The sequence below is a fragment of the Sprattus sprattus genome, assembly GCF_963457725.1.
Source record: "Sprattus sprattus genome assembly, chromosome: 19".
Lineage (NCBI taxonomy): Eukaryota > Metazoa > Chordata > Actinopteri > Clupeiformes > Clupeidae > Sprattus > Sprattus sprattus.
The window spans coordinates 6,377,089-6,517,088 of record NC_137917.1 but is presented as its reverse complement, the minus strand read 5'-3'; the positions used below and the strand labels follow the sequence as shown (position 1 = coordinate 6,517,088).

The window sequence follows — 140,000 nt, the reverse complement described above, 5'->3', positions numbered from 1 at the left end:
CCACACACACATACACACACACACACACACACACACACATCGCTCACTATAATCCCAGTCGTGAGGCTAGATGTCATTGGTATAGTAGGTTGAGAGCCATGATGTCTCTTAGGTGTGGACTGTGTTATGTAGAGGATGGGTGTGTGCTCTCTGCTATGAGTGGATCCACCTGACCTGAGTGTGTGCTTCTGTTTGCAGGCTGTAAGTCGTGGTCAAATGCCATGGAGATTCTGGACGAAAAGGATGGAGTGGACACAGAGTTGCTGGTGTATGCTATGACTCTAATAAACAAGGTGAAGGCATCTTCACTTCTTCTCTTTCACTCTGTGCTCTTTATGTCTGGCTTTATGATTTATAACCACAGTCTCTAAACAATAACCCATATATTCCTGAATTTAAACTAAAAGACTGAAATGGCGTTTTGTACCTGGTAGACCCTGGCTGGGCTCCCTGATCAGGACTCCTACTATGATGTGGTGGACTGCCTGGAGGAGCAGGGGATTGAAGCCATGGCACACAGGCACCTGAACAGGAAGGGCACCGACCTTGACCTGGTGGAGCAGTTCAACATCTATGAGGTAAGGCAGCAGCCATCTTTCATTGTGAGGTGATAGCAGCACAACCAACAAGGAGCCCCCATTAACAGCCACTAGGTTGCAGTAGGCAGAATGTTGAAGAAGAGGAAACCACATAAATAACGGTCTTAGAAAGAGCATTGGTGTGTGTGTAGCATTTGTATGTGTGTGTGCTGAGGGTTACTTTAAGGTGGCATGTGCCCTCCGTCTCTGTGCCAGATGGCCCTGCGTCACGAGGACGGGGACGATGAGACCCAGCCACCCCCCACGGGCCGTAAGGACCGCCGGCGGGCCAGCGTGGGTGGGCCCCCGGAGAGGCGGGGCCTGGAGAGGAGGCGCAGCAGAAGACACTCCCTTCAGAACGGCAAGGGCCACACCTCCGCCCCGGCGTCGCCCAGCAACCATGGCCATGGCCCCAACTTCCCGACGTTCAACGGGTCCAGGATTGAGAACATCAACGAGAGGTGAGAAAGACAATGAGACACCTCGACCCTCTGAGAAGAGGAGACAGGAGAAAGACGACAGAACTGACTCTAGATAGAGACGAGGTGAAGCTGCGTTAGAGGGACCCAAGAGTAGACACAAGGAAAGCTGAGGCAGAAAAAAGGAGGGATGAGTGATAGAGTACCGAAGACAGTAAGGAGGAAAAAAATCATGTGCTCAATGTGTTATACTCAAGTCATTTTAAATGTCATCTTCTCACCCTGTGAGAGATATGTATGTACCCTATAAACTGTTTTATTCAAACACGGAAGAATGGATCAAACTTGTCGAGTGTCTTGTCCATTCCTCTCCATCCTCCATTCATTGTCAGTAGATCTTAAGCTTCAGCCGGGAAACGCTGTCCCTTTCTCACGGTCTCAGCATCCCTCTCTCTGGAATGGTGCCTTGCTCATGGCCTCGTCTCACAGTTTAAACTAATCTCATATTCATGAAGAATTATGATTTGCCTAGCCATAAAAGAGAGTTACTCGCTGGTCGGGATGCCTACATTCTTGGCATTTCTGTGCGTGAGGCGCTGCCGTCTCGCATCCACTGTGTGAAAGGCCATGCTTCCCCCCCCCCCCCCAACCTCTCTCGGCCCGCGGCCTCTGCTGTAGAGTCTGGCAGTCGGGTAAACACTGTCAGCAGACTAATCCTTCTCCGCGGTTCCGCTAGGGTTACTTCAGGCTGTGGTCAGGGCGCAGGCCAGCTCACCCACTGCAGGAATGCGCCAGGGAACCTCGCCATATCGCCTTTCCTTTTGAGCAGAACGTCTCAGGTGATTGGGGGGAGGGAGGGGGTGGAAACCACACTTGTCAGTGGGTGGAATTCGGGGCTTCATGTGGTTTATCACGGCTCAAGGCCGGCTCCAAGTTGAGGTGCTCGCGGGGCGTGTTTGTTCTCTCCCCCCGCTGTCTTTTATCATTATCTTTCAGCACCGTCGCCTCTGCCATGTTCTAAGTGGAGTTTTAATCACTGTTTTTTTTTTTTTGCAAAGACACTCATATGCAACATAAAGTTCCATAACACATTTATCATGCAGATCGCATAGAACGTATACAGTTCAGCTGCCCGCGTTGTAAATCAAGAACCTTAGATTTTGTTTTATTTCTCCGATTGCCACGGAGAGCCATGCAGTCTCTCATAGAGACCTTGAACTCTTGTGAGCCTCGTAGCCTCAGCACATGCTACTGTACAGTATATTATGGAGCTATAGATTTACAGCCTGACAGGAGTGGAGCTGTTTAAACTGGCCACAACAGAGCCCTCCACCATATATCCACCTAGCCCTTCATCATTCAATGCACCATGCTCCTTTTTTCAGAGCAGACCCACCCCAGACAAATCGAAGCCTCTATTAAGTGTGACAGGCAGTGTTTTGAAGGATGGCGTCTGAAGCTGGTTCTCGCAGCGGCCTGGGTCAGCAGATAGTTGATCGCGTTTGAGTTGGTCATACGAGCCCGACGTCTGAGGGCTCACCACAGGAAATGAGAGCAGCCTTTGAGCGCCTGTGCTTTCCATATCACTAATAAAGTCCAGCCCACGGAGAGAGACTCTTGATAGCACAATGCCTTTGGATGCTTTACAGTCCTGCGTGGGAGTTAGATCGTCAACTCAGGAGCCCTAAAACTGTACAAACATGACCATAAACCTTATACAGTATAAAGGATCAAGTATTTTTAAGTCCCACCAGTAGTCAGTGAGCCAGAATTCAGCTCGTATTAAGCAGTATGTCGATTACATTTCACTTATTTTGCATGGAAGGACATTGTAGGGAAACTATTTTTGACCTAATAAACAGTATTTTTACTGTGGTTCTTAACAGAATTCTACTGTGGTTCTAAAAATTGACATACAAAACCTACTCAGAAAAAATGAAACAAAGATTCAAACCACCAAACCACACATCCAGCTGGATGTGTATTAAGAGATTTCAATGGTAATTGTGTGTTTCTCTGGAGAGTAATCTGTTTGCTTTGTCTAGTCCTCTGTTGTTGTCTTTTTCATGTTATTTCTGTGTCTCCTTTCTCATCCTCTTTCCCAACTCTCTTTCCCCCCATACTCTTAATTTGTCCCTCCATCCATCCATTCCTCAATCCCTCCCTTCTACCACAGAGAGGAGGAGGAGGATTATGAGGAGGAGGATTTTGAGGAGGAGGAGGAGGAAGATGAGGAACCTCAGGTCACAGAGCCCTCTAGACAGGGAACTGCCAGGTATTCTGGGAAAAGTAGTTTCTGTTAGGAGCACCTTGTTTTCTTTAGCTACCAGAATCTCAAGACCCCAGAATCCTGTAATGTGCTGTACGCTTACACTCCAGCTTTGCCTATAGAGATACCTATAGGTCTCTTTCTGTTTACTACTTGTCCCTAGTTCACCATCAACAGTTACTCATTACTCTGCTGTTTTGTTGTTCTAGTGGGGCATTGCCAGTGCCGCCAGCAGTAGCCACCCCAGAGGAGGCGTCTAGCTTGTGTTTGCCTTTTAAGTGCATGGTCAACCTCCTCCCCAGTGTTCCAGAGACTGTGGGAGAACCACGAAGCAGGTCGGTGACCAGGGTCCCTCGTGCCGCCCCGATTCGCTCCCCTCCCCTGGCCACTGGCTCCCCCCTTCCCTCCTCTCCTGGCTCCTCTTTGAGGAGAGACACTCTCCACAGCCCCCCTGGAGCCTCCTCCAGAGAGTCTCACTCCCACCTCCCCCCCATGGCTCTCTCCCGCTCCCCTAGCTCGCACCAGGACCAGGCTGAGAGCCCGGGGGGCCCGTCTAGAGAGCAGCTGTTCAGGTAGAGCACCGAGAGAGGCTTTAACCTGCCATAGTCCATCACATGTCCGCCCTGTGTCTGTGTGCGTGTGTGTGCCTAGTGCTGCTAAGGTGCACAGCAGGCAGAACCATGTGGCAATCACAGGGATCCCCGGCAGCTTGTTCTCTCTCTTTGCCCTCGGGGGCAATTTCACAAAGAACACAAATCTGCGTTGTTAAAAGATGTGGCTTACCTGGGCTAGCAGTCCAAACATTTACCAGTTTGAAAAAAGCATTGGATGAGTAATTTAATTACACAGGGGCTGATAAATCTGGGTAGGCCCCTGTTGCTGATTCCTGTGTAATGTAGAAGAATGCATAGGACTCCATCAAAGAGGCGGTCTTTTCCTTCGGGACAGCAGCTGGAAAGCAGGATGTTTCTGGGGAAGACTCCTAACTTCTCCTGACATTTACAAAGCATCTGCCTTTGATTGTGGCATTGTATCTCTTCTTAAGCCCAGAGAAGCCAATAAATTAAAGCCGCTATATAAAGGCCAGCATGTTTCACATTTGAAATCATTTTAATGTCCACGGTGTATAAAAGAGCGGTGATCTGACAAGTAGAAGGCACGGTCATATCTCATGCATGTTTGCACCCCATTTCTGTCACAGTAGCATGGACAACCTGATCCGCCAGGTAAAGTGAACTGAGGACAACTCTCTCTGCAGTCAGCTGGGGAGGACCGTACAGAGGAGGCATCCATTTTGACCCTTTGAGATCTGGCCATCATCAGTGTCACATTGCAGCCTCTCATTAATAACGCTGCTATGACTTTTCATGGTGATGATTCCATGTATGTTATAAAGAGTATCAGTTAATAGATAAACTGATGATAAACTGTTTGATGCGAGCTCCGATTCCTGGCGCGTTGGAAATACTAAATGGCATTCCTGTGTCATTCTCTCATACTCCCCTGAGCTGGGTCTGTACGTCATGCGCTTTGAAAATTTGTCCTCTGATTCACTTGCTGTCGATGTTTGTATAGGCCCTCCACTATGCTTCTCCTCTCCTCTTCAGCCTCTTCTTGCCAGACTCACTCTTATCGGTCTTCAACTCCTGTGTCTTCTCTTCTGTCTCTTCTCCTGTTTTGTCTCCTCTTTACAGTCAGTCAGATGTAGCACAGGCACAGGCCCCATGTGCTTTCTGTATGTCTAGGGCCAGCTTTGGTCCGGCCAGGTAAGATATTTGTCAGAAAAGAAGCCACCTTTACTCACAGGTCCCTCTCAGGATGCAGTCACAGCTCTCAAATGACAATTTGAATGTGTCTTTTAATTTTGTACTGTTTTACTCACATAATCACAACACCACTGAGATAAGGTAACCTAACTGACAGCATGTGATCCCATCTTCTCCTGACAGACACCATGGTCATGGCACCCCCTACCCTGGCCGGTCTCACTGTGTGGCCAGCGCTCCATCCACCCCACAGAGCCGCTTCGCTCCTTCATCTCCTCCTTCTCCCATAGACATCAAGACAGACAGGTAATGCTAAGCATGGCAGCCAATGAATAGCTACATGATCCAGTGAAACCCCATGGCATCCCCTTATGGCTTCACCTAAATCATGTGGCCAGTTTGATTAACCCTGCTGTTCTACGGCTAGTTATGGCTAGTCATGAAAACTGTCTGACTCTATAGCTGTCTTTCTCTCGTCTCAGATCCACACTAGGGGGCCTGCTGACGTCCTCTTACCGGCAGCATCAGGAGTCTCTGGCTGCAGAGCGGGATCGGCGGCGCATGGAGAGAGAGGAGCGACTGCAGAAGATTGAGCGAGAGGAGAGGAACCGCTTTAAGTGAGTGGCGGCATCCGTTTAGTACATCCATTCCGTTCTGGCGTCCCACTCCACTGACAACAAGCACACCTGCTTCATCTGCTAGCTCACCAACAAACAACCATTGACAAACAACCATTGACAAATTGATTAATGCAGCTAGTTCTTGCAGCCCCGAGAATTTGGCTTCTACTGTTCTGCTCAATACCCTGTCTGAGGTTTTCTACTGTAAACAAAGCTAGCAGTCCAGTGTATTATGTTAATAAGTCATATATTTCAGATAAGGCCATGCAGTAGCCACTACCAAACTACCCCAGTTAGGAGGGAGCATCTGAAGTGTTTGTTCAGACCCTTATCAGAGACTGACGCTATGTTTTTCAGACTGGCCGGTGGTGGTCACATCTATGGCCATGTCTGAGTTATTATTCTCCATGGCGGCTGTGGAAGTGCTGCTCCAGCATGATACAGCAGTCTGGCTTCTGACTGGTCTCACCATATAAAGATTCATTCTGGCCCTGAGTGTGTTAGCTTTGCCCTTTGTTGCTACTCCATCATGTCATCCTGTTCCTAGCGCAACACCCAGAGAGTCACGCCATCGCAGACCAAACCATTCACCGTATAAACCAAGACAAAAAACCTATGACATCGGTTTTACTCACAAAGAACAACTTCCCTGCAATAATTAGTCAGACAACAAGCCCCGCTAATAAATCAGGCTCGGCAGGTTCTGTGTGCAGAGTCTCCCTGCCTCTCACAGCCAGTGCAGATGTTGAGATTGTAAACAGACTACATTTCTCATGGCTGATTTCTATTCAATAACACGGATCGGGTGATCAGAGACGCCCCCGCTGTCCACTCTATGTCCCCTTCCTGACCCCCCAGGACTCCCTCAGTCGCCGCTAACATGCCGTGGAGATCCTTTAATTCTTTAGTCTCACCAAGGCAACCGGGAACACTTCCAAGCTAATCTCCTTTTTATTAGAAGCACTGTGCCAAATAAATCAGGACAATTTACTCACAAATCACGTGAAACAACACGTCTGAGCATAGGGCAGAATATTACTGGTAAATCACAAAAGCATCTTCACAATCCAGATATGTTTCTCTACAGCATGCAGGTGTTGCAGTCCACTTGCAAAATTCTGATAAAGATTTCTTCTTTCTTCTTTTGCTTTTAGTCGTGACTATGCTGACAAGCGTGAGGGGGTCAGACAAGCGCGGGAGGACAGGTTTGTGATTTTGTATTTTTGTGAAAGAAGCCAAAAAATGTGTGCACATTTTTAACCTGTATTCACACACTTAATCTCCACCAAGACTAATCTCACCTGCTTTTACTGGAACCACTACAACAACACTATCTTACAGGGAACTCTATGTTAGCATTAATAGAGCAATGGCACTCCTTGATGTCGCATTTCCTTTTATTTTAATTCAATTAAAAAGCCCTTTAAAGCCCAGTGGTAAATGTCAGTTGCAAAGTCAATGAGTCAGAATTCCTCACCGATGCCAGAGAAGGACAGGCAGAGCAGGTCAGGATCCTCGGCTGCAGGCCCGCTATGAGGACCGGCTGTGTGGCTGCCAAACAAGTGCAATCCAAAGGGCTGATGTCACACCGAAGCCTCCAGCACATAAAAGATCAGTTATCAGAGGAACGGTAGTCATGCGCCTCCAAAGGGCCTGCTCAAACCAGCAGCAGATGTGAAGGCGGCGGCGGCAGGAACTCCAGGTGAAATGTGTGAGTCCACCTCTCCCCCAATTCCATTTCTGCCCAGGATTAAGATGCTGTAGCCCAAACAGGACAAGGTGTGTAATTGCCTTTCGACATGGCCGTGCTCTAGATAAGCAGGACTCTCTCTCTCTCTCTCTCTCTCTCTCTCTCTCTCTCTCTCTCTCTCTCTCTCTCTCTCTCTCTATCTCTCTATCTCACTCTCTCACTTTTCCTTTTCTCGCTCGCTCTTTTTCCTTTTCTTTCTTTCTCTCTTTCTTTCTCACTCTCTGAGAGTAAGAGAATCCTGACACAACCTTCAGATCCACACCAGAGGTTATCTCAAAAACGAATCTTCCTCTTAACGTTTGATCTCCAGCCTCACTGCAGCCTTCAAGAAAGAAAACCATTGGCCTGATTTTAATGTATCAGGCTCAAGATGGCCAAATACAGCTGAAGGCGAAATATAAATCTGGGGGAAATTTTCAGTACAGAGCTTGTAATAGTTTTATATATTTTTTCGAATAATAACATTACATTATTTCTTTACATTTAGCCAGCAGGGGTCTATAAGTAGCCTTGCTGCAGATTTGGCTGCGGCCTCCTAAAAGAATGAGGGGGAGAGGTGGAATTAATAAACACATTCCTTCAGCCTGGACCCATGGAGCTGGATGCTCACACATACACCATACATCCAGATCAAGCTTCCAGGCTGACAGTATGTCTTTGGCATTCTGGCCCTAACGTGTGTATTTAATCTCAAATGTCCTCCAAAGCCGTCGGCCAACCAAACTGTTTGCAGTACATGTCCATCCGCGCTCCTCTTGGAAACATAGCCACAGAGCTGTCTTTCTCCTGAGGAAAGCATTTCTTCATTCATATTGTTTCTGTGGTTGAGGGTATGTTGTGTAGCCATGCCAGCCGTAATGATTTCCTCTGTGCTTTCAGCCTTCATGAAAATGTCCATGTTGACACATATCAGTATGTAGTTTGTGTTGCTTGGGTATAATTGATGGACAGGGAGTTTAGAAGGTTAGGCAAGTTCACAACATAACATTTTAATGTGGCATGTTATGTAATTATTGTTTAATTCTCTGTGTATGTGTATGTGTGTGTGTGTGTGTGTGTGTGTGTGTGTGTGTGTGTGTGTGTGTGTGTGTGTGTGTGTGTGTGTGTGTGTGTGTGTGTGTGTGTGTGTGTGTGTGTGTGTGTGTGTGTGTGTGTGTGTGTGTGTAGCTCAGATGTCAATTCAACACATCAGGAAATTCAAGGCAACATTGACACACAAAAAAACAGATCAGTGAAAATTAACAAGCCACGAATCATAGCCATAATCAAATGAATATTTATATTTTCATGCCTGTATGCCATAATTAGAGGGAGAGTCACAGTTTATGCTTTGTGTTCAACATTTGTATGAAGGAGTTAAGTCCTGGATGTACAAGAAAAAAAAATGTTTATAAATCAATACGTCAGTTACAATGGTCACTTAATAATAAACCCCAACATCTGTTTCAATGTTCAAAGTTCCAATGTTAAGTTTCAAAACACAATTTTAGTGTGTGAGTTCACAGTAACCGATTTACATATACAGTATATAAAGAGTCGGAACTAAACGCTCTTCCACCATGAAAGCTAATCCTGGAAGAATAGAAAAGAAGAAAAGACAAAAAGAGAGAAGTGATCTCTTCAAATCTCGTCACGCAGTAAAGGCTGGCTTATTTAGTGAAAATCTCTACTGTAGAAGATACTGTCTGTAACTTCCTCCAACAGACACGCATGGACTAGTTGCCATGGAAGCAGAGAATCAAACAGAGGGGAATTTAGAGTAGTCACCTGGGAGAAGCCAGCAGGAAGTGCAAGGAGCCAGGGGTAATAATCCACATGGCCGTCCAAGAAACATAGTTTGAGAAAAAAATAATCCCTTAATTTAGGAAGCAGGTAACCTAGTGCCACAAGTCTTAATGTACAACACTGCCACACTAAAACGGAGAGTGTACACCTCATTGACTGCAGGGAATAGACAGTCAGCTGAATCTCCCTCACCTTAGCAGGGAAGCAAGGCATCCTACGACCTGCGGTGGCCTACCCAAGTCAATCACAGGTAATCAATGACGTAAACATTTTGGAAGACCAAAGAGATAAGAAGATAAACTAGTGTGAAAGATATAATAATGGGAAAGTATGGCAAACAGTACAGCAAGTTATTTAGCACATACTATTCAAGACACTATTAGGCGATCATAGTGAAGGCTCTTTGTCATACCCCACAATGTGTGTGTGTGTGTCTGTGTGTGAGAGAGTTGAGGTAAGGTGTGCACCAATAGATGTGTATCCTAAAGGTCATGTGTGTTCTGCATGCAGGTATAAACAGGTGGAGAGGATAGCGGCGGAGGAGTATGAGCGGGAACGTGTGAGAGCGCCACCCAGAGGTCGCACTGAGATCACACTGAGCCTGAGCTCCCGAAGCACTTCTTCTTCACACAGTCCTGCTCCGGAGTCTGTAACACGCACACACACGACGTTCGGTAAACACCACCCCCATGCCAGCAACACCAACTTTGATTTTATTTGTGAATGGTTTTCACTGGACTTACTTCTTACATTCTGAGAGACTGAAATAAGCTTAACATTACACTGTAGATCTTAATCTGTGTTTCGAGCTGGAAACACAATAAAGCATTAGCGCTTATCGTGTTCTGAGTTTAGCTGTTCCAGCCCTTGTTTAGGAGGTCAGAGAATATGAGTGCGTGCTGGCAGGCCAGGAGGTTTCTCCGTCCACCTGCTGCTGCTGCTGTGGGCACAACCCTTCCCTGGCACTACACTCTCACAACCTTCAGATAGGAATCAGCTGGGGTTTTCTGGACATGCTCCTCGACCTCCTGGCCAAAGGATTACACCATGCATGTATTTAAGATGACTGCCTGAATGGTCTCTGGGTGACCATCCCTGGTCTGCCTGAATGGTCTCTGGGTGCATCGATGCACTCCAACAGCGCAGACAAACAAGCGGTCTGCTTGAGCTTTACTCCTGGGAGAAGGGTCTGGCTGGGGTGCCTGGCTGCTGTCATGGTCAACCCTGTGGAAACTGCACCACACAACGGCTCCGGCTGCCCCAGCCTGGCATATTTACTAATGTGATTTTTAGTGCGGTCCGGCCTCCGGTCTGGGCTGTGGTGGGAGCAGGGCGTTGTGTGTGTCTGTGGCCTCTCCTTGCATCCCTAACCCCAAGCCTCCCTCCTCCACTGTGGGAAGAGGGGAACCGGAGACCCAGGAAGAGGTGAGGGGTGCTGAGCAACTCCTCCCGCTCCTAGCGCCTCACAGATGGATCCTCATGCATTCGGATCAAACGGAAATATGAATGGTTTTGGATTCTTCTTTGGCGAGGAGCTTGCTCTCAGTGGGAATTTCTGTTTTATTGACTTGTTATTCAAATGCCAGCAAAAAAACTTTGGACACGAAGTCGAAGGAATTCCATTCAGTCAGACGCTGAAGGTCAGCTAGCGGTGGGATCTGGAGGTTTCCGTCCAGCTAGAGAGGGAAAACGAGAGGCTAAGCGTTTCTATCATGTAGCTGAAGCTGCTACCACTGTAGCTGACCAGTTCCACAGACGTCTGCTCTAGCTGTGACACGGCACAGTGTCAGTCCACCAGCATTATCCCTTCCGGAAGGCAGGATGAGAAAGCTGGCTGAAACATGTGGTGTTTTTAGGAGTTGTCCAACCCACAGTGTTTAAATACACCCAAAGAATGTCCATGTTTCCGTACAGTAGGCCTATAACTCATGGTGGAGACCCTACACGTCGGCACAAGGCATATACATTCTTTCTTTTATATCCACTACTGTTAGAGACTTACACACATCAAAGAAATGACTTCCCGTAAGCAGTTTAATATAAACAGTGACAACGGATATGAAGAGTGAGAGTGTCATTACTTTTTCTAATACACATGTGCTGACATTTTTTAGTAGTTTAAAAGCCATTATCTACCACATTAGTGTTTGTGAGAGCCCCTACCTCCCAGCAATATTAGGTTTGTTTTGACATCCTCCTGTGTGGAAGACATTTTTTTCGCATTTCCTCATGGAGATAGGAAGACGAGTGTTTGAATACATCGCCTGTGGTTAGAGAGGAATGCAGACAGTGGACTGGTTTGTATATATTAATAATGAGCATGAGTGGCTCATATGGAGTGAATTAATTGTTGGGAAGTGGTACCTACAGCTGTGGTGTGAGACAGACTGTAAGCTATGCCTGATCTCTATCACTAGAGTATGTAACGCTATACACACAGATGCCAAACACCATCACAAAGGCTGATTAACAAAAGAGTGCAAGGGCTGTTGTTCAGTGTCCCTCAATTTTATATCAGTGTTTATCTCAGAAAAACAGATTGTTCTCTTGAAGTAATTACCACTATTAGACAGGTACTTAAAATGCACTTCAGGGCACTTGAAATGTATGGCTTTCCGAGTCTCAGTTCCAGTGAAGGAGAGGGAATGTTTCTGTACAAAAACTCTTGTCTGCCTGTTTCTCTCTGTCTCACCCTCTCTCTCTTGTTTGCTTCCTTTTTTCCCACGTCCTTCAGTAAATGAGCCCCGGTCTAAGCCAAGCCGTGACCCACAGACTCCTGCCCGTTCAGAAGTGGAGCCGCCACCGTCTGCCTCCCCCTCAGAACCTCCCTCAGGCGCTTCCCCACACTCCCCCTCTGGCCCAGACCAGCGGCAGTCAGCTGAGGAGTTCGTCCCGAAGCCAGCGCAGCCTGACAGACCTGCGGAGACGCAACCAGAGGCACCGCAGATAGAGGAGCAGCAGGAGAGGAGCGAGGAGCATGCGGTAGAGGAGAAGCAAGGAGCGGAGCAACAGCCACAGGTGGAGGAGGAAGAAGAGAAGACAGGTGTGGAGGAAGAGGTAGAGGAGGAAGAGGAGGAGGCTGAGGTAGAGATGGAGGGTGAGGAGGAGTCCGAAAAGGAGCATATCTTGGTGGAGGTGGAGGAGAGCAGCCTCCTGAGTGAGAAGGAGAGGCAGAACGAGGAGGTGAACGAGAAGGACAACTGCTCAGCCTCTAGCATCTCCTCAGCAAGCAGCACACTGGAGAGAGAGGAGAAGGAGGAGAAGCTCAGCAGTGATAATAACTCAGGTAGGAGAAACACAGGTGTCCTCACACTCACACCACACTCACTCAAAATTCTACAAGTGCCTGTATGGTTACTGAAAGCACAGAGGTACTATAAGTCCCTGTGGGTATGGGTTTTTTACTAAGCAAATAACCTCTAACTGCCTTTTGCCTCATGCTCCACATGATGTTTTGTCATCTAAGCTTCTGATCGTCTCCTCTCATTTCAGGCCAGTGGTCCGAAGATGTGGATGCCAATGACCAATGTAGTAAGGTGCTCAATGGCTCCCGCTTCAAGCTGGACAAACTCTTCGGCCAGAGCAAAAAGCCACTAGATGAGGTGGAGAAGGAGAAAGAAACTGAGAAGGATGAGAAGCAGGGCGTAAGCCAGGACCTGGCTAACCGCATCTCCACACTAGAGGCCCGGCAACAGGCGAACGAGGAGAACATCAAGAAGATGGATATGGGCCACCTGGACAACCAGGGCAACGTGCGGGCGGTGGCTGAGAAGTTCGGCGACCTGGTCAAGGGCCTGGGTTCGCCGCTGGAGGTCGAGCTGCTGGAGAAGCAAGCGCAGTCACTGTTGGACAAGAGCCCACCCACGCCAACTGCCCCGCCCCCACTCCCTAAAAAGGAGTCGGACCAAATCTGGGACCAGCTGATGGCCTGCCCCCGTGAGCTGCGCATCAAGGAGATGAACTTCACCGACCTGACGGAGGAGGACGACGTGGACATCCTGGACACAGTCAACGTGATTAGCTCCTCAGACCTCACTCCTCCCCCGCTGCCTCCACCCCTCTGCTTATCCATGCTGCCTCCCCCTCCTCCCCTCATGGGCTGCCCCCCTCCCCCACCCATGCCTGGCATGCGGATGCCACCCCCTCCACCCTTCATGGCCCCCCCGGCATACCCGCCTCCAGGCTCCCCAATGACGAACCGGGGCGAGGCGCCACTCTTCCAGAAGAAGAGGAAGACAATCCGCCTGTTCTGGAATGAGATCCGTCCGGCGGACTGGCAGTGCCCAGGCCAGAAGAACAACAGGGAGTCCTTATGGTCCAAGCTAGAGCCGGTCAAGGTGGACACGTCCAAGTTAGAGAACCTGTTTGAGACCAAGTCCAAGGAGCTACCAGTCACAAAGGTGAGTCCGTGGGATTGTTATGTTTTATGTCACCGTACATTTTTGGGATATTTCAGCTCAGATTTAGGGCTGTCCTCCTCCAGAAGGGGATATCTGAGTTCAGGTCCATTTCAGATGAGGTTTGAGGTCCATAAATCACATGCATCTTCCATTCAATAACACATTTAACACAGAGTGCTTGCAGTATAGTGAATAGTTTACAATGCAAGTGCATGAACTCCACCTTCTTCTAAATACATGTAGGCTTCAGGCAGGATGTCGAGCCGTTAGGCTGAGATGTAAGTGTTTGAGATATGAGGAGATGAGAGACGCTACAGCTCAAGGTCTAGTTCATATGACACTGACAAATTGTCCTCCATTTATCTGTCCTTTCCTATCTCATACCCTGGCAGAGATAAATGCAATGCTATAAATATTTAGCGTATCTGGATTAAGTTTATGACCACATCCTGTAGTTAGCTATCATCGTTATCAGAAAATATACCCTGTCTATGTGGGAGCCAGTGAGGAGAAGGTGCTCATTACAAGTGAATGTAACACTGCTTACTCTGGGGTTTGACAACTCTATCACACATATTTTGACTATGGCTCCATTTATCTGTTTTTATTCCGGAATTTGATTAATTGCTAATAGCTTTGGCTAAATGTATTAAAGTTGTCAGGGATATATGGGACGCAGGCGCTCCGCAGTCTAACCCTTGGAAACGCTTTCCAGCAGCTGAAGTCAATTTCACTCTTCCCATCAGCTCCCAGCCCCTTCCGCCTGTCATGGCCAGTAAAAAATGCCCTAGCCGCCGTCTCCAAACCTCTGAACCTCCAAATTTCCCATCAAAGTCCCAAAAATAGCCCTCAGGTGCTCACATGTTTAACAGCGCTGCACTTAGCATAACATCAGATCTGTATTTCTGTCATATGAAGGCAAGTTTATAGTAATTGCCCACATGAAAGGCATTCCTTTCCCATTCATTTCAGTAACCAACAGAAACTGAAAGTCCAGGCTGAATTGTTCTTTTTTATCTTGAGTGTGTGTAGATCCATATCATAAACATCTCAACCTCAATTGCATCCTCTAAAATAAAAGGACTTGCACAGTTAACATGGGAATAAAGTCTAGGACTTGTGCCATAGGGTGACATATATTGTGGGTTTTCTTAATATGGTTGTCTGAGAGGGGAAAATCAATTATGGGGCCTGTTGTGACATGGGGCCAGTATGATCTGTTCTCTTGTAGCTGAACTAAAGTAGGGTTAGGATGAAAGTGTGCTCCGTGAGCCTGAGTTACAACAACCGCTGAGAGGACTATGACTGAGCAAGACTGTGAAGTGGACTGCAGAGGTCCAGGGAGCTGTCTCTCTTACATGAAATACACTTTACAGCAGGGGCACTGCCAACATTCTATCAAAGCAGGAAGACAAACTCTCAGCAGACAGCAGCAGTGTGTTTTGTTTACCATGGTGTTTTCTCATCATTCATTCTCTCTCTCTCTCTCTCTATCTCTCTCTCTGTCTGTATTTGTGTGTGTGTCTGTGTGTGTGCTCAGAAAACAGCTGCAGATGGCAAACGTCAGGAGATTATTGTCCTGGACTCCAAAAGAAGTAATGCCATCAACATTGGCCTGACTGTACTTCCCCCTCCCCGCACCATTAAGACGGCCATCCTCAACTTTGATGAGTACGCCCTGAACAAGGAGGGCATAGAGGTACGCTTTTTTACGTTGTTGCTACACGACTGAACATAGATACGGTGGCCACAGCAAATACATGGGTGCTATGTGCTAACATGTGCTGTTTAACGACTTTACTTTCTCTTACTTTGTTCAGACAGCATACATATATCATTTATAAACATTTCCAGATCTCGACATGAAAGCATTTTTGACCGAATACATGTCCCTTAGCTCAGTTATAAACAGTAAAGAGGACACTAGCTGTGACAGTGCTGGTAAACAAAGCCATTATGTTTAAGTGCAGCGTCCAAAATAAACTCTCAAAACCTGTGCTCAAAGAACACAAACATTTTCTGTGTAACTACACCACTGAATGCCTTTTTACTCGAAATCAAAGCTTGGTTAGTTGGGATTTGCCACCACATCGACAAGACATGTGGTTTCCCTCTTGGAATGGTGTGTTTTTTTGCCAATGGTCTCGTTATTAATCACCAAGATGATTAAAGGTTAGCAAAGCTGGGCATATCGTAAGGTCGTCTCAGACCATAATATACACCTTCCGTGGGCTCTGCAGTGATGCCACATCCTCTCTGTTCTCACTCATTCGGTATGTGTGTGTTTTGTGCCATGGGAAAGCTGCTCAGTGATACTCTGCCCTACCTTGAATGTATGTGGTATGAAGGATGGCGTTTGGCCCACAGACAACCACAGGGGAGTTTGCTATTCCACACAGGCACTCATGGGAAACCATGTAGCTGGACTGCCTCCTGTCTTGTCGTCAGTGTGTGTGTGTGTGTGTGTGTGTGTGTGTGTGTGTGTGTGTGTGTGTGTGTGTGTGTGTCTATGTCTGTGTGTCTGTGTGTCTGTGTGTGTCTGTGTTAACAATGTAATTCTGAGAGCGATGAGCAAAAGATCTCATCCGGTACCGACACTCCCTGACATGATGAATCACTTGACCTTCATCAAGGTCATCCGACTTCATCAGATCAGCATTCGCCCAGGGGCCAGTGTGTCAGCAGATAACGTGTGATGCGTGTCCCCAACCTCTCCCTCTCTGGCTCTAACTCTCATCATCTCTTCTGTTCCACATAGAAAATCCTGACCATGATCCCCACGGAGGAGGAAAAGCAGAAGATCCAGGAGGCCCAGCTGCTGAACCCGGACGTCCCCCTGGGCAGCGCAGAGCAGTTCCTCCTGACGCTCTCCTCCATCACAGAGCTGTCCGCCCGCCTGCAGCTCTGGGCCTTCAAGATGGACTACGACACCATCGAGAAGGTCAGGGGCCCCCAGTGCCACAATGGGTTACATAACTGTTAGCTCACAGTGCCGTGGCCCTGGTCACTTGTGTTTTTTCCGAAGAGAGACGTACGTGTCGTGAAGGAAGCCCATTAGGATGATGAGATAAAAGGATGATCCTTTCATTATTGGCCACTAGGGTGTTTGTTTTGTTTGAGTTTATAAAAGTGGTATTATAACTCACAAAGAAGTGGATTTAAGAAAACGTCTTGTTCTCTCTGCATGCATCTTGTTTCAGAGTGAAAGGGAACAAAATGAGAAGTATGTTGACCTTTCAACCACAGCAGCGTGCAGCAAGCCCTAATGAGCATACTTGGAAAGCAAAATATTATAACCCCCCTCTCTCTCTCTCTCTCTCTCTCTCTCTCTCTCTCTCTCTCTCTCTCTCTCTCAGGAAGTGGCTGAGCCCTTGCAGGACCTGAAAGAAGGCATGGAGCAGCTGGAGAAGAACAAGACACTGCGCCACATTCTGTCCACACTGCTTGCCATCGGCAACTTCCTCAACGGCTCAAACGTGAGTGGGCATCCTTCCTCCTGTCCATGGATCCATCCGTTTGTCTGTCTGGCCTGGAGCTGAACCACCGCAATACACACACCCCCTCTTCCTCTTCTCCAGGGCCAAGCGCACTGCCATACTCTCTTGGCCGGGCTAACACAGCGCTCTCTGTTAGCAGCTGTGAGCTCTGAGTGCCATTTGTCTTCTGGCAGACGACTGCTTTTTGTGAATGACTGAGCTCGGCACCCAAAACTTGTCTGCCTTTTTAGGTCTTCAGTGTAGTTTTTTTTTTTTTATCTAAGAGTGGGATCATATGTCTTCCTGTGGTTGCTGAAAGAAAGAATAAGAGGGTGTGTGTGTTCAGCTGTGTGTGCACATGTGTGTGTGAGAGAGTGTATGTGCTGTGAATAAATTTAGGTCCCATTGTTTGATCTGAGAGGGACACACACTAAGGACAAATCTGAAAAGGAGTCAAAATAAGTAAACAGACTGTTGGTTGAAGCTTTTAACATCTTGGGATTGTCATTTACGGTAAACTGTTAGGAATGGGCAAACGATCAAAGTAAACCCAAATTATGATTCAGAGCAAATGATGTCTTGTAGGACATTTCCCTTTTCCAGCTCTGTTGTGGTGTAGCTTGGAACAGGCTGGGCCCAGGCCAGGGAGTTACCCTATGTTCCTGAAACTGATTGGGGATCTGTTAATCATAAACTAATTACGTTTTCCCTAAGCCCTTTAAGGGATCCAGTGAACCATTCAAGTCAACATTTTAACAGTGGGGGCGGCAAACTGCTTGTTACTGCTTGCTTTTATGATATGCAAAAATTATGTGTTTGAGATAGAACTTTACATTAAGTCATTGAATATGTTTTACATCATATTGTGTATCATTTGACCAACTTAACCCAGAGAAGTTGTATTTTGAATTGTGTGTGTGTGTGTGTTTCTGTTCAGGCAAAGGGTTTTGAGCTGAACTACCTGGAGAAAGTTCCAGAAGTGAAGGACACTGTGCACAAACAGTCTCTCCTTCACCACGCGTGCTCCATCGTGGTGGAGAGGTTTCCAGACAGCACAGACCTCTACTCTGAGATTGGGGCCATCACCCGCTCTGCCAAGGTATGAAGAAAGCTATCGTTATGAGTAGAAATTCACATTGGAGCAGAGAGCCAGACTTTACTCAGGGCAGTAGAGGGCTTGTAACCCGAGAGCAGCTGAACAAAAGGAAGCACTTATCTGACCAGACATAACCATCTGCAGCTGTGTGGCAGCACACTCTCTGACTTTACATTTTTCACTCGGTCTCCAGTATGGTCCTTGGCATTTCTGATGTCTAAGGTTCTTGCCCTTATCGTAGCACCGGTAATAAACACCCTCTCTGGACGGCCTCTTTGACCCCTTTGGTGAGACGATGCTAACCGATGTGGTGTCTTTACGATACGCCTGTGTCCAGGTGGACTTTGACCAACTCCAGGAGAACCTATGCCAGATGGAGCGGAGGTGCAAAGCATCATGGGACCACCTCAAGGTCATATCCAAGCACGAGATGAAACCGTCGCTGAAGCAGAAGATGTCTGACTTTTTGAAGGACTGCGCAGAGCGAATCATCATCCTCAAGATTGTTCACCGCAGAATCATTAACAGGTAAGCTTGCCTTATAATGGGCTAATGTCACATACCCCGATGCTGATATGAAAGTGGCCTATGTCCTGTGGTGGTCTGTCCTGTGGTGGTATGTTCTGTGGTGGTCTGCTCATGCAAGTGTCCTGTTGTCCTGCCAGGTTTCATGCCTTCCTGCTGTTCCTGGGCCACCCGCCGTACACCGTGCGCGACGTGAGCGTGCACCGCTTCAGTAAGATTCTGAGCGAGTTTGCGCTGGAGTACCGTACCACCCGCGAGCGCGTCCTGCAGCAGAAACAGAAACGGGCCAACCACAGAGAGAGGAACAAGACCCGAGGCAAGATGATCACTGATGTAAGTGCTCATTTGCCCTGTACTACCCATACTGTTATATCCGCACATTTGTGGGCGTGTCATTAATGTACCTGTGCCATCTTGGCTTAGACCATACACATAATTTGTGACATGGTGTATGCAATGTCAAAAGTAAAGAATAGATTGTAACCTCACAAGTCAGATTCAAAGTGTTGGCTTCCTGTGGCAACTATTAAAAACATGACTACTGGTTCTGACGGAGCTTGGCCTACGGCTTTTCCCATGTTAGCATATCCAGCCCTCCTCCTCGATGGGGAGCCTCAATGTGGGTCCTCCTACACAGGTAGGGCATTTCTAAAGCCCTTCCACCTACTTACCCCACTAGGGAGCTGGCTGTGCTCATGTGCTTACCTCCTGGCAGATGCTCAAACACACCACAGTTTACAGTACAAAATATCAGTGAGGCCTGAATACAACGTGCAGGCACTCTAAATGTAACACAGCCATGGGCATTTGGTATGTGTCTAAATCATGGCCCTAATTATTATCAACACTAGATATACACAAGGCTATGAGTAAACCAAACATCCAGTGAAATCATCTAGGAGGAGAACACTGAGCCCTATGAAAGGATACAGCACATACCTTTCACACAAGTCACCTTAACCCACCAGGAGAAAGACTAACTAATAATATAGTTAGTCTGCAAGGAAATCTTAAATGAATAACACAGGTTGCGACCACTCATTGATATTTATGAAATTCAACATGAGGCTGTAAAATGTATCAGCCTTACCCTCACTACGCTTATTTAACTTAACTGGTGAGATACCACATGGGCAGACCCTTCTACCTCCTAGTAAACTGAAGTGCACACAAATCCCTTTAGAATCCACAACGCATTAACTCATATCACCTGTGTTAGTTATTTCTCTTTCTTCTTCCTTCTAGTTTGTTCTGTCCGTTTTATTATTTTAATTCTGTTTGGTTACGTAAACTCCTGACCACTTTTTGCCTCTGTATTTCATGATTCTTTTATCCTTAGAGTGAGGACGAAGAGGATGGTGAGGTACAGTACCGTGTGTGTGTGTGTGTGTGTGCGCGCGTGTGTAGGTGTGGGTGTGTTGCATGACGGCACTCTGAAGGTGCAGCCGTGTGCATGTAATGCCTGTTTCATTTGCTTGTGTGTTCCCTTTCAGTCAGTTGACCCGGTCCTCAGGGTTGCAGCCCCTGGGGATCAGAGGAGGCTGCGTGTACTGCCTTTGCCCAGCAGTACATATATTTCACACGTGTCTGTTTGTCTGTTTTGCTAATCCAGCTGGTGGCAGGGTGCTGTGTAAACAGTGGCTCTCCCACTGGATTGTGGCGGTTGTCTCCCTGGTTTATAAAAAGTAAGGGCCTTTGCCTGAGGCTGTGCCCGTGCGTGCTCATTTCATAGGGGGATGGCAGCATCCTGGACATTGTTCAGGGGTGTGTCAGTGACGGAGGTGTGTGCTCTGCCATGTCATGGGTGTCCTCCCATACCTTCAGTGAATAGTGGTTATATTCATGAGATAATGTTTTACCCTACACTCCAATCTAGGGTTTGAAAACATTTGGGCCTTCTCATCCACAAACATGCACACATGCAAACGCATGCACGCACGCACACACGTACACACACACACACGTACACACACACACACACACACACACACACACACACACACACACACACACACACACACACACACACACGTACAAACACATACACACATTTGCTCCATATGGCCTCAGTTGAACTGCCAGTCTCAGGCATTTGAATGTTCAGCCTTTCAACATCTCTGTCAGAGATCTTTGATGCAGAGAGACAGCAAAGCAGACCGCTGCCTTCAGAAGCCCCACATTAAAGCCCCGTCTTGTCATTGATGGCGTGTGCATTCAATCACTGCTTTTACTCTGTGCAGAGACTCTGTGAGAGATTGTTTATACATCATGAATCTGAACAGCTCTGGCGCTGTTAAGAAGTTTCTCTGCACTCAGATAGTTTAGCGACGGGCTCTAAGTGTTCTACAACGCAAATCTACAGCCTAGAGGATTGGTCCTGGATCTCATTACAGCTCCCAGGCAGGAGGAGGAGGAGGAGGGAGTGGGGTGTGGGGGGAGGTGTGTGTATGTGTCCAATAGACAGATAAAGCGCATCTGTGGGTTTGGTCCACTCATTAGCCATGAATTTGAATGTGCTTATTTTTACTTTATTTGTGTGTATGGGTCTGTTTTAGAGAAACAGAAAGTAAGGTAGGAAAAAAAGTTAAAAGAAAAGATGTGTCTTACTTAAACCAGCACTGGTTAAGGATAGTGGAGAAGAGTGGTCACTGATGCAGACTTGACTTTAAGAAGCTCAGGGCTGTTCAGATGCAGGTTAGACCTTATAAGCCCCGCCCTCTTGGACCATGGCTCAGAAAGAGGTCAGCATATGGAGTCCATAAGTGTCTTACACCGCACACTTGAGTACGCACGTGCGCACACACACACACACACACACACACACACACACACACACACACACACACACGTACAAACACGTACAAACACACACCTACAAACACACACGTACACACACACACACATACACACACACACACACACACACACACACACATACAAAGGAGATTGCTGACTTTCTGCAAGTAAACAAGACAAAGTGACTGGTACTGACCTATATAAAGTGACTCTGATGAACTGATCACGAACAGACTGCATCAATTTCCAACAATGCTCTTACTCTCTTCACGCTTATGTTTATATACTGTAAAAAGAGTTCACACTAAGAAGACAATCCATAGTCAACACTGACCTTTTGAGTAGAACAGCCAGTTCCTCAAATGCCTTCTTTTCAGTGGACTTGCATGCAGTTCCATCCATAACCTAATTTGGTTCTACATGGAACCAAACATTCTGTAAGAACTAAATTGACACTCATCATGCAGAAGACCAGAGAATGTTACAATCAGAAGATGATTTCCACCTGAAGTTTCCACCAGAGTTCTCAACAAGATTATTAGGTCCTATGGGTTGTTTTTGTGCATTTTGTTGGTGGGACGAATGATTTGAACATTTCTTGTTCATTTATCACTGAAATGTCATAACCTTGTGTGTGTATTTGGGCATCCGAACTGGGATGCTGAATATGTAACATGTTAAATGCATGGTGTTAAAATTCACATGATTAATGGGTCATTAATTGATGATTTATGGAATTGTGAAGATCATAACTACTGAACAGTTATGAATGCAACTCAATATCATACATTTGTGTTTTCAGTGTGTTTCCTGACAGCCATTACTAACCTCCGGCATTTGCTTTTCCAAAGTGCTTGGGCATTTCAGACTCACCAGAGATGAATGTTTGCATATAATGTTAACTGTGATGTTAATGTTGATGAATGCAGCTGATGATGTTTCTTGTTCTCCCCCTCTCCATGTTTTGCCCCCTCTCCCCTGTCCTCGTTTATCCTCAGGGAGGGAAGTTTGGTGGCTCAGGCCCCGAGGCTCCGGAGGCTGTGGGTCTTGGATACGCCGAGGATGCTGCAGAGCATGAGAACATGAAGGCCGTTTTGAAGGGCAGCCTGCAAGGCAGCGACATCAGCACCTCAACAGTTCCAGGCCTCCGCACAAGAACCAGAGCCAGCAGGGGTAAGATAGCTTCTGATTAACACACAGAGTCGATTCATATAAACTGTGAATGCACAAGGCCAGGCAGTGCCTTGGAGTAGGGTACCCATACTGTAAACCAATCACAATCACAATTCAGTCCCTGAAATGTTCCTTTTTGTCACTAGGATCTCTAGTAGGCCGCAGCAGTTTATGGTCATCTGCGAATGATGACCCAACCATTTGCACAGACGACCCGGCGGATGAGATCATGGAGCGCATTGTGAAGTCTGCCACTCAGGTGCCGAGTCAGAGGGCACAGCCTAGGGAGAGGAGGAGGTCCAGAGCCAACCGCAAATCTCGTGAGTTCTCTTTCTGTGTGCGGGCCTGTGTGTTGATTTTGGCATTAGTAGGTATTGGTGTTGAGTGCTCATAAACCCTTACATCTAAATGTACCCCTGCCTTTCACAAAAGTCATAATAACCGCAAAACCATGGCAACTATCTCTTGTGCCCCCATGTGGGTGGATGGTTTGCATGCTAACAGCAATGCATCAGGTCGATGTTTTGTCAGCGAAGTGAAAGCTAATGCCATCTGTCCAAACAAACAAAGCTCACACCTGCTTAACAAGCACAGACCGCAAAAAGAAATGTTCACATGCAAAGACAGAAAAAGAGCAGGGCAGACATGTTTGATCTCATGGGTTGGACTCCTTCAAAATAGTTTTTATGGCCCTGGCCATGGCGCAGCCACTACCACACTTTTACAGCTGAGAGAGTGTCAGGCATCTTTATGGCATGGAGCATTCAGACACCATCAGCTAGCCTTACATTTTGTCCAACTGAGGAGTCAAGTAAACAGGGCACTTAACTTGAGTCATGCATGTATTATTTTGTAGTATGTTCTGACGTAGTTTCCCTCCACGGGAAAGTGAAGGTCTACTCTAGTGGCACCAGAGGTGGTTGCTAGGAGATGGAACCGTTCAGGGGTTAGCCCAGACTTGTAGGGTCTGAGAGCATCCTCCCCCAGCACATATTTTCTTTGTACTGGCAGCTAATAAATGCACCATTTTCACATAGTTTTAGACAGAAACAGAAGGCCGTGGCTTATCAGTATATCAACAAAAACTGATTAATGTATTTTATCTAATTTTTCTCCCTCTGTCTGTCTGCAGTGAGGAGAACGTTGAAAAGTGGCCTGACCCCAGAGGAGGCTCAGGCCCTGGGTCTGTCCAGTGGTTCTGAGATGCAGGTGTGACAGAGTGAGATCCAGCAGCTCTGAGTCCAGCACATTCTCTCCTTTTCACACACATTGTACAGACAGAAAACAAAGCCCCTATTCATCCAGTCCTGCTCTCCAGGACCTCCTGTCCACACCGTGAGATGTGGCCCTGCTTCTTCTGGCCAGCTTCTCTGCCCTCCCGATCTGGTTGGGCTTGTTCCTGGAGCTCTGGCCAGCGCTGGACACCTGTTGCACTCAGTGGGTCATGGAAGCAGTGCAGTATTTCACAGTGATACGCATGGACACACGCGCACACACACACACACACACACACACGCACACGCACACAAACACACACAGCTCAGCAGCTTCCGCATGGAGCAGAATGTTCCCCTTCGTGGCTGGAAGACCAAGTCGTTAGCTTCCTCCAGCTCTCTCACTCAGGGCTCACAACCACAACCAATGCGGGATGCACAGCTCAGACTGGACTCGAGTGATAGACTGAGGTGTTTTAAAACCACTGTGGCCTTTCTGTAATATGGACATGGGACACTGTTCTGCTCACAGAAGTCCACCCTAATTAGCCACACCAATGGATAGCCAATTGGTGGAGTTACTGTAGCGTAGGTAGACTCACCTGCAGTGAATTTTTGGAAAACACAAGACAGCTACATTAACTGTTGAGGCTGTAGATTTGCTCTCCTGAGATACTACATTTGAGAAGCAGTGTATGTGCTCTGCTGTGGTAGACTTGGTGAAAACGGTTCAAGTCCCAAGCTAAAGTGATGGTCTAAGGCAGTGTATTGCACTCAGGAAGGAAAGGACTGTCGTTTAATTCAGTGTGAACGCTTTGAAATGGAAATACATAGACATCTGCACAGACCTGGCACAAAAATCACTGCACATTGTGATTTTCCTTGATCTGCATAATTAGATGTACTGATATAATATATATATATCCATGTAACTCCACGTTACAATTCCCAATGTCATGTCTAGTACTTATCCAACCAACATGGTAATTTAGCTTGACAAACTTGTGCACCTAACTAGCTTGGATACCAGCCCGAACCCCGCCCATCGGCAGGCTACCACCTAACTATTCCTTTCAAAGAACAAACCACTGCTGAACAAAGTTTTCTTTTTTATTTCAATATCAACAAAATACTGAGCTTCAATAGACTGAGTGCCTTTCAAGAAAAAAACGTTGGTCTGCTTATTCAGTGACAGCTAAGGACATTCAGCTGTCACTCGCAGACAGGAAACTTCCTTTTTCAGTCTCTTTTGCCCCTTTACCAGTCTTTCTGGACTACAATCTCAGTCATCCACATACAAAGACTGAATTTCCACACACTTTGCATGTACTTCTTAAGCTTGGAATGACACACATGTACAGTACCTTGAAATTGTATTTCCGACCACAGCCCTTCAACAGTATGCTGTTGAAGCTACCAACTCCAAATTGACAATCCACACCATTGACTACCACAATGACTGGTTTGACTCTTTTCTTAGGTTATGAAATGTGGTAGCATCCAGCACCTTATTATTTGTAGAGATTTTGGAGGAACATTTTTGAGTATTATTATTGAAGCCTTTTTTTTCCTCAGATGTTTCTCTGAGTACTGTACTCTGAAAATAAAAACTAGAAATCACTTGTAAAGTAAAAACCAGAATAAAATGTAGAAGCAAAATGGGGAAAATAAGATGCTGTAAAATTATGTAAATGTCATGTCAGTGTTTTATTTTTGTGTTGCTGTTAAATGTATTTTGTATAGTAGAGTGTATCATAGGTGAGACAGTGTTATTCTGTAATTTAAAAGAAAACAAGCCATGCATGGTTGAACAAAAAGAAAAAAAAAGCAGCAGACATGACATACTAGCAGGAGATAAAGGGAGGTTTCTTTGACATTTTTTTTTTAACTCAGTGGATTTTAGTGTTGTTGTGGGTTTTTTTCTGCACAAACTTGAAACTTGCTTGGATGATGAAATCAGTCCAGCCGCCCCTGCACTCCCGGCTCTCACCACACTCCAATGTCTTCTGTTTCATTGCACTCAAGCAGTTTCACTCCACATGCAATCAGTTTTCACCTCTTGCTAAAAGTGCCATAAGAGTGGGTTTTGAAAGTGTTGATCAAACTATTGCTGTGTCTATGCCCACAACAAAAAATATGCATACAAATCCTGCAATAAAGAGCTTTTATGAAGCATTGTGAAGACTCTCTTTTCTCAATTCTACATCTGGAGACAGCTTGTTGGCTCTTAACCCTTTTTAAAATCACTACTCCCAGAAATGTAGTCTTTCTAAACTTTTAACAGACCGTATGTTGCTAATCACTGTTCTCCAGCTTTGGTTATTTTAGGCCAATCATTTTATTTTCAAAGTTCACAGAACATGTCAAAATACTGTCAGTCATTATAGACTTATGAAGATGTAAAACTTGACAACTTTTACAGTTATGATTATCTCATGATTATGTATTCATGAATACATGTCATTATTTGTGAAGTTTTATGTTTACAAGCACACATTACAAGTGATAAAATATGTATATGTAATGTCTACTTTTAGAAGTACTGGTAGGATGAAAAGTTGGAGTATGTTATATGTTGGAGTTGATATTCATTAATGTTGGACTTGACGTGCCTGATGTCATTAATCTTACCCTAGACTCACGGAACCACTCCTATAGCAACTTCTTTATACAAGTCGGAAGTGCATCTTAAATATCATGGCAAAGAAATGTAGGCTTAAATCAAGTTGATTAGATGGTTGGAGTTTGACATGAGTATACCAAATCTGAGTTCACAGTAGGTATTAACTAGTAATGTCCAAGGAAGTTCTCTTGCCAAGCTATGGGTTATGTGGTTTAAGACAGAAAGCTAGCGTTGTCTCTGCTAGACCTCCCAAAACTAGTTTGTTTTGGCCACATAAACTGAATTTGCCTGACTCAATGTGTTTTTGAAAGTCACAACCTCACTCCAGTGAACCAATCCCCTTATGCAATTGAGTAGGTTTCCCTCTTGTGGCCATAAGGTAGAAATGTCATCTAAAGCCAATGGACAAGACTTTCTGACCAACTGTGAAGCCGTCTTCTGTCTTTGAAAATGAGTGATGCATGCCGTAATAATTTATGAATGTCTAAAGCAAGAAACGCTTTTGTTCCGTTTTATTGGACAGGACCAGACAAAATCCAGTTCAGACAAAATCTTGTATGTTTAATACTCGTTTGCCAAAAACAGGAACTTATATTTGCAATGTAATATAATTGTTATGTAGTTGTAATCGTCATCCCATGAGCTGAAAGCAAAAGACAAAGCAGGATGCAACAGCAAAGTGAGTAAGTCTAACAGAAGCCAACACAAGGACCGGCTAAAATATCTTTCCAAAACATGATGAGCGTCCAGCATGGTTAAAATAATGGAAGAGGAGTCAGAGGAAGGGGTGGGATTGAGACAGGAATCAAAAGAAAAAGGAAAGCAGAAGATGCGCTCACGTGCTGGTCATGTTCAAGTCGGTGGTTTCCATGTCGACCCAGTAATTGCACTGTAAGTTCTGGTTTCACGGAGGGGTCGAACATGGAGCACAAATGATAACGGTGAATGTCCACTGTTTTTATTTCTTAATTGTTTACAGATTTGTTTAGGTTCTATAGACAGTAAAGATTTCTGCCCATAGGGTTGGTCTAATGTTCCAGTACACGTGGAATACCACCCCATGAGATTCCATTCTTCCTCCTGACATGCTTTTACATTCCCTCGCCGTACTTTTTGCATTTCCCCTCCATTCCACTCCCACACAACATACTGTACGTTTCAGTACTGCAGGGGAATGCAAAGGTACTGGAACAGATTGCAACATCTGTTATTGTGAGAGATTGCACAAGCATTGTGAGGAGAGACTCAAACTAATGCAAGGAATAGATCAGTATAGCAATAATCCCGCGGTGGCCTTTTTGGTGTTTCGTATACATTTACACAGATATTCTTATAAAGACTTTGATGTCTTTTCTGCTGTTGCTACACTTTCGCCAATTAGAAATCAGTCAGGGTCATAGTGCATCACAACTCCACAACTTCTGTCGCATAAACAAATCCTGACCTTCCGAGTTGATTATCTAACACTGATTGGCGTTCCTGTGCAATTTCCAAGTTTGCCGCTCCTATTTTCGATTTGATCCAACATGTGAGGGCACCTCATGGTGAGATCCATAGCAAGGCAACCTATATCTCATTTCTCTTACATGACTACACCAACTAAAAGCAAATGCAAATGTTTTGAGAATAGTGACTCCTAATCTCTCTAGGTTGGCTGTATTTTTTCTGCATTTTATCTTTTTTTTTTGTCCCTGAACAATAATATTTGTACAGTACTTTTAGAAAATTACCTGTGTTAAGTTTAAACATCAAGAGGAGGCCTACATCCCAAAAAAAAAAAATACAAAGATGCAATTTTGTACACCCTTTTACAAAGACAAGGAAGAGGGCATGGTGAGAGAAAAACACATATTGCTATTCTTCAGCTTATTCAAAATGTGTCGTCTTAGTTGTTTTGAAGTCAAGTTTTAGTTCATTTTTGTTTCCCCCGGGCAGGCCTATGTAACATCAAGTGTCTATTATAAAGCACCAAGTACATAAAAAAAGAAAAAAACTGACCATATTTGGTCACTTGATGAAAATGTATAAGTGCATTATAGTTTAGGAATCATTGTCTCTCTTCGATCTTACAGCGTTAGGTGATATGTCATCAGACGAGAGAGTGCACATTATAAAATATAACAGGTTAAATGCTGTGTGGCAGGCAGAGGCAGAAGCGTCGTTAGGTACAATCACACCTGCAACACTTAAATCAAAGCATCAACACACGTGCATCTGTTCTCTACAGCTGCCACCAGCCGTCCTTAGCTATCCGCACGTGACATCTCGCGTCGGCCGCTGCAGATACCCTTATTTCTGTCCCTTGCCTTTAGGCTGGGTTCTCTTTTTTTCTTTTTCTTTTTTAAAGGCAGGACACAGACTCACGCAAGATCACACAGAGCCTTTTCGCCAATGCAGGCCCCGTCTGCATAGCAAGTGCTCAGTAAGGACCAGCACAAAAAGTCCCCTTAGGGGTTTCTCATGTGCTCAACATTTTTTAAATGTTCCTATTTAAATTGCACATGATCAAGACGTTCAGATGATCAATTTCAACACCGCTCAACTATTTGTGGTACGTGTATGACATTAGTTAGGCATTTATTCTTCTTTTAATTTGTTGCGCTAAGATTGGCCAAGTTTCATTGGCAAGAAGAGGCCAGTTAGGCATGGGTTGGTGAGTGCATGGGTGTGTTTGTATGTGTGTGTGTGTGTGTGTGTGTGTGTGTCTCTTTCTATAAACATGGGTTAGGCTGTGCGTGTAGCTCTTTGATTGTGTGTGTTTGTGTTTGTGTAGCTCAACAGGAGCAGAGCACCAGCCTCTGTTGAGTCACATGTAGTGTGGCTCGCTCCAAACACAGAGGAGCTTTTCTCACAGAAGATTAAAGCATCATTATCTTCAACATGGTTCTATAAAAATGTAAACCCAAATTTGAGCTTATATTAGTGGGTAGGAGAGAACCCCTTCAGATTCCCCTGTCTTAAAAATGCATTTCAACTCAACAACTCACAATTAAAATATAGCACCAGCACATCCTGGGATCGAGATCTGAGGCTCTGAACTGGGGTGTGCTTGGGATGAAAACAAAAAAAAAAGAGAGAGAGAGAAGAGAAATGAGATAAAGGGAGGGAAGAGCCAACCCCAGCCAAAAGTCTTACAAAATCGATGAATTCCCCCGGGAAAATAGTCACAGTGAATTCCAGAGGCTCGGACAGGTCCAGGCCCAGAGCAACCTCGGTGCTCCCGCCTCTCTCTTATGCGAGCCGGTGGGGGGCCTCCAGCATCTCCATGAGGAAAGTTTCAATAGGGGTGTCCCCGATGAGCTTAAAGAAAAAGAGGTGCTCCAGACACTTCAGGCCGATGGAGCGCAGGGCAGGCAGTCTCAGCAGTAGCTTGGCAAACCTGGGGACCAGACAAGAGGAGGATCAAGGGGGCGGCTGGCTGTCAAGGATACATCTCAGGCTAGTGGTGGGTGATGTAGCAATTGGAAAAAGATACTACACACCTGGGGCCGTATTCACAAAGCTTTTTATCTTACCACTAAAAGTGCTCCTAACTCGCGCTAAAACATTTTACGTAGGAGTCATTTCTTAAAAGTGATTCACAACGCCTCTGAGACCTACTCATACTAAGGATAATACAAACTCCTAAGCTTAAGATAAAAGCACCGTTGCTATGGATGACGTCGATTGTCATGCACGAGTTTAGAAGGGGTGAGGACGGTGATTGGTTGTTGACAGGCTCTCTCATTAAAAACTCATTCGTGACGTCCCTCTAACAATCCCACTATATCTCAACTGAAAATAAGAGAATAACCTAGGCTTCAAATTAAGTCATATTAAATAGTTATGGACAGTGCAGTTAGCAGAATGCACACGCATGATGACAATCTTGTGCATCCAACGGGAATGACACTTTGCACGTTAAGAGAAATAGAAAGCGATCAATATAAAATATTGCAATTGCATGTAATAATCAAGGCAGTAATAATTAAAGCACCCAGCAAACTGTAAGGCTATTATAGCCCTTGACCACTTCAAATATCAGCACATACGGCCCTTCAAGCCCTCCAATCTTAATTGATCAAAGCGAAACGAACGTGAAACGTAGCCTAAGCGAAAGCCTACTGGTCCCAGGACCATAGCCACTGTCACCCCAGCGGCATCCAGCTGGTAAGTTCTCAAAAACCTGCTGCAGACCGCTCTCCGTTGAAATGCACGAGTCATCGGTACAACGTCCTCATCTTGATGGGGCAATTATTGTAATGTGTGTCCCGTCACTGGACATTCCTGCGATCGCCATGGAATTTACTTTGATCTTGTGTAATAGATTGTCCAAAGGCAACTGGATAAACTGTTGGATGATGTGGGGTCTACAGTGCGTTGATAGTTTGATGAATTAAACGGCTGACTGATGATATCCCAGTGTCGTCATTTGCGTTTTCCGCGAAGCCAAATAGGCTATCTTTATGTTTCCAAACATTTCACTTCGGGACACATCGTTGTTTAAAGGCGTCATTGCATCCCGCGCTAATTCTAAGACAATATTAATACCTTCACGGTTTAAGCAATGTCTTTTATCAATTCCAAGTCGGCTGCAGCCATCTTACGATTTTTTGTGAATAAGTCTTAGTGACTTAGGAGTCCTCATGAGGAGTTTTAAGCTGTCTTAGATTTAGGTGCTACTTTTAGGGATAAAATACTTTGTGAATTGCTCTTAGTAAAAAAAAATAGGGTCCTAAATTTAAGACCGACACGCCCATTATTTTTAGGAGTTTCTCCTAAATTCGCCACTCATGAGCTACTTTTAGCCCTAAGATTCTTTGTGAATACGGCCCCTGGTCTACACACCAATAGTGCATTCTTGGAATAGGATTACAAGGCAGCAATAAGATTAACCTATTAATAACATTGATCTGCTACCATATTTCAACAAAGTCCAAGTTTATGAACCACCAGAGCTGTTATAAGTGTCTAAAAGCAGACACCGGCTTGTATTAATAAAAATGACATTAACATTCACATGTTGATTACCTTACTCTTAAGGAAACTCAAAAGACTTTCTGGTACGGGTCAGATTCTAGAATTAGGCTAAATGTACTGTGGATCCTTTTTAATTGAAAACGATTTAAATTAACATAAATGTGCAAGACAAAGGATTCTGACAGTTTTGATAATGATTCAAGCTTGGAGATGACACGGCCACAGATCAAAAACAATCAAAAAAAGTTATAGCGTTATAGCATGTGTTGCAGTGAGACCATAGCATACCTGCCCTGTGCCTCAGGGTACTTCTGCTTGCAGTAGGCCTCTAGTGATGCGTACACCCTCTCCCTGAGGAGCTCCACCTCGCTCGTGCTGGTCAGGCCTTTAGCATCTGCAGAACAACATAGAGGGGAAGAACTCACTAACTGCCAGTGAACACATCAAGCATAGTACAGACTATACTTTAGGTTACCGTCCCCTGGAATGCTGTAGAAAAGCTTGCCAGGTGCAATCCAAACAAACCACAGGGAGATGGGAGAAGAGGGCAGCAATTATCTTTTTTATTTAATTAGTTTCGGGGAAAAATATGTTTATTGCCAAGCTGAAGTTGCTTCAATGGTGCCTATAAGTTTCATCTTAAAATAATATGAGGTGTTTTCACTATTTTGGTGCCCTACGCATATTGTGTGACGCCCTTGCATGGAGAAAAGGCCCTGTGAGTGTATGTGTGTGTTGCTCTGTCCAGGTAGGTACCTGGGTTAAAGAGGACGATTGCCCGGAGACAGCCGAGCTCAGTTTTGTCCATCTGCATATCTCTCATCTTACTGACCAACTCGGTCAACACACTGCAGCAAAGAACAAACACAATCAACTTATATCCATCACTGGCACACACATAACACAAGAATGTATGTCATGTAGTGGTAAAACAATAGTTAAACTTTCTCTATGAAAACAATTGCATTTCATGTGTCGACAGAAGCTACTGTTTAGGGCTATTACTCAATGTGGTGTCCATTTTAGAAAATGAAAATCCAAAATCTTAACTGAGAAATAGAGAGCAGATGTCAAGTAAAAAGAAGCAGAAATGAGGGAAGTCTTTACCGGTCAAGTATGGCTCCCACTTCAGCACTGTGGGCACTCTCCCTGATTATTCAAACACAAGACATGAAAATCACAGCACAATAACGTTTATTATTCATTACATATATGTATCTCTCACACACGCACACACTCATTTATACCTTTACTAAATGTTTGTAAAAGTAAAATGGCCAACCCAGCTTGAGGGGTGTGTGCGCGTGCGCGTTCGGTGTGCTCGCGTGTGTGTGTGTGTGTTTGCGTGTGTGCGTGTGTGCGTGTGTGTGTGTGTGTGTGTGTGTGTGTGTGTGTGTGTGTGTGTGTGTGTGTGTGTGTGTGTGTGTGTGTGTGTGTGAGAACAATTACCTGTCAAAGATTGTTTCCACCCCTGCTGTGGGAACAGTCTCTCTCGACACATGCAGATCAGTAGCCAACAGAATTCCATCTTTCACCCCCACAGAGCGATGAGAGAAGGAAGCAATCAGAAGCTCATTCCATCCTGACAGAGGTGGAAGAATGGGCGGGGATTGAGCAATAAGGAAGACAAAACAAAAGCCAAATGGGACAGCAAACGACGACATGATTAAGCAACATGTTACAGTGACCTTCTCGAATGTCAGTAGTATGGTGACAGAGAAACTTGAGTCATAAGGCATCACAACCTACTCAGGGTTTTTCCTGGGTCAAAATGGCTCTTCGGTGCACCCCAAAAAAAATTGCGCGCTGCGCGCACACAGTCTGTCTTATCTATCACCGTATTAGCAGACATCAAAGTCTTTTTTTTCCCCTTTTCTTACATTTCATAAATAATGGAGGATATGCTTGAGGTTATCATTTTGCTTCCACTTTAACCCATTTCTGCCTAAAACGCCTGCTAAAAACGCCTGTTAAATCCTATGCTATTCTATGAGAAAGTACCTCATTTCCTGAGGGTTTTCTGAGAAAACAGTAAGAATTGTCAACGTCTACAAAAACCTTAATATCTAAGCCTCTGTAGCACTTAGAAACATGAAATAAGAAGCATTGTGAAGGTAAGAACTGCAGGTTTTATTAAAACCTGCTCCCTGAGCACACAAACAACAATAACATTTGTAAAAAACTCTCAAACACACAAAAACAATATAAATCAATGATATAAAATACAATAAATACAATTTTCAAGTATGCAAACATTATGAGGGAGGGGAAGAGGGGGAGGGAGGGGGAAAGAGAAATGGGGAGGGAGGAGAGGAGAGGGATGGAGACATCCTGGGGTGGAGCTGGCCTCGCAGTTCACATGGAGCATGAAGCCATGGCGGGGTCAACGTTATCCTGGAGATGGCGATATCTGTAAAAACGTATGGCAAAGCATTCAATCATTGTATTATTATGAGACCCACCCTCTCAGCTGGTGCTAAGACAATGGCCTACTAGACTGTCTATAGGGTATAGGGGTTATAGGTGTTCATATGCCAATTGTTCAGGTCTCTTTGAGGCACAGGCACTACACTAACAGAATAGTATATTTCCAGTTCCATCAATGTTATTTATAGTATTTATATTTATTCATAATTGTATTACTATTCATTATGATGTATTATGCTATACAGTTCTCCACGTTATTTTTCTTATCTAAAATCTTTGGACAAAAACGTCTGCTAAATGTAAATGCTATTTATTCATTATGCCATTATTGCATGTATATATTATCAACCATCATCACCATTAGTAATCGCTATAGCACCACTATCATTACTGCCCATTCCGTTTTCTAAGAGAAGAGAACTCGGAAGATCGCACAAGAAAACAAAACATAAATAATTACCTCCAGATCATTGCCGGTTGTCCAGTCCACCTGGAATCGCTCCTCCTCTCCTTCCGTGCCCACAAAATCCCACTCCTGTGCCGTATCTAATGGATCCTCTGACACAAAGTCATTATCCTTCTCCCTCTCAGACTCAAATCCTTCAAAATCTATGTCGAAATCACTGACATCGCTATCAAAATACTCCATGTTCACTGCTACTTCTTCACTGCTACTTCTCGCTAGCCAGCATGGTATCACTGAAAACAAGCACAGAATATCGCGTGGCTATCTGATTGATTGACGTGATTTTCAGCCAACCAAAGTTCATTTTGGTGGTCATCTGATCTTTAGCAAAGCCTTAAGACCCATCCCATGTGTAATTTTAACCAACCAGAGTGAGTTATACGCTGCATTCGTCATGAAAACAGCACGTGTACAAAATGCTGCGCTACGCAGCAACCGGCAGGAAAGCCTATGCTGCGCTACGCAGCAACCGGCAGGAAAGCCTATGCTGCGCTACGCAGCATCCGGCGCCAATGGGTTAAATCAAAATCGACAATAGGCTAATACATTGACAATAGTCCAAGCCCCATGGTGCTATCATGTATGGTTCAAAGATTATCAAGGTTTACCTCATATATATATGCAAACTACTGAAATCTATATCAATAGAATCTAGGACTAACCAGTGGTCAGAAATGGAGCGCCATAAATATTGAAACCGCCGACTGATGAAGTCAGGTTGCATACGCAGGTTGAGTAATTAAGTGATTGGCAGCTGGCCGCTCTGTCCATTCGCGCACCTCACAGTTGCGTATAGATCAGACTTATCAACTCGATTACTATTGATGAAAACAGAACGAGGGCTTGGCTGTAGCCTACTTGAAACATAGGCTACTATTCAGAACATATTCGCTGACATGCATTGCATACGTGATGATATGCTTACAAATCTGCTTAAAACAACTAGTGAAGGTGTTTTAGAATAATATTTATGCCATACAATAAGTGACGTTATGTTAACACCACTTATTAATGTTATAGTAAACACTATTAACACCCAAGCTATTAAAAAGGTGACAAACAGTTATAAACCTTGATAGATAGAAAAATCTTTAATCAATCAATTTTAAATATTTCAGTAGCGGTGGGTGTCTAGATTACGGCAAGTAACTTGTTTGGATTTCAACTGAAACATGTTTTCGGTTTTATCCCGTTGTGTAGTAGACCAACACGCAAAATGAGCTGATACACGAGGTATTGTGTATCAAGATCCAATCGTGATTTAGGCCTACCTGTGGTACGTGTCAAGAGATTAGCCAAACATTACCGATATGACCAAGTATGATCTCTATCAAAATCCGTAATCTCTCGTGAACATCTCCTCACTCGGTCGTCAGCTGTCGTCCCTGTGATAAGCGGGTAAACCTCAATTTAAAGAGGGATAGAGGTATCGGTGTCGGTTGAAAACTGTATGACCCTCACAAGTTCTCGTTGCGAAATCGAATTCGCTCAGTTCGTTCCATGACAGTTTGTACACACAGAAATAAATGGCTGTCTAGTACACTTAATAACGTTCTACAACTGTAATGTTTTGCACACATACAATTTAAATACCCCTTTTGGGCTGGAGCGTATATTGTTTAAAATCCGTTATCCTGATTGACACCGAAATCTATATTTAGTAACGTGTACCAGTGCGTAGGTGTTTATAGGTCGTGGGTGCTAATAGGATGTCTATGGTGCTAATAGGTCGGACAACATTTTTAACTAACATCTTCTCTAAACTGGCAACTTGGAGAAGCCTCTGTTCAATGATTGGCTGAGGGGGTGGGAGGCGGGATCTGCTGCTGCTGTCTTGAATTCAACGTGAGGGCTCAAAACACCGTTAAACTGAATTGGATGACAGTTTTTTTTTTTTTAAATCGCAGACTCTTTTTTTTTTTATTTAGGCGCTAGGGATTTTTCATAGGCGCACGGGAAAACGGCTTAGGCGCGCGCCGAAATTTTCTCTATGCAGGAAAAACCCTGCCTACTTATGCCCCGCTTGAGTAAATAAACTCCATTGTGAATAAACAGCATAGTTGCCATTGTGACTAATCACCTGCTCGCAGCAGGATGACCTGGTCGTCCAGAGGGAGGTCGGAGAAGTGGGGGATCCTCTTGGCCCACTCAACTAGGGCATAGAGCTGCTTGTCTGCAGCATGGCAGATGTTGGTGACGGGATCGCTGGCCTGGATAGAGAAGGACAGCGAGACAGAGAGAGAAAAAACAAACATAGAGCGCAAGAGAGCGCGAGATGGAGAGACAGCAGAATGACAGGACAAAGAGACAAAGGACAAAGGAAAGACAGGGGCGAGAAGTGTCACAGAAAAGGTTAATTTAGTGTTTTGATCAGACAGAGAAAGCTTTTTTTTATTTAAAATGAGTCGTAGAACAAGAAAGGCTGCATCCTCCCACCAGAGGCGACAGGAAGTGATGCTTGAGAGCCCGGTCCAAGCCATACCCACCGAGCCGGTACCTGAGCCGTCGGTAAGAGCCGCCTTGCGCTCTGCCGCCATCTCGGCCTCTAAGATCTGTTCTACCGGCATCTCCTCATTGACGGCGCGGCTGTACTCAAGTTCCCCCTCCCGCTCCCTACTGCGCTGCCTCTCTTCCTGCACCGCTGGGGAGGAGAACATCCAGTGTGGGCATTAGAGAAATGAATAAGAACTACATATCAATGCTGCAAAGATATTAGTCATTTGTAATTAATAGTAATCTGAACTTTCAGGCTATATAAGATGTTGGATGAACCCAAATTAAAAACTGATTGATCAAAAAGTGGTTCACTGAACCTCGCAGCACAAAAACATCAAATTATGGTGGCTTGCTCACATGCAGAATAGACTGTAGAGAGGGCTGGAAGGCAGAGGGGTGGTACTGTCTCTTGTATCCAACTAACATCTGTCTCGAAGCGTATAGTCACCATGGTCACAATGGCCAGCACTGTTTATGACTAGGGAGTTTGCCATGGTGAATACATAGGAGTAGTTTATAGCGTTTACAGCGAATGGTCCTTACTATACCTCACAAATTAAAGCGTGAGACAATCTGACTTTACTGCATGTAATGTGGCATTACATAACATGGTGAATATGGTCAGGGACTGTTTTTGTGCCAAGCACACTGGCACTAAGACCAAACTAAATACAGTTCAATGGGTAACATAGTTCAGGTCTTTGGCACTGGAACCACATCTGCTCTGAGAGTCGTCTCACTTTGGTGACTTTAGCACATCTGCATTGCCTATAGAATTAACATCAGATACTACTTCAGTGGTTGTTAGGTGAGTGTGGTCGTTGCTCAAGGCCCTTCACAAAGTCCAAAACTACACTGACAGCTCAAAACGAAATGCTGGGAAATGAGACACTGCATGAATGACTGACTTTGAGCCAAATATGCAGAGAATTAGGAAGTACTGCTTGCTGAAACAAAGGAGCATGATGCACACCTGTCAGAGCAGAGACCTAACCGCCCACACCATGCCACCATACTCTCATCGGAAAAGAACCATTAGCTGAGTGAGCTATGGGCAGAAAAACTCCACTGTTCAGGTGCTGCAGAACAGTGACTTAGTCACTGAATGATTCAGCGAAAAGGTTCGCCAATAAGCAACCACTGTGATACGAGTGAGTCATTTTTTTTACTTATGCGTTGTGGCCCTAGTTACATGTGGAATAAACGTGTGTGTTATATGTAGATTGCATTAAAAAACGGATGCACTTAAACCTCGCTTTAAAATATATCTGCAGTGTGACCAGGCACCAGATTTTATTTTTCAATGCAAATTGTCATTAACACAAGTTATATTTATATATACAAGTTATACATACATATATACAAAACTATTCATCTTAGTGAATCTGTTCAGGAAGCCATACCTTCTCTTCTCATGCCCGTGGCCAGGCACTTCTGGTAGCGGCAATACTGGCAGCGGTTGCGCTGGCGCTTGTCTACCACACAATCCTTCTGGTCCCGGCAGGTGTAGCTCAGGTCCTTTCGCACAGTGCGCTTGAAAAAGCCCTTACATCCCTCACAGCTGTGCACCCCATAGTGTTTGCCTTTTACACAGAAAGAGAGTGAGTGAGCCTCTGCATGTGATGGGACAGGGGCATGTTGGAACTTAGGCATGAGTCATTGTTCGACCACTAATATGTCATTTTTCAGAATGAACATGTCATAAATTAAACCTTTTAAAGTCTATACATATTAAGAGTCTATACACAAGGCTATAGTTCTATGAGAAGTGAGGTTATGGTTTAATTTACGGAAACCTCCAGAAATATGTTTTCTAACAGTTTATGATTGATGCTATACATAATGAATGCTGCCAAACCCAGAGGGTAGAGATGTACGGATAACAAAAAAGAAATCTACTACACATTAACACTGATAATACACAGTTGTGAACCTCTTTGTTTATTATCTGATCATCAATGAGAGATCATCAATGATCTAAATTATTGAAGCGCAGACATGTCCCAAACCTGAAGATCGATCCCCACAGATGGCGCACATGCGCTTCTGGGATAGCATAGGCCCAGGGCTGTGGGCTGAGAAAGACTTCAGGCCATATGGAGGCTTAACATCATCAGAGCTGCTGACTGCATGCAGCCCTGAGATGCTCACTGAAGAGTTGATCTGCAGACAGACATAGTTTGGATAGACGGATTAAGGAAATGGCCAGAAAATCATTAGGACATATGAATGAACACGATGGAATAGTGGTATAGCTATGAAAGGTCTTCAAGGTTTGCTATGTTACAACACCATGAGGAATCAAAGTTGAAATTTGAATATTGGAAATGTACGCCACCTCTGGGTTACTTATTGGTCCACAACTGGATGAAGGTGTTGCTGGACCACAGGGTGAGCCAAGTGATGAACTTGTAACAGAGAGGGGAGAATCCAGGGAGCTGACAGGGCTGCTGTCTGCCGCAGTGGTATGCGGGTGGGAGCTCATAGATGCAGCCAAACTGGCCAGTGTGAGGGGGAGAGGACATTAAGGAGATATTTGGGCCTCACAGACCTCCAGCACAAGAAAAAAGAGGAGAGAAAATAGTTGATTAGTTTAAAAGGCCTTTACTGCAAGTAACCCACTCGACCAATGCTGAGACCATAACTATATAGGCCAACAAACTTACGCTACTATCTTGGGACCAGGCTAATTAAAGAGTGTGGCCTAACGTGTCAAAAAAGTTAGCTTGCTGCGCTAACCGCGTCATATCAGTTAACGGCAATGCTCTTGTTAACTGTGTATGCAAGAAAATAGATTGCTAGTCTTCATAATAAATATGGTTATGTTGTCATTAGGGCGTTGATCTGGATACATTTGCGAACGTGTTCAGATAACATTAGGTTAAGGAACAAGTAGTCATAAACGCAGGGTAAGCTAGAAACAAAAGACATAAAATGACATGAAAATGTTAACGTTAGCTAATTAGCCAAATTAGGATTTAACGGCTATCCTTTACTTAATCAACTGCCGTGAACTGCTATTAACGTTTGGCTTAGCTCGGCAGTTGAATTCGTCACATGAACTATGACTACCAGAATAGATTAAGCTTGAAGTTGCAATATTTATCCCCTGGACGATTGCTAGGTAGTTACAATGCTAGCCAACTTAGCTAAAAGGGGGCCCAGTTACTGTAGCTAGTCTAGACAGACAAATTTAGCTGGCTAGCTAGCTAGGAGACATCAAAGATGTCAGATAAACGCTGGTTACGCCAGTAATTTATCAAACTGCTGAAACTACATTGAAGGCCAAAGGCGTTAGCAGCACACGCACTATGTTTTGTGGCCTTTTTTTTTTTTTTTTTTTCCAACTAACCCTATATTAGGTAGTATGTTAACCACGGCTATATAGAATACCTGGTTTGATTATTGCTAGCTAGCTCGATATTCTAAACTTTCACAGCTTACATTAGCCTAGTCAAGAAACTTGTAACGAAATACTCAATGTCAATTCAACATCCAGATATAGACAAACACCCACAATTAAGCCAAGAATAAATCAATCATCTGGCATAGTTGGCTTACTTTATCTAACGTTTTGTCAAAGTCACCCAAACATCAGCAGAGATAACAAAAACAAACATTGGTTTTGCTTGCTAACCATGTTCACGTTAGCTGTCTAGCTAGCTGACATTAGCAAGAAAGATTTACGTTATATCTGTAATTGTTGTTGGTCAAATATGTATCTTAATTATACATCATACACTATCACAGTTAAAACTCTGAAAAAATACAATAGAAACGTTATAAAATGTGAGAGTAAATATGAATTGTAACATTATGCATACAACCACTAACCTTGTTGCTAGCCTCCTAGCGGCCAGAGCTCTTAGGGAGTGAAAATAAATAAATTAATTCATTAGCTAAAGACTTACCTTGTTAGCCCACTTGGGACACTGTGCTCCAAAGTAAAGTCGACTATATAAAACAATAAACCCGGGACATGCTACCGCTTCAAGTTGCATTGACAGTGGTCTTAACCCTATCTGCTTATGATACCTGGTTTACAAACATCCTTTGAGGGGGTTAAGAACTATGCCTCTTCGTCTGTTAGTCCAATTTCAAACTATTTGCCACAAGCTTAAGACTGTATTTGCAGAGCATTATTGGTGTGTTTTATCATTATTTTATTTATATTAGTGATCAGTAAGTCAACACTATATTAAATAATGCAAATGTATCTTTTAATGGAACCTACACTGAATGCTGATTCTTATTGACACCAATGAATAGACGAGCCTAAATGATCTATGAACTGTTGCAACCATTCGTGTAGGCTATTGAGCATATCATCTTAGCCTACACGAATGGCTATTAGTAGGCCTATTACACCTAATCGATTAGTCATTAGATCTTTTGAACGATCAACTTTATGACAATATATAACTACTTTAATTATGATAATAGGTCACACGGTCACAGAAAACCTTATGAAACAATGAGAACTAGCAACTGGTTAACAGGTGGTAAATATGTATGCCGACCTGTTGATCTTCATTCCTATCCATTGATTGACTAAAAGCACAACGAGGCACCTAGCCCATACGCCTAGGACACTTTGCAATCATGGTTTAGGCTAAAACAACGAGTCGATGCTTGTCTTCAAAGTTCCTAAAACAATTGCCTTTTCTTCAGAAATGGAGACTGTAACTGTGAGTAACGTTACTGGATTTGTATAATTTGTAGACTAATATAATTATACCTTACCTGTTATTAATGTGTCGAAAGAGAAATCTATTAAGTTGATCATTTCCTATTATGTCGTAGGGAAACAGATTCCCATCTGCATCTACAGGTTGTGTCATTCAGAGGAGTGTTGTTATTGATCTGCCATTAACCATTTAGTCTGTACTCTGTAGATCAGATCACTATTTTGCTACATCAAATACTGAGACTTGCTCAATCTGTTAAGATCTGTTAATGAAGTGGGTATGTTATGTTGCACGAGCTGTTGATACAGACAGAAGAAGCCTAGATAGTCTATATACCCAGGCATATAAGCCTTAATATTAAATTGTTTTAATAAGGGACACATTGTAAATGTATGCACAATTATATATATTTTACCAAGATAGCTAACAGTAAAAATAAAAAAAAGTATTTACTTGATGCATGTGTTTTCATTCGCAGCAGTTTCACAATTAATTTTCCACATGACAAAAAAGATGAACATTCACACAGTCCACTAAACAGAGGTCTTTCACACACTGTCAACAATGATGCGTCACCTTATCATCATAGGTCTGTCTGATTTTCATATTGACTAAAGATGTCTTTAATAACTAATGTATTCTGTGTTTGTTATCCGTATGGCAGATATATTCTACATTATAGTGTAATGCACCAAACCATGTAATTAACCAAAGGAGCTTTATTTTCTCCTTTGGAAGTATTCTAAACTGGGTTTTAGCCATCACTAACAGAAATATATGCATGCTGAATCACAAATTAATATTATTCATAGTTTTCAAAATAACCGATTCAAAACAAACAATGGCACAACATTTGGCACAAAGCATTCAAAAAATGTCTCTCTTGTTCACTTAACAGGCGCCCTTTTTGTTGGCTGCAGTATCCAATACCAGTACCACTTTGTGAACAATAGAATGAACTGGACTGAAGCCCAGAGTCACTGTAGAGAGACATACAGTGACCTGGCCACTGTTCACAGTGAAGAGGATATGAACAGACTGACATCAGCTTTCCCAAATGATTTTACAAGATCTGCCTGGATAGGACTAGAGAGGGGGGTGGTGTGGGAATGGCAATGGTCTTTTTCTGACAAGGATTTTTACATTGGTGGTGATTCAAACTTCCGCAACTGGAGGAGTGGGCACCCAAATTCAGCTTTAATGGAGGACAGGTGCGCTGTTCTTGAGGGTAATGGTAAATGGTTTGACGACAGCTGCAACACTCAGAGAACCTTTGTATGTTTTAACGGTAAGTGACAAAACTGTCCTCTATAACAACCACAAATGTAAATTTGATCTTGAAAAAATGTTTATCCCTTTTTAAATTGTATTTTGCAGTCTTTTCAAAATACAAAGGTCCCATATGTCTAACTGCCATATCTCTTTCAAACTTATAACTAAAACTAATCACACTGAATTAACTCATACACACATACTGTATTTATGCACTGAAAATTGTTTATCATTCCTATATTGTTGTGTCATTAAATCAGACTTTGAAAAATCTGTAATCTATTAACTTCTCAGTATATTACTGTTTCAACTCACATCACTAATCCCTTTGATTGTCTGGGATTTTGTTAACATTAGTCACTGATTCTTCTGCAGGCAGCTTTCAACATTCCTTCTCTTACTCTTATTATCAGAAATGCATTAGTTTTATAACAGGAACAATCTTTATTTTTTTGTAGATAGTGCAATGGGAGATATCGAGTATGTCCTGATTGAGGAGAAAAAGTCATGGCGCGATGCACAGAGTATTTGCAGAGAAAGACACACTGACCTGGTCAGTGTGAGGAATGCAGCCGAGAATCAGGCAATAAAAGAGGTGGCAAGATCTCAGGTGTGGATCGGCCTTTTCAGCGACCCCTGGGTGTGGTCAGACCAAGCCATCTCTTCCTTCCGCTTCTGGGGGCGAAGCCAACCCAACAATGACGATAACGTACAGGATTGTGTCGTTATCAGATCTACCAACCTGTGGAATGACGTTAAATGCAACATCCGCCGGTCTTTCTTTTGTTACAGTGGTGAGTTTGAATGGTCGTCTGTTTACCATACTTATTGAATGCACATACAATATTTAGCTCTGATCGATTTCTTCCAATCATTACAAATGTCTTTGCAGAAGTAGATGAAGAATCTACACAGTCTGTCACTTCAGATCCACAGACAACTGCAACTTATTCCATTGACAGCGCAGACCAAATTACAACTCCAGCTTATTCACAACTCGACAACCAAACTACAGCTATAACTGACACACACAACCCTACTCACAACACAGACTTGACTACAACTACCTCCCACCCAGTGTTCACTCAGTATGACTATACTAGGCAGACACAGTATAGTGCCACAGTGCATGTGCCTCCCCAGATTACAGCTATAACTGACACACACCCCAGAAACCCTCCAGACGTAGCCACAAACACAGGCAGCACATCCTCCACAAACACAGGTAGCACACCCTCCACAAACACAGGTAGGACATCCTCCACAAACACAGGTAGGACATCCTCCACAAACACAGGTAGGACATCCTCTACTATCACAGGTAGCACATCCTCCCCTAACACAGGTAGCACATCCTCCACAAACACAGGTAGCACACCCTCCACAAACACAGGTACCACATCTTCTACAAACACAGGTGGGACATCCTCTACTATCACAGGTAGCACATCCTCCACAAACACAGGTACCACATCCTCTACAAACACAGGTACCACATCCTCTACTATCACAGGTAGCACATCCTTCCGTAACACAGGTAGCACATCCTCCGCATACACAGGTAGCACATCCTCCCCTAACACAGGTAGCACATCCTCCACAAACACAGGTAGCACCCCCTCCACAAACACAGGTAGCACATCCTCCACAAACACAGGTAGCACACCCTCCACAAACACAGGTAGCACATCCTCCACAAACACAGGTAGCACATCCTCTATAAACACAGGTAGCACACCCTCCACTAACACAGGTAGCACACCCGCTATAAACAAAGGTAGCACACCCTCCACATACACAGGTAGGACATCCTCCACATACACAGGTAGCACATCCGCTACAAACACAGGTAGCACATCCTCACCTAACACAGGTAGCACATCCTCCGCAAACACAGGTAGCACATCCTCTATAAACACAGGTAGCACATCAGCTACAAACACAGGAAGCACATCCTCCCCTAACACAGGTAGCACATCCTCCGCATACACAGGTAGCACATCCTCCACAAACACAGGTAGCACATCCTCTATAAACACAGGTAGCACATCAGCTACAAACACAGGAAGCACATCCTCCCCTAACACAGGTACCACATCCTCCACTAACACAGTTAGCACATCAGCTACAAACACAGGAAGCACATCCTCCACAAACACAGGTAGCACATCCTCCACAAACACAGGTAGCACATCCTCCACAAGCAAAAGTACAACTACTGCTCGTAGACACAGCACAGAACGAATCCTTACAATGAGTAACACAGACACAACTCACAACACAAAATCAGCTACAAGTACCACACACCCTATAGACCCAGACACAACTACAGACTACACACACACCCAATACCCAATTTGGGCTGCCACAAACACTACACACAACACAGACTCAACTACAACTACCTCTCGCCCAGTGTTCACTCAGTTTGACTATACTAGGCAGACACAGTATAGTGCCTCAGTGCCTGTGCCTATCCAAACTACTACTGGAAATATTGAAAATGCAACACATGGAACTTCTGACCAAGTGGCCACTTCCAATACCACTCAAATGATGACTTCTGAAGAGGAAATTACAGCACATACAACAGCTCACCAACTAACTAGCAATGATCAAACACCTACTTCCTCTTTGTTTGAAGGTAATGCATATGTTTGACACTGGTTTTGTAAACATTTTCAATGTTTCATTTAGTTATGTTTTCACATGTGGTATATCCAGTGGTTTAGTGGTCCCTGGAGAAGTAGGTATACTCATAGCCCATAGTTTAAACCCCCATCACCCATCATCATTCTTTTATTTGATTGGTTCTTCACCAGTAATACAGGGACCACAATGCATTTGGGTTGATTTTAGGGATCCCATGGATAACAAGTGTAGGCCTAATCCATCAGCATGTTATGTTTCTTGTAATAGCATTTTTCATTGTCACCACTTGAATCCACCTGATTTAAGCAGGTTAGAGGTGGATAGCAGCCTATTTACTACAGCAATCAGAATGAAAAAATATCTTTTGGTTGAGTTTTGTGCATATTTTAAACATTCAATTTCATACTGTTTCACTATAATGCCAGATATCAGCCAAATTTCACCTGTAGCAAGTAGCTGCTTATCATTGGCAACTACTATAGCAATCAGAATGAAAAAATATATTTTAATTGATTTTTGGTGAATATTTAAAAAAACTAAATGAACGACCGTTTCACTATAATGCCAGATATCAGCCAAATTTCACCTGTAGTAAGTAGCTGCTTACCATTGGCAACTACTACAGCAATCAGAATGAAAAAATATATTTTTATTGATTTTTGGTGAATATTAAAAAAACTAAATGACATACCGTTTCACTATAATGCCAGATATCAGCAAAATTTCACCTGTTGTAAGTAGCTGCTTGGCAATCAGAATGAAAAAATATCTTTTGGTTGAGTTTTGGTGCATATTTTAAACATTCAAATGCATACTGTTTCACTATAATGCCAGATATCAGCCAAATTTCACCTGTAGTAAGTAAACGCCTATTATTGGCAACTACTACAGCAATCGGAATGAGAAAATATCTTTCGGTTGAGTTTTGGTGCATATACATGCTGTTTCACTATGATGGCAGATATCAGGAAGATTTCACCTGTAGTATGTAGTTGCCTATCACTGGCAACTACTACAGCAATCAAAATGAGAATATGTATGCAATCAGAATGCGAACATGTCTTTCGAAAACGAATATCTGTCGAATATCGAACGTCCGGCTAACTTATTCCCGCTAGGATAAATGCCCTGTTTTGAGAAGTGGGTATACGCAATGCTGACTGAAAAATAAGTGGGTATACTCCGTATACCTGCGTATACCCTGGACTACACTACTGGGTATATCAATACATGTGAATTCATGGACACTAGCAAGTGTTTTTAGACTAAGACCTTTACTCTCTGAGCTGACAAACAATTGCTTAAATTGAACAGCCTAAGCGCACAGGCAAGGTGATTTCTAAAAGGATTGATTGATCAAGTTTGTCGTCATCAAAATTCACTTTGAAATAGTAACTACCTTGAAATACTTTTCCCACAGATACGCTGATTCTCATATGGGAGAATATGAGCTGGATCGAAGCCTTGACCTACTGCAAGACACATCATCTGGACCTGGTCTCAGTCACTGATGTCCAGATGCAGCATGCGGTGGCAAAGAAAGCAGCCAATGCGTCCACCTCCAGTGTGTGGCTGGGCCTGCGCTACACCTGCAAGTTCTCCTTCTGGTTCTGGGTTAGCTCGGACAGCATGTGCTACCAGAACTGGGCACCAGGGCATGGCCCGGGGGGGCAGAGAGAGTGTGGCCTCTCAGGGGCAGTAGAGTCCAGCAGGGGGAACCAGTGGGTTAGCCTGCACCAGACTGAGAAACTCAACTTTATTTGTCTTTCGAGTGGTAGTGTATGATAAACGGTTGAGCTGTGTTAAAAGTGTGTGAATAACAACAGAAAGAAAAGGAAAGACTTGAAAAGAATGTGAATAGTCTTTTGAAATGCTGTTTTATTTCAAACACTGAACAACAGGGTCTCAGTTCTTTTCAGGCTTGGTTGGCAAATGTGTCTTTTGGGCAAATGAGAAAAGTTTAGTTCCTCAGCAGTTGCCATTCAAGTATTGAAAATGTAACAGGGTATAGTATTTTTGTGAAAAGGGATCAAGGAAATATTGTTTCAAATGGTTCACACGCTTCCAGAAATCTATATTTCCGTAAATAGTGGGCTGGATCAAGCGAACATATGGACATGTAAATCAGCAGCCAAATGTTCCATCCGTCTCCAGGAGCCACGTTCTGACTTCGTCCCCCCCACCCAGAGCCGTTGCCTGACCCCTGACCCCTCGGGCACCCCTCGCCCCCGCAGACCACAGACGCATGGCCGGGCCTCCTGACCTCACCTTCACTCCGCGCTGAGGGAGGCCGGCCCGCCTTTGTCCCCCAGACAACATCCCTGCCTGATCGGAACTGATGGATTCGCCTTCTCTGCTTCCCATGTTTCCCATGGTTCATCCATTGCTTCCTGGGAGCCCCGCAGCGGGAATGTGTTTCAATGGTCTAGCCTTTGTTTCTATTTTCCTAAAAGTATGTGAAAATGAGAGAGCTTTTATGATTTGTCTTTTATGTTGGCAAATGTCAGTGGGAATGCTTAAGAGTATGGTGTTGTTTGATGTAACAAAGTATTCAACGCTCATTGACCAGTTACTTATTTAACTGTATCATATTCCATTACCTCTGGTTATGTCTCCGGACACATTCCTTGATCTGGTGTGTTTGAATTTTCACTGCGATGGTTGAAATACAAACTGTGGAAGGCGGTGCTGAAAGTTGTGGATTAATTTACTCTTAGAGAAACAGAAGTGTTAATGGTCAAGGTACAATGAAAGCTTAGTGTAACCATAAAGGAGAAACTACTGCTCATCCTCTACTGGTAAGGGTCTTCAGTTGATTAAGTTGAGTAAATCTTATGATACATAAATCCATGTGTTAATTCATCATACAACAAACTACCAACTACTTCCATTCATTCTAACAGACAAGCCATGACTATATAAAATACCACGAGCATGCTGAGTAGCTCCTTTGCTTAAGAAACTGATAAAGTTGAGCTGTTATCCCATATAAAATTTTGTCTAACAAAATGATACACCGCCAAAACAGTACTCTCCACATGGAGACTGGCCTCACAAACGTCATCTTACCACATACCTACACTTATACCTTATACCCCTCATACTTACCTCACCTCCCTTATCTCGGCAAACTTCACCACGTCACACACAGCCGTCACCCTATCAGGTCCACATCTTAACACACATACCAAACACATCAAGATGTACCATAGAAAAGATTTAGACTGATAACAAACAGCTTCATCCCACTTCTGCACATCTCATAAACACCCCTTGCATAGACGCTCCTCACAAAACACACATACTGTCACAGCCATGTAAACAGCATACAAACAATAATTCACCCCAAACACACTGAGCAATAACTCTCACAAATATGCCAGACTTTCTGCTTATGTGGTTCCACCCGTATGTGGAACCATCCATACTGCAGTGTGCTGTGTAGGCTCATTAAAATATGCCCAATATGAAAATGTGACAGTTGAACAAACTCAAAAGACTATGCTGGATGATAGTCATCAGCATGATAGTCCACACCTTGTTCGGTATCAGTTTTGCTTTTTCAGTAAATGTGTGATTAAGAGAGCTAACATAAGAATGGGCATGAAATGATTGTGACATTAATGATATCAGGCACTATTGGTCCACGCGTAAAGCCCAGCAAGGCTGCACCCCATTAGCCCTGAGAGGCTCGGAGTTGGAGCAGCGAGTGTCACTGAAGGAGGCCTGGCCAGCAGGCTGCAGGAGGCTCGATCAATGGTCTTTATCCCAGTTCAATGTTAATGTCCTGTAGGCCCCTCATCATCGGACCCTGCACGGGACCCCCCTCCCTCTTTTCTCACCCACAGCTCCTCTTGTCTGCTGCCCAGCTGCCCGTGCCCCCGACCTCCTGACCCTCACTCCTGACCCCGGGAGTCGTTCCCACGGCTCACCCTTTTGTCAGCCTCGCACCATGGCAATGCACTGGTCACTGCTGCTGTGGTAATTGATGGCCAGGCCTGAAGAAGTAACATAAAGGCAAGTGCACAGTGATCTGATTAACCATCTAATGATATGGCTCATTGCATAGCACTACTAAAGCTACTTTTCCAAAAACATCTAAAACAGAGTCTAGAGAATACAACAACAGTGCTCTACACAATACCAACATCTGGTAGAAATGTTAGTGATGATGCCAATATTATTAACCTACATATTTTGCACATTTCACTTACAGACCTTAATAGTTCTCAGTGAACAGTTGTAAGTGGAGATACCATTGAATGCAAGTTAAAGTTCAATAAGGCTCTTGTAAAAATGATCAGTGATCATTCCAAGGGCACTTCAGTCTGCCATAATGAACACAATATACAGTGCTAAATCAGAAGGAGAAGCAATGTCCAGCCACCACTCCACAACTGCATTATATAACCCTCATCTGAAGTATTCCTGCCTTGTACTTCAACTGACCACCAAAGCCAAGCCATACAAGTTCAACCACTTATTCTCTTCTATCCCTCACTTTCCATCTATCCACCTGCCATGTGTAACCCTGCCCCCAACCTCTTCCCTCCATCCCTACCACTCTCTTTCTTTGCCCTCTGTCTCCACCCCCGTCACTTTCGTCATTTATTGTAGCAAAGGAGATTTTCTCCATTGAGGACCAGTTTCTTAGGTTACCCCAGCGCTGCATGTAATGAGATGGACAGAGGAGGAGAGGTTTGGCCACAAGCTCACAGATAGCAGAGGAGCACAAGCAGGACACACACACTTTGGAGAGACAAGGCCATGAGGAAGGAGGACACTGGACACAGAGTGGAGAAGACTTCATCACAGGAGTACGCGTGGTAGGAGACGCTCACAGCTGTGGATGACTACAAAGGTAACATTGATATACAGGATTAAGAATAGATCTACAAAGAACTTTTAATTTGGAAGAAAGCATGGAGTGAGAGGCTTCAACCGCGATTCTTTTTCCTGAATCAGTCTTGATTTACGCCAAACAAACAATGGAGTTTTGAATGGTCATTTAGTTACAACTTGCCTAAATAAGTGGGATTGTAAGAAACCCCTTATCATAGCAGACTTAATTGACTTCCAAGAGCAGAATTAAGAACTAAGGGTTATTTTTTTTATACATAGGGATGTATATTCACACTGTTATTACATTTTTTTGACTGAATTCACCACTAAGTTGGTGATTTCATGAGGACAATAAATGAATGCACTGAATGGTAAATTCACATGGTTTTCTGGTAAATAATGTTTTGGGGACATCACTTCTAAGGAGTTGTTTAATCCCGCCTTTTTTATCACCAGGGATGACCAAAGGAATGGCTACTAAGCTTCTGGCCGCCTGGGGGTCAAAGGGTGATTGTCCAAACGCAATTCTTGTGTTTGGCAGATCTCCCTGCAGGAGTTGTGGATGGACATCACACCTTTGGCCCTCCCTAACCTTCAGTCTGAAATAAAAGGAGGAGACTGGGAGAAGAAAAGGAGCATACCATTGGGTGATCATGCAGAGTGCTGGGTTTGTTAAGAAGATGGTTTTATGGGTTTAGGAGTTTAAATTAGAGACTGGTTTACGGTTTGTTTTTTATCTGTAGCAATGCTGCCAGCATTGGTATCCACTATTACTGTTTTGATGGTTTTCTCAATTTACAAACTAATTAGTAATTGCTACAAAGGAAGAAAGAAAGAAAGAGCTTGAATGGATTAATTGGTTTGTAATCATGAATGGACTGTAAGATTACATTCTCTGGGAGCTGACTCGTAGAGTTTTACTGTCAACCTAGGGTGGTAAACAGGGCAATGAACAGTCACAGGCCTAGGAAAGCATCAAGTAGATGGCTGAGTGGGTGGAGGTCCTGATCAAGAGGATCAAGAAGGGATTGTTGTTTAACAAATGTGCAAATGACCGGGGTCAGTTGGATTCAGTGACCACTCTAATCCCAGTTGCTGGACACACACATACTAATACAGAGGGAGGGAGTTATTTAAAAATATACATCCATGTCTATCGGTTTATGTGCCTCAGTAAAACTAAAATAATTTTGTATTGAACTTAGATAATTACAGGTCTACTCGTTTCTAAATGAATGGAGTTTGTGATGTTATCTAATATAATCATTAAATATTCCAAGATATGTGATACTGTATGCCTCTTTTTATTTCTTAATGCTGAAATGCTGCATCTTGAGCACCCATTATGCTTTTTTGATGCTGTAATGACCTCAATTGTTTTTGCTTTAGTTCACTCTTGGGTTTAATCATGCTGGTGGTGTGCAGAGTAAGGACAGCACCATTGACCATTGAGGAACAAAGAGAACTGAAGACACACAAGAAATGGATCTAAAGCTACTCTTAGAGGATCTTCTTTTACTCGTGTTTTGGAAAGTACATTACGATTTACAAAAATATACATCAACAGGACAGTTCAATGCAAACTGTTTGTAGACATTTTAAGGAAGGTTTGGTTCACCTGGAGCAGTAGTAGTAGAAGTAGTGATCCAGGACTGTAGAGAAATCTCAGAATGCCTACCGACTGTGCAGTGGACACAGGACCTGCTGTATGGTGAGTGCTTCAGGTTCACGGTACTGGGGAGTAGTGAACTATGGGTATTTAATCTAGCAGAATTTGCAGCAGCTTGCTGAAAGTTCAACTGCAATCGTAAATAATTCAATTTAAATTGAGATTATTTCTGAATTCACTGAATTCACTTTCATACATTGGTCAGGAAGAGAGTGCAGTAGGGTGGAGATCTCATCTATCCTGAAGCTCCTCTGCCTCATACCCTGGGACCCCTCCTCAGTGGTGCCACTTTGGTGACTTATGAATGAGACAATGCACTGAAACACTTACATTGGTGATACAGATACACTAATTTAAATCAGGGCTAAACTAAGGCATTAACGGCATAACACACATGGATGAAAACATAACCGGTACACACAATAATACCAGACACGAAATGGAGGCATCATTTATCCGCTATGGAAGCGGCGCTTCCCTACATGCTACACTACAAACAATTTTGGGCCATAAAAGGAAAGTAATTTTTTTTAAATGTTATCATTGCTTCTCTACTGTGATTGGACACCCTTTTACCAGCCGCACCTCATTTGCATTTCATCCATTTTGAAGGCATGCCAAGGCAATGCATTCAGGCAGCCAAGCAGCCACCACGACACACTTGACCTTTGTGTAGTGCATGTGCAAAAGGGTGGGCGTTGCTCAGTGCTCACACAGTGACAACGTCAATATGGATAAACCTCTGAGCCTGTGGATGAATCACCATGGCCATACTTAAGCAAATACATGACACTGACTAGCTGACACTGACCACCGACTAAACTTACATTTTAAATGGCTAACTGAGTAATCCTGCTTGCTGCAATTCTGGACCCTAGTTGCTGGAATGCATTTGCCTGACTGATGGACATTGTATGCAAAACCAAAGATGACGTTGCTTGCACTTTTGTTGGTTTATGTATGACCTGTGAACAAGTAAGGACATTTTGAAATACATTGAAATGAGTGGCATTGTTTTGCTTGTCATTTTGATAATTTTTTTACAAAGCAGTTTGAACTACTTTTTCTAAGTAGCTTTAGTTAACCAAACAAGATTTGAGTGTTTTACCAATTTTTTGTTTCAATTTAATTGAATGTGACTCCAGTTCTAAATGAACAGTGAAATAGTAATCTAAATGTAAATGTGCAAATGACAAAAAAGAATCTCATGCATTGTTTAAAAACCCCAGTGGCGGGATCTTAGAGAGAGATGGCTTCTACAGCCATCTATAGTAGCACCCTGACCCTCCCTTTGTGAGAGTGGACTGACTCGTCTTGAGCGGGGGCCCCCAGGGCTTTCAGCGTGTGGTCACTATTGCACCCTGGAGAGAATCATCTCTTGGATACGGGTTAGCCGGAGTTATCCATGATAATTAAATCTAAACATGCATGCATGTGGTTTCTTTATTTCCATTCAGGCAGACTACGCCCCTGAGCTTCTTTTCTGTCTGTATTCCTTGTGGTGTGAAACCATGCATGTTCTGTTTCCGCGCTCATTTGTCATTTATTATTAGATCCTGAGAGCATTCCATCATCACACTTTCTCCACTCTTTCTTAAGAATGTGTTTCTATCACATCCTTTTGCTCTCACTGCACACCACACCATTTTCACATGGGGCACCAGATTTCAAACCAATGAGAGTGCGCGTCAGGCGTCTTTATGAAGTCCCTGTGGTGCACTGTAGAGGGGAACAAAACTCCTTGCCTGATTGCAACATGGATGAAAGCAGTTCATGGGCAAGGGCTGATCCAAAGCCATGGATGGTATAGCCTTGATGTGGAACCATTTATTAAAAACTACACTACCCAAATCATATTGGGATAGTCATCACCCTAAATGACTTTATTTTGTTGTGAAAGATCAAAGGCTTGGATTGCAAACAGTATCATTTATGACATAGCTGGATTTGTGCCAAAAAGAAAAGAAATGCAGTTCCTTATTCAAACCATTTGGTCTATTGTACTATAGCAGTGTTCATTTGAGAAGTGAAAAGTAAAAAAAAAAAAAAAAGAGAGAAATTTCACACACAAAAAAAAACATAAAACCTTGTAGAACGCAGACATGTTTTTTGTAGATTGCACAGGAAAGAAAGTAATGTTTTCTCTTGTGGGCACATCCCTTAACAGGAAGCTGAATGTATTTCCTGTCACATTCCTCTGTGATGCTGCAGATGGATTAAGACTGAGGTCCAGACACAGGCACAGGCACAGACACACCAGGGTCTTAAAGTCCTTCAAAGGATGAAGCAAACCTGAGAGAAACTCCATGATTTAGTGGACAGCAGAAGGCATGTTATAATAAGCATGTAACACTGACGCAGGATCATGATTGATGAACCATAACATAACTGTACATACAAACAAAAGTTGATCACCTCAAATGGAGGAAAATCCTTCTTTGTAGATTCAAATCAGTGTCAATATTTTGGATGCATTGTTTCACAGTGTATTGAAAGAACTTTACAGGCAGGCAAATGTTTATTTACACTTTCCCCGTCTGGTCACATGCTAGTTTTACACAGTCACTGTTTTTATAACACTTCTCCCTCTCTCTCCCACGAGAACCACCCTCCCTTCGTCTGTCTCCTCCCCTCTCCCCGTCTTACAGCTCCACAGTCTGTACCCCACTACCCCAGCCACCATGGCAAAGCTGACCGTCAGGACTACCAACCCCAGGGACAGCAGAAGGGAGGAACTGTTCCCCTGGCGCTGAGAGTGGTCCCATAGCCCCACTGCCACATGGCTTATGCCAGTGAGGGTCCCCCAGGTGCCAAGGGCTAACGCGCAGGACCCACAGGACAGCTCAGTGCCGCCCGTCACAACAGAGACACCGGCCACCGAGACAATGCCACAGGGCAGGGTGACGGTGTCAGATTTGGGGTCAAAGGTCACAGCAGAGGTGGGAGCTGTCGGGTCAGACAGGTCGGGTGTGGCCATCCTGCTGATGTTCTTAACATGAAAAGGTGAACACAAAGACTGGGGCTTTGAAATGTTCTGTTTTTCTAAATGAGAAGTTTCCCCTAGGAGTGAACTGTACAGGGCATCGAGGACTGATGCTAGCTTGGGGACATTTTCCAGCTGTTGTCCTATCTGGCACACATCCAAGCTTTCCCCACCTGCTCTGTGTCGGCCCCAGACAGGCCACTGGAAACCACCCCTGAAGTTTGTTATGTGTTTCCTCTTGTATGTCTTGTCTATCTCTGGTCCATCCGCTTTCCACTAGATGCCTCTCACTCAAGCTAGTACTGGAGTCTGCACACTGCAAATGGCACTCTGCAAAAAGATGGCAATTTCAGCCAGCCTGATATAAACAAAATCACTTTTAACACATAAGGCATGTCAAAACTATGAATTGCTTTATCACGCTATTAGACTATGCATGGTGGCAAATTGAAACAGATTATGGTTATGGTATTTTGCAGACACTATTGTCCAAATCCACTCACAAAACATAAATTAAACATAAACAGACAAAATACAAAATAGCAATTGAAAGTATAAATAAATAAAAAGACTAGCTATTAAATCAATTATTATTAGTAGTAGTATTAGTATTATTATTGTTATTATTCCAAATACCAAACCTATGATTATATTTATAAATGATACGTATATATTTATTGAGTAGTTAATTATATTAATATCATATTCTAAGTTATAACATTTAATATAATTTATATTATATTAAGTTTTATAATATATTCATGTTATACAATCATATTATAATATCACAAAAAATGCAATTGTGCTTACCCCTGAGGCCTTGAACTCTGTATCCACATGTACAAAGTTGTCCAGGTGTAATAGCTGATTAAATTTCCCACACACACAAAGCCTTCTTTCAGGTAGCCGTGTTCCAGAAGTTGTCCTCTTCTACAGAGGACAGCGCATAGTGTGAGAGAACCAGGCCCCTTGAGGGGTGCATTTATCAAGTGCGTCACAACCTGAGGCCTACCAACATGGTGGGCGTTGTTGTTAGTGTTATTGTTGTTATCATTTGTTGGTTTCCATCACTCTTTGTATGCCGAAGGAAAGCCATGTCTGTCATTAAGCATCATTATGGCCCATTAACTCTTATTTATCTAGACCCCACTCCCTTCCTCCTCTGCCGAGTCTCTCTCCTACCCTATGAAGATCTGGGCTCCTTCTGGCATGGGTATTGTTGTATGCAGCAATCTTTTCTCCTTTGTTTTTTCCCTTTGGTTTCCTCTTTTGCCTGCTCTCTTTTGAAAGAAATCATGCATTTTAGCACCGTTTATTCTTGATTTTATTTTATGCTAAATAAAAGAAAGCAAAACATTTCAAATCTCAGCTCCACAGTGCTTTGGACAGTGACTACACTACACTATTTTCAAATATCTTGTTTGGTTTTCACACTACAAAATGTGGTATCTTTTCCAATTCTTCAGACAGACCTACCTATTACTTTGACAGGATATTGGAATTGTAAATGGAGTGAGACATTTATAAATGTACTGAATGGATATGTACATTATTAGTAGTGTTAAACTTTATTTGTGAAATTACCGTGGATTACCTTAAAGGTGGAACCGTTAAGAAATACATAAAGCAAAGTCATGAAGAACAGAACTGACAAATTACTTGTACAGAGGTACCTCTTAGTTTTCTTAAAGCTGTTTTCCTTTTGATGCCCAGCTTGGTTGGCCTCTTTGGCCTACAGCCATACCATTACTTAATCCATGGATACCCAGATTGTGCTGACACATTTACCGAATAGCAGTCAGTACAGACTTAGCACTATAGTTACGTGGGCGAAGTGAGACACGTCTCTTGATCTGTTGTTGTAGGAAACTTCGCGTAGAGCTTGAAACTACTAAGCGTGGGGGGGTGTTCCCAAGCGTAATCCACGCAATACACTTTTAATTGACCAATCTGGCTTACTTACAGACAGTGCAATTGTGAGCGACTTCAAAATAGGCAGGTAGTTAGAACAAAGTTTTTAATATACACAGGAATAAAAAGTCCTTGTGCTATTGTTTTGGGACTTCCCACACCGGTGAAACCTCTCACTTTCAAGTACTCACACCCTACTGCCAACCTAAGTATTTCATTAACAGGGTGCACTTCAACCATCATACCAATACTTAACACTACAATACGCCTCCATTCTGAGCATGGGTTAGGACACATGTCAAGAGGCAACAACAGATACACTTCGGAAAGATTTCACATCTCAGTGTCTGAACGATGCACTTCCTAATTATCCAAACATTAGTCTCGTTGTGTGCCACAAGCAATCCAGGGTAATGGGTGGGAGGGTTGGGGTAAACTCCTCAGGAGGAGACTGCAAACCTGGGTTAGGGTCATGGTAGCGAATGGATTCAAGCTCAGGTTATGGGACGGGTTTGGGGTGGGAGAACCCTTGTCATTACAAACACGTATTAGTGTGAGTGAATATAATGGGATACGAACCCCGGTCACCTTAAGCACCCAAGTTCATTTGAGGTGAGACTAACTAGTGAATGGCCAAAACATGGTAGCACAAGAATAATGTTTCTTGTTGGGTATAATGTTTAATGTAAGGGAATACAGCTCTCATACGATATGTGATTCTCTGTTGTTCAGTACCTATCCTCTAACTTAGAGTCTTAATATATATCAGAACCCGTACTAAAGCACACATTTTTTATTATTTTTGCCAAATCTAAATAATCATGAATACAAGATTTAGCATTTGCAAAGAAAAGGGTCCTTTGGGAAAGTGTGGGGTGGGGAGGTGGGGAGGTGGGGAGGGAGGAAACCTCCTAGAAAGGCCCATTGGACAGATGGTCAGTTAAGAGTGAGTCAGTCTTCACTCCATTAAGCCTACATTTTAATGTTTATTTAACACACATATCAGAACCTGTACTAAAGCGATAGATATTTTATTTCCCAAAACATCAGATTTTTTTTTTAATCTCTTGATAGAGCTTGGAGGCTTCAGGAGAACGATGAAAGACTGTAGGTAATAGGCTGAAAGCTAATGGCTGTGTTCTGATGGGGGCGGCATTATTGGCTCACACGGGTAATCCAATAGAGCCAGGCTCCCTGCAGCCATTAATAGAACTGAGAAAATAACTTTGTGTCTAGTGGGTGGGCAAGAGTCTCCACAGGAGCATCAAAACAGGAGGTGACCAGGAGTTATGGCAAAATGCCTTACAGACAGGAACAAAGATAGACATATGCTAAGAAATCACATGGATAATAAATGAAGATAAAAATGCTTATGTTGATCATCTTTCCAGGCAAGCAATTAGCAAGTGTAATGTATGCAGCCTGGATTGTGAACAAAGAAAAATCATAAGTCACAAGCTCACAAATCACACTTCTGAGCAACACTGTTTTGTACTCAGTATCCATTTTACAAAATAATATTTGGCTCTGTAACATTTCTGGCAAAGACAATGCAGGTGAGATGTATCCTAAGAAGACCGTAACTGAACAAAGCAGTTTGTTCATGTGAGACAGAAGAACTGTAATTATTATTGATGTATCATTATTATTATTATTATTAAGTACTGTAATCCATCCCTATTTAGAGAAAGCAGGTTCACAATGACAATACATAGTCTATTCAGGGTGGGCCTGACTGTGATGTACTGGAACTGGTTGAACTATAATATTGCTTTATTGGAAGCTGCTCTAAGACTGGATTTCAAAACTCTAACTGTGAAAGACTGGAAAGATTTGACAATCTAAAATCAAAGAGGAGACTATTAGGCTCACCCTAGGAACCATTTGCTGGTCAATCAACATGCCAGAACAGCCGCTACAAGGAAGTATAAAAAAAGGCAGTACAAGAAGTACAGCAAAAATATATGTCCCACTAGACCAAACACAGGCCAAATTGACTGTCAAATATCTAATGAAGAGGCAATTGAGCAAACCACTGGTACCTCAGCAGAAACAACAGAAGACACATTTTGACAAATCTCAAAAATCATGAATACAAGATTTTAGCATTCACAAAGAGAATGGTCCTTTGGGCTGAACGTTTACCTGGCCTAATAGCAGAGTCTTGGGAAAGTGTGGCGTGGGGAGGTGGGGAGGGAGGAAACCTCCTAGAAAGGCCCATTGGACAGATGGTCAGTTAAGAGTGAGACAGTCCTCACTCCATTAAGCCTAATTAGTGTGGTTGTTGTTTGGTATGATTGTAAGGATGTACATGTGCTCAAGATGGTAAATCAGGAACAGGTGCATAATTTGGTAGAAGTGAGTGCCATCGTGTAGCTCTGTAAAAGTGATCTGAGCTCATTTATCAGCAAACTAAGGAAGCAGTGGACTGTTCACAGATTGTTGTATATTTGACGCTCAATGAGTGGTGCTCAGAGTTAGAAATGTATGCATTTTCTAAGCCCAAATCAGAACTTCATGAAATGAAGATGGCTTTAATTCTACTTGTCACATTGGCACTGGTTGAGCCTTGTACAGATGAAGGAAACAAAGGGGGGAAGGGGGTGACTGGGAGTAGCATCTGGGACCACCAAGTCTTCTAAAAATAGATGCATTGGCAAAAAAACGAGCTAAGCCTATTGCACTAATTATCAATTAAGAGGCCTAGTGAAACTAGCTAAGAACTCATCAGGTGAATGCAGGTTGTTTGTCTGAATAGATAATGGTGTCTACCCTTACTTGATAAAATGTTCTGCCTGCCTATAAACAACAGAATTACTATGTATTACTACTAATTTAAATAAATTACTATTTATTTAAACTATAATAATTCATCATCAGGATTTGTGTCTTCGTTGATATATTGGTATATTAAGATATATACAGTAGATATCATTGGACTGGTGAAAATTCTGTGGTCTGTGGATTGAAATGAAAACAATCATCCACACAATTCTGAGCGGCAGCATATCTTTAAATTGTGGTCAGTTGGGTTATAGTTGTGTCAGGAGCTAAATCAGGGCACAGGGGCTCAGCCAGTATAATCCTCGTGTAATAGGTTTAATGCCGCTGTCAAAGGTAGGAGGCTAAGTCTGCCTAACCCTTTACCTCCTCATCTTCTGTGTTATTGTCTCCCAACCCTTGGCTTTCGTCATCACTTAAATATCCAATTCTCACCTTGGGTAAGCTTTAGATTCTCTCAGTTACCACAGCTAGGTCCAGCAAGCAGACTGTCAGTCTATCCAGCCAGCCTTGAGTAGTGCAATTTGTCGGGAACAACAGGTCTGAGCTGAGATTTTTCAGGGGAAGATCATACCTGTGAGGTATAGAAGAAGAATCGACTTGAGTGGTGCTTGAGTGGACTCTTATAGCAGGCTAGATCAAAGGGTGTGTAAACCCCTCACCCAAGAGCACAAGATGGGAAACACAAAAAGCAGCGCCATGTCAAAGGAGATCCTGGAGGATCTGAAGCTGAACACCAAATTCTCAGAGAATGAGTTGTCCCAGTGGTACGAGAACTTCCAGAAGACGTGCCCCTCAGGACGCATCAGCCCTGAGGAATTTGAAAGCATCTATGCAAAGTTTTTCCCTGACAGTGATGCAAAGACATACGCTCAACACGTCTTCCGCTCCTTTGACACCAATGATGATGGGACACTGGATTTCAAGGAGTACATCATTGCCCTACACATGACCTCCAGCGGGAAGACACAGCGGAAACTAGAGTGGGCTTTCTCGCTTTTCGATGTAGACAAGAATGGCTACATCACCAAGTCAGAAGTAGGAGAGATCTGCCAAGTGAGTTTCACCAGGGTCATACTGTGGGGATGCTTCGGAATTGAAATTGCACCAGACTAACTCTGTCTATCTAACTATATACTTGAAAGACGTTCCAGGTCACTCCTAGCCACATTAATTTAGAGCATTGTGGTGTTAAGATCCTCTTGAGCAGTTGGTAATGTAGGTCATCATCTTTGCCAAAGATTTACATTATTTGTTTACTCTGAAGGAATCACTCTGCTTTATTCAGCACTTCTGAGGTGTTGAATTTCAGTCAAAATAAGACCCAAACTTTTTAAAGTGATGCCTACTTGTCACCTGAGATAATAAGTGGTAATATAGGAGGACAATCGATAATGGCAGCTTGGTTGTTATTTTGTAAAAAAAAATATATATATGTATATATATATATATAATACAAATATTAATTGAATTGTTTTGAGCTTTCAGATCTTTCCCTGTAAACTGCCACAGTGTTTGTTTGATCCAATGACGGGCAATGGGAATTGCGTAGGCTATACCTAGGGTCAGGCCCTGGTCTGTTACTCTGTGATTATCCTTTGCGAGTGAATAATCTCCCATTATGGTACCCTGTCAACTGACTTTGGCAGTGGTTAATGTAAAAGTAAGATGTTGTGACAATCCTGGACACCAGTTACTTATTGAGTAACATAAAAAACACATGAATCTTAATCTCCTTAGATTTGATTCAAGAATCAAGATTCCATCCACAAACAAGGTTGCTGTTGGTCAGTGAAATACGAGTTTTATTTCCAAAAGTACTTCAAGCCCATCACTGACCCTCTGCTATTATAAGGATTGGGTTTGGTGTGTGTATGGTGTGTGTCATTGTATCACCATATTAAACAAGAAGGGCATTTGACAAACAATGTTTTTACACTGTGCAAGGAGACCCAAGGATGCCTATAGTCTTACATATGTTCAATGGCTTATCCTAGAGTGTGGTGCAGGCAGCATACATTATGCATTTACAAGAACATCACTAACAAACAACAAAGTTGTTGTCACATGCAAAGGAGAAAGGTTCACAGTAAACATTGAGTTCTTAAGCATGAATGTTAACATTCTAACCATGGAGGAATTTGTTATTGCTATCATAATAGCACAGAACATAGCATTTGGTGAATTGTGATGTACTCTATTTAAATCCACTTTCCTTCACTTTCCACAAGAGATATTTCTTTCCACAGGGACAGTGTGCAACATGTCACAAATATGTGTAGAGATGACTCCTGCACCCTCAATAAGAATATGTGATAGGAAAAGGTAGATATAGATATATCAGAGCTTAGCAAAAGGCCACAGCAACAGAAAGCAGCTTGTTGATCAGCTAGCAGCTTGGCCATGGCCCTAATCTTCACTAATCTGTCTTTAAGCGCCTGAGACAAGTGCTCTTTTCCTAACTGCTGCTCACTTTAAGAGCATCGGCCTGGTTCCTTATCTGGTTCCTTATTTTACATACATCCAGGCACCCCAAACACTGTTTTTATGTGTTATTCTATTTCCCAAGTGCAATTTTTGTACTGCTTTGGAACAGGACCTCGGATGTTATGTGCTTATTCTCAAATGTGTTAAACATTCTCAGATGTAAATCAGACTGAAATTAGTCAAATCAGAGTTTTAAACACATGAAGCTGTAATGGTGGCTGTGTGGCCTTAATTTGGCTTAATTTGGGTTTATTGGGGTTAATTCAACACGTGCCCTACGTATGACAAACAGTACAATTTCTATGCATAAACTAAACCGAGAGTGATGTTTCCTGCTGGGCACTGTGTAAAGGAGAAGCCCCTACTCCGTCCCAAATGGGATGTCAATATTGTAAAAGTCAAGATGTGCTAACAAAAAAAAGTTTATTATAAAAATATATATATTTTGGGGTAAAGCTTTTTTCTGGCAAACAACATGCCATGTGAAATTGTGTGATGTGTTAAGATCCATTATAACAAGTAATAAGTATTTTCAACATTGCACCTTAATATAATATAATGATTATATAAACTATTACATCATTTGGAAGCCACATAAGGCATGGTCCTATATTGTATAAGGGGTGAAGAATTCTTCATATTGCACTGCTTTGGTGTGGCAAAAAAAAAAAAAACACATTGTTGGTGGGATTCACAAAGTTGGCACACTGACTTGTGTCTTATAGACAATTACCTCCTGGCCTCCCCCCTGTGGTCACACTTGTTTACTACAAGGGCCATATTACTGCATCAGAATCATGTTCTAACTACTGTGTATGCTGCATGTGTATGAGATACATGGCATCACCAGAAGTCGCTCTTATGGTGTTTGATGAGGGCTCAATTTGCAGTGATCTGAACTAAAATGATATAAGTGATTTGAAAATGATGTTTTGTCTTTCTTAGGCCATCTTCAAACTGATCCCTAAAGAGGAGCAGGAAAAGCTCCCAGCAGATGAGAACAACCCAGAAAAGAGAGCCGAAAAGCTGTGGTCATATTTCGACAAGAAGGACAATGGTAAAGTAACTCCCCTTTGGAAGTTTTTTAGGGCCCTGGCAGTTATGTGTCAAAGGCTAAGAAATATGGCTGTTCTAAAGGCATGTCTATTCTTTACTCAATAATTGCTTGCAGGCTGCAGAACATCATGTGGATTCACACCTTATATACTAAATATAAGATTTTGCATCAGCATAAGAATTTTTTCTCTGTTAAAGCCAATCTAAACATACAGTATCTCTCCAGGAATTTAGTCATTGTTTTTTGTCTAATAATTTAATGTGGGAGTTATGTTTTTCAATTCAACTAAAACTTTTCCTTTTATTCTTGTTTTACTTAGAACGCCTTGCTGAGGGTGAATTTATCCAAGGGGTGCTGGATAATGAAAATGCGCTACGTCTCATTATGTATGAACCCATGAAATAAACATCATATTTTGTTTCTCCCTTTATCCAGTGTACTCTTTACCCAATGTTCCCTCTTTGGTTCAGGCATGCCATCACTTTCTCCATTTTACGTGTGTCCTCTCCTCCCTTTCTCTTAACTCCCTTCCTCGTTCCTTTGTTTCCCTCTGGCCGCCATTCTCTTGTATTTGTACTCTAGCAAAACTATGTAATGCGAGAAAAGTATTTGAGTGGGGTCATCTTGATGTCTTCATTTGAAGAAGTGTCCCTGGTAATGACGGGAGTGCATGTTAGCATTCATCATAGTTATGTATGTACACATGAGCCAAACCATAGAGAGTAGCAGCTTTTTACAGAAGTGCTGGTGTTGTGGACAAGATATTCACGAAGCATAGGTATCAATTATATGCTAAGTTGTATTGTTCCACTATAATGATGACTGAAAGACGTGTGTAGGTCAGAATCCTCTCTACTCTTTTGGGACAGTAAACCACCTGTAACCTGGAGCTGCCACACTACAAGAAATGATCATATACAGTTAAAAACCATGTAATGTGTGGGACAGTAATACCAGGCTTGTAAATTATACTTACAAAGGAAATGTTAAGCTACAATGTTAAATGAAATGTGAATGCAGTACCATTTCATTAAAATTTAAGTTTAACAAATCTTGGATTTGGTAATAAGGTCCTCTCGTGATACTATATATCAATGCAAACCCATTCAAGCCTTCTGTTCTGCTATGTATTACAAAAGGACAGACTGCTACTAAAAGACTGTCACCTCCAGAAAATGATTCCAGAGGTCATGGGAATCAGTCATTAGAATGATGAGATGTGTGCTAAGGCTGTGGCGTTTTTATTTTTCCAGAATATTTGTTTTTAATTTAGCTATAATAAAGATTTCTGAAAAACTGGCAGATCGGGCTTTTCTCTGCTTGTGTGTTCAGTAAGAGCCAATGAATGATTGACAAACTGGCCTACAAATAGTACAATAAATAATCTACTGGGTTTAGGTGAGGTGAATTTAGAGGTCTGCTGTGTGTGTGTGTGTGTGTGTGTGTGTGTGTCTGTGTGTGTGTGTGTGTGTGTGTGTGTGTCTGTGTCTGTGTCTGTGTCTGTGTCTGTGTCTGTGTGTGTGTGTGTGTGTGTGTGTGTGTGTCTGTGTGTCTGTGTCTGTGTGTGTGTGTGTGTCTGTGTGTGTGTGTGTGTGTGTGTGTGTGTGTGTGTGTGTGTGTGTGTGTGTGTGTGTGTGTGTGTGTGTGCGTGTGCGTGTGCGTGTGCGTGTGCGTGTGCGTGTGCGTGTGCGTGTGCGTGTCTGTGTCTGTGTCTGTGTCTGTGCATGTCGATGACTGTACAGTATGTGGCAGTATGTTTGTATTTGTGTGTTAGGTCACCTCACATCATTTCATAACCTCATGTTTACTGGTGTCTCCATCTCTTCTCTTCCCTTGATTCTACATCCAACTCAGGATTACGGGCATAATCTTGTGCTCCACATCTGAGAACAGACTTACAAAAAAATCTCCTGTTTTCATTCCCCACTCTCTCTTCCCACTAATCTCTGTCAACGAATGTGTTATTCTTCCTGTCAGGTTCTACATCCATTCTCACCCATTGTCCATTCAGCAGATGACTAAGAACCAGGGAACTCCCACAGGCCAACACTTAGATAAAGAGGCAAAAGTAAGGGAGAGGGGAATGGACAATACATAAGAGCGAAAGAGAGAGAGAGAAAAACGTGTACTGTTAGAGGGAGCACACAAGAGAGAACTTGCAAAATATCAAACCAAAGCCAAATACAATACCAGTAAAACACTTCAAAATGAAAATCAAATAATTTCAAAGTAAGCACCATGCCTTGCTTTTGAAGAAATGATTAAAGTGATATCTGTAAGTCAACTCAAACACCTTTATCTGACAATCAAACATAACTGCGTAGCATTTTATTTCAACCTTTGCTGTGATTTATTGAGCGCAAGTGATAAATCAATTATCTTTTCCATAGTTAACAACTCTTTTACATTTCTTACACATGTCATTTGCAGCCATCGGTAACAAAACTGTCTCATGTATGTATGTAACAATCCACGTGATTTAGAATCATTCAGCCCAGAAACTCATCTGTAATTACGTATTAGCATCGGCTCCATGTTAGCTCCTCCGGGGCCTGAAAATGTACAAATACCTATTTGCCCTGCTTTTCTAACAAGGTGAGTCTGTTCTCTCTCTCTCCATGGCCTCCTCCATTTCATCCATTTCTCTCTCACAATCTTCACATCCATCCGGGCCACACCCGCCCACCAGGACCATTGTGGGTACATCCCCGTCCTCTTCTCCCACCACTCCCATTGTTCCATCCGTGGACCACATCATGTCCATCATCCCATCCGGACACTGCAGTAGACTGCTCACCGAGTAGAGGGCGCCCCCTGGCACCACTTCATCATAGGACGGTGCGTGGCTGGCGGCACGGGCCTCCTCCAGCCGCAACCTCTGTCTGTGCTTCAGCTCGATGATGGTTTTGGTGTAGGAGTTGAGTGTGAAAACAGCAGCTCCCATGCAACAGCTGAAGGACACCCAAGCAAGGCTGTGGAGGGAAAGAGGATGACTGTGAGCAAAAGACGAGGAAGAGGAGGTCTGCTCACAGATCTACACCATACTACACACTACTGAACTAAGAATAACCTTGTGCCAAGTGCAAGCCCAAGTGATGTTAATGCAAAGTAAACCATTGTGAAGGAATACAGCACTGAGTACATAAGCATGAAAACCTACGCAAATGACCAGCCGTAGTCCCATGTCTGAGGTCTCCAGTCTTTGGGCCCCACAATCACAGTCATCTGGAACACGGTTGTGTACATCATGTGAGCTATCATCCCCATCAAACCTAAAAAAAAGATGCGTTGCGTTTGTGTGTGTGTGTGTGTATAAATAGGTGTAACAAACAAAATAGAGGAAGCAAAAACACATTACAATTTCATTCAAAATTCTGACTGACGGAACAGGGACCTCAGAAGTGCATTCTCTTAAAGAGATTGTAGTCCAACTCACCAGACAGCACAGTGCAGACGGCAGCAAATGCATTGATTTTGAGTGCATGCATCTCTTTATGGGAACACAGCACTTCCAACCACATCAGAAGGAAGCCCATGCCCAATAGGGTGATGTACATGAACTCAGATATCATTGACAACCACAACACTCCTGCAAAGAAGAAGAGGGTATCAGTACAAATGTATGAGAAGCACACATATAAACATGTGGCACATACAATTACCATGGGTTTCTCCTGGTGTTAGCCCGAAGAAGCTGCGGCACCTTTCACCTGAAAAAGAACATTCCAGACATTCAGTGACACAATAAAAAAAATTGCTATTTTACAGATGATAGATCTGCAGTTGCCATGTAAACTCACCTTCAATATGTTTTTCACAAGACTGCCAGAATCCCGTGTGGAAGTAGCGGAACATGTACTTGTCCTCCCCAGTCTCCCAGATGTACTGAACAGCGTTGGCTAGTTGCCTCTGGCGTATTTTGGCCAGTTCCTCCCTCCTCTTTGGTGACATTGTCCGATTAGATGGGCCTCGCGGGTCAGGAGTTGGAGACTCTGCAATTTACAAGCTGGAAATAAAGTTCCTTCATGTATTGCCATGAAACGTGACCAAGAATGGGAGGAGAGCAATGACTCTGGTTTGAAGTAAAAGCTTGTATCACACTTCATTACGGCAATGCTCTTCTTGGGAAAACAATTAAGCATGCCAAGAGATAATTGAATCAACTGTTTACCGCAAAATTTGTTGACGTTTCAGATTTCAGATTCTGTTGCATATCAGTGCATACCAGAATGCCTTTAGAAAACAGCTTGCAGCTGGCTTTCAGTATTAGTATTAGCCTACCAAGATTTTTTTACGGTTATTTTGATGTCACAGAACAAATGCCCAAAGGCAATTAATTATACCTTGCCTATTGGAATTATATGAATACAATTCACCCACCACAATTGTTCTACCAAAACTAAAAGCAAAGCACTGCTGGTGGGGCTCATGTCTCGGTTTTGGTTCTGAACAATCTTTTGCAAGTATGACGTTGACATCTATCAAAGACAAAATCTGAATAAAAATCTACCAGCTACCAGGCTCCCGTTCAGATCCTGTGCAGTCTCCAACCTTTCCAGAGATCTACACTAAAATAATTCTGATGGCAACATCAAAACATACCTACACTTCAATCATGTATGGGAATAGGCAGTACAGTGAATATGGCAAAGGTTATCAAGTCTGCTATCACTTCCCATAAAATACTGCAAAACACAAATCCACTGACTGTACCCTCTCTCTTATACAAGGCTACCAGGTGTGCTCCAGCTGTGTCTTTGTGTTTTGAAAGGAGGAAATCCTAAACCTGACAAATCCTGCGGCGTGAAGGGATTAAAGCATGTGAGACCTGTGGGCCCTGTCAATCTCTTCAAGGCTTAAGGACATCTGCTCAGGAAATCAAAACCAGAATAAAACCTTAAACCCTGTAATATACAGAAGGCTTTACATATAGAATTCATTAGACCTATTGCGGAACGGGAGGCTACATACCTCATTATGAAGTAAATCCAATCCTCGGCATGGTGAAATTAATCAACCCTTACAGATGTGTTTTACCCTGTATGACCTCTCACTCAAACATCATGCATGCCTTATTAATGCCCCAGTCCCCCTGCTCTCTCCTGGGCCTTCTGCCTGCACGCACTTTAACCTTGCTGCTCATTCTGGTCCCCACATAGCAACTGACGCTGACGCTGGCCCACATCAGGGCCACATCCTCTACTACAGGATCAGCTGCTACCTGGGTCATCTCTTCAGCTAGATCAGAATTGACCTTATGACCTTACAGAGGACCGTTTCCAACTCCTCGAAATTAAGGATTCCCTTCATTGATCCATGATCTGATTTAGCCAGAAGTAGGCAGGTTTGCATCTTTGGTAGTGTGAGGAATTATCATTATTTCCGAAGGTAGTACATTTTACATGAGATTTCCGCCCAATATTACAGAGGCCTCGAATTCATCTGCTCTCAGCTAAGTAAACTTTAACTTCAATCTGACACCACACAATAAAGACACGGTGGCCTTTTACCCGTAGTGTAGGGCTCACTGTTGTTTTGCCCACAGTTCTTCATCTTGACGGGCGACAGGCAGAGGGGCTTGACCACCTTGTGTGTTCCCTCACACCAGTAGGATGTGCAGAAGGCCAGCACAGACAGAGCCAGCGCCAGGGAGGTCAGTGACAGGGAGAGAAGGGACCTAGAGCGGCGGGACATGTGCTCTAACATGGTAGCAGTGAGGGAGGAGCTGGAACAAGGAGGAACCAGGAAGTGGCCAAGGCAGAGAACAGAGAGCAGATATACACACAGTGAAGGAATGGAGAGAGTCAGAACATTGGGGTAAATCACAAAAATCACAGTAATGAGAGGAAAGTTTAAAAAAGGTAGGAGGGTGTAAAGTGTAAATGGATTAGGAAATGGACGTGATGAATACGTGGTACAGTTCTAGGAAGAAAGTGAGTTGTAGAAGGGGAATTTGTGCACAACAATCCAGTCTCCAGTGACTGAAGGAAAATCGGCAGATGGGAAGCACAAATGAACAAGGGGGATTTATCTCTGAAGAGGGTCAGGCCAAGGGAGGACTTTGCAACCACAGGACATATGCCTCATGGGACTTCTGTCTATGTTATCCTATTACATATATCTCTGTGACAGACAGTTCATCTGAGCCATGAGCTGGTCTGCCCTCAAAAGTCAATAAAACAAAGCAGACTGAGCTACCAGTGTAACCATTTACACCGTACAGCGATAATGCACATTGCTGCTTTCAATGATCAGATTTCAGTGTGATTGAATGTGATTGTGGTTGGTTTTTGGATTATTCTCTGTCATATGGTGCCTGAGGATATAATGCCCCATCTTCAACTTCTGCCACGCATAAGACATTCCTTCATTTCTATGACTAGTAGGTATTACAGTTTTGGAGCCTCTGTCAGGCGAGGTCAATCTGTCAGGCTATTTCCAAAGGCCCTGTTTGTTTATTTGTTTATCTGTCTCATACAGAGATGTGTTAATCATCGAGTCTATCCACCTTAATGACTCAGAAGAGATTCCTGTCCACCACTTAAGATTCTGATGGAAATAAAATAAAGATGAGAGAAGAGTGGGGGGGAAATCAAAGGATTAGTTTTTTTGATGACATGATTGGTTAATCTCCTGATTTAAATCTATCTTTACATGTAATCCATATTAATCTGTTTTAATCTGTTTGTACTAGGTGTGTGTGTGTGTGGTTGGGTGGGTGGGACCAAGAAAGGGAACTGCAATGAAAGGACATGGACAGACCCCTGTGCTGCTTATGCCTTCAATGTCTCTTCAAGGAAGTCTGCAAACATGTTAGAAACAATTCATGAACAAATTTCTCATTTTAAACTGAGGGACACAAAAATGTTGTCAGAGTGTCTTAGTGTTATGAAAGATTATGATAAAAGTCATGACTTAAACAAATTTCTCATTTTAAACTGAGGGACACAAAAATGTTGTCAGAGTGTCTTAGTGTTATGAAAGATTATGATAAAAGTCATGACTTAAATAGAAATGTTCAAGATGCCACATCAGTATGGCTGCTGATTTCTGACTGCAATATTTATAAATTATTTTAAAAATCATAATTAACGATGAATTAGCTCTTATTGCAACTGTTTCATCAAAATATACTTCTTGTCATTAAGGCAAATTATATCCATTGCAGGGACATTGAACTGTGTTGCATCTTTGAGATCATTAACTTCATATACTTTATACATTTTTTTAAACTATCAAACATCAGTCACATGTACAGATCATAATAGATCAAATTTGAAAAAAAATATGAAAATTAAAATCAGTTGCCTACCTTTTGCATGCTTTTCTCAACCATAAAAATCTTGCTTTTCAGTCAAATGTTACATCCTTAGAATGTAAAATCACTGCTGTGACATTTCGCAATGTTCCGGCAAATTCCTCCTCCTGTATCAATCCTGCGCTTCTTGCCCAAAAAGGTGACCTTCACCTTTCCCGCTGACTGCCACACTCCTTCGCGTGCTCACTCACTCAGGTCTTCCTTCATCTTTTTTTTAGCAATCCTCCGCCTTCACCCCATCCCTGTCCTTCTTGGGAATTGGTCAAGAGATCCACCCAGATTTCGCGTAATCCCTCCATCTGTTGCTGCACTTTCTCTTTTCAACATCCAAGTCTTAAATTCCCTCAATCTTTTTCCTTTGACGTTCCATCTCTAACTAACAGTTAAAACACGCCTTTGTAGCTTTATAGAGCTTTGCACCTAGAGTGCCATTATTATAGTGGGGCTGCATATTGCTCTGTCACATCCAATCATTTCCAAAAGAGCTTAAGTAATCCAAAGATGACATCCAAACATGATAACTATGCTAAAGGGAATGCTTCAACAGAACAATTGTGTGAGCTTTGAAGATTATGTCCCACAAATGAGTTTTCCTTTATTAATTTTTTTTATCTGCATCAAAACCATGTCCCACCAAATGTAATGGCATAAAGAGCAAAGAATGGGAGACACAGAAAGAGATGTCTGAAACATTCATTTATTTATTTACACTTTGTTATTTACATTTAAAAAAAAAAAAAAACATATAGAACATAAACAATAAACGCCTGATAAAAATGTGTTTGGTTTTGTATGAGTGTGACAAGACATAAAACATGGATCAGCCCCAGGCTTGAGATTTACAGTAGTGTAGAACCAACTTTCCATCGCTGCCGAAAGACTGGAAAAGATAAAGGTCTTGTTACTAAGTTCTAGGAATCACAATTAACATAGCACTAGCACTTCACTACGTCCTAATTTAATTCACCTTCATTTCAGCTAGTTGAAAGAATATAATACATCTCCTTATCTTAAATTATTCTAAATAACATGTAAAAATACTGTGTCCGAGCACGTCTGTCGCTGCCAAATGTGAGTCCGCTGCCTGATGTGAGTCCGCATGCGCAAACACAAACGGTTCACGCATAATGTGGGTTTATTCACTGGTATATTTAATTGTGTTGTAAACGGTGACAAGCGCATTTGTTTACGTTTGAAATCCACCAAGGTTTATGATGTTACGCTTCAAGTTTATTGAATTATTAGTTAAGCAGTGCATTCATTACTAGTAGTAACAGTAATACAACATAGCCCCATATGTTGACGTTGAGCCTTATGCTGTTAACCGTTTACAACACAATTAAATATAACATTAAATAAACCCACATTATGTGTGAACCGTTTGTGTTTGCGCATGCGGACTCACATCAGGCAGCGGACTCACATTTGGCAGCGACAACGTCCAAAATGCAATGTGCTAAATATAAGGGGTAAAAGACAAATTCTGACAAAACTCTTTCACTTGCAGCCCCCTCTTGAGGTTAACTGGAATAAGTGCTGATGCCTGGATGTTTCTGCTTAAGGCTCAGAGCATTATCTGATATCTTTGCAAATGTCACTGCATTGGTGGATGTTCAGGAAACTTCAGAAATGGGACACTGGGCTCAGACTTTATCAATTTAGTTGTGCATTGTTTCATCTCAGTTGTCAAATTCTGCGAAACTGACACCACAATGCAGTGAAAAAATGCATAATTCTTGCTTTCAGCCTTTTTAGGAGTTTTTTCTTGTTTGGTTACAAAGATATTGTGATGTATCGTAGATAATCGTCTTGCAATATATTGATCATGACACCATTGTTAACGTGGGCAACATATCGTGATGGTATCGTATCTATTTTCTGTGATTCCCACCCCAAACAGTCACAGCATCCATCAATATTTTAAGCCTACAGCAGAGAACAAATTTGTTTATTCAGAGTCAGTACTTTTCCCTGATTAGCAAACATACCACAATATTACTTAATTTACACTGCTTATAGCTTGCATGTTGCTGAGAGCTATATCGAGCAGGTTTTTCATTAATTTAATGTATCACTATTTTTACTTTTTAAAATAAAGTAAAATAAATAGTATTCCAGCAATACTTTGATCATAACGGCTTACCTCAAAAAGCACACCTACTTCTTGGTCAGGCGAGGGTGCAAAAGACTGATTGACATATATAAACTGGGGAAGAGACATAACAGACTTTAGTCATAAAAGAGCTATATTTTGTTACACTGCTATGAAATGTATGGAGGGAAGGCATATTGTAATAGCATATAATGGGATATGTATGTAGGAATTGATAGACGAGTAAGTATCTTACCAGTTGTTCACTAGGCTCAAGCTTTAGAAAACGTGAGATAAACTGTGAAAGGGAATGCACTGTTCTTCCGCGCTCCACAGTCCACTTCTTGGTCTTCATAATGGGAGTGTCTCCAACAGCCTTTAGTAACACATCAACTGCAGAAAAATGGCATTCTCGTGTTATGGTTACTGTGGACGACGTTAAGAGGCACACCCTAACAGATAACTGCCAAGTGAAATCCATTCAAGCCCTCATATGTGCGGAATTCACCTATAGCTGGGTTTTAACGACGGTGCAATATTACCAAGATAATAATAACAAGCCATTCATGCAAAAAAAAAAAAAACCTGAATGTGTGCTGTGACAGCTAGAGTTCACGTCAACTAACGAGTGTGACTCGTGAAGCTTCCCCGGGAATGAAAAGTGTAGTTCTGTTACAACATTAGGTGTTCTCTTTTTGTAATCATAAACAATGACAAACTTTGAAAATTGTTATGACAAAAATAAAGCCATGTGACATATTAGCACCACCCCCAAAGGATTTCTGCCACAACCATTGGTCAATTCGTGGCTATTTACCCATTCATACGCTAGCAGAAATGTCCGTCAAAAGGGAAATGCGGAAGTAGGAGGCAGGCTAACTAGGTAGTTAGCGTCAGAGATAGCCTGCTTTTGGCAGCTTAGCTTTAGCGCAAGACTTAATATTTATAAGAGTAAAGTGAACATAATTACTCTTTTTCTTTTCATCTACAAGTCCAGAGTCTTCAGTCGGAGGCTGCTGTGTAGGCGGCTCTTCTTTTTGTGATTCTGTTGGAGAGTCAGCATTATCTGACATCTTTGCAAATGAGTCTGCGTTGGAGGAGTGCAGCTTTGTCATGACGTCAAGTTATGAGCCTGCAGTTGTTGCATACAGTTGGTTGGATTATATGTCAATCCTGTTGATACTTGTTTTCTCACTGGCTGGGAGATACTTAGCACTGCCCATACGTACTGCTGCGTTGTTCACGCACCTCAATATGCGTCGGCCGACGCCGTTATATTTAGGTCTGGAGGTCGGTAGTTCTGTAGTGTCAATTTTACACAAGATAACTTAATAAACGCCACATGTCCTCAGGTATCTCGTCGAAGGACTCGAGGCAGTTTTTGTTTCCAACCTCTAACGTGTCATCGTGTTGGGAATCACCTGTCTTGAAGCAGCGTCGGCTTGAGGAAGTCTTTGGAAATATAACTGACTGTCATTTTAGAACTTTCCAATAAGAAATGGGGGCGGAAACGTCCACTCTGTAAATACCAGCTAATCAGTCCCAACACCAGTGACTTGTCCTCGTCTAAACTATTGGATTGTGGTCATCTTGTCGTCAGCAGTAAGTGTATAGTGGGGTTTGTAGCTATTATGACTCTGCTTATATAAAAGCAGATAATGAATTGAATGTGAACGGCAATGCAAAGGCAAGAGCCTTTACCGTATCTAAGTCTTTAACTTAATAAGCGAGGACTGACTTATGGTCTCTGATTGTGATTGAACTGAATATTGTATTGCATTCAGAAATGTTATTAAATCTCAATTGCAGTGGGGAGCATTGGAAGACTTTCGACCAAAGGAACTGTTCTGTTGCTTTGTGACATGCAGGACAAATTCCGTCCGACCATTTTCCAGTTCACCAACATAGTGAGCAACGCAGCTCGAGTACTTCAGGTGAGGCTCAGTCCTTCGTTATTAGGTAGTGCTGGTATGGCATGCTATTTATTTGAAGCCAATCGAGCACTTCAACGTCCTCATATTTAAAAGGAGACATTAATGCACTCAGCTCATTATGTATGTGCTGTCACACAGGCTTGCCGGACTCTTGGCATCCCTCCTATCGTGACAGAACAGTATCCCAAGGGACTGGGTCCAACTGTGCCAGAGCTGGGGGCCTCAGACCTGAAGGCTTACGCTAAAACCAAGTTTTCCATGCTGACTGAGGAGGTGGAGAGTGAGCTCAAGGCACTTGGGGAGCCAAAGAAGGCCATCTTGTGTGGAATTGAGGCTCAAGCATGCATTGCGGTACTGTAGGCTAATGACTTGTATCTTACGATTGGGAAAGGGTTCAAGTGCAATAAATGAAGCAGGAAATTAAGTCTCTTAGAATCACACATAATCTGATGTTTACGGAGGTTTAATGCAGGTTGAAAAGTTATTGTGCTACTAAGATTGTGTAACTCATTGAATGTTATGTCAGTACTGAATATTAAGCCACCATATCAGGAAGAATCAGAATCAGGAAGGATATCTTACTATCAACACTTTTAGTATTTTTATTAACTTTCTCATGTCTATTTTTTCTTTTAGTGCACAACCTTTGACCTCCTGGACAGAGGCATAGAGGTTCATATTGTGGCAGATGCAGTCTCCTCACGAAGGTACCTAACACACTATACACAGATTCATGTACCTGGTATGGCATGCTATTTATTTTGACCACCTGTTGGTCTAATCTTTTGAAAAAAATGACTGATGTGGACATTTGCCTGCTTGTCTCTTACAGTCAGACAGACCGGTTGTTTGCGCTGTCTCGTCTAAAGCAGAGTGGAGCTTTCCTCACCACAACTGAGGGACTTCTGCTGCAACTGGTGCAGGATGCCAAGCACCCTAATTTCAAAGAGGTATTGAAATCTTTCCCGCTCAGAGAAATTAGTGGGTATTACAGGAAATACACGAAGTAGGTGAACTCCTATCACAACACTGCATAATGGAGCATAGGATGCTTACAAAAAGCTGGAAAACTTCAAACAAAATACAGTTGACTTAACTATGTATCCTCTTTTACAACTTACCTTTAATTTGGAAATTATACTCTAAAAAAAGGCAAATAGTAAATGTCGTGACAGTTATTTAAAGAATTTCATCACTTTAATGATAAATTATAAATAATTATAAATTACATATAATTGTTGAATGGAATGTCAAGCAAGACACCTTATATAAAGGGCCACTGTGTATAAAGACAGTGCAGCTAGAAGCCTCACAAATCAGCAGCAATGATATCTGTTCTCTACCTCTGTCCACAGATCCAGAAGCTGCTGGCCCACCCCTCACCTGACACAGGACTGCTGGGTTTATTTAGCTCCCTGTGATGAGCAGGAAGAGGCCTTTTCACAGCAAGTGCTTTCCACATCGTTTTTGTGTGTGCTCTGCAATATGACACAGCAATAAAACCTGTTTGTTGAGAGCTGCATGACTGCGATTGTTCTTAGATGACAGTTTGTTCAGACATATTTACATTTGTATCTTGTGAATTGTACAGATTTGAAATGTATAGAGAGTCTGATATAATCTAATAAACACTTTTAAAACACAATTATATCAATCATTTAAATAACTGTCTCATTCTTACTTCTTAAAATGTATACTGACGTTATGAAAGTAAAAATATAAGGCTTACTCCCCCTGGTGTCCACTCCCTAAGGTGACTGACTCCAGATCCATAGCAAAAACTCACTGTGGAACAGGAAGTGTTGAACCGAGTGCAGGGTGTGTTGCCATTCCATAGAGGTGGAGAGAGGGAGGGAGCAAAAGAGAAAGAGAAAAAAAGGGATGATGTCACACAGTAGGAGGAGCATATGACTCTCACAGGAGACAGAAAAAGAGGGTGGGAGAAAGCCAGCGCAAGAAAAAGGAAGTTTTTCTCAATACGTTTTGACCGTCTTTATTAAAACAAAACAACCAAAAAGATAGCGTCCAGAGTCAAATCATGAAAGTGCTACTCATAGGCTGAGCAGAAGAAGACAGACAAACCAAACAACACAAGGACTCAACTCGACTCATAGCCTTGCACGACTGATGACAGCATTAAAAATTGACACTGTGTGAAGCCTGGGGCCTGTTGACAGGGGAGAGGTAAGTTAACCTTTCTCTGCTAATTACATCTGAGGCTATTAGGAAAGAATGTGTGGAAACTTGTCTTATACTTCAGTGCTGTGAAATGTTTTGGTACTCTGCTGCAACACTGCTTTTACGGTATAACAGGAACTAGCCATGAAAACTGATCTGTTTTAGTTATTCATAAACCTGTAGCTGTTATGTCATAGTCTGAGAATGGTTAGAAACAAAGGGATTGCTTTTATGTCTCATTTTGTGCAGAACTGAGTGGATCAACTGTAAAGTCTGCTTTCTGCCCAATACAGTGTCCAGCACAATAATGACCTCAGAACTGGACTCAAGCTTAACCAGCATAGACTGGCTTCCTCAACTAGGCATAAGCACTTTGCGATCGGGCAAACAGCGAGTGGAGAAGGAGAAGAGGAGAGATAGCGGGAGAGAGAGAGACATTCCTCCCTGTATTCCCTCATCCCCATCTCCCTCCAACTCTAAAGGGAAGCCTCCTCACAGCTACGCCACACTCATTGCAATGGCGATCCGTGCAGCCCCTGAGGGAAAACTTAGTTTGAATGACATCTATACTTGGATCAGTGACACCTTCCCTTACTACAGCAGGGGAGGACGAGGCTGGAAGGTAGGGTATGCAAAAATGCAACTCGGCCTTTCATTGGAAAATGTAACTCATTTGGTTGTTTGAAACAATATTCAGTGTTGTTCGGTCCAGTTGTGCACTTAGTGTTGTTTCAAACAGCACAACAACATTCTGTACTGTTTCAGACATACAGTAAATGTTATACTGGTCAACCTCACTGGTCAACCTCATGGAGGGTTACACCAGGGTGACTGGAGATGTCTGGTGCAACACAGTCCTCTCAAGTTATCCCCATCTTACCTTCTCTCTGAAGAATTCATCCTTTGGGGGGAGCCACTAACATTGCTGTTGCTGAGCAGATCTAGCTGTTACCAGGAAACTCTCCCAGTGTGTACAATGGAGTCTTTTAAAAACAGTACCTTCCTCTTGATAGTCATGTGTTTGTAGTTTGGTCAAATGCTCTAGTGCAGCTAAAAGTATCAGGCATAGATGATAAGACTACAAAAGGAATAGTAAATTCGGCCTGATTTTTCTTAATTTCAGTTGTATATTACATTCATTTGATGGCCACTCTACCTCATGTACCATGTTATCATATACATTAATGTTGTAGCACGTGCTTTTATGCTAACAGTGACATCAATTGTGATATACTTGAACTCACAGAACTCAATTCGACATAACCTGTCCCTGAATAAGTGTTTCCGAAAAGTCCCACGGCCCCAGAATGATCCAGGAAAGGTGATGTAACATATTTTGTTTACTCATTTCATGCTTAAACACTTCCATATATTTGAAGAAGGCAATTCAAGAGTGTTTCTTTCTTAGTCTTAGCATAGAAGTATGTCCAACACCTCTTCAAGTCTCTCCCTAAAATGTCTTTAAAGGGTTCTTACTGGACAATGGACGGTCCCCCTGACACCCAAGAGCCAAGAGGAACCAAACGTCCGTATCCCATAGAATCTGAGGTAGAATTGTTTTCTTATCATTCAGCTACTTTAAAACATCATTCAGTAATGCCACTTCTTTGAGAATGTATAATAACAAATTGCTCTAATCCTAAAGATACAGGTTACTCAGAGAGCACAGGTTCAGGAATTGAAGCCTCAGGTTCAGCCTGCGTGCGTTTCCCCACAGTCTGCCCCAAAAAATGTGATGTCACCACCACCCTTTAAGGTATACAGCCTCTTTAAAGCCACATGTTTTCCACATGTCTCACACTTCACTAACAGAGTGTTTATGTTTGTTGCTGCAGCAACGTGCACCCCCTGTGGTTTCCCCATCAGCTCCTCTTCCGGGACATTCCATGAACGATCCCCCTCTACGCTTCTCCTTCACGGATCTCAACATGCCAGATCTGTACGCCTCTTTCCAGTCCCTCTGTCGTACTATGAGAGAGAGAGTCGCCTCACAATGTAAGACTGATGGGAAAATGGAGTATTTTTTCCGAATGTCCATGTTTTATTTGGCAAGCTATTCCTTATGCAATACATCTTTTTCTTTTTCACCATCACACCATGGTAGCGGATGTTGCACCTTCATTCGGGATGAATAATGACAGTGCCCCATTGCACACTCCAACCCTCCCTCCACTTTCCCCACAACCTTGTCAGAATCCAAACCCTGAGCAAGAGCGACCGACACTAAATACTGGTGAGCAGAGATGGCAAAGTCTTTTAGCAAAGTTATGGTTAACATAGGATGCCAGCCAATGACTTTCTCTATATTACATTTAATTCTTCTTTCCTCCATCAATTCTCCCAAAGGGTCGTCTTTATCATACTCCCCTGCAGTCGTACCATCAGACTGGTTAAACAACCCTGATTCTTTAAAAGAGAGTTTCAGGATCGCCAACGGTCTGGACTGGTCCAACATAGACCTCTCCAGTCACCCTGGTTCGTTTAAGTTTTTTTTGTTTGAAATTCCAGTATGCTTTACAAAGGTTATCTTCTTGAACATGACATAATGGCATATTATGGCTGATATACATAGATATATATTGTGCTTGTGGAGTTGCTGTGAGAATAAGTGGGCTCAGTTTAAATAGTGCTGTACATATTTATAAAGGGTGGTAATGATGTTGTAGCCATCATTTCAGTGATATAGTATTTAAGTTCAGTGTGATGTGAACGTTTCATAAAACTTACATAATCCTCTTTTTCAGACCTTGTGGAGAGCATGAGGCAGGCTGAACTCTGTGATTGGGCCCTGGATCCGCTGCTCTTCACTTCACTTTGTGACTCTCTGAACCGCTTCTTCACTCAAAAGGGCTTGTTCGAATCCACCTCTGGTAGTCCCTCCATGCTGGCTCCTCCAGCCACCCTGTCTTTTCCGTCTTCGACTCCACCCACACTGGCAAGTCTGACTAACCCCTCACCCCTAGCCTACCCCCCCATGACTGAGCCAGGCTCCCAGAACATCAGGAGGAGCCTTCCCCCCCAGACTCAAACCCAGCCCTTCCAGAGGCAGAGTCTGCTCCAGCCAGCCCCCAACCAGCACATGTCACCAAAGGGTAGGAACGTCTTCTGTGCCAAAACCCCTCCTGTAGGTTGATTAAACAGGTCAAATATAGACCAACAATTGGTGAAGTACCATGTTAACAAGGTATTAATACAGTCATTGATTTGAAAGATGATAAGAAATCACATGTGGTATGATTACTTGTGTCTGTGTGTCTAGCATTGAGTGAAATGGTGGGATAAATACATTAATTCATCTTCCATGTACTACTTGTAACAGCATTCACAGCATTCCTTGGATAACTTAGCATAGCTATATAAATCTAAAATGATCTCACAGGGCCAATTTCGTTTGTCTGTGCCCCACAGCTGTCCATTCACCAACCATGACACGGCCCCCAATGAAGCAAAGCAACAGTGAGGAGTTTCAAGATGACTTCGACTGGGATTCACTGATTGTGTGAGGATATGACAAAGAGACTGTACAAGCTCCGACCTACACACGCATTACACTGATGGTGTAGAACACACTCCAAGTTAAAGTGAGAGGATGGCTCACCTGCCTCACAGGGTGATTAAACTATGCGCATGCACAGGAAAGGGAGTTTATGACACCCACTGACATAGCTTGACAATACTTGATGGAATTCAGATGAGTTAGGTGGCTGAAGCAGCTGAATGGCTGACATATGCTGATAAATGCATGGTATCTTTAACCATTTCAACTGTCTTTTTTTTTTAAAACCACAATTCATATTAACATAAAATGGCTAAATATATTGGTAAATGGTATTTTGACTATCCTGACACTTGCAAAATGTTCAAGTTTGTGAATGCAAGTATTTAAATAAAATATACCATTTTCTGATGCATCATTGTAGTCTGATTTCATGTCATTGCAGTGAGTGTAAGGTGAAGAATCATTAAAGCACTAGAGGGGGAGAGGAGAGAAGGAGGGGAGAGCAGAGGAAAGGAGATTAGAGGAAAAGAGAGGAGGTGGAGCTTACACAACACATTTGTAGTCTATCATGCAGTCTATGTTACATGTCCACAATGGCCTAAAGCTAAAGTCCAAAAGGTCCCATTACAGTAATGTGGCTGACATTAGCTTCATCACGCATTTAATTTCAATGATGAGTTTCAATGTTTGTGTTCCTGCTCCAATGTTCAACTGGAAGATCAATGTGCATATAGATAGGAGGGGTGATTGATACGCCTGTGGCACAAGGTAGAAGGGAGAGTTCATTTACAAAAATGTCTCAGTTTTTATGAATTAAGGGAAAATAACCCAGCTGCAGATATTACCTGGAGTGCACAATAAAAAACATGATTATGAAAATCCATGATAACAGAGTCATGTTTTTGCAAATAACGCAGTTATATAGCTGTCGTTACATGCATGTACAATTCATCTCTGTGAGTGAATATTCAGAAATGTGGAAGTTAATAACTTGTAGTGGTATTTCTATTTCAGATCATTCAAAATTGCAAGTCAGCACTGTCTGGACAGCATGAGTCTTCATGCAGTCATCCGCTACTTGTTCACCATGCTGTATGAAGGGGCACCCTCCCGTAGTGTTGCCACCATGTCCTCTTGGACCTCCCTGGCAAATGATTGCACGAAGGCCAACCTTGTCCATTTTCTCAGACAGTGCAGACTTTTTTTCATTAATCTGAAAGAGGAATACCACCAAAGTTATTAATTTACAGCCTTCTGCATAATCACCCACAGTTGTACTACATGTGTGTGCATGTAATCACAGCTTTATAATACATCTCCTTCTACCTTAGGCCACAAACGTATTCATCTTATCTGTTCAAATCACTTATCAGTCACCCCTCATAGAAGGACATGTCATGGGCTGACTAGTAGAAAGAAAAATAATGTATACCCCCTGTATTGTAAACGACTTAATTAATCTCTGAAATATATATATAAATACAAACTAAAAAAATACAATGCTCTCAATTATGTCATCTACTATTGATGCATAGAGCTATACTTTTACTAGAGGCGAGGTGTGCATACTTCTAAATGTAGGATTACATTTCTTAATCACAGCTATTTGGTCTCCCACCTCTAAGTCTTTTTGCCTGCGTTTAACCGTTTTTTTTTAAGTGTGAGATGAAAACATTCTTGTGAAGCCATCTTGGTTGTAAATCATAAGAAAGCAAAACCTACTGAACAAACGTGGTGCAATATTGGGTCCCCTTTATGGTGCTCCAGCATAGGATTTCAAAGGAGTTGATTGATTTTGAGTTGTGGTCTTCCATTCTGAGTGCTGCCAAAAAATACAAGAATCCATTCCTGAGCATCTAGACATTACTGGCAGCTTGGCAGTGCTGATTTCATATGTCAAATGGCCATCTGGGTCATAAAATGCAACTTCTACAAGACATTTGTATCAGTCATAGCTATGTCACTCAGTTAGATACGGATGAATAGGCCTAATACATGATTACAGGACAGAATTGTCAGATAGTGAAGAATCTGAACACTAGCAGTGTGCACGATGAACTCTCTATCAGGACTGGCAGAAAAAAAGTAGTGAAAGGCATGATTGCAAAGGAGGACAAGGTGTAGATGCAGCTGGCTTTTCCAGGCTCAGGTTATTGGTAAGGATTTCTAAGTTCTCAGACAAGCACTGTCCAGTAGCACCTGGCAACTTAAAAGTATCAGGTGCTCTGGAGTAAATGAACAGGATGTATTACAGGATGTCCTTGTTAAATTCTGGTTCCGTCTACTACATAGTGGCAAGTGGGCTGCTGAAAGTGATCCAGTATACCCTCTTCTTGCTGAAATGAGAACGCTTCAGCTTTAGCATTAGAATGCCTTGTTCTCAACATCCTGAGGGTGCCAAATCATTTAACCCTCTACTGAATGCATGAAGTCGTTCATACTTTATCAAGGAGTGATGGGAAAGGGCTTGGACACCGTGATTATTTTACTGTACCAGTGTTTTAATCTTTCCAATATTTCCCAAAGGTGCATGTGACAAAACGGCACAAATTTGGACTTACCCCAGTAAGACAGTTTGTTTCTTTTTAAAATCTAAATTAGAAATGACAGCACGGATCATTCATCCAGTCCCGCACTTAAAATTTATTATAATTTTTTTTTTTTTTACGTTTAATTCAAATGATCTTCTGTTTTTATACAAGCATTTTAGTTTCTCCTTCTGTTATCACACCAGCAGGAGGGAAAAAAGCGTGTGATCACCACATGCTTAGACTGGAGTACAGGGTGCCCTGTACACATGACAGTGGGAGAAACGCAGTCTTCAAAACAAATCCAGAGGGGAAGAAAAACGAAATAATAAGTGAAAATTAAATAGGACCTTTTATAATACCTTCTTTTAATCCCCACATTTACAAAGCATTGAAAAAGTGACTTTAAAAAAAATACAATTCATGTTGTATTTTGCCTTTCAAGTGAATGTAGTGAGCCAGGAGGTTGGGCTAATGGAAATGCACATAGAAACGCAAGTGCAGACGTATATACACAAACATACACCCACACATGCTAAAATCCATTTGCTCTCACTCGGATACAGCAACACATTCACACACACAAACAATTTTCCATTTTCCTCTCAATTCATGAAATGTTAAAATCACATTTTTTTTTTGATTGTTACACAGAAATGATGAAGGGAAGAGGAAAGACAGGCCGCTCATTAAATGGCATAGTTCAGTGTGATTTTCCTTGTTCCCCTAGAGTACAAAAAATTAAAATAAATTACATTAAACATTAAATAAGATCTTAAAATAATACAGCCATTGAATGATCTCAACCAGAATTTTGCCTGAAATGTAGCTGTGAGTTAAGTTCCATCCATCCTTCATGCACTCCTTTAATCTCAGTGTTTCACTCCTTCTGATTGTTGTGTGTGATCACCATCAGTTTTGTTTTAGTGGCTACGCTCGACCCGCTCTTCTCCCACCACGGATCAGTCTCTCCATCACTTGATCACGCCTGTGCAGGATTGATGATGGCATACTACAGTGGTGTCCTACACTGATTAAACCCCCATCATCCACCCGCTTTACTGCCCAACCAGACTGGGAAAAAAAAGAAAAATAATTTAAACGATTTTGAAATTAAATAAATAAACACTTCTCAACCTTCTGCATTCCACTCAAAACAAAAATAAAACATAAAATTGAAATGCTTTTTTTGTGAAAGAAAATAACAATTTCTTTTTTTCTTTTCTTGTTTTCTTTTAAATATAGAGATGTACACGTAATTTTGTATTTTTTTTTTCTTTAGACACATAAACTGTTTGTGATGAGGGGCTTGGGCTGTGGAGGGTGCAGAGGGAGTGGTGAAAGCCCTCAGAGAAGAAAGGGATTGGTGCTGGCTCCGGTGGCCCCGCCTCCCCCCACAGATCCCCCAGCACCCATCACTCCGCCCATCCCTGTTGACCCGCCCAAAATCAATGGAGGCTGGCCTGGCCCCCCAGCGCCCATAAAGTGGGCATTCCCAGGTGGGGCCATGGGGGACATCCCACTGAAGGACATCCCCATCGGGCTGGACTGCACCATTCCCATACCCATCCCAGGGGCCGCCATAGGGAGTCCCATCCCATGCATGCCCATCCCAGGCTGAACCATTCCCAGTGATGGGGGTGGCATGTGACCCAACATGGGGTTAGGTGGGACCGGGCTGGTGCGCATCTGGCTCAGGCCAAGCGAGGATGGCTGTGGGGAGATGGATGCCATGGAGGACGCGCCAAAGGGATTGGAAGTAGGAGGAGGGGTGGGGGAAACCCCCCTGCTGGAGATGGTGCTACCTGGGGTCACAGCCATACCAGGGGCTGGGGATGAGCCTGAAGGAAAGCAGAGAGCGAGAGATATGAAAAACAACTTAATATATTGAAAGACTTAAACCAAGAAATATGTTTTCCATAAAAGTGCTGCATTCCTCACCCCGTGTCTGTAGGAAGGGGTTGTTGGTGGAGGAGTTGGAGAGAGAGGGAGGGGGCTGTTTGGGTTTGGGCTTGGAGGAGATCAGAGAGTCCAGGTCCACAAGTGCCGCGTTGGGCCCCAGGAAAGACTCAGGCGTTTTCCTCACAGGCAGAGATGGGCCCAGAGAGGAGAGGTCAAAGGGCACTGGAGAGCCCGTGCTACCTTTGCTCCCGTCTCCGGCTGTTCCAAAAGAGCCTCTTCTCTCCGGATCTCCTGAAGAAACAGCAGGAGAAAAATAGAAGCGAGAGTGGCAAAAGAGGCGAAGTGATGAGACAGAAGAACAAATGAAGTGATGGGATAATTCAGGCAATATGTACAGAATGCGTCTTGTTATGAAATGAAGGTCTCGCACAATGCCCACTAATGTGTGGAAAAGAGGAATGGAGGAGAGGAGACACACAAACAGACCCATTCCAGACAGCACATCACACAGCTCCTCCAACCAGCATGGCAGCAGCTTGCCTCAGGCGGCTGACCAAAGAGCTGAGGGTGTCTGAGTAAGTGTGCGTGCGCGCGTGTGTGCATGTGCGCGTGTGTGCGGATTGGCCAATTCGGAATGCCAAATAAACCCTTTTCAGTGTATATTTAGTGTAGTGTATATTGGTCTTTTTTGCTGTTGCAGTGACTATGTGTGTGTGTGCGCAGTATGTGTACCTGTGCCATTGGTATGTTTGGTGGGGAAGCTCCAGGGGTCAGAGGAGAGGGAGTCAATGACAGGGGCAAGCCCGTCCGCAGCCCAGGGGTCACCTGACCCGGAAGCTACTGGGATCTGGGCTGGGGCCAATGAGGTCCCCCAAGGGTCCACACTGGGAGGGGTCACAGCTATGGGGGAGAGGTGAAGGGGCCAAGGGTTAAGACACAAGCAGGGCAACAACAGTGGGGATGATATAGGGAGAGGGGGAGAGATGGAGGGGGAGGGGGGAACAGCACAGAAAACTATGTTCTTCACAAGTTACCTTATAATTGACAGGAACTAAAACAGGAACTAAAACATCCCATATATGCCACTTTTCTTTATATAATCTGATATTCTGGCAGACGTCCTGCTATGCAACATCCAACAGGTTGAACATTTGGAACAGTGCAGTGTGGGGCGCATATGCATGTGGGTATGGAGAAGTATAATAGGCCTGTTTCTAATTAAGGAATTTTGTTTCAAATTCTGATATTTTTAAGCTCAATGAGTACTACCTTATGAAATATTCAGCAAACCACATTGCCTATGGCGAATGAGGTAAAGAGATTCTGAACTTAATTAGTAGTATGATACTGAGCTTAATTCGTTTATGATTTCACTGATATAATCTCACAGGGCACTAGTTCATGTCAAGATCCAAATACGTTTACAGAACAGTTTGTCACCTCACACCGCTCCAAAGGTGCAGTGCCATGAACCCCTTCAGCTCAATGTAAATGGAAGACCAAAGTGAAGTCTGATCAGATGATCTAGTTTACCCTTTCCACTCTTGTTTTGATGATAATAACATTGAGAGAGAGAGAGAGAGAGAGAGAGAGAGAGAGAAAGAAGCAATGGATAGACAGAGGAAACCGAAATCTCATCATCAAATTCTGTAATAATAAATTGCTCCAATCCGTCTCATTTACGTCTTACCATTCTCCTTGCCTGTCAGCTAAGTGCAGATCTAGACCACACACACAGTGTGGTTCAGAGGTAAGAGGCTACAGGATGGCTGCACTCACTTGTTGATCCCCAAGGGTCTGAGTTGGCTCTGGAGGTGTCTCCCCACGGGTCTGGAGGGGGCTCTATCTTAGGTGGACCCCCACCCCAGGGATCCACAGGGGGGGAGGAGGGCGTGGCTGCCCCCCACGGGTCTGCCGGGCCCCAAGTCCCAGCGGCAGGGGCGGGGGCTGCGGAGAGGGGAGGGGAGGCCCCAGCAGAACCCATTGCTGGAGGGGGGGCAGCGTTGGCCCCCCACGGGTCAACAGTACCCAACTCCATCAGAGCGCTCTGAGACAGAGACAGCAGTTAACACACACACAGACACACATGCCTCTATGAGACAGCAGTAAAAAAAAACACAAACGGCCCTAAATATGCCACAGCGGTTAACATGTTCCTTTTGCGGTGGTGCTCACATGCTCTACTTCCCTAGTGGCGCACATGACACATGGTGGCATTTTAGTTGTGGGGCACACATATGTCTGACTGATCAAAGGAAAGCATATGTCGGACTATTCAAAGAAACTGTGAAAAAGAAAAATCCCTGATATTGAACTGGTCACCTGCTGATTGGACAGACTGATGATGTAATTAAAAACTTTAATAGCAGCTTAGCAGAATCATTCTGTGCACTTGCTTGTCTGATTATTTCCCTTTTATTTTATCAGCCATGGCACAGACACAACGTAGACTAAACCCCTTGAAACAAGGTCCCTGAATAAACCATACAGCCGTGTAAACGCGTTGTAGAATATTCTTAGCACTGCAATACAGTACATTTAAAGCACTAGTACGCTAGTCAGACAGCATATATTGAAGTTCACATCTGTTGAGTTCTTCTTCTTTAGTGCTCCTCTAGAATAGCAGGCTTAGTGATCTCATCCTGTGATGGTCCATGCTCACTAAACAAAAATTAAACCAGTTTGCTAGCATGCAGACCAGCAAGCAGAGACACACACACACACACACACACACACACACACACACACACACACACACACACACACACACACACACACACACACACACACACACACACACACACACACACACACACACACACACACACACACGAAAACGTGTGTAGGAATGTATTGCATTCTGAGGTCAATGAGGCAAAGTCTACCCTCTGCCAGCATGTGGTCAATAGAGCGAGAGCTCAGAGGTGATGAGCTGCACTACAGTCCTAAATACAGACAGACAGACAGACAGACAGACAGACAGACAGACAGACAGACAGACAACCACACTTTCAGACAGACTAGTGCAGTCACAGAGAGTTGTTTCGAACGCACGCAGGGTGAGAGACACAGACACAGCAGGTAACTCTTGGAGAGTGAGAGGCAGGTACACACACAGTTCAGCGGGTTTTTGGCCTTCATCTTTCACGCATTTACATACATACGCACACACCCCCACACACACAACCACACTCTCCACCCTTGGGTATGACCGGTTCTCTCTCATGCCCTCACGCACCCACGCTCTCACTCACCCACACACACCCACACACCCACACACACACACACCTCCTCAGGCTTGGCCTTCTCCCTCTGACTCTCCTCGATGGCCATCCGCAGTCTCAGGTCGTCTCCCCTGCGCAGACGCTCCTCCTGCCAATCATACACCACCGCCACATCATCAGATAGGGACACGCGGTAACCCAACCACAGTCTCGGCAGTTCAAACATGGGGGCTGATGGGAGATGGAGTGTGTGGGCCCCATACCCCATCAGCCCTGAGACGTGTTTGTGTTTGTAAAACATTTACTTCCCTAAAGGAACAGCGCATGAAAATAGGTTTGGTGTTTGAAAGCATGCATTTAGTGAGAACAGCGAAGGAAAGCATATTTGTTGATTACTGATGCAGGTGTGCAGTTGTATTTCCAGTAAGGCAGATCCAACAATTCCATGTTAAGTGTTCTGCATAATTACAAAATGATTTTTTTTATCATGCATATGTTTGGTTGAGTTAATTAATTGACAACTGCAGGTTACTTCAATAGTTTTCCGATGACTTCATAGGTTTCCACCCAAATAAATATGGCACAATGATTTGCTGCAAAGCATGAAGACTTCTGAACACCTCTGTTATATATAACATGTATGAACCTTTTGATTCTTTAAACCAGCAAAATTTACTTCGAAGTTGAAGTCCTGATTTTTTTTAATTATTTTTTTTTTAAATCGCCTCATGAATAAGCAACAGAGGTGCAGAAAACAAGAATGTTTGCCAGAGACCATCAAGATTTCCCATAATCAGAACTCAGACTGGGCTGTGCTTTGAGATTGCGTTCAGAATTTTGGAGTGGAACAGAGAGCGAAAGCAGACGGCCCACGATGACTTTGGTCGCCGTGGGTGAGTTCTGACCCCTGACCTTTTCTTGTAACTGCTGGCTGAGAGCGAGAGCATAGGTGAAATCGGCATCCTCCAGAGGGTCAGCATTGGGCTAGGGGAGGATTAGGGTCAAGAGGTGAGTGGGGGGGGGGGCAGATATTAACTCTGTGTGCTTTCTCCAACTCAGTGGAGCCCTAGGTTAAGGGGGGAGAACTGAGTCAGGACCACTTTGCAAACATATCAGCTTCTGATATGTCTAATGACCCATTTGTTTCTCTGAAAGGGTTAGCTTTCATAGCAGTGGAGTTCAACTTCACTTGACTTTATTCTCATGCTTGTGATAAGGTAGTGGTAATGTCTCCAGACATCGGACTCGTGGCCATTTCAAAGGCCAAGACAGTCTCCTGCAGCCTTGGCCCATTTACCTGCTACTGAAGGCCCTGTGTCCTGATAGGCTGTTCTGGCTTTACCTGCTCCGCCTCCTCTTTGCTCATGGCCAGCGCCAGCTGCAGCTGGAGGTCCTCCTCTCCGGAGCTCTGAGGCCACGCCTGCTCCCCGTCCGCCCCCTGCTGAGGAGCCATGCTGCCTCCCCCGATACCTGGAGCTGAGGGAGCAGAGGAGGCTGGGACATACATCACAGTCGTCAGATGGCACTCTGTACTCAAGCACTGATCTGCCCAGACATTAACGCCCCAATCACGGGGTTGGCTCCAACTCACTCCACAGTGCCCTTTTTCCCACCTCCTATCTCTTAGAGCGCGATGCATTTGCATACAAGCTGCTCATCGTGTGTAGTTGGACTGTTAACCCCAAGAGCATTGAAGCCTGAAAGCAAAGCGTGTCCACGGGGAGCTGTGCATGTGTGCAGAGATGTTTGTGTGCATGCGTGTGGGGATGTGTGTGTGCATGTGTGTGGAGATGTGTGTGTGCATGTGTGTGGAGATGTTTGTGTGTATGTGTAGTGAGATGTTTGTGTGTGTACGTGTAGAGATGTTTGTGTGCATGTGAGTAGGGATGTTTGTGTGCATGTGTGGCAAGATGTTTGTGTGCATGTGTGGCAAGATGTTTGTGTGCATGTGTGTGGAGATGTTTGTGTGCATGTGTGTAGAGATGTTTGTGTGCATGTGTGTGAAGATGTTGGTGTGCATGTGTGTAGAGATGTTTGTGTGTGTATGTGTGTTCAACAAGGAAGTGTGTTGTGTGTAGACATGTCTGTATATATGTTCGTTTGTTTGGAAGTGTGTAGACAAGTTTGTATGTGTGTGTGTGTTCTTGGCTGTGCAAACGTATGTGGATAGCTGTATTTGTGACTACTTCAGCAGGGGAAGGGGGAAGCGGTCAGAGACTGCGGTGATCATTCTTCCGGTCTGATAAGCTTTCAATTCCCAATTGAAAAAATAAAAACCTCAACAGGGAGTGATCAGATAATACATTCATATTTAAATAGTTATATATACCTTAGTAATTGAATGACCAATCAGATAAATGACAAATGAAAACTACTACGTTCTGAGCAAGTGTGCACTAAAGAGCTGGCGTGATATGGAGTACTCACCACTAGTGGTCTGCGCCATCTTTTCTTTGGTCTTGAGGGCATGGATCCTCTCCTCCCGTAGTCTCTCCTCGTCCTTCAGTAGGGTCACCAGCTGTTTGGCCTTTTCTCTTACATTCACTCCCTGATACGCACAACCAACGTTGGAGCCACAGTTAAAAATAACACCAACACCATTTGTACATGCAGTCTTCTTCTCCATATATATTGTGAGTATGTTTCCCTGTTCATACTGTAGCCATTAGAAAAGTTTCAATCTCTGATTTAGATTTACATCTTTTTTTTACAGGTTTGGCTCCAGCACACTGCTTTAGTTTAAAACAGCATGTAGCTAGGGATAATTTAAGGAATGGAAAAATGTGGCAGCCAAGGTAAGCACTGGCAAACCTTTATCTCAAGATCACAATCGGGTGTAGCACCACTGTGGCAGCACCAAAAACAAGAGGAAGTGTGTATCTTCTGAGAAAACAAACACACTGAAAAATACACAATACCCTCAAGGCAAAGTCATCAGATATACTTACTCTGATCTAACCACATTATGCCACAGTTTTAGGTTTTATGGGTATAATTGGAGTGGCTGTAATGACATGGTCTTTCTTTGACTGCAATAAATAGACAGTGGCAAGGAAGAGTTGACTCATGTGCAAGCACAGCAAGATTGGTCAAGTCATAAATATTGATTCTATTTTTTAGACACTTTTGGTCATCCTCAAAAGCTGCATACACAAAACCGCTCTCCTCTGCAATAAAATCCACGGTACATACTGCATGTAGGTAAGTGTGACCCTCCAACCTGTTGCCTTCAGTTCATATACTATAGGCAACACACTGCATGTTCACCAGAATTAATTAGAAAACCAAATATTTTATTCTCTCAGTAATTTAGTTTTCCAAGATTAAGATCAACATGCTGGGAAAACAAAATCTTCATCCACCAAGACCCCTCCTCCTCCTCCTCCTCCACTGTTGACAAGAACCTGACCATTCAAATGCAGGCACAGTGTCAAATGTCCTTGAGGAATGTGTGTGTGTGTGTGTGTTTGTGTCTACCACTTATACTGTGGTACCTGGGTTTCACCATGCAAGTACAGAAAGTCCTTGAGCTTTCAGTTTATTCTTGTGTAGCAGCCTGTGTGTGTGTGTGTGTGTGTGTGTACACAAATGTCTGTGTTTGTGTGCAAAGAATGTGTGTTTAGTAGGTGCAACAGTAAGTGGACAGATGGATTGTTTGTGTAAGGAAGTGTAAAGCTTTTGCATCAATTGCTTCCATACACCATAAACATGCCCATTCACATATGCAGATATGAGCGAGTGTGTTTATCTATCAGCAGCATACCTGAATGCGTATATGTATATATTTGAACTTTCCAAATGACTTGGCCTGTAATGCAAGAACACATGGATGAAGAATAGAGGGGATAGTTGTGTACCTGGTCTTTGCCATCCCTGTCTATGAACTGAAAGTCTTTGAGGGTCTGGACAGCGTAGATGTTCTCTCTGCACTGCTGGGCCACCCGCTCAGAGCCTGTCTTTATCAAGTACTCCATCAGTGTCATAGCCTACAAAAAACAACAACACAGAGCACACCAGTAAATTACCAGAGAGAAGAAGAAAAAAAAAGAAAAGAAAAACTACGAGGACACCCAGGGGGCTCAAAAACAAACACCCATGAGAAACAAATCAGGAAAAAAAAAAGAAAGCATAAAAAAACCGCTTGTGTATGCATACTGGTAGAACACCAAGAAACAACTGCAAAAACATGTTTTGTCAAAACAGTGTCACAGCCACGTATTCAAATAATGAAATCACATTTTCCATTTCATGCCTGCTGAGATTAGGGGTTCAGCACATATCAATGTAATACTTACTTTATATACATGCCTCCAGTTCTTGCCATGGTCATTCAGTCGCTTCCACACCATGCTCATAATTTCTGAGAAGGCCACAACATTGTATGTGAGGTCTGCAATTTCTGACATGAGAGAACTGGAGGGGCCCCAGGGGTCATTTGAGGTTGCTTCTCTGACCTGTGGGACAGCACAGTTTTAGACAGGGTATACAGGATAATGGGGTAAAATTAAACGCACCATAAAAGAGGGAAGAGGTACAACACCCACCTTTATCTCTGCCTCAGAGTAATTATGCACAATGTTCTTCACTTGTCGTCGTAGCGAAGACGTCGACATGGCAACAGCTTGGCTATCTGATTCGTCTGAAATCTAAGAGATTGTAAAACAGGGTCAATTAATCATTAATAGCTATAATACCGCACAGTGCTGCCACCTAACACCGAGTGAATATTGTGAATATTGGAAATAAGAGTCACAAATAAAAGAGAAATACAACTTCCCACTGTTCCAGAATGCCAGCACAAAGATAAGCAAATTCACATCACAAAAACAGAATCCAAGGGCAAACAAAAAAAGAACATTAGATCCCTGTGGCCTTGAAGTATCTGTTCCTTGAAGTGAAAGCGCCAGCATGAAGCATTCAAGTCACTTCAGCCCAGCGGCGGGATGAAAGCAAGTCATGTCAACACACTGAGTGGACACCAAGCGGGTGACCCACAGGTTAGGAACAATAAAAGGACGGACACGCCCAACCACTTACCTGCTAAAAAAGAACAACGTGGCCGTGGGGCGTGTCCACCTGTCTTCTTTTGCCCTCTCTCTTTTTCGCCTTGGAGTCACAGAGCTCACTTGCGCTAACTTTCTCAGCTTGTCCACTTCCCTGTGCCTCCACAGGGCGACATTGGCTCCCAAAAGTGGAGAGTTTAGGGGGGGGGGGGGGGGACTGTCCAGGGGAGAAAATAAGGGGGGGGGGGGGGGGGCAGTATGAAAACATATAGTTTATAAGACAGGTTTACAGGGCAATAACAGTCAGCAGGTAATATCAAAAGGAATTCAATTTCAAACATATCTAAGGTCAGTCAAATTAAAGACCAGGGAAGTCTGCAGAGACTGTTCCCCTTATGAAATATCAATAGTGATATGCTGCAGCACATAACCTGACCAGAGTAGGAAATTACCTTCAGCAACTAGAAATGTTATCTGAGGATAGGGTGTCTACACTGCACTGTTCCAGTTAAAACATACAGTTCTGCAACGTTCTTCTCTTTGTGGCTTTGACAGCTTCCTTTGACAAATACATAAAACACAGAATAAACTTAAAATGGTATCATAATGCTGGTGGGTGCCTCTTGAAATGGCTTGTTAGAGGGATTCGTCACCTTCGCCATGAATACAGTTCGTGCGATAAGGAGCGAATAGACAGCACACTGTGCTTACAACTATGCGACTTGATTGCATAATGGAAATTCGATAACCGTTCCAAAAGTCGAGCTGAAGATTCCTGGAGCAAAGTCCTAAATGTTTCGGTTAGTCACCAACAAAGACCTTGAGTGATAATGAAAAACTTCAGCCCAACTACTAACTACTACTATTTTTTTAACTGTGCCTCTCCTAATGCATTCTGATGAGCTGACAAAGCATATCAAACAAATTAAAGCGACGAAGCAACAAATGTCCAAATGACTTTCAAACTCAAAAACTACAAAAACAATCCTTGTATAAGTGTGTAAATAAACCTCAACGTTGCATACCTAGCTAAGACAGACATAGCCAGCTTGCTTGTTTGGTAAACTTAACTGAGACTCAAACTTATGAAATCGAAAAGTTAAAAAATAAACCATGTGAGGCGATATTCTATAACGACTGTGACTGTGGCAATCAGACTACGGCCTCGAGCGTAAACTACTCCCACGCACAGCTATCAACGAACAACACACCCTCTACTGCAAGACCCCCACCCAGTTAGCTCGCTAGACAGCTAACGTTAACTTGGGTAGCAAAATTGTCCAGTTAGATTAAGTTAACTGATTGGCCTTGGACAATTGAGAACAACGATAAGCAACAGATAAGCAACGTCCATTTGAAAGTAGCGGCATTTTTCACACGGAACTACCTACAACTAATGGTGTAATAAAAGTAACTATGAATGCACTAACGTACTCGAACAAGTTGCTAGCTAGCTAAACAAACAGACGAGCTTTTTAGCTGAGACGCTAGCTAGGACCTCCATCAGCTGAGTAACGTTACTACTTACCAATCAACTCCCCTTCTCCTTGTCAGGCACGAGAACACAGTGAAAGTAAACGCGTGGGGGGTAAAGGGGAAGGGGAGAAAATTGTGAATAAAAGGTGACGAATGGACAATTTATAAAACTGTCACGACATAGAACCGAAGCTAGCCATTAAGCTAGCTAGCGAAGGTAGATGGCAGTGGCGGATGATAACGAGCTGGCTGCCAATAGCCAGCTTCCCTTCTCACAGGCTAAGTTAGCGGTTCTAGTGGCTACAAAAACAGGTGTATTTAGAACCTCGTCACGTGACAACTTGTCTGTTGTACAAATCAATGGTCATATGGACTTAACTTGAAAAATATCCATAATAGGTAATACATGTTCAAGACAATGTACCATAATATATATCTGGTTTGTGTCTATACTGACCCTGCTGTAGCTGAAACGGTACAAGGAGATGGCGGCACTTCCGCTTCCGTTCTAAACTACGGTATGGACCGCACCCCCTTGCACTTTCTAACTGTTAATATTTATGAAAGGGGCAAAGCTGAGTACATTTAAAAAGAAATCATTCTTTATGACTTCATTGACATTGGTTGCTCTGTGCCGAAACTGCATTTTACAGTACTTAACAAAAGCGGCTAGGATAGGCTACGTCTGACGGAGGGACTTTCGTGGTATAGTAAGTTAGCCTTTTAATCAGAAAAATGACTGATAGTTGGGGCTCCGGGTTAGGTATCATATTTCCAGTACGTCCCACCCCTTCCCATTATTAAACTACCATAAGTCACTACCGTATATCTCTGCAATTGCAATATCACGTTTGTGACATTCTGTGAACGACTGGCGAACTATATAAAACGATCGCAGCTGAGGCACCTGCGGTATACCACATACACAGCCTCTGTCTTTTTCTGCGTAGAGGTTGCTATAGCATGCTGTGTCCACCCTGTGGCGACCTACACCTGTAACCTAGTTGCTTACTTCTGTAAACTTACTGCTGTAATACGGGATACGTTTAAAGAAAATGCTTTATTAGGCTCCTTTGTAGCTCATAGTTGCTGAAGTTTAGGCTCCTTCCTAGCTCATAATTGCTGTAGTTCTGACACTGGAGGGGCCACTTTAATTCAATATGCAGGCCAGTCCTATTTCTTCTTGGATATGGCTTGTTGATTTAATTATTTAGCCACTCCCAGTGCTTTTGAAATATCCATCAATAAAATTAATCTTTTTTTTTTTATGATGAACATAAGTCATTTTGATGTTAGACTACTGGACCTAAAAGAGTAGGCTATATTCTTTATTTTAAGAAGTCAAGAGAAGGGAAGCCTACTGCCACAAGACGTTTGTCATCTTATGGCTGTCGTCTTCTCACCTTAACATAAACTAAACTCAATATTGAACTGATACAAGCAAAGTATATAGGTAGGATACAGAAACGTTTTGTGGGACCCATGAACAATGAGTTTTCAATCTTTCTGTATCTGGTTGTTGAAGAGCATGAATGTGGAGGGGACGGGAAAAGCAGCCGTCATGGTGTGCATTGGGCAAGTGGTGATGAGTGAGTGGACCAAGAAGTGTTGACTCCCACAGGAGAGCTGAGTGTCATGGCACCATGGATTATAACGAGACAGCTAACCCTGGCGTCTATGGTAGTGACAACAGCGACTGTTTGCATTACATAACCAGCAGTGGCTGAAGCATGTATACTATATGGGTAGATGTACATGACGAGTCCGAAAGAGGAGTGTCAGCAGAAACTGAACAGGCGTGAAAAAGGATACAGAGCTGTCAGTGATACAGCAGACTGCAGTATTAAGACATTTTGTAAAGTGAAAGCTTCAGCTGTTAATTTTGTCACTCAGAGATGATTGGCTCTGAAGGAAAAATGGAGAGAATGGAGGGACAGGATGAAGTCAGAGGGAGGAATGAAGCTAAACAAGACACATCAAATTAGATGTTCATAAATTGGATGATTTCTTCCATGCATGTGTACAGACAATCGGCTTATGGCAGTCATATACAGTAGCAGAGGTTTGTTAAGCCTGAAGAATGGTTTTAAATAATATTGGTTTAAGCCTATTTATAGAGTTTATGCAAACTGATTACAGGCAACATTTTGAGAAGTCATAGTAAATAAGAAGTAATGATTTGTGGAAACATCTTGTTAGCTAATTTGGACCTTGTAAATCCAGGACTTCTTCTTATTACCAGTGGAATCTTGTTCTGTGGAAAGAATGTAAGATGGAGAGAGGTGTATTGGGGGAAGGGAGATGTTAATTATGGGAGGTACTATAAAGGCGGGGATTAGCTGGCAGGAAGAAGAGATGGAGAGAAGGAGGACCCAGGAGGAATGCAGCAGGTTGATGGAGACAGACTAACTGACAGATTGGACACTCTAGAACATTAACACGGACTGGGAGAGGGACACACAGGGTGAGAGGGAGGGCTGACATGCCAGGCAGCTGCAGTACATGCATATTTGCAGGGAAAACAAATGGCAGAATTTGTGGAGGGAGGGGGGGGGGGGGGGGGACCATAGTGGGAGGACGAGAGAGGGGACACAGTATTAAAGACTCTGAGTCAGTGTGGACGGTCCTATCGGTCTGATACAATACCATGCAAGTGCGTGCAAACTAATCAATCACAGTTGTTTACTTAGCAAAGCTGGTGAAGATTCTGTATAACTAGCCAGCACTAACCTGACGAGGACGTATAAGACTCCAAAGTGAAGAGTTTTGTTCATGACTGTGCATATGGACAAGACAATCTAAGATTTCTTAGACGCAAAGCAAGGCAAAGAGAGAGAGAGAGAACATTAGAGCAAGCAGTCACTTTGAAGAGGACTCAACAAAATGACAGTAAGTCAAACTTTATTAGCATTTAAAAGGCATTCATAACTGGTGTATAAAAAGATATTGAGAGTCTTATATTTGGTTCTCAGTACCCTTATACATCCCTACACACTGTTCACTGAGAAAAACGGGATGGTTGGGTCACACTTTATAACAGTATCATTATGACTGCATATGATCTATTACGTATAGTACAACTGTAACATATGTTGCGCTGGTGAATGAAGTGCATCAATATTTTACTGTCATAAAACTAGTCGTGGGATTGGGGTCAGGGCTTGATATGCAGAGAGAATAACGATGTGCTATTTATGTGTTAGACTATACATAATGGTATAGTCACACTGTAGGAAGGGTTTCGTAAAAGAAGATATCATTTGCAGACTGTTAGCTTCTAGATTCTATTTCTTGGACAGTGTTAGGTGAAAGGTGTTAATAGTGTTAGCTCCCTTTCCAGCATGATGAAAGTTAAATAGACCAGTTGTCTCCTGTAATGCTAACCTCATTGCAAGGAGTTCCAGTGACTAATTGAATAAACACTCAGGATTATAAAGACTTTTCTGAATGTCAGTGTGCTTCAACAGAGCATAAGCACAGTCCATCAATATATGGGTTACATAATGTAAGCCCAGGGAATATCCCTGTGTATACACAGAGCTGCAGAGCCCTAGACCAAGTGTAACAGAATAGGTTTTTCATTTTTCAAAGTAAATTACATTTTAAAAGTTGCTCCTGTTGTAGTTTGTGTTGGCTGCTTTGAATTGTTTGAATTCTCTGGTTCAATCATAGATTGTGGGAGATTGTTTTGTGTATAGAGCAAATGTTTCCTTCTCCGTTTAATACAATTTATGTGGAGTTGATTTAGTGATTTCATGCCACCTGGCTTAAATGTTCTCACAAGATATGAAGGGTTACATTTTTTCAACATCTAATTCTAAATTTAAATGAGGTGTGCCCTAGATGATTTAATATTGGCATGCAATCAAACCCACTCCAATGCTTACTGGCAAGACAAGGACAACCTCATTCTTCCACTTAAGTGTTCCATCGCAACCCCAAATACAATACAATGGCTACGTGTCTACAAGAGCTGCAGCTCATATCAGTGGGGCACTTTACTGTACTCTCTGTACTGTGTTGTAATTGCAAATACTGTACAAATCCTTGTGGTGACATAGTTCTTGCATGTGAAGTAATTGCAAATTCCTTTGCAAACTCCTTCTGTCGAAAAATGGTGTATAGATTAATGCTGTCTGCTGTAGCATGAAAAGGTTTGCTAAAAGTTTGTGTAAAAATACACAGTGTAGTTGATCTACTCAATTCGATTGTGTAACATCAAAAGGAAGAATGTTATGGACACGGGCTATTTTGAGGGGGTGTCAGGGGCCTGAGGGAGATAGAGGTGTATTGTTTGACCATGCATCTGTTTGAAATGAAAGACATGAGATGACATGTACTGGATGCTGGTATGCTCTTGTTAGCAAACCTTTTAGCCTTCTTCACTTATGTAATCACAGTGTGTAGGTGTCCTAGACTCATTAGTCTTGTGACAGCTCTGACACATGCACACTTGAGGTCTCAATTTTGAAGCAGTTCAGTGTTGTTTAAAACCTTTTCAATCAAATGATGATCAAATGTCTTACTTTCACAATTACAGTGTCTATAGTGCTAAATAGAACCCAAATACATAGTAGAGTGCATCACTCAACGTCAATTTATTGATGTGCATTGTTATGCATCAGACTTGGAGATGTTGTAACATGGACCTACAACTTTTCTTGAATCTGTGGCCCAGTCATAGATAAGACTGACATGTGTTTGTTATTCTAGGCTGCGACAGAGCAACTGGACGAGCTCTGCTATCTCACGGCTCAGTCTCTGACCACACTGAAGACGTCAGAGCACTTTAAGCTTATCAAACTTCTGGGACAGGGGTCATATGGAAAAGTCATGCTGGCTGTCCACAAGAAAAGAGGTATGTGGTTCCTTGGGATGGTACTTTTGAACAGAGAACCATACAGTCACAATCACACTATTCCATATAATGCCCTGTTAACAGAGTTTGGCCTTTGGCCTTTGTTTTGCCCCTCAGGGACACCCATGGCACTTAAGTTCTTCCCTCGTCCAGACACGTCCCTCCAGGCTTTCCTGCGTGAATACAACCTCTCCCTCTCCTTCTGCACTCACCCCTCTCTCAACCGGGCTCTCGGTATCTACTACTCCACCCCGACCTACTACGTTTTTGCACAACAGGCTGGTCTCTATGGTGACCTGTATGACGTCATTGTGTCAAAGGTCAGCATGAAAAGCATTTTATCACAGAACATCACAGTTTAAATGATGCTGTTTTATTACAGATTGCAGTTCTATTACTATTACAGATTGCCGTTAATCCCAAATACATTGGTACCTCGCACATTCCTTCACACATTCATGTTCATGTTCACGTTCACAACAGATCCTATTCGGACACTGTGTCACCCATCAGTATTTCCCTGTCACAATTTCAAGGCATGGGAGAGGAAATGTCCTCAGGCAGATGTTCACACTCCTCATACTCAAGCACATGCACACTCTCCCAAGTATCATCTAACGTCTCCACTGCCTTGAGAAAATACCAGGACAATTCATCTTGTCATCAGCCTAATGCAATATACTGTGCTTTGAGTAGACTGGGGATTTGATCGCAAAAACAAAACACTCTCTGACATCTCAGAGACTTATTCTCTCTATGTGTCTTTTTCTCCCTCTCTCTCTCTCTCTCTCTCTCTCTCTCTCTCTAGGATGGCGTGAGTGAGGAGTGCTCCCAGCGGGTGATGTCTCAGCTAAGTGGGGCCGTCTCCCACCTCCACTCTCTGGGCTTCGTCCACCGTGATATTAAGCCGGAGAACATCTTCCTCTGCGATGCGGCATGTCGATGGGTCAAATTGGGTGACTTTGGACTGGTGAGGGCACAGGGCACCCAGGTCCGTGCTGTCTGGTATGACTCACCCTTCTGTGTGCCTGAGGTAGCAGAGGCCAAGAGGAAGGAGCCTGAAGGCAAGACAGACGAGGAAGAGGAGGAGGAAGAGGAGGATATTTGGATATCAGTGGAGCCCAGTTTGGATAGCTGGGCCCTGGGGATTCTGGTGTTTTGCCTGCTGACAAGCTGCTTCCCCTGGGAGGAGAGCACCTCAGATGACCCATCCTTCTGTGAATACAAAAAGTGGTTTGACCATATGGCCGAGAGCAAGGAGGACGACGCTAATTGCTACGACCAAATCGCGACACACTTTTCATTCTTCAGCCCACTAGCCTTGTCACTCTTTAGGCAGCTGCTGAACCCAGAGCCCACACTAAGGGCTGCGGCTGACGAGATCCCAGGCTACCTGGGGGGGGCCTGGCTCCTAGAGACTGAGAAGGAGGAGAAGACGAAGGCAGAGGCGGCAGAGAGGGAGGCCAGAAGAGTATCAGAGGGAGGACTTGCCAGGGAGAAAGAACGGGAGGGGAGAGGAGAAAGATAAATGGGGTACCCCGTACCCCGTTATTTACTGGCCTGTGTACCATATGTTCACTGTATCTACTGATGTAAAACCTGAATTCGGGTCTGTATACAAGAATCAAATAAATAGATGAATGTAAAATGAATGTTAATATTAAATACCTCTGGTCAGAGATTTAAGTCTGACATTTCCTAGATTATTTAGCAAGGGTAAATCACAACTAAATGTAACTGCTGTAGTTTTCTTCTATTCTGTAAATACATTATATCCAGAGCTGTTGTAGTGGTTGAAATAGCTGTATTTCAACAGAAAACACTTTAATTTGGTACTGATATCAAATGTACGATATAATCCTGCCTCACATCTCTACCTCAGATAGAAGTTGTTTGGCTAATGGTGCTGGTAATCTGGTTGTGGGGGTGTTATTGTGTATATGATGTATGTGATTGTTGTTTTTTAATACTTTAATGAAATAAACATATTTTCATGTATTTACTAGATATGTCCACTCTTTCAGTTCATGTCCGTTAGCACCTTTTACAGTTGGCAAAACATGGACAATACATAACTATGGACAATACATTACTATGGTAATACATAACTATGGTATTACATAACGTTACTAAATCGTTCTGTAACATTATTACATACGTTTTCCAATTAAAATCCCCCTACTCTAATTCAGGTTTGTAGCCTACTCATACCTTGTATTCTAATAAGTTCTATCCTGATGCATGTATGAATGTATCTGCTTGCTTTCTTCTGACATTCTCATCTTCTGAAGCGAAGTCTACCTTTTCCCCCTCAACTTCTCTAACTCATTCAGTTAGTCTCTCATTTATGAACTTTGTCTAAACAGGTCTCCCTTCTAACTCCTCTCACTATGAGGCCCATGCTAACCCAGCACTCCAGATGGTTTTATAAATAGCACCCTTCATCTATTTGCTCTGTCCCACACATCAACACCTTCCTGTCCTCTCTCTGGCCTTCCTCTCTTTCTCTCTCTCTCTCTCTCTCTCTCTCTCTCTCTCTCTCTCTCTCTCTCTCTCTCTGCCCTATAACTGCTCAGCACCACCTAAGCAATCCTGTCTGGACCTGATCAACATGAAACCCAATCACAACTGGATATGTTTGTTCAGTGCTGGGGAAGGCTACTTTTGAAACAGATTACTAGTTACCCTGTTAAAAATGTAAAAAGTAATATAACTATTTTAATTACTTCATCAAAGTAACTTATTTGAATACTTTTGATAACTAACTTACATTTTAATACTTTTGATTACATTTTGATTGACAGATGAGAGGCAGTGCAAATTCAGACAAGAGAACCAATCAGAAACAACGCAAAAAATTTGAGCGCATGTTGCCAAATGAATGGCGCCTGTCTAGACGGCAAAAAGATGCAAAGCAACACAATGAATGTTATATTCTACATTTAAGTTTTAAATACAACCTTGGTCTCCTACTTTCTCTCTCTCTATTGCTCTCTAACACACACACACACATGCACACACACACGCACACACACACACACACACACACACACAGATACACACACACACACACACACACACACACACACACACACACACACACACACTGTCCCTGGACCTCTTTTTGTCTCTCCCGCTCTCTCTCTAATCTCCAAAGCCTTTTGATAGGAGCAGCTGTGTGCTCATATGTGCTGAGTGTGCCGTGTGCATGTGGTGTTTGCATGCTCTGTAACACTTTCCCTGACCCCCCTCCCATGGCACAACCCCCGTCACCTTGATCCAATCCTGTTATTGTTGTTCGGAAGGCTCTGCTTCTTGGAAACAAGGGAACGAGAACGAGAGTCGCTTACAGAGCTGTGTGTGGGTCTGTGTGTGTTTTTGTGTGTGTGTGTTTGTGTGCGTGTGTGTGTGTGGTGCATGTGCGTGTGCAAATAAGTAAGAGGGTGGTGGGCATGTGTATCTGTCCACTTGTGATGACTACTGTACAATCATCTGACAAACCGAAACAGATGCAGGGTAAAGTGCCAACCTAAGATGCTGAACCAGGCACAAATTCAGAGCACAGACAGACAGACAGACAGACAGACAGACAGAATGAAAGACAGACTCATGGACAGTGGCTGAGGCCAAGGGTCAGGGGAATTTAGGGTGCTGTATCCTAGCAACAGAAATGCTATCTACACATGAGAAGCAAAACACACTATAACATCTCATATTCATCGACCGATGCCAGTCTACTGCCTGTATTTAATGACATCTGAATTCTTTTGGAGCCCTTTTAATGAGATCCAGCCTTTGCCAGCTGCTACGTTCCAGAGCCTTGCACTTGCTACTGCTGTTGGTCATAAAACAGGTAATTTGTGATGCAACTTGAGATCAGACAGAGATGTCACACTTTTAGGTGTGAACTGAGCTGAAACCTGCAGTGAAGGCTAAATGGCTGAAGAAGCCTGGATGAATATACAGTCACAGTTGCTGGAATGAGAAAGATCTGTTTAAAGTGAAATGAAGTTTTGGATTCTCAAGGACAGTTTTTTGTGAGGCTTGGTCAAGTTCAAAGATACATTTAAAAAAAAGGTAAATTAATAAAACATTAGAATAATAGGCTTTGGAGGATGTAGTGTGGACTTCAGTTCTAGTCTGTACAAGGAAATTCTGCAAGTTCATTATTGTTGCAACCATTTCCTTTGGTTGGAATGAAAGCACTCAGATAGAGAGATCAATGGGTGGAAAAACAAATGTACACAAGACAACAGATGGAGCATATAAAACGTTCCTGGCGACAGAAAGCTGATACCCCCACATCACATGACTGTGAAGTCCTGAGACAGGTCCAGTCTGCTAGATCGCTTTGGTTTCCATCCAACATTTGAATTCAAATATTGACCAGTGGAAATGCTTGAAATTTGAAAATCAAATAAGAAGTCAATGAGAGGTTGATGGAAACAATGTGATGTGAGGTTGATGGAAGTTTACGCGCATAAATTCACATTTGTTTCGATTTTATTAGGTGTTTCTGTTTAAGTTGCCCTGTCAACCGCACACTCTTTCCTTGTTTGGAGAGTATCCATTTTTAATTAACATAACAGAGTGGATGTGTGCCCACACAGACTCACATTTTCATCAAGCGCTTAAAGTATGGGTATGAAATGGAGGGACACCCAGCTAAGGTCAGCTTCATGGTTCGAGGTCTTTTTTAAGACTTTAATTAGCAATCACATCAGCTGTGAGATCTTCTCATATGAACTCTTTTACAACTTCAGAATTGACGTGCATGCGGTCATTTGATCTGCGTTTAAAAGCACCACAGTGAGAGAATGTAAATGTGTGATTGTGTGTGTGTGTGTGTGTGTGTGTGTGTGTGTGTGTGTGTGTGTGTGTGTGTGTGCAGAAGACAATTGCGGAAACAGCTTTAGCTTTGACAAACCAAGCTTCTGATGTTTTGAGGAGAGAGCATACAGAAGAGCAGTGTACCATATTAAAGCTAACTGGAGCAGTTGGCAGTTGGAGGCATCGCTGGACGGTTATAAAAGGTTCATATGGAGAGAATGTTGGGGTAGCCTCCCGGCCAGCCGTGGAGAGCAGAGATGGTTGGGCAGCAAGGACAAATATGCCCCTACTAATAAACAAGTCTGGCGGTTATCCAGTGTTTATGACTTGGCATTCATTGACCGACCCCAACCACCCACCCCACCACTGAAACTATCTTCTTGCATCAATCTTTCTCTCTCTACCTCCATCCCAGCCAACCCCTCTCTCTTCCACCAAAATGGGGTCTTGAGGGAGTCTGTCTGTGCTGACCATCATATAAATGAGTACCGGCCAGGTCAGTACCTACACACCTCTCTCTCTCCCCCCTCTCTCTGCTGACCGATGCAGCGGGCCTTGGACAAACACTGGCTCGTGACTCCTCCTGGTTTAGGTGAGCTCAGTTCGCACCCTCTCTATCTCCCTTTCTCCATTACTCAGGATGTCATCAGTTCTACCCCACTGCTTACTTGATTGACCTTGCTAGGCCGCCCTCTTTTTTCTCTCCCTGCAGTGGGACACTGTAACCTCGTTATGTCAAGCCTATGATGAGTGAGGTGCCTTTGAACTGGCACCTGAGAGGACTGCCGTCCAAATGTCACTTTAGTCTGTGACTCCATGGGCATGCATGACAATATTTATATTTGACAAATTCATTGTAAGAATCAACAACACAGGTTCCCCGTTCCAGTCTCTCCTTCCGATCAAACAGAAGTCCAGACAAGAGAGGGGTGACATGCACATTCCTCACTTGACAGCTAAGAAAAGACCACCCTCTTCATTTCTTTCTGTTCCGTTTGAAGTGGGGCTTGATCTCTATTCAAAGCGTATTGTCTTCCGTGGTATAGAGTTATACTCTTCCCTGTTGGCTCCATCTGCCCTGTCCTTTATACTGAGAGTGAGCCATATGCATGTCTAGGAAAAAGGAGCCTACCACAGGACAGTGAGCCAGTGGCAGCCAGTGACATGCTTACTCAGTGTCTGCTGGCACAGAGATGACACAGGCACACAGCACACCTTTTAAGGTAACTGAGAAAGAGTAATAGCAAGCATTCTTCCAACTCACCACCTATGTCATGTGAAGATTTAAGAACAGCACCACCTGCTTGAGGTTAAACAATCACCCTTCAGAGCCTCCTATCTCTGACGAACAGTCTCCCCCTGGTGGACATGGGAATGACCTTAGGTCTCTCCTCAACTTGGCATTTCACCCCCCACTCGGTAGATTTACGAGGACTTAAAAGCTTTAGCTGAAGTGCTGTACAACTGCTGGGTATCATTTGTGTGCATAACATGAATGACACATAGACATAGATTTGGAAACTCAAGCTGTGGGAAAGAATGCAACCAGCATTTGTGTCCCTTATTGATGGAGGATTACAAATGTTAAACAAATGTTTGGGGTAGTCATAACTGCAACGAAGGATTATGGATTTCATTTTTGAATTTTTATAGTGATATATGTGAACATTCCTAATATAAACAGGCGAAACAACATATCAGTTTGAAAAGTGAAGCCACTGTAACAGGGCAGCTCATGCAGTATCCCAAGATCTGCATTCTCAGATATTTTCCCAGATGAATTAGAGCACGTCTGGAGTTCCCACTCCCTTTAAATCATAGAGCAGACTGATCTGGAGAAAGGGGGAGAAAGGGGGAGGGAGTGTAGAAGACCACAGAAGAAGGGTGGGAGAAGAGGAAGGAGGAGAGGGAAACAGGGGAAAGAGAATAGACAAAAGTTTCAGACAACAAAAGGAGTGCCAGCGGATATAAGAATTGTGAGTATGTGAACAGGTTTGATTGGATTGAACTGCAAATGGCAAATGTTTGATAGAGCTTGTTTTGATGCAAGGACCATAGTGATGACATGCAAAGCAGATTAATTAAGAACCGAAGGCATCCCTGGGAAAAGTTAGCTAGTGCGCACTATACAAAACGTGATTGGAACACTCGAAGCAACATGTTTTTACTCTACACACGTTTGGATAAAATTGACAGATTTAAAGAGCACTGGTTGCAGTGATGCGAGAGAAGGACAGGCATCCATTGCATGTGTATGTGCTGCATGTGCAGTCATGGGCATGTGTGCTTGTTAAATGTCTTGCAAGTTTATTACATTCCTTATCCGGACTGGTCATGAAGCAAAATGGAGAAACTCCTGAAACACTATACTGTAACCAGGGATCCTTCTGAGTGTTAAACTATGAGCACAAAAAGGGCAGAGAAAAGTGGAGGAGAGGAGGAAGAGGGGGGGGGGGGGGGGGGGGGGAGCGCACAGAGCGTGCCTGAAAACACATTCTTTTGCATGAACTCATGTCTTGGAATCCAGACTGCAACTGACAGAACATGCTTAAGAATATGCCAGTGGTGAGCATAGGGTAGAAGGTTAGAACATCAGAGGATATGCATGTATATATACATAAAACAGCAGTTACAGAAATAGAAGAATAATTCAGGGAAAAGAGAAAATGATGCTAGGCAAATTTGCTTCAGTGTGTGTGTGTGTGTGTGTGTGTGTGTATGTGTGTGTGTGTGTGTGTTTGTGTGTGTGTGTGTGTGTGTGTGTGTGTGTGTGTGTGTGTGTGTGTGTGTGTGTGTGTGTGTGTGTGTGTGTGTGTGTGTGTGTGTGAGAGAAAGAGCGAGAGTGAGAGGAAGAGATATTATTAAGTTCTCAAAGTGACTATTTGGGTTACCTCTTGTGTTGTGCAGATCATAAACTTTGGTTGGCTGCATATCTGAGAGATGGGCAGCTACCCAATCATCTTGTTGCTGTGCTGTTTCCATGGTAACCCAAAGACTAACACAATCATTATGTTAATTATTGCATTATGACGTTTTTACTTCCCTCTTCACATAAACCTCTAATTGTCGTTTTCCCACAGCGCAAGTTGCAGTTGTCCGCGCCCAACAAACTGGTAAAGTTCCGTCACTGCTTGAGCATGTCTGTTTTGTTTACAAGCCTAATGTCAGTGGAACTGGTGACTAGTCTATTGTGCCGAGGCTTTGTCTAACTGTGCAGACTCGTAGCACAATGTCATTTACAACATTTTGCATTTGTGTGTTGGGCAGAAGTAACCGAAGATCTAGTGGATGCACCACCATCTGGTGAGTGAGTGTGTCACAGCTATCTGGTGTGTGAGAGAGAGTGTGTGAGAGTGAGCGAGATACATTCATTGCATTTAGTTGTTCTATTTATAATATATAGTAATTTGTTTGTATGTATATATACACTTTATGCTGTGGTACTAACTTATATCTGCACTTATCTGTAAGTACTACAGTTCTTGGTCACTGGTTAGACTCTGACTGCATTTCATTGGTTTTAACGTGTACTCTGCACAATGACAATAAAGTTTAACCTAATCATCTAATCTAATCTAATTATTGGAAACCTCAAACTATGGAGAAGAAAACAAAACCACACAGTGAAAATAAAACACGTGACCATGACGAGTTAACTGGCAAGAGTGATGCCTTTATTGTGTGTTCCCCTCTACTAGACTGCCGGGAGGAGATGTACCCCTGCACCAGGATGTACTCAGTCCATCGGCCCATAAAGAGATGCATCCACTCCCTCTGCCTCTACAGGTACTGACTAGGTGAACTCATAGCCACCATCGGTTTTTCGGAAGTCTGCCTCATGAGTTATGCCCTCAACAATTGTGTCTGTACCCATTCCTGTCAGCCTCCCTCGAGTCTATGTGATCAACAAAGAGATCTGTGTGCGCACCGTCTGCCTACAGGACGAGCTGCTCAAGGGTGAGAGGGCCCCTCTGTCGGCCTCTGAAAATAGAGCAACAGATGAGTGAACATCAGTAACCCCCCCGTCCATTTTCACTCTCTTTCCCTCCCTACTCTCTCTGTTTCTCTCTCATCTCTCTCTCTCCTTCTCGCTCTCTTTCCCAGCGGAGCTGTGCAGGGAGAAATCTGGCTGGCCCAAGCGTCTCACGAGGTCAACTAAAAAACTCTGTCGTCGTGGAAACACAAAAACCTGGGCAAACAAGGCTTGATCAAGAGGAGGTGGCAACATGGAGAAGAAGAGAGAGAGAGAGAGAGAGAAAGAGAGAGAGAGAGAGAGAGAAAGAGAGAGAGAGAGAGAGAGAGAGAGAGAGAGAGAGGGTGAAAAAGGATGGGGTGAATAACAAATCACAAAAACTCCAGCTTAGCAACTGTTACTGTTTTCCTGACAGGAATCCAGTTCAACAATAAATCTAAACTGACTCACTAAACAATTTTATAATCATTAATCAAATGTTTTTTGTTTATTTGTTTTTTAAATAACAACCACTTCGATTTTATGTAGAAAGTACACATGTGAGGAATCACTTTGTTATTTAGATGATGTTCTCATCTTTACACTGACAACAACAGAGCACTGTGTTACGATACTGAATGTTGCTGTTGATAGCATTTTCCTACATACCTGTACCTGTATAGTTTTTTTGCCTAAACTCTTATTATATCATATCTACCCATCTCTACACACCAGCCTTTGTCACTAAGATGAAAAGGTGGGTAAAATAAAAAATAAATGAAAAAAAATCATCTTTGTTCTTTGTTAAAGACAAACATCTTTAAATGTCTTTTGAATACTGCTCTGATCTCTTTATACACATACATATATACTAAAGAGCACAGGTACTGTAGGCATGGTCTCAGCAGATACTGTGTGCTGAGGAGATGATGTAGACATTGATCCCCAGAGGCTAACTGCAGCATTTAGAGCTGCTCACAACCTTAACGAATATGAGCTATCAACTGAACATATTCAGTGCAAGTGAGCATATTAAGTGCAAGTAATGTCCAAAGGCACATTCATCACAATTGAAAATAAATAAATGTAGAATCTTGAGTCACACCCGAAACATTTTAATTAACCTCTTAATCGCTCATGTATCTCTAAAGCCTATTAGGGTTGAGGTTCAAGGTTTCCATAACTCCAAACAGTATTACGATAGGACTGAAACAGAAATAAAGAATAAAGAGCCTGTGTGACACACCTAAGAGGTCAGAAATAGCATGAAAAAATAAGCCTATATATTGCTCTGGTTAGTGTGTGTGTGTTAGTGTGTTCTAAATATGTAGACGAGCGAAAATATCCCATCCAAGGGCACAATGAACACTTCTGTCATGGTCCAGAGAGTGAAAAGACAAAAATATTTACCAGAACGATACATACAGTGTGTTCCTTCATCTGGACCTGAGCGACACACGAACAAGGACACCCCAGCCTACTCATCACTGCAAGGGTCCTGCCAGGGTGCGATGAGAAATACGATTTACGGTTGAGAGAGTGAGTAAAGAGTGTTTTTGAGCAGATGAAAACAAACCAGCTTTTGTGCTTCAAGGGAGAATGCTAATCATGGCACTCTGTTTTTCTGCCATGATAAAGCTCCAGCTCTGGTAAAAGATTCACTGCTGTGAACTTTTCACCTCTGCTAATAATGCTATTTTGAAATCTCAACCTCGGTACACACTTCTCTCACCACCAAACTCACAACAACATTACTGACTCCCACCTACACAGCCACACACACACAGCCACAGCCACACACACACACACACACACACACACACACACACACACACACACACAAATACACAAATACACACAAACAGAGAATACAGTATAACATTCAGTATTAATGTCAGTTAGATCTTTGAGAGGGATATCTTTTGGTGATGTTCCTCAATGTATATTTACATAAAGAAACCCATGGCTGACTTATAAATGTGAAGTCCACTCCTTCTTGCAGAGTCAAACTCTGAAGCCTTCAGTAGCCCTGTTGAAAATAACAGGGGTCTCAAACTCAAATTACCCGAGAGCCGAATAAGCGTCAAGTCTGGTCAGTAGGGGCCCGGATGCATTTTTGGGTCACTTTGTCTCATTGATAGCCCATGACTTAGATGTAAAGTCTCCATGTAGGCTGTATGAACACCGACCGGTGCAACAAAAAAAACAAGCCTTTAGAGGGCGCACAACACCTCATGAGATGCAAAGACATGACCGCGGTTTCACCCAGAACTGAGCAACAATGAAGAACTGTCTGAGTTTCTTAACATATATCTAAAAAACAGAATTGGCATACCTTAACCTTTGGTGTCTATTTATTTGGCCAAGCACGTCATTTCAGTAGTCCATGAGGTTCATGGTTCAGTCCACGCAAAAACAAGGAACCCTTCCCAGACGTGCATGGAACCAATTGAAGATGTCAGTCAGTCTCTCCTGGGAATATCCGAAGGAAAATTACTATTGCTTCACCAGTTACTCTGGCTATACTGTCATACTGTTACAGTTATACACAAATATTAAACATTCCTGATACAAATGGAAAATTACATGAAAATACACGATAGATATTGAATTAAATATACATTGATAATTATTTATGAATTCTTTATTTATTTATGAATTGGGATTTCATAAGGTCTATGGGTGTCCAATACCTCGGTAAAGCTGAAAATAATGACACAAATAATCTCACAGAACAGAGCCCAAGATCTGAGGCAGGTGAAAAAGGTAGAATAAACAGAAAATCAATAAAGCGGCCAGATGTGAGATGGGGAAGGGAAACGAGGGAGTGAACCATTATCAACATTGTCAGGTATGAACACCCCTTTACTCTACGGAATCATCAAGAGCTCGGGCTAATCAGGTGCATCCGATTTCGAATCAGCTGCTGGTAAGAGGTATGAAATACAAACGAGAGATGTCTGTGAGAGGGACTTTCTATATATGAAAAAGTAAAGTGCATAAAATTGATGTCTGTGATTCACCCAACAGTGTTTCTTCATGCTATCCCTATTACGTGATGTTTTGTTCTGTTTTTTTTGTTTTTGGCCTATGCTTTTGCATTAGTTAGTCATACGATTGGCCCTATCTGCCTGAGGAATTAAACAATCTATAGTAAACAAATTGAGGTTTCTAAGTATTTGTAAAGCTAGCCAAAGGGAAAGCATATATCATACAACACTTTATAGCTTACAGTTGATATCATTCTGGCGATATCAAACAGTGAAAGCTGTTTGAGAACAAATTTGACGAAAGGACATTCTTAGCAACTTGCACAACAAACAAACGCTCGCGTGTCTAGGTGATCGTCATAGATGATCTACTAATGGTAAAGATATAGCGTCACGGGAGCCTTTTCGAAAGACGTATGAATCACAGCACAGTGCATGTAAAAGTCACTGTCTTCTCATAAAATAGGCCTAGACCATCGTCCACTAAACCGCAATGTTAAATGTACAAATGCGTTCAAACAGTATAATCTTTCACAGAGGACATCAACCCATTGTCCATTGTCCATACTGAGTTGGGGATTAGTGCATGCTACCTTTTTTTTTTAGCAATCTTTCTGTCAGTTTCTAGGTTCCAGTTTCCAGCTACCAGGGGTAATTCGTTTTGACACAACAAACCCAAGACTGCCGCTTTTTGTAAATAAAGCAACTTCAAACGGAATCATTTGCAGCATGCCCTCCTAATGGGGGAGAGAGCATAAGATACCTGATGTCCTGGTTTGTTGCTCACAGTGGGATTCAACTTTGACACAATGTCGACTAATAATGTCCCATAGATGCCATCTTGGGTGGATTTCAATCGTGAAACGTATGGGTTTAGTTTAGCCTACTTAATAATAAGGAGTTTTGTCTGCGTAGCCAGGGTAGGATGCAGCTACCTACACCAGAGTAGTACTTCATGATTTTCTTAAGAGATTCTCATAGGACCAGTGTATTTGATTTCATTTTGCTCACGGACAAAAGTTACACAAGTGACAGTTTTTTTCTCAGGCCATGTGAAATGTTTTATTTCAAGGAGGCCCATAAACGAAAAGACTAAATGCCTTTAATGCTTCAGATATGTACACATGATAAAATTATCAGGATTCCAAATATTCAACTTGTATTCATCAATTTCCAGAATTCAGCATGAATACGTTCAGTGCAGCAAAGGATGACAGTCACAGTCCAAGCAGTGTAAATACGTCTCTCAGGTCTTCAGTCTCAGTAGGCTGGGAGGAACAAACACTAGTGTTAACATGAAGGCCAGTGAGTTGCCTGAGAGTTGTAGAATACAAGGGCCAAAGACAAAGCAGTGTTATATCTGTATTACTTTACAATGTTGTATGTGTACATTCATAAACGTTTTTGCCTGTAAGTCAATGTTCTAAAAATTGTGGTAAGTATTACCAGGAGAATGCGGTTGAGTTTCCTGGACAGTCTCACAGAGTTTTGGTGAAGCTCAGCCCAAGCCTTAAAGCCTGTTGTTCTGCAAGCAACAAATGTCTGCCAACAGTATAAATAGTCTGAGGAGACAGGAAAGGTGAGAACAGTTATGATTGGAGTTTCTTGATGAGAGGAGTAATAGATATACATTAATGTGTACAGTAAATGTCACATCCTCAGCAAAGACAAACTCAAACTAACACTGACCAGAAACCTACTGCAGAGAGCATATTGTGCAACATCATTCATTTCCAGGTAAGTTCACTTAGTCTTACCTTTGTAAGTCATGATGGACATCTTCACCCCTGCCCTTTTCAGCATCCTGAGCCCCTCCCTTTCCTTGCTGTCCTCTCGGTCACAGAAGTAGAGGCGTGCAATGAAGATCCGCAGCCGCAAGTTAGGCATTTGTGACAGTAATGTGGATAGGCGGTGGGCACAGTCAGAACAAGGAGACCAGGAACAGAACCATGTGACGGAGTAGCAAACCCTCACTCCACCTGGACCTAAATCCCAAAGGCTTGGACACAGTGCACCAAGGTGTCGTAGGAATAGAACCTGGATACGGTTGGTTATTTGAGTTGATTTATCAAGACGTAGGTGGGGATATAGACAGGGGAAATAATCAAGAATTATTACAAAATACATATGACAAATGCACAAAACACAATGCAAACAAATCTATACCCTATCTCAGTTCTTGGTTCATTCTCCCTGGTTCGGAGCGTTCCGTCACTCACCTCCACGTGGCAGCCGGTGCGATTGCGCAGGTGCCCGAAATCAAAAGAGAGAGAGTTGGGTCCAATCCTTCTCTTCACCACAAAGCACAGGTATGTCTCACAGCGACCACGAGCCCACCGCAGGTTTTTGTAGTGGTATATGAACTTCTTCTGTGCCAGCAGGACACTGATGGGATGCATGGGAGCATTAGCACAGCGCCCCAGTGTTGTGTCGTCATTTTTACTCTTCCATTCATCAGAGGATGTTTTTGAATAATTTTCCATTTGATGTTTTTGTACAGTGAAGCAAATTTATGAGTTAAGTTAACAATTTGTGTTTCATTTTTTTACTGTAATAAGTATGTTTTGTACCACTTTGAGGAGCGTATTAAAACACCAAGAAAACTGCCCTTTCGGGGAAATAAACCCACTAGACAATACACATACAGCTTAGTTCCCGTTATGTCCCCGCACAACTCATCTATCATCAGAAACTTTAATCAAGTCGATTTTGCAACACAAGCACTGTTCCATAAATGTCTCAAGAATTGGTGCAAGAAATGATTCAGCTGAAGAAAAAATACCCACTTTTAAACTGAATCACTGTTATTGATAGAACCCTATAACTTTTCCTTTCACTCATCCTTCCCCTCCATTACTCATGTAGGCAGATCATAATGAGTAACAATTAAACACACAGATGCAAATAGTCAGCCTCTGTCTCAGTTTCAGTGTTAAAGGCTTTAGCGAAACCAGAGAAAGTCATTACAGATGCGTAACGTGTGCTCGTTCGCACTAAATGTGGGGCGTTTTAAAATTTGTATTGCTTTCTATACTGAACAGACAGATTGGACATCATGCTTTAGATTAAAATAAAATGACATGTAACAATAAAATATATTATGATACAATATGACTCCTCCTTTGAAATTTCAAAACAAAAACACAGCATCATGTTTAGAAAAGCTCACCTGTCTAACTTGGTACTCATTTCGAAAGATGAAACCGGCCCACTGCGGCATGCAAAAGTGTGTGAAGGGGGGCTGATTACAGCAAACATATAGAATATCTGTGACACAGAGATGTAGTGCAGTAACTGGGATGCTGGTTGGGCAGAGAAAGTTTTCAAATAAAGGGGGAGGGGAGGCATCTCTCTACGAGACTGACAGAGATTGAAGTCAACTGTCAGTCAATTCATTTTTACTACTCTGAAGGGTTGCTGTGGGCTAGATGTAATTTAAGCTAAGAACATGTCAAAAGTCAAAACTTTTTAATTCTTGTGTTCTTAATTCTGAAGAAAAACTCAACTCAAACTACACAGATTTAAGACACCATATTGCAGTCTTTGAACATGTGCGTAATTCCAGATTTACACAATAGGCTTAAGAGTGACCAGGAATTGGCCCCATGGGTGTTTGACGTGAGCGGTATCCCCGTTCTGAAGAAATGTACGTCAGCAAACAGCCTGCAGCGTAACTATGGAAATGACACGATTTTTCAGACCTCCTGCACCCAGTCAGGGAACCTACCACATTGGTTTTCCCTGATGATTAAGACACCCACTGAAAAAGGCTTCCCACATACACACTCCCGTTTTTATTCCTTTCCTTTTGTTTTCCTCCATCCTCATCCTTTCCACTCGTTTATTACCCACAAGGAGCCTAAAATGTGGGATAAACCATGGGGGGTCCCAAATAAGCTACAGGATCTGACACCTTACATATCCACCCTATTATGGAGACCAGGGATTTCCCCAACAACAGAGTGGGGTGTACCAACCAAGGTCCCTTAGAGGGGCCCCTTACTCTCCAGCATCCAGCCACCAGCATCCAGCGTAACAGCATTACTGAGTCATGGCCAGCTTGGAGATTCTGTTGCAAGACACTGTGATGTTTTTCCTTCTCACTGGCACACACACACACTCTCTCTCTCTCTCACTCACACACACACACACCACAACAGACAGACATATACACACAGACATAAACACATACACACTCCCTTGCGCACAGGGCCTCCACACTCTGCTGTCTGCTTCCAATGACTCTACCTCACCCTCTCATGCACTCTGTGGTTGGGGAAATCACCGTTTCCCAGAGACCTTTTTTCACTTTTGACCACAACGGCATGTGATGTGTCTGTGCGTCTTCAATCTGATTTAACACATCTGGAATGGATCTGTCTGCTCCTATGATTTACCTTCCGACCGCAAGTAGGCTTCACAGCTCCTTTGCTCCTATCCCACAGTCTGAGCGGCTCGGCATCTGTGCGTCTGAGAGAGCTGGCTAGGAGGAGGGGAAGAGATTGGGACCAAAAAAGGTCAGTGCGGACAAGTTTGGCCAACCCATTTCCACATTTGATGTCCCACTGGCCTTCTAACTGGCGTCTATCCATCTGGCTATGTTTTGATCCTCAACTCAACGCCGGGTGTGTTGTGTTTCAGAAGTGTGATGGACGCGTGTGTGTGTGTTGTGGGAATTGTGTAAGAGTTACTCACCACTGTGGTTTTCACCACAGATGACCTGAGCCTCACATCACTTTCACTGCAATGGCACACAAAGACACAGACACATACAATCATAGAGTCTAGATGGGCTGAGGACCCACCACCAAACAGCAGTAATTCTCCAGAAACAAGTGGAGGAACCGGGACAGGAAATGTCGAGTCATGTTTTCCGAAACCCACCTTCCACACACAAACATACACACACGCATTCTCTCCCTCTTTGACATACACAGGCAAATCCACCATGTGCAGACACACATGAACACATTCACAAACTTCATGCAAGATTGCAGATCAAGGTTGCAGCCCTGGGAAGGTAAGCATCTGTTTCCTGAAGGCAATTATAGCTTTAGTACTGTTAGGGTGGCCCTGTGCAGGTGTTCAAGAAAGAGTGATCATGCTGAAAAAGTTAGACGCAACTTCTGCTAATATGTAGGAGAGATGGGTGTTATCATGCAAATACACTTTAACAGACCTAAAAAAAACAGACTTTAAAAATAAAACTTCTATCTATTGAGCTGGCTACAATGTCAATGGAATCAATGAGAAGTCAAAATGGGATTTATAGAATTGAATGAAAGAAATGAGTTGTCTATATAAGTCATCCTTTCCATTTCCATATCATTTAAACCATCATCTAAAGCTCACTTTAGAGTCATGTCAGGTAATGTGCGCTACCTTCAAACCACAAACAAACACCAGTTTACAGTACAGGCATCCAGCAGCATGGCGCGATGACTTTTTAGCCACAGAGATGTAGTCAGAGCAACCCTGCTATAGCACATATAACCACATGCACATAGCTTGAGAGGTTATATCGTTAAGCTACAACCTTGTATACACCCACATATAAACTGTCAATTCAGTTTGAAAATTGAGGGATATATTTGTAGAATATTACAAATTGCATAAATTGCCGCCATTCGTAAATGGTACAATTCCTCATACACACCACAATAATTATATATGAGTGTCTTTGTAGAATTGTATAAAATCACTTATGTTTTGCAGAGTCATAACAGGAAATACACTGAGCTGAACTGGGGCAGAAGTAGTGAAGAGTGAGAAAGAGAGAAAGTTTTGTCGACTCACAGAAACCACAGTTTCAATTCACCTGTTAAAACACCACTGCACGAGCAAACAAACCTTCATAGATTTTTTTTTAGATGCAAGTAATTGGTGATGTGATGAATGAATCTTGTTTGACAAAAATGTTTATTTTGTCACTTTAAAAACAAAAACAAATAAAACATAATGTTTTTTCCAGTGTAACACTTTAAGATCAGATATTTAGGCAAACAATTAATAACTTCACACCACACTTAAATAACACCAGTATTACAAAATGATAAATAATTGAATAAATACGGTCAAATAAAAAATTATAAGCCCAGCCCGTTGCTAATTTTCAACTTCATTATGTGAGTATAAACATAGTCTTGCAGGCTTAACATTTCAGCCATCAGGACGTGCTGCATTAGAAAAGGTTGCAGAACCACACATGCACACAACTGAAATAATTGTCCATGGTTACCATTAGCAGCAGTATGGCCAAAATGTCAAGCTCACGTGTGTGTGTGTGTGTGTGTGTGTGTGTGTGTGTGTGTGTGTGTGTGTGTGTGTGTGTGTGTGTGTGTGTGTGTGTGTGTGTGTGTGTGTGTGTGGTGTGTGTGTGTGTGTGTGTGTGTGTGTGTGTGTGTGTATGTGTGTGTGTGTGTGTGTGTGTGTAGTTGTGGCATTAAATGCAGCATGGCCTTTAGGGTTGATTGTCTTTTCTGCATTTGGCTCCTTCCTTCCTCCTTTTAATTAATTTCTCTCATCCCTTTTTCTTTGTCTCTCCTCTTATGTTGTTTTTCCCATGAAATGGGAGCACCTCAACACTGGCCTTCAGAGCTGTTTTTCATAAGGCTTCCCTTTCAACTGAGCCTAAAACAACACTATAGGCAACCTACCCACTGCTTTTCAAGAACAATTTCAGCCTAGCCTCTTAGGTTGTTTTATTTGCTCTTCAAAATGAAGGTGAAGATGTAAGGAATACTGAGGGGCGCAGCTGCCCTTTATCTCCAGCTCCTGCCGATCCTCCTCACAGGTCTTTCACAAACACTTTAGTGACAGGGTATCCCAGCCACCCTTTCTGAGGCTCCTCAAAGTCTTTATTCTTCTCTTCCTCCCCGTCGGCCACCTCGCCCTGCAGCCGGAAGCCCACCTTCCTGAAGAAGACCTCCCCCACGCGGGAGGGGAAGGGCACGTGGGCGTATACCCTCCTGGAGCCCCTCTCCTTCTCCCGGTTGGCCAGACACTGCACCAGCAGGCTACCCACACCTTCCTTTCGGTACCAGCTCTGCACCACCAGCCTGCACATGCGGGTCACCCCCGACCGGTGCACTGGCTCCCTGGACAACGAGGCGATGACTTCCCCGTCACAGTCTGCCACCCACACCTCCCCGGCAACACGCGCTCTGTCCTGCAGATCCTCCATGTCATGCTTCTCTCCCTCCTTGCCTTTTTCCTCCTTCTTTCTCCGCTTAGCCCTCTCTTGGGTTTTGACTTTGCCCCCTACAGGCTTGGCCATCCTTGTATAAGGGTTCTCCAGTTCCGAGTCTCTCTCTGCCCGATAGGTGCTGCCCACGTAGTCCCAGTACGGCCTGCGTGCACCCAGGATCCCAGTGGAGCGTGGCAATGTGAGCTTGAGGTAGACGATGGCAACAAAGACAGGGATGACCAGGGCCAAGATGAAGGAATGCATAATGCAGCGCAGTATGGAGGAGAGGATAGCCAACGTAAACAGTGCCAGGGGTCGAGTCAGGAGGTGCAGGAGCAGGCGGTTCTCCGTGCCCTCACAACCATCCTGGCATGGGAAACAAAGACAGGGGAGGGAGGGCACATGACAATTCAAATGTGAATTGAGGAAATACAGGTTTTATTGTATAATGCAATTTTTTAATACCCCAAAGAATGGCAGTTCTTATGTGTATGAGTAAGGTTTATATAACATTACAACCTTTATCAAAGCTTTGACGGCCTCTATGTCATCTAGCCTCATCCTTCGAAGAACGACGCTTCCCAGGTCCAGCTTCACCATGACTGCAGCCGTCACACTCTTCCCTACGAAATTGTGTTTAAAGGAATGAAACGCTATACATTAGGGAAGGAGCCTACATAAACAAAAAACATCAGATGAAATCGTGACCAAATTAAGTCACTCTTGGGGGGAAACGGCTCTCTCACAGGCCCTGATCAACTGTACTAAAGGTGTACTAAAGCTGCACTATTTTCCATCAACCTCCAGAGGGTACAGTAACCTCCGACAAGCATGGGGATGAAAAACTAGTTACATCGAAGACAATGAAGTCACTAGTCGCAGGAAGTCTGTAGTAAGCCTGTTCGTCTAGACAAAACAAAGTGACACTTACAAAGTCATGGCGTGTATCATAATGATGACTTCTGAAAAAAATAAGTGATGGAAAGCCAATACAAATTAGCGGATTATAATGGGGGTTGGCGTTCCACTATTTAATGTGGCTTACCGCCCTTATTTTTGTCATAAAGGTTGAGCATGTCACGCAATTACGAATAAGTCCATCCTCAAAATAGCTGCTTTGCACGCGATATTTTGAACAGATGTTATTTCTCGTGCGGTCGATGAATGATTATATGCGAATACAATGTTGGGTTGGGGGCGACAGCTAGTAGTAGCCTTTCATCCAAATAAGGCCATGGTAGAGCGCTTTAGCCTATGCGCCAAAATGTAAAGTCAGCTGTTTATTTCTTAGACTATAATCTTACCTTAACAGAAGAGGCGATGGTGTACGGTGGGATATCCACGGAAAATAATAAAACGTCCAGCGACGCTGCTCTGACTGACATAAGCAGTAACGTTGGATTGAATGGCATACGTTTTTTACGTATCTCACAAATACACATCACACCATGTCACCGTGCGTAGATCGAGCAGTCCGTATAGAGAATACAGAACCGGCGCAAACGTGAGTCAAATTTCCAAACCACGCAAAACGTCTACTCGTCTACGGGAATAGCGCCTTCTCCATATTTAGAGTGAATTCGCTGCTATGAACTGTTATGGCATAAAAGCACGCTATGTCAGAAATTAAAGCAACATACGCATATTTCGTTGGAAGGCCTTCAATGCTAAATTTACATCGTGTTAAACAACACTTAAGTCTCTAAAATTAGCAAACTAGACCCTGCTTAAGAACCCCAATGCTGATATTTGTCAGAAAAGTGATTCTGACTGATATGTATTCTGTAAAAGATTTATTGGGCCTATCCCATATGACAGTCATAAAACAGCCTCATTATTATGACCGCCGCGCGACTGTCAACGATTCCCGGGACACTGAAACACCGGGGTGCACGACATTTGGTGGGCATGTAGCCCCACTAGATTACCATTGATTTTCGTTTTGATCCGTTGCGCCCCCGTCGGACTGGACCCCTTTTAAAGAGGGTGGGGCGATTCAGTTTTCTGTGAATAAGTCGAAAACCGTAAGGCCTAGGTTGGAGGACCACATTTTTTTTGAAAAAGCACAAATGTAGTGTTTAAAAAAATGTTAATTGTAAGTTGACAAGGTCAGAACTGCACGAAATTGGAGGTGTGGGATCATTAAGACACCTTCTGATTGCACGGTAAGGGGGGGGGGGGGGGGGGGCATGCAATACATTGATTTATATGGTTGTACACCAACTGGCCTGTAGGTGGCGCGACACAGTTTTCTTCGAATATCCCGAGAACCGTAGGGCCTTGGAGGGCCAAATTGTTCTTGTATGTTTGTGTTAAAGGCACCCAGTGCAACTTTATGTAAACATTCAATGAAAAATAAACATTCAATTTCTAGTCTTTTTTACACGTAGTAAGTTTAAATAACTCCATACCATTACATATTGTCATTCAAGGAGCAAAGATGAGACGTCGTTGTGTGGTGAGAACTGATAGAAAATCGTAAACAACAACAATCGCCGGTGGGGAGAGGCCATTTTCCATTGACTGGAATCCTGCTGTATTTATTGTAGGTTACAAAAAATAAAGAAAATGGCGGCGATTGTTGTTGTTATCGATTTTCCAACAGTTCTCACCACACAACGACGTCTCATCTTTGCTCTTTGAATGTCGATATGTAATCGTATGGAGTTATTGAAACCTACTACGTGTAAAAAAGATTAGAAATTGAATGTTTATTTTTAAGCCTCGAAAGTTGCACTGGGTGCCTTTAAGGGGCCATGTCAACCCATACCATAACCAGTCATTACATGTATAGCGCCACCTAGTTAAAAATGAAAAAGCAAAAATGAGGTGTTTTAATCGCATATGTCAAAGTGCTCGAAAAATTACCAAATTTGCCAGGGACATCAAGCCTGTAACCGTCCATCTTCGGTAGAGTTTTTGTCCATGGATGGAGCAAAATGGCTCTGTAGCGCCCCCCTAGAACATTGCAAAAAACCCTGCGCAATGGGGTTATTTTGGCGTAGCTTGACGGATTTCGGTACACGTCTTCATCATGCTTGGACGCACCAGAAAGTCTCTTGACGCCATGGTGGCAGGTCCACAGGAAGTCGGACATTTTGAGTGAAAGATGCGTTTTGACGGCGTTTGCACACCTCGCATCTGATCGAACTCCTCCGACAGATTTAATGGTAACGCCTTGAGATGTGGTCAGGTTACTCTTCAGCCATGGGCGACTAAAAGTTATAGAAGATTTTCTCATTAGTTGGAAGGTGTGGGCGTGGCAGACCCTCAAACTTTGCCAACTTGCCAGGGCTTGCCACAAAACACAAAGTCTCTTATAACTCTTGCGTACATTGTTTGATCCAGAGAAAATGTCTTAGGGTGGACGCTGGATCCGGCCCGAACGCGTACATATGTTTGACTGATATCACCTATAGCGCCACCTGTTGGTGGTTGGAAACTTCACTTTGTTTCCACACCTCGCATGTGATTGAACTCCTCCTACAGATTTAATGGTAATGCCTTGAAACGTGGTCAGGTTACTCTTCAGCAATGGGGGATTAAAGGTTATGAGAATCTTTTACAAAGTTTGAAGGGTGTGGGCGTGGCAGACCCTCAAACTATGCACTCTTCACAACTCCAGTCACTTATAATTTGCATATATTGTCGAAAGTGCATGAAATTGAACAGTTCAGCAGCGGTCATATTTTGTTACACTTTGCGTTACGTCTAGTTATATTATATTATACTGTTAGCGTGGAGAGCCTAATTAAATTCATCAATCCCTCTTTGGTTTACCTCTGAACTATCCAAGACTGACCTGAAGAATCGGTCTTTGAGATGTTTTTATTGTGACATTTGCTCAAGTTAATGTTGTGAAAAGAAAGCACACATTTTTAATATGATTGGAGATTCATGATGCATTACAAGTGTATTACCAGTGCTCACTTCCTCTAACAAACTGACCTGTTACTTGCATTAACTACCACTACTCACCAGAATACTTTGTTGTTTTCAGGCTCTGAAAGCTTTGTGGTTTAGGAGGTGTTTAAACAAGAGTGTCAGATATATGCATAGGCCCCCTGCTTGTCTTCCAATTAAATATTTCAAGAGCAGCTCTTAGCTGAGGTTTCAAATAGATTTAGGGCCTTATTTAGTGTTGCAAATAAATGTATTCCATAGTATGCAAAACGTATGAAATGTTATGGGCAGGACTGAAAATATATATATCCTCCTATAAGCTTCCACAGGGCATTTATCCAAGATAACAAATTGCTTTCAGAATCTTTTACATTCTCCTCATTCACCAATAAATATATTTGCTAACAGTTTAATTAAAACTTTAATTTCATGGTGAGACGTGTTAAATAATCCCTTTACCTAACTTTCGTTTGATACAAGGACAAGCATGAGAGGTAGAGATCTGGCCTTTCTTTGTGCTACCCTAAATATCTGCCAGGGAACTTCATATCATGTCTTAATTATTATTATGACTTGTCTTGTTCAGCTAATGAACACTGTTAATAATATAATACCTGTATGTGAGTAATATGATAGCTTGACTGGAGAGAATTGACCCCGCCAGCTGATGAAGGGTTGACAGCTTGTAGCAGCAACATCTATGGTAATATAGCCATGTGGATATTTCAAACCAATTTACAAAGAATCAGACCAACCAAACAGCCCTAAACTCTGTTGTAGCAGAGGTGGAAGAAGAGTCACAAGCTGATAACATGGCTTCAGACCTTGAGGTATGCATATGATGAAGGAAGACAACATCATAGAAAGGTTGGAGGATTCACCAGGGAAGGAAGTAATTCTTGGATGAACAAGCACATGGGCCCTGTATTGATATACGTTCACAAATAGCTTGAGTTATTCGAATTAAGTCAGTGGCAAGTTGCTGTATTATTCATAATTTACAAGGACTCAAGACTGAAAGGGCAACTAAACAAAAACATATGACAAATAAGATGTAGATGACCCACATTCTTTCACACATTTGTTAGTTCCTCTTTAGTATGAGAGGAATGAGTGATTCATAATTGTAATGTTTTGTTTGGAGTTCACTGTGATGAGATTTATCTAAGTATGGCTGATGAGAGAGGAATCTCTGGTGCTTTCTATTACCGGTCACTCACTGGTCCATCCTTTGAGGTGTCGCCAAGCCACATCATCAAATCAATGTGGGGAATTTGCATCAAGCCATTTGTACCGAAGTAAAACAACCGTAGGGACTTGTGTTGCGTGATCAAATCTAAATAAGATCCAGGTTTGTGGTCCACACACTTATCTTCCTAATGAAAATGTCCGTGCTATTTTTGTTCAGGTCAAAGGAGCTAGTCAACAAAATGTAAGCAGCTCTGAGCTTTTTTCCCTTAAAAACAAAACATTTTAAACATCATTTTTTTGCCTTCAGTGGAGTGTCCATTCGGCATGCAATTCAAATCCCTGTCTGGGAAACATGCCCAAAATGGTTTGAGATAAGGCTTTATGTCTTAAGCTCCTGAGGTTTGTAACACCATACCGCAAACATTAATGAGTTGGACTCTGTGGGTGTTTTGAGGAGAGCAAAACACATTCATATTTATCATGGTGTACAGAGTTTAAAGGGCAGAATGTGTTTGTCGTCTGTTCTATATATTCCTTATTTATCCATCTCTTCTTGTTTTTTGACCAACTGTGTCATCCTCTTGCCCCCCACAATGCGCTCATGTACTCAACGTAAGGTATTCAATATTAATAGCTAATGTACTCAACGTAAAGTAATCAATATTAATAGCTAATGTACTCAACACTCAACATTAATAACACAGATTTCCAAGACTGTTCTAGCATTGGGTCTCTGCCTCAAACACATACATAATTAAAGTTCCACAAACTTTATGTATACACTGACAGACACAATTTTATCAACTGTATAATTTATTACATTACTATGTTCTAGTATCAATATTTATGGTGAAACAAGCATATTTAAGAGACATATTCACAAAATTCATGTTGTTTTTTATACACACTGTCAACATGACAGCATAATTAACACTTGCCGCATTTCCTCAAACCAATTGTCTTTATGTCATGTGCTGTCTTCACAGCATCCACTCAATGCAAGCAAGCACCAAGCTTTTCCTTCATTTGTGTTGGTAAGAGTTTATTCCACAGATGTGATCTCCACTTCTGTGTGTGCAAGAGCTGCCCCAAGGTTCCAAGTGAGCCCCAGTCACTTTTTCACACCAGTAAATACCCTGCTGACACACACTAACTACTTTGTGCAGTCTGAATTTGTTGTGTGCGAGTCATAAAGAGAGGTGTGATCCAAGCTATAAGGCATACAGTTAGATATGAAAGAAGGTTAATGGATTTAACTAAAATCCAGAGTTCAGTCATCACTCCTCACAGTGCTGCTCTTGGCAGCCGTTTAGTCCTCATTTTCTGCATTTTTCTGTCCGTGGGCCTCAGCTTCCGACATGACCCCAACCGTTACCTCCCGAATATCACTCATTTCTTTTCCGTCGATTCTTTCTAATGTCACCCCTCCTCCTTCCTCCATCCCTCCGTCTCTGAGACTGCTGGTGCTCACTTCGATAATGACGATGCCCTCCCCTCCCTCCAACTGAAAGATCCCCTCCATCTGTTCCCTGCTTTCCCCCACTGTCCCCTCAACTGGGCCAAAAGCACCACCCTGTCTAGAACTGGCCCCTTCTCCCTCAATCAGTGCAATCATCTGGACATTGTCTCCAGACCCTGAACCTCCTACCATTTTGGCCTCATCCTCCAACTGAAAGACCACCTCCTGCCCACCCAGTGGAACCAAGGCCTGAGCAGGTGGACAGGAAAGACCTAAGCCATTGCCCTGGGCTTCAGGGTATCCTGCACCTGGCTGTGCCCCTTCTTCGTGGGCGTCAGCGGCTTGAAAATGGAGGATGAATGACTCACCCTCCCCTTCGACACCTTCCTCTAAGCCAGATGTTCTCTCTGCTTGCCTCTCTGTTCCCCAATCCTGGAAGTTTAAGGACACCATCCCACCCTCCTCCTTTCCTCCATCTCCTTCCCTCTCTCCATCTGCCTGGAAGTGGAGCACGTATGACTCCTCCTGTCTCCTCCCACCCTCACACTCGCCTCCGTCTCGCTCTGCCCCACCGTCGAACTGTAACACGTAGGACCTTCCCCCTTCCCCACCTCCATCCACACCTATTTCCCTCTCCTCCTTCTTTCCGTCTCCTCCAGTGTCTTTTTCAAAGCACAGGACAAACCTCTCCTCTGGCAACGGATCTGAAGACTTGTCTTCTGCAGGTGTAGTCTGGTCTGTCCAAGCAGCAGAGGGCTCTGAGAGGTGACCACCCAGGGTCATCAAATGTTCTGGTTCCATTTTGGGTTCGACCTTCACCGCTGTGGGGGCAGAGGTGCTGGTAGGGGGAGCCTGATTGGCACAAGCTGGTGGCTGAGACAGCATGCTGCTGGCTATCGGCGTGCTAACAGTAGTACTGGGCTTGGTGACGGCTGCTGACACAGTTGCTGACTGAAGGACTGTTGGAGCTGCCAGACCGGGTTTCTGGGATGAGGCTTTGGGTTTTCGACCCCTTCTACTCCTTCCAGTTTTGGTGCTGGTGAGCTTCCCCAAAATGGGCCTTGTTAGCGTGGAGTTCTGGGGTGCAGTCGTGACAACCTGGGTGTTGGTGCTGTTGGTGTTGGTTACGATGTAGCGAGGTTGGGTCTGGACAGTCTGAAACTGGGTGATCTGGGTTTGGGCTTGCCCCAGAACTGACTGCAGCGCAGGGATGGTCTGCACCACAGGAAGAGGCTGTGGCTCTGCAGTTACAGGATTAGATGACGTGGGGACGAGAATTAGGCTGGGTTGGCTCCCATTTGTTCCCTGGCACTGCAGAAGCAGATAGTTCTGGGATTGTGGCTGTGGAGGAGGTTGGGGGGGAGGTGGGGGTGGAGGAGGAGGTGGAGGCTGTGTGGGCGTAGGGTTAGAAAGAGGGATGAGCTGCAGCCCTGAAGGCGTCTGGATCATGAAGTAATTTTGCGAGGTGTTGAGAGGGATGTCCAAGTTTGATGGCGAGAGCAGCAGCGTTGAGTTCCCTGAGCTGTCCGGGAACAGAGAACTGAGGCCTCCCGGGGTGTTCATGCTCAGACTCAAGGTCTGGGCTGGGCCTCCCATAGTCCCGCTGGCACCTACTCCCTTGGTGACCTTTGCCCCCTCCTTAGCACCTACGCCACCACTGGCATGGGTCCTGAGGTGCCTCTGCAGGTAGGAGTGCATGACAAATTCCTTGCCACAGTGCTGGCACTTGAAGTCCTTGCGCGAGGAGTGCGTGCGCAGGTGCAGCTGCAGGTTGGACGAGTGTGTGAAGCTCTTGTGGCACTGGCCGCACTGAAAGGGCCTCTCACCTGAGTGTGTACGCTCATGCTGCTTCAGGTTGGATGTCTGTGAGAAGGCCTTGCCGCAGACGGTGCAGGAGTGCGGCCTCAGGCCCGAGTGCAGCTGGCTGTGGCGCCGCAGGCAGCTGGTGTTCTTGAAGGACTTGCCGCATTCCTGGCACACATAGGGCCGCTCACCAGTGTGCTGGCGCAGGTGGTACTGGTAGTGGGAGCTCCATTTGAAGGTGAGGGGGCAGTAGGGGCACTGGAAGGCACGCACACCAGTATGGACCTATTGAGGGCAAGATAAAGGTTAGGAATTAGGCCTCATACAAATGCACATATCTTACAGGTTTAATATTTCCAACCAAATCATAGCAACAAGGTTCATCTATGGCCAGAACGTTCAGATTAAAAACCACTTAAAACTGTACTTGGACCGCAAAGGTGGTACTCACTCTCTGATGGATGGAGAGCAGAGAGGACCTCTTGAAGGTCTTTCCACATTCAGTGCAGCGGTAGGGCCTTTCTCCTGTGTGGTCGCGCATGTGGTAGCGGAGACCAGAGGAGCCCTTAAATGACTTCCCGCATTCTGAGCAGCGGTATGGACGATCTGGAAAACAAAGACAAACAGCCACCATAAGGGAGATGTTGGACTACTGAGAACCTGAACCTAAAAGCATAATTTTTCCCTCATGTTGCAGTAACACATTGCCTTAATAACATTGACTTTCAGGATCCAATGAGAGACATATGTGGCATTTATGCACAAGGTGCATAACTAGGTTGTTAAATTATACCTCTGAAATACCTTTAAGCTGAACCTGTGGAGCTGCATGTGGTGAACCAAATTGCCAGGTGTGGTCTTTTTGCCCATTGTGCCTAACAAAGTTTGTAGTGTCATAACAACGATATTTCAGTACACCCCAACTACAATACTTTCATTTCCCACAGACCTAAACCAGAATGCAAGTCATAATGTTATCTAAAATGTGAAGTTCTCTCACCACCGTTGCCAACGGTCTTGCTGATTCCCCCTCTACGGCCTCCTTTCCCTGCCCCTCTCGTCGCAGGCTTAGCCGTGTCTCGCTCGCCCTCCTCCGTGACAGCAATGAGGCTGACGTGGATCTCTCTCTCCCCTTCCTCACCCTCCCTTCCTTTGGCGGTGGGGGAGGACGGCAGGGGCAGGGAGAGAGAAGGGGGGCAGACAATTTCGGCCTCGGCCTCAGCCAGGAGGCGCTGCTCTGGCGTGTGTGAGTACTGGTGGGTCAGGAGGGAGGAGAGGAGAGGGAAGGAGCGGTCGCACGCAGAGCAGTTGAACTGAGAGCGAGAGTGGGTCTGAGAGAGAGGGACAGAGTGACAGCCCGATGAGACAGTGATGGGCACAGCAGACGGGCCATTTTTTTTTATATCAGGAAACAGGTAAAGAACAGATAATTATACTATAAAGAACATTATATACAATTGTAATGTATTCAAATGTGTGTAATAAGTTTTAGCTTTTGTAACACAAATTAAAATAACATAGATCTATATATGCTATAGCCTGTTCAGGTGAATATATATGTATTTTCTCATCCTTTTGCAGCCTGATCAATCCTACCTGTGTCACATGCCTGGTTAGCCCACTGCTGGTCTTGAAGCTTTTCCCGCAGTAGGTGCAGACATTGGAGACAGTTGCAGCTCCCCCTGTTGTGTCTGTGGGTACACTGACATCAGAGGGCAACTGTGGTACCGTAGTGAAGCCCTGGAGGAGATCGTACTGTGCCTGACCATTTTGTCCACCAACTCCTCCCTGCCCAGTCTCTGCAGCCGTGGTTGTCTCCACCACCTCCTCAAAATCTGCCAGGAGGGGTCCAGCCCCGACCAGGCTGACGGTGGCTGCCTCGGCCCCTGTTGCATCTTCGTTCCCTGGCCCTATTGTAGACCCAGGCCCAAGGGACCCCAGGTGGAGGGTCTGGTGCTCCTCTAGGTCCCCCTGTGAGGTGAAGGTCTGGTTGCAGCTGCCACAACTGTAAAGCAGCACACTGGCACCCGTGTCTGTGGTCATGTGCACGTGCTCCACAGCCGACGCCACCGTGGTGGGCGTCAGCGTCAGCATGGTCTGGGTTGTAGAACCCGATGAGGTGTGATGGGTGAGGTACACTTCACCAACGCCTAGCCCAGCTTGCTGACTCACAAAGCCCACCATGTCTTGGATCCCGACCCCCACAGCACTCAACTCCTCTGTGGCTGTAGTCCCGTGTACTACAGCCCCTGCAGTCCCCTCCAAGGCCACCTCCTTTCCCTCAGCTCCTCCAGTCTTACTCTTGTCATCGAGATGCGAGTTGCGATGCAGCGCTAGATTGGACGAGTGTGTGAAGCTGCGCCCGCATTGGTTGCAGACGTAGGGCCGCTCACCAGTGTGTATGCGCATGTGCTGCCGCAGGTTGGTGGACTGTGTGAAGGCTTTGCTGCACACGGCACAGACGTAAGGTTTGAGACCCAGATGCACATTCTTGTGTCTACGCAGGCTACTGGAGTTCTTGAAGGCCTTGGGGCAGCTGTCACACGGGTAGGGGCACTCCCCAGTGTGCTGGCGCAGGTGGTACTGGTAGTGGGAGCTCCATTTGAAGGTGAGGGGGCAGTAGGGGCACTGGAAGGTACGGAGTCCTGTGTGAACGCTGCGGTGAACCTGCAAATGAATGGCCACATTTGCCCTGAAACCATGTCTAACAACAGTCTATAGAGTGCCATAATTAGTTTTATAATATTACATACTAGTAACATAATATATCTTGCTGGTACTTGAAGGAAAGTGGATTTTTCCTGGGGTCGGTGCTAATTACATGGCAGTTGTTTGCTACGGTCTAGGGTGTAACCACTCCAGCCTGCAATTAGCTGTTGGGTTCAGGAGGTACCCTGAGGTATGTAAACATTTCCATTTACTTTGCCAATTCTTTTGACCCATGACCTATATAAACATGATGCTGTATGAAAGAGAAAATATGCTGCATTTCCATAACACTAAGTGGGATGACTCACCTGGAGCAGAGAAGAACGTTTGAAGGCTTTGCCACAGTCTTCACACTTATAAGGCTTCTCACCAGAGTGTGACCTAAGGTAGCAACAGTTTGTACCATTAGGCCATGTACAGACGAAGTCTAGTTTGTCTGCGTCAGTAAAGTTCAGAATACAGATAGCCCTATCATTTTGACGAACACTCTCTATCCGCACACAGTATCCGTAACGATCCGAATCGGGGGCGGTACGGGGGCTGGTGTTCGTCTGCACGGATTCAAGCAACCTGATGACGTCATTGCCCCACGGGCTCGCTTCGCGATCTCCAACCAATATATACATCACTTGTTCTCCGTTTACATCTCACTCGTGGTGGTTCTCGAATTCACTCTCATTAATCCAGCCTACTGATTTTTGTTTAGCCTCCTATCTTGATCTAATTCTTTTTATTCAGACGTAACATAACTTTCATGACCACAAATATAAATTGGCCAGCGATTTAATTAGCGTTTTTCTTCATATATTAATGTAGAATGGTCGGAGCAAAGCCTCATGGGAAATGGGATGACAGCCATGTCATGTTGTACTGTTCCAAACTCTTTATTATCAATAGAAAATATAATTAATTTCCGCATAACCTTTAGTCTGACCACTGATTTTATTAACCACCATAATGTAATGTGCTAATTGGAGCTTGAATGTCTTGTGTAATGTGTTTAACCGTGTGCTGTTTAGTCTTTTCTACTACTTTTTTCACGTTTTTTCAGTTGTATGAAGCAGCGCTAAAGCGCCACCCACAGGCGTAGGGTATGTACTACAGCCTGTTCAACACAATCTGGTGGCTCCGTTTTACGCAAATCTCTCGTTACCAGGCTCCGTCTTTACGAAATTAAAAGATTCGATTTGTGTGAAAAACCTATTCAGTGAATCTAGGCTTCATGTAAATGGGGCTTTAGACTGACCGGTAATTGAACTTCTACAGCACAAAGCCATAAAGCTTTCAAAAATTATAAACTGAGAAACAACACCCTGTCTATGACTAATGCAGAAGAAATATTCAGCTATGTTGATGACACAAATGACCTCAACAACTCCAAGGCAAAAGATCAGGTCTTCTTCTATCCAACACTAAATCTTTATCAAAGAATCTTCAAAAACATGCAACAGAGGCCATATCTCTAAGTAACCTTCCTTCAAAGTAAGTACTGAAGTACAACATCGATAATACTTGGGGTTTATAATGGAGAAAGCAGTTTCAAAGCAGTTAGGACAGTTTCCAGTTACACATACGTGGAATTTAAAGCATAAGCTATTCACCTTAACATCGACAACATTACATACATTGTATTTACTTTATTTAACTTGTATCCGTCACAGAACATTTTTACAATGCCACTGATAGTAGGAAACGTCTTCCTAAATGGTTTTACCCTGTCTAGACTTTGGAGCAATCATTGAATTCCTTCTTCCCTCTCAATGAAAAATATGTCTCTAGGAGTCAACCCACAACAGGTTCTCTGGTCTCCATTCCAACCACCCTTCTTCAGTCTATTTTTACCCGCTAACAAACTAGTAGTCAATACTTCACGCAGTTCTGGAAAGTTTTCTACATCATTCAAACAGGCTCATGTTACTTTGGTTAAGAAAGTTTCATCCAACCTATCTGATGTGAAGAATTTAAGAGCTGTCTCAAGATTCTTGAAAAGACTGCCTTCAAGCAAGTCTGATATCCTGAAACTGCTCTTTTATCTGTGTACCTCAGTGGAGGTTCATTCAGTATTTTTTCGCAGGGGCAAGTATCAAAATCTCATCACCTCTGCACTGATGTACCTCAGGGATCGGTACTGGGGCCCCTCTTAGTTTCTATCTACCTTAGGTGAGACCATCCGTTCCCATGTGTTCTCCGGTATGTTTGGCCGATTCCACAATATTAACTTGAATTTCTGCATGCTTCACTGATATTTCATTTTAGATAAGGGGTCGGCACCTTCAGCTCAATCTTTCAAAAACTGAGCTCCTGGTATTCCCAGCCAAGGAAGCTATCCCTCAAAATATTAATATTCAGCTTGGTTCATCTTCTTTTACCCCAGTTAAACCTTCACAAAACTAGGGGGTTATAATTGATGACCAACTCCATTTCTATGAGCATGTACCTTCTGTCTCAAGCTCTTGTCGGTTTTTACTTGATCATGTTCGGAAGATCAAATCCTATTTTACACAATATACTACAAATTTTCTTGTCTGGACCCTGGTTAATTTTAAACTAGATATTTCAAATGAATTTGAATGGGCCTTTCTGCATGTGTTGCCAGACCATTGCAGATGATTCATAATGCGATGCATACAGTGATCTCATTTTGTTGTGGGGGGGACAATACACGGTCATTTGGAATTATAAATAATCATTATTATTACCATAAATTGATTCATTGATCATCCTATGTTTTTCAAGTCGTCTTGGACAAAAGCGTCTGCTAAATACCTTAACCATAACCATAATGTTTCCATCCATGGGTTTATAGGTGATGCACATGATGTGTCTTAAGTTATAAGAGAGATACCCTATGCATGCATTTTCCTTAGGTTTGAGATAAAATGCAAATCATGAAGCAACCTAAGGCCATACCTTTGGTGGTAGAGCAACGCAGAGGAACCCTTGAAAGCCTTTGGGCAGAGGTTGCAGCGGTAGGGCCTCTCGTTGTTGTGGCTGCGCTGATGGTGGGCCAGTCTGGAGGACCATTTGAAGCTCTTTCCACAATCCAGGCACTGAAAAGGATGTTCAGGATTCGGGGGTGCAGACGTCACTGGAGACGAAGTTGACGTCACCATCTCCATACCAGTGAGCACCACCTCACTGGCCGTCTTCTCCTCTGATCTCTCACTGTCCTCCTCCACATCTTCGCCGGGAGCGAGCAGAGAGGGAAACGGAGACAGCAACGATGACGACTGAGTCGGGAGGAGTTCCGTCTGGACCACCAGAGTGGCCACGGAATTGGCCATCTTCATTAGGCCAAGGGTTACAAGTGTGCAAAGGGATCCTGTTAATTTTTACAATCAGGTTCCATCTTTCTCATTATTGGGTTCATTCTTGGTGGACCAGTCCAAGCTAAGACTCAGGTATGTTCTTCATGTGTGGCTGCCACAGTCTTCATCAGAAGATGTTGGACGATAAACTTCACCTGTGAGCAATGAACGTTCTCAGTTTAAAACATTCTACTTGGTTGCTAATATCTATGGCTAACACTCAGTAGGAGAGTGAGATGAGTTACTTACACATACCACTCAAATGGTGTTTTTGCCTTTATTTAAGTGTGAGTGTTATGTTTGTTTGCACAGTAACTATTTACTTTATTTCATTGAAACATTAGCAAGAGACGCCGAAAAAACATTAGTTTATTTACAAATCCTAAAAGCATCCCTGATACCAAGGGCTCATACATTTAATTGGGTCGGCAAAACATCAACACACTTTCCCTTTAAATCCCTCCTCCTCCCTAGTATCTTCCCCTCCTCCCTACCCTGCTTTCTGTATCGGTCTGCTCATGTCTTGTTGTGTCAGGTAATAACATTTCTCAAAGGCCAAATGCTTCATCAAATGTGTGCACTCACCTTCAGAAACAAATTTAAGTCGGTAATCAGTGGATTACTGCATGAAACCTGCGGATTGGGTCCAACTGTAAACCGGCCTTCTCGAGTAAAATGTACCCTCAGTCCGTCTAAATTTCCGATGCGTCGGAACGACTGATGAGGGGTTTGTGCACAATTGCACAGGATAGTTGTCCAATGCTATTTACATGATATAGCTGATCTTGTCTATGTGTTGAAAAAGGACTGAGACCCGCAGTGTTACTCCATACAACCTTAACAATAATCTCGAGCACAAACTAACCAGCAGTCACCCGCCTGCCGTAGCCTCCCAGTAAAAGCTTTAGTTATTGGTCTATGCCAAACCGCATTCCGCCAGTGTCATTGGTCAATAGGTTTGGCATACCGTTCTTTTCCAATTCTGAAGGAGAAACATAGTAGTTTACGCTATGTTATGATTTAACTTTGGTTGCAAATGTACCCATCATTATTCTTCTTAACTAAAGATGAAATTAGACTGTGCCAGCACTCAAGAAAGACCGAAAACAGAATACTCAAGCCTCTTGTACACTTTTCGCAAAGCCTTGTAGGTAATGTAGTTTTGAACACCCTTGTAGACAGCGTAGTTTTTAGGGTTCCAGCATTATTGTGGTTGACAAATTATTAAATATTAGTAAACGTGCAGTCTAGCCTATTGTAGTACACTGATCATACCACCAGAAATTCAAGTTGCTTGAGATAATTCATTTATTTTTGTGTTGTAAATCAGTTCATCTGCTCATTTCCTGGGATACCACAGATGTGTGAGAACATTCACTGATGGAGGTTGTAGGCCTTACATAAAGATCAGTATCAACAGAGATGATTGCAGCAATACAGATTTTAATAAGTTTACGTATAAAAGTAAAAAACTTCAGACGGGAAATAAATAATATTGAAAAAATATAATAAATTAAGAAATACTGTATCAAAATACTAAAAACAGATTAATATTGATATTGCGACACAATGATAGTGATAGAATTGTACAGGAGTACAGGAAATGATATCATAGGAAACTACAATATAGTACACATTTGCATTGTATTCAACTTTTTACATTCTGGTACATATGTACACTGTACAGTACCATAGTATCACAATATCACAATACATAGTATTTTAAGGCTTCGGTTTGACTTGCTGTTTGACTTGATGTTGCTTGAAATGATACTGCACCTTGATGCAAACCCAATACATTTTGTGCAAAGAAAATGAAAAAAAGATGAAACAGATCAGTGCTTTGCAACTCTATCTACACATTTTACATTATGGCATATGGCACTGTATCAAACTCCCAACTATTGCTACATCTAGTGGCAGATTATTGTAACCTAAGAATTCCATTTTAGGGTACAGCTACCCCTCTGCCCTCCCCCCAGCCCCCTCACTGAAACATGTTAAAGTACAATCAGTTTACTATGACAGTTTAAGATACACAAGTGCTACGTGGAATGTTTTATCCTATGAAGCAAAAACATCATAGAAAAGAGATACATAGGACGTCTAAGGAGAGAATCAATGCCTTAAGTATGAATGGAGAGACATCAAATTTAAAACAACATGTCACAAAATTAAATAAATAATGACACCAAATAAATAACTAACAACAACAATAAATAAATAAATAATAATATAAATAACAAATATGATCAAAAATGTAAAGGGAAAAGAGGAGAGTGTTGATAGGACAAGGAGTAAGGCAACTGCAGTGGCCAACTGCCGGGCTTAAGAATGGAGCCATGCCATTGGCTGAGACCTGGGTGAGTCTGGTTGTGGTACTTCAAATTAACTCCAATTTACAGCCGTGTGCTTGATGAACAACTGCTGATATTGTAAATGTATGAGTATATGGAACAAAGATGATGGCTAGGATGTTGGCCATCCATAATACGGACAATGGTGCTGGTGTGCAGGTGTTGTACCGAAATCTGAGCCAAGAGAGCTGTGGGTCAGCAGAGTCAGGCCATTGGCAAAAGTGTGGATAGTGTTGCTGGATAGTGACAGTGACCTCATCATGCTGGGACCTTTGACTTTAAAGTAAGGAATGCCCTTGTTGCCCAGTCACAGAAGAGACGGAACTGCTGGAGGAGCTCTAAAGAAGACTGGACCACCTCCCAGTGGACGCTTGGGTGTGGAGGGAGAGATGGGAAGGGAGGGTTAAGCCGGGGGGCATCCATTCTACCCATCTACAGAGAAAAACAAAACAGGAGATCCCTTAGATCAGGAAAAGAAAGGGCAAGACAGATGCAGCAACATATAATGACTTACTTTAGGTATCTCATCATAATTCAAACGTCATACTCTCAACGTTTAGGCTGTTGTATTACTAGTATTACTAATCAGAGAGCATGAGCATTCCTGGGGCAGATTTTTGGAAGTAGCCTTACCTGGCGTTGAAGTGAGTTGATAAGGTTCTTAATTTGGGAGATGATTTCCACCAGTTTGGGTATGGCGGCGTGTTGATGCTTCCGTGAGACTCGGTGCAGCCAGTCAAAGTGATACTCGAAGGTCTTGAGATCGGCGTGCAGCTGGGAAAGAGTGGGCTTCAACTGCAGAGAGTAAACAGGAAGAGAGAGAGATGTCAGTTGGGTGTGACAGAGCACAGAAGAAAAGAACCACAGACTGAATCTAGCAGATCGAGCCTTTGAGGACAAACGGTTCGAACACACACAAATAAGCGAAAGGAATTTTTACAGTGAAAGAAAAAAAATGAGTTCACTCATACCTCTAGTGCGCTTAGATCTGTTGCTCTGTTGCCCATAGATGGGAGAGACTTGAATCTGTGATTCTCAATCTCCGTGTCAAGGGAGTGTTCTCTCTGAAAGTGAAAAAAAGCAAAAGTATGAAAATAAGCTTTACGGTTCGAGTAAACCAACAAAGCATGCAAGTTTTAAATGCGCAGAAGTGTTAAAAACACAATGCATGTCTAGAAACTCCAAACAACCCTTTTGTCATTTTGGCAGAATTACAAATGTGTGGAGTCAAAGAAAGTTCGCCCAAATTTAACCTTTAAACAACAGCCATAAAAGTTAGTGACCTGAAACCACAGGATGTTTTTTAGAGGAAGAATAACAACATATGCAATGACTAAGAAATTGCAGGCGAATAGACAACAGAGGACAGAGGGAAACTCCAGGGCCGCGGCTTAAAATGGCATCATGACGTGAAGCGCAGGAGAATCCTGATAGTAGCAACTCTGAGCCACTGGAGGGCAGACTAAACCTGAGATGGCAAACCAAACAGGAGCAACAGGAGCAAGAAAGCCAGCACAGGTAGACAGACTCCTTGACAAGCCAGACTCGCTTAGCAGTAAAAGCTTTTCAGATATTTAGTACAGAAGTCATCATTCCTAATTTAACTGTTTAAAAGATAGACCTCAGTGGTATGTGCCAGTTTGTTAATGTGTCAATGAATGATCTAGACTTAATTTGAATCTACTGTACATACACAGGTGTATAATACAAGCTTCTTAGAGGATGCTGGAGGAAAGTAGCATTTTGAAGAAACTGTTACTTCTTCTTTTGTATCCATGTAATGCCATGTCATTTTATCCCCACAGTGTAGTTGACTTTCTTATGTCTCAACCCCCTTCTTGTCCCAAATGCCCTTATATGTAAGGATCATCTGTAGGTCACATATCCATGATCTTGCACAATTTATTTCCTTTGGCCTTTAAAATTTTCTATAAACATTGTTTAGATCTATTGTCTATCTGATCTAATGAACACAATATCATGCTCCTTCTCTCTCTAACTCATTATCTAAGCATCCTCAGATACAGCCTCCCACAGATGTGTTAAAACACACATTAATGCACACAAACACAAACGCAAGCGCACACACACACACACGCACACACACAGGTGTGTGCACATGTGCCTGGCACACACATACACACACAAAGAGTGTTGGCCATTCTCTCTCCACCTGGCTCTCTGATCTCTTTATCTCTTCTGCTTCACTTCGCAAGCCATCTCTGTCAGCCCTGTAATTCTCTCTTGTCCTCCCATTCCCCCCTTCCTCTTTCTTTCTTTGCCTCCACTGCAGATCATGACCTCACTTGACTGAGCCTTCCCTCCCACCGCCTCATCCTCCCATGTTCCTGAATGCAAATACTGGAATGTGATAAATCCGTCTGATTTTTATCAGGCCACTTTGCTGTGGCGACCGAAAACTAAACACCAAACACCACACCTACAAAGCCCACAGCTATTTACAACACAGTACATATACTGTGTGCCATGCATTCACTGCACTGGTACAATCGAGGAAGCACACACATTCTCACCAACAGATACGCATGCGTACCCATGCATACACACACTCACACACACACACACACACACACACACACACACACACACACACACACACACACACACACACACACACACACACACACACACACACATACATAAAAGCTACATATCTACATACAATGCACATGTTCTGCAACCCGCTTGAGACAAAAACACACCACACACACACACACACCACACACTATTTTATTGCCTCCTTGTGGGGACTTTCCGTCGACTCCCATTCTATTTTTCTTTCCTAGCCTTGACCCCTGTTAAGTGGAACTCCATACAAGAAGAAAAGAAACCAAAATAAATGTTTCATGTCATTGAAAAACTAACAAAATATTTTTTCAAAAGGCGATCCCTGTGCTCTGCCTCTTTGTCACCAGAGCGGTCTTTGATAATGCTCCACCACCCCTCACATCTGGCACCCATACTAAACACAGAACACCACTAATACACTGATCACAGCTTCGGTACACAAATTTGAACTCTCAGTTCAACAGCACACACTAAAACACTCTTAGGCAAGCACAGAAGAACCAAGGAACAGACGCAGAGAGTCTATCCAATATTCAAGCATGGTTTCTGAGCGGAGCATACAGTACAAGCAGAACATTCATCACCAGAGGTCACTGAGTTCTGATGGCATTGAAGAGATGGTGTTGTCACCCACCGCCTACCTCCACCCTCTCAATCACTAAGTGCCACTTTAGGGAACAAGTGTATTGGAATCACAACAGCATGCTGCAGACACAAAGGTCTGAATCCCCCCATGACTACAACAACGACAGTGCCGTGTTACAGGAATATAGACGTCTCACATGCATTTTCCAGACGGCTTATGATTTCACACTGAGGGTTCAGACACCACAGTAGTGCTGCACTTCACAACCAGGGCGTTTAGCCCCTCACTGCTGCTGCCAAGGCCTTTGACGTTACAGAAGACCTTTTGGGTATTGATAGTAACACCCCGGAGAATCAGTCTGGGCCTCAAGCAAGAGTGCCAGTCTGTGGAGGCAGGGGAGGGTCTAACAGGTGACCAGCAGGATGTTGGAGCGCAGCCCAGAGTTTAGATTTCACAGAGACTGTTTTTTTCCCCTGAGACTCCAGTACAGAAGAGCACCTGAGGCAGCTTAACCATTAAGTGGAGGTGTCTGGGCACCCATCCAGGTCACTGTTATTACAGTCAGATAGGGAACTACTGTAATAGATTTATATCTGTATCCGGGTGGCCAGAGTTACCACCAGCTGTGCTAGCAATTGTGATAAATGCATCTGAGTGCCGCAAAGAAGAAAGAGAGAGAGAGAGAGAGAGAGAGAGAGAGAGAGAGAGAGAGAGAGAGAGAGAGAGAAAGAGAGAGATTCATCTCAACTTGAACATGGGGGCAAGTAATCGTTTAAATGTTGAGTCGGACCGCTCCCCACTTGGCTGCCACATTTCGTGTCAACATATCTTATCATTTCAATCATAATATCTTACCATTAGATCTTGTGTGAGTTTCAGCAGATGCCTTGTTTGATTGGTCAGCTTGTCAAAGTCGTTATGGACATGGTATTGTCGAGGCCGAGCAGATGTAAACAAAGGCAGCTGGGCCAATAGCAGCGACAGGAGAAGGGATGAGGAGGAGTCAACCAGCACTGAAAAAAACAGAGAGAGAGAGGGTCATTAATTGACATAATTGGAGTTCAACTAGCAGTGCTGTAAATTGAATGGGTTTGAGGTATGACATTCTTGATTTTAACCCAGCTGAAACACTGCCAGAGGATTGCAAAATAATGTGTGTTTTATTGGCAAGCAAAAACTAAAAAAAGATTCACTCAATAATACTTAAATGTACAAATAGCAGCCAGTGTAGCACGCTAGCCAGTAACTTAAATAAACACTGCACCCATTAGTCATTGACAATACATGTTTTGCATTATGTTTTTGGGGATTACCATTCCAAGCAGCCCACAATAAAAAATCTTAAAATGCCCATTGCTGAGGCAATAACCTTCAAATTCAAGTTTTTGCCTTGCAACAGAGAGATTATACATGAACTACAACTGCTGTCAACATGATGAATGCCTTGGCATGAAATGACAACCGCTGGAGCCGCAGGTTAGGGCTAAGCCAAATAACTTTGGCCATAACTTCTCGCTGCTGTGCGTCCGTCAGTCATTAGAGCCGTGATGAATCAATGCACTTAACAAGAATTTGCAGAACATCATACAGTTTAGACAGGCAAAGCTTAGGTGAGAAATCCCAAGCGACAAGAGCAGCAATCACATCACCTGGAGGTGGAATTGAAACAGGCCTTCTTGAAATGGAAACGGACTAAACACTAATTAGGCTACAAAGCGGCACAGTGGTATTAGAACTCATAAGTTAATTAAGTAGTGATTTCTGTCAATCTAAGCAACAAAAAACATGAAAAAAAACTTACATTTCATATTTGTTCGGATCCCAAGAGTTCAAGCCAAAAGGCTGTTTATAAATAGTTGGATAAATAAATAAATAAACGGGTAAAATGAATAAATAAATGGAAGTCCGGAAAGAGTCACGTGCTCCAGATGTCTTCTTTCCTTGA

At 43.2% G+C, this 140,000-nt stretch overlaps 13 protein-coding genes across 19 annotated transcripts in view; 6 read left to right on the top strand and 7 right to left on the bottom strand.

The window, feature by feature from the left end:
- The window catches only part of fhod3b (formin homology 2 domain containing 3b), a 108,870-nt gene extending 82,023 nt beyond the window's left edge, over nucleotides 1-26,847 (top strand). The window contains exons 8-26 of one of the 2 annotated variants that reach the window (XM_080857824.1): nucleotides 199-293; nucleotides 435-578; nucleotides 795-1,039; nucleotides 5,216-5,338; nucleotides 5,515-5,649; nucleotides 6,807-6,857; nucleotides 9,698-9,861; nucleotides 11,922-12,473; nucleotides 12,680-13,587; nucleotides 15,128-15,286; nucleotides 16,346-16,528; nucleotides 16,944-17,063; nucleotides 18,001-18,162; nucleotides 18,497-18,687; nucleotides 18,825-19,017; nucleotides 20,024-20,047; nucleotides 22,479-22,653; nucleotides 22,800-22,973; nucleotides 23,786-26,847. In XM_080857824.1, coding sequence (XP_080713950.1) covers nucleotides 199-293; nucleotides 435-578; nucleotides 795-1,039; nucleotides 5,216-5,338; nucleotides 5,515-5,649; nucleotides 6,807-6,857; nucleotides 9,698-9,861; nucleotides 11,922-12,473; nucleotides 12,680-13,587; nucleotides 15,128-15,286; nucleotides 16,346-16,528; nucleotides 16,944-17,063; nucleotides 18,001-18,162; nucleotides 18,497-18,687; nucleotides 18,825-19,017; nucleotides 20,024-20,047; nucleotides 22,479-22,653; nucleotides 22,800-22,973; nucleotides 23,786-23,868 — 3,881 coding nt within the window. In that variant the 3' untranslated portion in view covers nucleotides 23,869-26,847. Of the gene's footprint in view, nucleotides 1-198; nucleotides 294-434; nucleotides 579-794; nucleotides 1,040-5,215; nucleotides 5,339-5,514; nucleotides 5,650-6,806; nucleotides 6,858-9,697; nucleotides 9,862-11,921; nucleotides 12,474-12,679; nucleotides 13,588-15,127; nucleotides 15,287-16,345; nucleotides 16,529-16,943; nucleotides 17,064-18,000; nucleotides 18,163-18,496; nucleotides 18,688-18,824; nucleotides 19,018-20,023; nucleotides 20,048-22,478; nucleotides 22,654-22,799; nucleotides 22,974-23,785 lie in introns of those variants that run through there. The other variant, XR_013969014.1, reaches the window with a different exon arrangement.
- Nucleotides 26,848-26,987: 140 nt separating this feature from the next.
- On the bottom strand, nucleotides 26,988-40,832 carry LOC308380472 (retinoic acid receptor RXR-beta-A-like). Of its 2 annotated transcripts, none has more exons than XM_080857826.1 (11): nucleotides 40,750-40,832; nucleotides 39,177-39,389; nucleotides 38,848-39,001; nucleotides 38,242-38,421; nucleotides 36,829-36,983; nucleotides 36,423-36,552; nucleotides 32,899-33,031; nucleotides 32,557-32,598; nucleotides 32,206-32,297; nucleotides 31,738-31,843; nucleotides 26,988-29,869 (listed from the first exon to the last, which is right to left on the bottom strand). In XM_080857826.1, exons 2-11 carry the CDS (start codon nucleotides 39,321-39,323, stop codon nucleotides 29,722-29,724), a joined length of 1,287 nt encoding a protein of 428 aa, XP_080713952.1. In that variant the 5' UTR covers nucleotides 39,324-39,389; nucleotides 40,750-40,832; the 3' UTR covers nucleotides 26,988-29,721. The 2 variants fall into 2 exon arrangements, with proteins under 2 accessions (XP_080713952.1, XP_080713951.1); XM_080857825.1 differs by lacking the exon at nucleotides 40,750-40,832 and adding an exon at nucleotides 40,673-40,708.
- A 19,479-nt stretch (nucleotides 40,833-60,311) lies between these two features.
- On the top strand, nucleotides 60,312-63,585 carry rcvrn2 (recoverin 2; the record flags this gene model as incomplete). Its single annotated transcript, XM_080857847.1, has 3 exons — nucleotides 60,312-60,692; nucleotides 63,069-63,180; nucleotides 63,500-63,585. 3 exons carry the CDS (start codon nucleotides 60,312-60,314, stop codon nucleotides 63,583-63,585), a joined length of 579 nt encoding a protein of 192 aa, XP_080713973.1.
- A 2,182-nt stretch (nucleotides 63,586-65,767) lies between these two features.
- On the bottom strand, nucleotides 65,768-68,886 carry LOC308380867 (germ cell-specific gene 1-like protein; the record flags this gene model as incomplete). The annotated part of the gene is made up of 6 exons (XM_080858312.1): nucleotides 65,768-66,152; nucleotides 66,341-66,452; nucleotides 66,617-66,769; nucleotides 66,843-66,890; nucleotides 66,981-67,172; nucleotides 68,691-68,886. The coding sequence occupies 6 exons, from the start codon at nucleotides 68,884-68,886 to the stop codon at nucleotides 65,768-65,770; spliced, it is 1,086 nt and encodes a 361-aa protein (XP_080714438.1).
- A 2,382-nt stretch (nucleotides 68,887-71,268) lies between these two features.
- Nucleotides 71,269-73,705, bottom strand: atg12 (ATG12 autophagy related 12 homolog; the record flags this gene model as incomplete). Its single annotated transcript, XM_080858554.1, has 4 exons — nucleotides 71,269-71,378; nucleotides 72,642-72,704; nucleotides 72,847-72,983; nucleotides 73,561-73,705. 4 exons carry the CDS (start codon nucleotides 73,703-73,705, stop codon nucleotides 71,319-71,321), a joined length of 405 nt encoding a protein of 134 aa, XP_080714680.1. The 3' UTR covers nucleotides 71,269-71,318.
- A 450-nt stretch (nucleotides 73,706-74,155) lies between these two features.
- Nucleotides 74,156-76,247, top strand: isoc2 (isochorismatase domain containing 2). Its single transcript, XM_080857710.1, has 6 exons — nucleotides 74,156-74,192; nucleotides 74,400-74,524; nucleotides 74,663-74,875; nucleotides 75,161-75,231; nucleotides 75,357-75,474; nucleotides 75,880-76,247. Coding segments are annotated over exons 1-6 (594 nt in total). The 5' UTR covers nucleotides 74,156-74,191; the 3' UTR covers nucleotides 75,946-76,247.
- Nucleotides 76,248-76,569: 322 nt separating this feature from the next.
- Nucleotides 76,570-80,401, top strand: foxj2 (forkhead box J2). Its single transcript, XM_080858322.1, has 10 exons — nucleotides 76,570-76,708; nucleotides 76,996-77,324; nucleotides 77,949-78,023; nucleotides 78,170-78,250; nucleotides 78,348-78,458; nucleotides 78,538-78,697; nucleotides 78,807-78,935; nucleotides 79,049-79,177; nucleotides 79,447-79,794; nucleotides 80,111-80,401. Exons 2-10 carry the CDS (start codon nucleotides 77,010-77,012, stop codon nucleotides 80,203-80,205), a joined length of 1,443 nt encoding a protein of 480 aa, XP_080714448.1. The 5' UTR covers nucleotides 76,570-76,708; nucleotides 76,996-77,009; the 3' UTR covers nucleotides 80,206-80,401.
- Nucleotides 80,402-83,060: 2,659 nt separating this feature from the next.
- On the bottom strand, nucleotides 83,061-93,068 carry epn1a (epsin 1a). 4 transcript variants are annotated; one of them, XM_080857997.1, is made up of 12 exons: nucleotides 92,893-93,068; nucleotides 92,400-92,501; nucleotides 92,151-92,309; nucleotides 91,713-91,841; nucleotides 90,283-90,403; nucleotides 89,198-89,349; nucleotides 88,768-88,839; nucleotides 87,920-88,003; nucleotides 86,411-86,678; nucleotides 85,364-85,531; nucleotides 84,671-84,922; nucleotides 83,061-84,570 (listed from the first exon to the last, which is right to left on the bottom strand). In XM_080857997.1, the coding sequence occupies exons 2-12, from the start codon at nucleotides 92,466-92,468 to the stop codon at nucleotides 84,077-84,079; spliced, it is 1,968 nt and encodes a 655-aa protein (XP_080714123.1). In that variant the 5' UTR covers nucleotides 92,469-92,501; nucleotides 92,893-93,068; the 3' UTR covers nucleotides 83,061-84,076. The 4 variants fall into 4 exon arrangements, with proteins under 4 accessions (XP_080714123.1, XP_080714120.1, XP_080714121.1 ...); XM_080857994.1 differs by lacking the exon at nucleotides 88,768-88,839; XM_080857995.1 differs by lacking the exon at nucleotides 88,768-88,839 and having other exon boundaries at nucleotides 89,198-89,331.
- Nucleotides 93,069-98,668: 5,600 nt separating this feature from the next.
- sbk3 (SH3 domain binding kinase family, member 3) lies at nucleotides 98,669-100,720 on the top strand (the record flags this gene model as incomplete). The annotated part of the gene is made up of 4 exons (XM_080857376.1): nucleotides 98,669-98,683; nucleotides 99,048-99,192; nucleotides 99,310-99,512; nucleotides 100,001-100,720. 4 exons carry the CDS (start codon nucleotides 98,669-98,671, stop codon nucleotides 100,718-100,720), a joined length of 1,083 nt encoding a protein of 360 aa, XP_080713502.1.
- Nucleotides 100,721-105,895: 5,175 nt separating this feature from the next.
- Nucleotides 105,896-108,725, top strand: mfap5 (microfibril associated protein 5). Of its 2 annotated transcripts, none has more exons than XM_080858383.1 (7): nucleotides 105,896-105,998; nucleotides 106,930-107,005; nucleotides 107,103-107,135; nucleotides 107,293-107,325; nucleotides 107,721-107,808; nucleotides 107,906-107,979; nucleotides 108,127-108,725. In XM_080858383.1, the coding sequence occupies exons 2-7, from the start codon at nucleotides 106,963-106,965 to the stop codon at nucleotides 108,228-108,230; spliced, it is 375 nt and encodes a 124-aa protein (XP_080714509.1). In that variant the 5' UTR covers nucleotides 105,896-105,998; nucleotides 106,930-106,962; the 3' UTR covers nucleotides 108,231-108,725. The 2 variants fall into 2 exon arrangements, with proteins under 2 accessions (XP_080714509.1, XP_080714508.1); XM_080858382.1 differs by having other exon boundaries at nucleotides 107,290-107,325.
- Nucleotides 108,726-112,181: 3,456 nt separating this feature from the next.
- aicda (activation-induced cytidine deaminase) lies at nucleotides 112,182-113,363 on the bottom strand (the record flags this gene model as incomplete). The annotated part of the gene is made up of 4 exons (XM_080857375.1): nucleotides 112,182-112,232; nucleotides 112,411-112,526; nucleotides 112,722-113,001; nucleotides 113,184-113,363. 4 exons carry the CDS (start codon nucleotides 113,361-113,363, stop codon nucleotides 112,182-112,184), a joined length of 627 nt encoding a protein of 208 aa, XP_080713501.1.
- A 4,134-nt stretch (nucleotides 113,364-117,497) lies between these two features.
- Nucleotides 117,498-118,755, bottom strand: nat14 (N-acetyltransferase 14 (GCN5-related, putative)). Its single transcript, XM_080857543.1, has 2 exons — nucleotides 118,670-118,755; nucleotides 117,498-118,516 (listed from the first exon to the last, which is right to left on the bottom strand). The coding sequence occupies exons 1-2, from the start codon at nucleotides 118,748-118,750 to the stop codon at nucleotides 117,752-117,754; spliced, it is 846 nt and encodes a 281-aa protein (XP_080713669.1). The 5' UTR covers nucleotides 118,751-118,755; the 3' UTR covers nucleotides 117,498-117,751.
- A 5,798-nt stretch (nucleotides 118,756-124,553) lies between these two features.
- Nucleotides 124,554-133,331, bottom strand: znf628 (zinc finger protein 628; the record flags this gene model as incomplete). Its single annotated transcript, XM_080857374.1, has 7 exons — nucleotides 133,109-133,331; nucleotides 132,126-132,678; nucleotides 129,524-129,596; nucleotides 128,103-129,173; nucleotides 127,507-127,837; nucleotides 126,958-127,112; nucleotides 124,554-126,791 (listed from the first exon to the last, which is right to left on the bottom strand). The coding sequence occupies exons 2-7, from the start codon at nucleotides 132,503-132,505 to the stop codon at nucleotides 124,554-124,556; spliced, it is 4,248 nt and encodes a 1,415-aa protein (XP_080713500.1). The 5' UTR covers nucleotides 132,506-132,678; nucleotides 133,109-133,331.
- Between the last annotated feature and the right edge of the window lie 6,669 nt (nucleotides 133,332-140,000).

Coding starts and splice junctions, on each gene's coding strand:
- LOC308380472 (XM_080857826.1), bottom strand. CDS start 39,323: ATGAGCTCCCACCCGCATACCACTGCGGCAGACAGCAGCCCTGTCAGC. Junction 38,422..38,847: donor CTGTGGGGATCGATCTTCAG/GTTTGGGACATG, acceptor TCTGTGTAAAAG/GCAAACACTATGGGGTGCAC. Junction 36,553..36,828: donor ACGGCTCAGGTACCGGCTCG/GTGGGTATGGCT, acceptor TTCTCTATCCAG/GCCAGCGATCCCGTCACCAA.
- isoc2 (XM_080857710.1), top strand. Junction 74,876..75,160: donor AGGCTCAAGCATGCATTGCG/GTACTGTAGGCT, acceptor TTTTTCTTTTAG/TGCACAACCTTTGACCTCCT. Junction 75,475..75,879: donor AGCACCCTAATTTCAAAGAG/GTATTGAAATCT, acceptor CTCTGTCCACAG/ATCCAGAAGCTGCTGGCCCA.
- foxj2 (XM_080858322.1), top strand. CDS start 77,010: ATGACCTCAGAACTGGACTCAAGCTTAACCAGCATAGACTGGCTTCCT. Junction 78,024..78,169: donor CCCAGAATGATCCAGGAAAG/GTGATGTAACAT, acceptor ATGTCTTTAAAG/GGTTCTTACTGGACAATGGA. Junction 78,251..78,347: donor CGTATCCCATAGAATCTGAG/GTAGAATTGTTT, acceptor CTAATCCTAAAG/ATACAGGTTACTCAGAGAGC.
- epn1a (XM_080857997.1), bottom strand. CDS start 92,468: ATGTCGACGTCTTCGCTACGACGACAAGTGAAGAACATTGTGCATAAT. Junction 91,842..92,150: donor ACTGGAGGCATGTATATAAA/GTAAGTATTACA, acceptor TGTTTTTTGTAG/GCTATGACACTGATGGAGTA. Junction 84,923..85,363: donor CAAACATACCAATGGCACAG/GTACACATACTG, acceptor CTGTTTCTTCAG/GAGATCCGGAGAGAAGAGGC.
- mfap5 (XM_080858382.1), top strand. CDS start 106,963: ATGGGCAGCTACCCAATCATCTTGTTGCTGTGCTGTTTCCATG. Junction 107,136..107,289: donor TGTCCGCGCCCAACAAACTG/GTAAAGTTCCGT, acceptor TGTGTTGGGCAG/AAGTAACCGAAGATCTAGTG. Junction 107,980..108,126: donor ACAGGACGAGCTGCTCAAGG/GTGAGAGGGCCC, acceptor TCTCTTTCCCAG/CGGAGCTGTGCAGGGAGAAA.
- nat14 (XM_080857543.1), bottom strand. CDS start 118,750: ATGGTGAAGCTGGACCTGGGAAGCGTCGTTCTTCGAAGGATGAGGCTA. Junction 118,517..118,669: donor CCGTCAAAGCTTTGATAAAG/GTTGTAATGTTA, acceptor TTCCCATGCCAG/GATGGTTGTGAGGGCACGGA.